At 40.5% G+C, this 144,179-nt stretch overlaps 4 protein-coding genes across 9 annotated transcripts; 2 read left to right on the forward strand and 2 right to left on the reverse strand.

Annotated features, from left to right (window-relative positions):
- Window positions 1-18,956: 18,956 nt before the first annotated feature.
- LOC124138270 (protein TFG-like) lies at window positions 18,957-40,269 on the reverse strand. Of its 3 annotated transcripts, none has more exons than XM_046504828.2 (8): window positions 40,168-40,269; window positions 39,074-39,281; window positions 38,665-38,748; window positions 37,012-37,155; window positions 31,893-32,063; window positions 30,332-30,685; window positions 28,757-29,073; window positions 18,957-24,626 (listed from the first exon to the last, which is right to left on the reverse strand). In XM_046504828.2, exons 2-8 carry the CDS (start codon window positions 39,267-39,269, stop codon window positions 24,501-24,503), a joined length of 1,392 nt encoding a protein of 463 aa, XP_046360784.2. In that variant the 5' UTR covers window positions 39,270-39,281; window positions 40,168-40,269; the 3' UTR covers window positions 18,957-24,500. The 3 variants fall into 3 exon arrangements, with proteins under 3 accessions (XP_046360784.2, XP_048239521.1, XP_046360785.2); XM_048383564.1 differs by having other exon boundaries at window positions 37,033-37,155; window positions 40,179-40,255; XM_046504829.2 differs by having other exon boundaries at window positions 40,179-40,255.
- A 5,499-nt stretch (window positions 40,270-45,768) lies between these two features.
- LOC124138271 lies at window positions 45,769-53,834 on the reverse strand. The gene is made up of 5 exons (XM_046504831.2): window positions 53,505-53,834; window positions 52,487-53,061; window positions 49,924-50,293; window positions 48,288-48,781; window positions 45,769-47,995 (listed from the first exon to the last, which is right to left on the reverse strand). Exons 1-5 carry the CDS (start codon window positions 53,716-53,718, stop codon window positions 46,427-46,429), a joined length of 3,222 nt encoding a protein of 1,073 aa, XP_046360787.2. The 5' UTR covers window positions 53,719-53,834; the 3' UTR covers window positions 45,769-46,426.
- An 875-nt stretch (window positions 53,835-54,709) lies between these two features.
- LOC124138301 (RING finger protein 17-like) lies at window positions 54,710-117,521 on the forward strand. 2 transcript variants are annotated; one of them, XM_048383598.1, is made up of 42 exons: window positions 54,710-54,871; window positions 58,396-58,514; window positions 59,176-59,279; window positions 60,861-60,931; window positions 61,772-61,890; window positions 64,938-65,002; window positions 68,457-68,601; window positions 69,521-69,601; window positions 70,675-70,775; window positions 72,174-72,240; window positions 73,942-73,990; window positions 74,369-74,501; window positions 77,451-77,522; window positions 78,477-78,622; window positions 79,501-79,590; window positions 80,974-81,135; window positions 82,550-82,715; window positions 83,243-83,327; window positions 84,094-84,165; window positions 84,824-84,977; window positions 85,438-85,553; window positions 86,020-86,119; window positions 86,657-86,832; window positions 92,499-92,561; window positions 93,050-93,107; window positions 94,432-94,549; window positions 95,213-95,291; window positions 97,887-98,254; window positions 98,491-98,641; window positions 99,759-99,974; window positions 101,581-101,729; window positions 102,416-102,603; window positions 103,396-103,559; window positions 105,360-105,482; window positions 106,570-106,656; window positions 107,242-107,394; window positions 108,481-108,567; window positions 109,133-109,295; window positions 110,017-110,152; window positions 111,805-111,970; window positions 112,860-112,999; window positions 113,660-117,521. In XM_048383598.1, exons 1-42 carry the CDS (start codon window positions 54,814-54,816, stop codon window positions 113,763-113,765), a joined length of 5,166 nt encoding a protein of 1,721 aa, XP_048239555.1. In that variant the 5' UTR covers window positions 54,710-54,813; the 3' UTR covers window positions 113,766-117,521. The 2 variants fall into 2 exon arrangements, with proteins under 2 accessions (XP_048239555.1, XP_048239556.1); XM_048383599.1 differs by having other exon boundaries at window positions 61,772-61,860.
- An 11,830-nt stretch (window positions 117,522-129,351) lies between these two features.
- Window positions 129,352-137,683, forward strand: LOC124138272. Of its 3 annotated transcripts, none has more exons than XM_046504833.2 (8): window positions 129,352-129,487; window positions 132,557-132,912; window positions 133,294-133,452; window positions 133,708-133,929; window positions 134,134-134,415; window positions 134,647-135,342; window positions 135,496-135,702; window positions 135,921-137,682. In XM_046504833.2, exons 2-8 carry the CDS (start codon window positions 132,612-132,614, stop codon window positions 136,103-136,105), a joined length of 2,052 nt encoding a protein of 683 aa, XP_046360789.2. In that variant the 5' UTR covers window positions 129,352-129,487; window positions 132,557-132,611; the 3' UTR covers window positions 136,106-137,682. The 3 variants fall into 3 exon arrangements, with proteins under 3 accessions (XP_046360789.2, XP_046360790.2, XP_046360788.2); XM_046504834.2 differs by having other exon boundaries at window positions 129,357-129,492; window positions 135,921-137,683; XM_046504832.2 differs by lacking the exon at window positions 129,352-129,487 and adding an exon at window positions 130,009-130,057 and having other exon boundaries at window positions 135,921-137,683.
- The last annotated feature ends 6,496 nt before the right edge of the window (window positions 137,684-144,179 follow it).

The following is a 144,179-nucleotide window of genomic DNA, read 5'->3' on the forward strand; positions in this document are numbered from 1 at the left end:
ATTCCACTGATAGCAAGACCACCCTGCTTCCTTATTGTATTGAATGCAATGCTAAAATGCGATATTAAAATACCTCTGAAAATAAAAACTTGTAAAAATCCCAATTTTAAACAAATTAAAAAATATTCCGAATTGGTCTGCTAAAGGTATTTAGTTTGAAATCCTAGCTGAATCTGTTAAGGCTTTACCAGTTGAAGTGCTATTTAGCTCAGGAATATGATAAAATGAAATTGAACCGGTTATCAAGGCATGTATATAACATAGAATACAGAATATCAAAATAAATAACAACATGCAATAAATACATATGACTAATTACTCACTGGAAGAAGACAACAATAAATGTAACATTTGTTTTAAGTTTTGAATAATTATTTGTATTTAGAGATGTTCTTGGTCAATCAAATGAGACCTAGTGTCAGATGCTTGTATGAGATCAAGCAGATCTATATGATATAAGTGAATTCTTATGAAATTATGTTTTGAAAATGGAAATAATTAAGCATTTTGTTTTGTAATGCTGTTAAAAGTTTGGACCATGTCAATATTGTTTTCAGAATAAAGCCAGAAAATATAATTACAAAATATAAATTGAACACAATGTTAAAAAAAAACATGAAAGAAAGTAAAGTTATTTTATCTTTCTTTTCTTATTTCAATTGATAAAATATGCTGACCATCACAATTCCATTATTCATTTATCGAGAAGGAATAATTGCAGAGAATATATCAATATTTCACCCTCCACCGTTCCGGGAATGGGAATCATTGTAAACCAAGACCAATTTATTCCCTGACTTTAACAATTCCACCTTAAATGTTTGCCATGTGTGATACACATATATACAATATGACCCCTTGTAACATCATTTTGTTTGAATTTGATCAAAACCTCAACTTACAGAGGTTTTAATTTAAAGAATTACAAGTAACACCACATACCCTGACAAAGTTTTGTTTTATTTAGCATCGTGCCTCTTGACATTTTGATAAAGTAACTATGTGAACCAAGAAATCAAATTGGTCTTGGCTAGTCAATAAATCCTGAAAGTTAATTTTGATATATGATGAGTTTGGTGCGATAGAAATTGACAATAACCTGGAAGTCTGTGACAAGTGAAATTTTCAAACGACAAGTGGCTTCATGTTAATTTCTAGTGCAGCGTCATTATGTAATGTGAATACATGTAGTAACATAAATCATTTCTCCATATTGCAAATTCATGATAAACTGCCTGTTCATCATTTACCAATCAGAACAAAAGCATATATATTCTTTTGTCTAATCAAAATCTGCCATTTAAAAAGTAGTAGAAATATGTGTCAACGGGGAACAAATATCAGATGGACACAAACACAAATTGCACCTGAGGATGAGTTGAACAGTAACTCATCTTCCTCCGTGGCCAGGATAAAATAAGAATAAAATGCTGCTGCTGCTGCTAACATATAATCATATAATTTAACTGTCACATCAACAATCTGGATTTTAATAAATGCATACAAAGTATTTTTACTGTAATATGAATATGGCACATTTTTAAAAACTGTTTTTTAGGATTGTTGATTTTTAACAAGTGTTTGAAAAGAATACTGAAAATAGACACCTTTAATTGGCTATGAAAACAAGTGCTTTCTCTAGTAACCGTAACAACACTGACAAAAATAACTAGAACACCTGTGACACCGACAGTCACCTGGCTACATAGCGGTATTCAACATTGCATCAACATGGAACAACCTACATCAAGTGACACTTAAAATAAGCTCGATTCTGGCATATCTTTTTTCAAATAATCTTCCATAATCGAAAAGACGAAAGTCTCATTTGATAAAAGCACCAATATCCAAAGCTTACAATTACATCTCTGCATGTTCACATTACATTTCAAAAATTGCATCCAATGAATAAAATGGGGCTATTCTATGACCACTGTCGGAATATACTGATGGATGTAGGAACAGAAGAATGTTGTTTGTAGGAATTTGGAAGAGCTGCACAGAAAACCAGAATTTTCATTCAGCTATGTAGTGAAGACATCAGCAACCTAACATTTCACTCTGTGACTTAATTTCTTGAAGGATGCTGTTTCACTGAACAGAGTAGTAAATAATAACCTTCAGTATTGTAGGATGGATGGATGACCAGGTTCTGCATCTGGACTCCAGGTAGTTTATAGGGCTTCAGTCCTCCCTACAGTGAGACCCGTGAAGATCCGGAGAAGAATAGGTCTTCAGCAACCCAATGCTTGCTGTAAAAGGCGACTATGATGGTCGAAAAAGGCGACTAACGGGATCTGGTGGTCAGGCTCGCTGACTTGGTTGATACATGTCATCGATTCCAATTCAGGGATCGATGCTCATGATATCAATCACTGGATTGTCTGGTCCAGACTCGATTATTTACAGACCGCCGTCATATAGCTGGAATATTGCTGAGTGCAGCGTTAAACAACAAACCAACCAACCAACCCTACAGTGAAACGTGTTATATGATGTGGTGACTTTGTTCGAAATATGGGTACCCAGTAGGAGTATCTCGGGTACTCGGGTGGGTCCTGAGTAGGACCCGGGTACCCACAGTACTACCCGGACCCGTGGTTAGTCACGTGATATACTATTTAATGAAAAAACCTCACTATAGCTCAGCGGTTACACTACAAGTCGCTAATGTTCGCATTTCTTTCGAACGATGAACACATTCCTTTTGACTTGTATATGTTTGAGAAAAGATAAAGCTTCAGTCAACTTCAGTGTAAGCATGATCGATCGATTGATAAATAGTTTTTGCCAGGGCTGCGGTTAAACAATTCCCAATCACATGTTTTGTTCCCATTCTTGAGACCAACAGTGGGTACCCGGGTAGGGTCGGGTAATAGTGGGTCAGGTACCCGGGTAGTAAATCTAGACTCGTCCCAGCCCTGGTACCCCGTGACTGTTAATGTTCAAACGCCTCATAATGCAGTTAATGTTATTATCTGTTCCCTTATTTTATTCCATCAGTATATTTCAGGTCAATGGCTGCATCAAAATCAATAAGAAAATCATAAAAAATGCTCTGATTCAAAAGGCTACTCATAACCATATCAGTTATAGATCTCTTCAGCTAAAAAAGTCATTTGTTTCCGACATTCTTCCAGATTTTCAAGCATAAAATTTCACATAGTCTGCAAAAGAAAGTAACTCTAAACACAAACATCAATGACATTTTCAAGACACTGGAATACGACCAACCACATTAAGATCTCACTTATTCTAATTTCAAAGAAGAAACAAAAGACTTTCTTTGCCAGTCACTGAATCCAAGTGTAGCTATATGATACACATTAGAAAAAAATGATAATAATGACAATGATATTAAATAAACATAGATCTTAAAAACTGAAGGTTGCATCTCCTTCAGGTGCTCTTTGAATGGTTCCTAAATACCACTCCGAAGCAAGACATTCTGTGCTATGTACCATCTGAATCTAAGACACTTTACACATAAACAGGATATATAAATCAATTGTCAACACTATAGATACTAATTCTTTGGTTATGTAGATTTTAGAGTGAGTGAGTGAGTTGGGGTAAACACCACTTTTAACAGTATTACAGTTATATCACGGCGTGTCAGCTTAATGTGGGAGGAAAGCCTGAAGTGATGCAGGTCTCAGACGTTTACCACTTCGGTGAAACCCACGAGCACGGGTATGGTGCTGACAAACCTAGAAACATAATCGGGGCAAACCAGGATTTGAACCCACAATCGTAGGTTTCTGGCGTGTCCATGGGACGCAACTCTGCACAGCGAATCGCGGCGCCTCCGACGACTGAGCCACCCATGCCCCTTGTAGATTTTGGAAGAGATTACGAAAAGGGGAACAAGTGACAATAACATTCTGACAATTAATTGTTTTACAAACATATTTTTAACAGTATTTCATGTTTTAGACTTATCCCCATGTGTCAATTTCTGGTGGCAACAAAGTTAATCTTATCTCAGTCAAGAAACCAAAGGATTGAACCAACTATCAGCAGATCCTTGAAGCTAAGGGAGGGAACTCTTGGAAGCTTGTTAGCATAATTGAGTTACAGGTATATATCACCTTCACCCCACCCTCTTAAAAAATTACTAAAATTTGTGGCGACCATCACCAGCTGCTTGTACAGTATTTGTCTATTCCCAAAAGTAAACCTGTCAAAGTAGTTTGTTATCATGAAATAACACCAAAGTTATCATGGTAATCAGCACTTAAATGTTAAACTGAGTGAGTGAGTTGGGTTTAACGCCGCTTTTAACAATATTACAGTTATATCGCGGCGTGTCAACTTAATGTGGGAGGAAAGCCTGAAGTGATGCAGGTCACAGACGTTTACCACTTCGGTGAAACCCACGAGCATGGGTATGGTGCTGACAAACTTAGAAACATAATCGGGGTGAACCGGGATTCGAACCCACAATCATAGGTTTCTGGCGTGCCCAAGGGATGCAACTCTGCACAGCGAATCTCAGGGCCTTAGACGACTGGGCCACCTGTGCTCCCAAATTTTAAACTGTCCATATTTTATGTGACCATATTTCCTTCTCTTGCACAAAGTGATGTCTTGGTTACAAATGCAAGACGACCTGTGTGTTATGGGTACTAAACGATATGGGCAAAGATAAAAATCATGTGATTAATTCACATTAAAAAATTAACATAACCCATATTTGGTCCTCAAATTGACCTCAACCATTAAAATCCGATGAACATGTTTCTTTCTAAGTAAGGACTGTCTAACTTGGGAAATGTGAGGGCAAGGAAACGTTTCAAAAGTTGGTTATTAAATCAGCTGTTGTCATGACCTTCCTATCACACTTATCATTCTGAATGCAGTCCGTCTGCCTTGTTGCCAACGGAAACATGTAATAAAAGAAGAACCCAACATTCATTTACCAAGATAACATTTGACATGCTGAATCCATGGGAAAGTTCTCTGGATTAACATTCAATAAATATGGAAAGTAGAACTTTCACCGGCTGCAACCAATTGTGAAAATGTCAAACTTAACCATCTCTAAATTCATCAACAATGATTAACTTTTAAGTGATGTCAAATATAGTTCCATTCCGGTACACATTTTTTTTTTATACAAGTGATGATCAGATGTAACAAAGGGTTATGCCTCCATATTATAATAATTATAATTATTATAAGCCATAACTTTAATTTACCATGTTCATGATATTCAGTGATTCATGAATAAAATAATATCAACTGTTTTAGTATGAACAACAACTGAGTTTGTCTGAATTTCTAAATGTTTGGACTCAAATTTGAAATATCATTGTTGTCAGGAATCACTGAAACATACAACACAGGGATACAGTGGAAGAAAACTGTTGATGATGAGGCAGGCATTTCAGATGAATAAAAAACTTGCAGTGACTAGACACTGACTTCACAATTCATAACTACAGACAGATGATAGAATCATTGTTTCTAAGAATGCTAAGATAAGAAAAGGGTATGACTAAAAAAGGGTATGATCAAATATTTTTGACATCCCCCAAATTGTGCTTTTGTCCCCTGGGAGATTTGAAGCTATTGGACCCTTTGTATTAATTTGTAACATGCACAAACTTAAATTTAAATTTCCCAATGAAACAAAATCAACCAAGAAAAAACAGTAAGACAAAGTTCAGTTTCAAATGATTCAAAATATATTCAACAACATGATGTCCACGCGGAACAGCAGTTGGACAAGGCCATATTAACCAATGGAAGAATCTGCAGGACACTATCAGAGAATCAAATATCTGTTTCTATTCATCATGTTCAAGCCAGTGCTTGAGACATATGATCTCATTCAGGTATATTATCTCCCCTTATCTTGGCTAATCATGCTGAACACCATTAACCTGCGTTTAACACCTGACAACATCGACAACATCTGAAAATAAACATGGGAGAATGGGACCTATGTTGAAATCTAAAACATACAAAAATACAGCGATCAGAGCTAAAATATACAAAAATACAGCGATCAGAGCTAAAACATACAAAAATACAGCGGTCAGAGACTTGATAGTCGTTAATGGGGTTGGGTTTGTTTCATTGTCAGCACTCGCAGGTTCTATATACAATGGAATTTTGTTCCTCAATGTTACCATGGTAACCTGAGCACTCCATGGGGTGAGATTTCTGGAGTAACAAGATCCAGATTAGCAAGGTTACACTGTCTTAGAAATCACAAACAGGATACTCTTGGAGCGATCTTAGCGATACGACTGTCGTAAGTCTATGTTAAAGTATGGGAGTTACGATCATCTCAGCGCTAAGATCACTTTGATGAACGTGATCCAGAACTCTAAAGGAAAAACACCAACAAGCAGAACACCATAGAAGAACATTTCAGGAGATACACCCTGAAGCAGAACGCTAAGGGGGACACACCCTAAAAACACCTAATAGGAGGCAAATTCCAAAAACAGCACATTCATCGGAGAATGTCCAAAGTAGAACACTTCATGAGACGCATCCCTACTGGAACACTTTTGGAGACACATCCCTTACAGAACACTGTAGGAGACACATCCCTTACATAACACTGTAGGAGACACATACCTTACAGAACACTGTAGGAGACACATACCTTACAGAACAGTTATTGGGACATATCTACTTCAGAACCCTAAATGAGACACATCTGCTACGAAACTCTGTAGGAGACACATCCCTTAAAGAACCCTTAACGAGATACATATCCTACAGAACACTGTAGGAGACACATCTCTTACAAAACCCTTAATGAGACACATCTCCCACAGAACACTTTAGGAGACACATTTCCTTCAGAACACTTTAGGAGACCCATCTCCCACAGAACATTTTAGGAGACACATCTCCTTCAGAACACTTTAGGAGACACATCTCCCACAGAACACTTTAGGAGACACATCTCCCACAGAACACTTTAGGAGACACATCTCCTTTAGAACACTTTAGGAGACACATCTTCCACAGAACACTTAAGGAGACATCCCCAACAGAACACGTTAGGGGACACATCTAATACAGGTTTTTAAGAAAGCTTATTGTATAATGGATGATCCTGGTGCTTCTTCTAGTCAATATGGCATTCATCGAGGGCAGTAGCAAGTCTCACAATCTGTCAAGCTAGGGCATATCCATGTCATGCCATGTTTGATATTTTCTTCTCTGTATATCTTGAAGTGCATCTCCTGCATATGATCATAGATTAAAAAAACTCATGCATTTATTTTCATAAAACTGATTGTTCACTGCATTTTTAGGTCACAAGTTTGTTGTTCTGTCTAACATCAGCTGTTCGGAAGTGCCAGCTCCGTGGACTGAAATCAGCATCCATTATTACAAACGACTGCTATCGGAATAATGATGAAGAACAAAAGGATGCCGATTAGCACGCTGGCGTAAACGAACATGATCGCTCGCTTAATGTCTTTCTGGGCCATTCCGAGAAGTCCCTTTGACTGATGCATCCGTGCACGCTGCGCATATCGAACTGCCAGGAACCCGGTGATGATGCACAACACACAACTGACGACGGATGCAATAAGCACCTGCTTGAAGCTCTGCCAGGGACGAGGAAGCAAGTCTGATGACGCGACTCGGCGGAGGTTGGGGTCTGACTCTGTGGTGTCCTTGTAAGGGTTTTCCAGATTGTCCTGGAAGATTGGCTCGGTTGTGTACGAAGACATGCCATTTCTGTCAGTGTTGCGGCCATGTTGGATGAGAGAGACGGACACGTGGTCACTGTCTGTTGGATCGTGATGGTTGTTTGTGTCGTGGTTTGCATCCGAATCAAAACCATCCTTGTGGAGAGGTTGTCGCTCGTGGTTGTTTGCGTCATCCCTTCGAGACATCTTGAATTCTTGTTGGACTGATGTACTGCAATCTGAAACAAAAAGAGAGATTTAAAAAAAGAACATTTATTGTTCCCAGAGTCTTGAGGAATACAGTATTCCATCAAAAACATACTTTGGATTGCATGACACAATACACTCTTTAAAACTGTAAAGGTTTGGAAACAAACATTGTCCCTTTTCTAAACTAAAAAGGTTGCAATACACAATCAGACTCAAACATAGCATGTATCAACAGAGAGCTAAGAATCAAATGCTGAGAATAAAAGTGACCATTTTTCGTTAAAGTTATTTTTGTCATCCTTTTTTATTGCAATGAATTTCTTGATTAGATATGTTTTTAAGTAGTTTTAAAAGTATATCTATTTTTGGTCTGATTCCTTTGATTTCACACACATGAATAAAGAGATCATGTAGAAGAGCATTGGTACTAGAATGTTTTAACTACTATTTGATAACGAACAGTTCTGTAGAATAAGTGAATGTTAAACTTGATCACCCTTTTGTTAAGGATAGATAGGGTTCAATTTAGCTATACATAACAAAAACGTTAGAAAATGGCACTTATCTCATAGTCCTTACCAAATTGCCCAATAGTTAACATATCATAAGGACAAGTAGAATTTTGCCATTAAGGGTCTGCTATATCAATATGTTATCATTATAAGGACTAGAGGACCAAAACAGTGGTTTCTATCGCTGAAGATAATTGCACAAGTGCAAACCATTATTGAAAAATGCAACTAGTATTTATGTCTACATGTACGAAGAGCATGTAAAACATTCAAATTTGTGTTGGACTAACTCTCCTATGGACCAATCAAGATTTCACCTCTCGTATCACTTGCATTTGCTTCAAACAAAATGGCGGCGCCCAGTCAAGAGGATCTGATTGATAATCAAGATCTATATATTGTGATAAAACGGGTTTTACATCGTGAAAATGCATCAAATCATGTGAGCACCTAGATTAAAACATGAAAAGATTTGGAAAATATCTGTTGACATCGAGTTGGTGATGCCCATGCTGTGCAAATCCTGCAATCAACTGAAATCTGCACGGCAGTTTACAAACCAGATTTTGATTTCGGTGCGCGATTTTGATTCGACTATGCATAGACTCATTAGTCAAGCCAAAATGTAACTCCATAATACCAGCCTAGTTCGGCAAGGGTGGAAACTGGACTTTTATAGTCAGTTAACTCTCTTGCCTTGGGAAGATGTGTAATAAACGTTCAACTAAACATGCTAAATATCATGTGCGTGTTACGACCAACTGGGCCCTTTAAATTAAAAGATGTATTTTGTCTCTGGCATCCATGTCTATATTAAAAACATACAATTTTGTTCCTACAGAAAAGCTCCTCTTCAATAAACATTCAAAATAACACAATTTTAATACCAGATACATGTGGTTTCTGTCAATGATACATGTTTGTGATGTGAAAAAAATGTTTTCATAATTATTTCAAAGTTATCTATGTGTCTCTTAAATGATAAAGTCATGTATCATTAAAAAGAAATGTTTAACATTAATCACTGCTTGTAGGCATGGTAGGAGAAACGATTACAATATTGACTATGAGAGTTTGGGTGGTATTCTGGACTGATGATGGATAATAGGAGTCAGCTTGATATTAAAATGATAAAACATGATAAAATGTTTTTTTAATTGCATACTCCTATAAAATGCATCCATTTTATTAACAGCTGAATTATGTAATTAACAAAATTCAAGTTGTACAGTCCCTGGTACAACTGCGAGTATAATGGTTTATTATTGGGAGTTATCATTATGTTTAAACTAAAACTGATGGTCTTAGGTATAAAGGGACCACTTCCACCATTACGCATGTGAGCTTTGTTTGAGCAATGTTATACTTTTTTCGATTTAGCAAGGTTATACTTTTTGCTAAAAACAAGATATATGCAGATGAGCACACAATAACTTCCTCATGTTTTATGGTAAAAAGAAAAGACACAATAATGTCAGCACACGTTTTCTCACTTAAACAGATTTCTCAAATTCTAATCATACCATTCTTTGACAAGGCACTACACCTTCAGTGTTGAAGCTATTTAGTCCCTTTTTTTATTTTGGAGGGATGACATTGTAGATTATGAATCCACTCTGAACTCAATACTGACAATGTGGTCCCTTTACCGGTAGCCTTCCCCATTTCCATATTTTCATGTGATCGTGTAATGTAAGTCAAATGATATCTCAGCATTTGTCACTACGATTATTAGGCATGGACCTGATGTTTAATGTCAAAATATATGCAAGAGAAATCTTTGTCATAGCTTGTAACCTAGCAAGATATGTCCATACTTTAAGCATAGGTTGCGATGTGCAGGCCCTAACAGCTCTCAGTTTAATCTGCTGGATTTCAGACACTGCTAATAAGCATTGTCTAGTCATAGCTTAAGGCAATGGGAACCATGCCAATTTACTCTTATGAGAGGGGTACACAAAGTATGTGATCTAGACTACCGGTTGTCAGACTTCTTTTTTTGTGGAAGCCTTAGTGGTTGAGAGGGAAAGGTCGCTGACTTTGTGTGCTGGCAATTTGGTGCCTAACCCCGAGAATGTGGGTTCGAATCCCAAATGGGACTCTACCCAAAAGAGTACTAACTAGAATTTGTACATGCCTAAAAAAAGAGGGGTTATAGCTAAAACGGCACCTCAGCAAAACGTCACCTGGCGAAAACGGCACTGATTGGCGAAAACGTCACCTCGCCTCAGGCGAAAACGGCTACTAATGCCTGGCGAAAACGGCACCTTATGTTTTTTTAACCTTGATAAAATAAATGATATAAAACTAACATGGTCGCTTGCAAACACCAATAATTGTGAAATGTTACAACTAGTTTACATTAGAATTTAGCCTCTACTCCAACTATTTTCCAACTTAGCCAATACGCAACTCAACTTATTGTGAAAACATAACATGCCTTGAAGTAAAATAATGAAATTAAACTCACATCGCCTCTTACAAACACTAATAATAGTGAAATGTTTAAACAAGTGACGTTTTGCTGAGGTGCCGTTTTAGCCTGCACCCAAAAAAGAGTGATCCTAAATAGAACATGTTACATAAAATATTGTACACTACTACAGAATACAAACACAAACAAAAGTCTTTGTAATAATAGGTTAGATTATTTGAAGATTTGCTCAACATGTCCAAAAACAATGTATGCAATCTTTACTAGAATCAATTGATGTTTCAGTTTATGACATACACATATACATGACATGCAATAAATTTGAATTCAGAAAAAGTATTTCGAAAAAGGAGATTTTGTCCATTGCCATGATCATGCTATCTATATTGTATAGAGGAAAAGAGGAATATTGTAACAGTTGACAACAGTATTTCCAAACCACCAGTACAAGCATTTTTCTTGTTTGTTTTCAGTTGTGTGATTAACTGCACTTTACCAGGTGAACTTTTTCAGATAACAGACCCGAAGGATCAAAGAGGAGCGTTGGATCAGTGAAGTGAGCAGCACTGCCTGCAGCTGGACCCAATTAGCGCTATAAGCTGCCATAATTTGCTATATGTTGTCATCATAAAGACAAGTGGGCCAAAATTTGCTTGTTCTTCCACTGAATACCTTCAAGCTAAACCTTACAGCACTCTGACAATTGTGTTCCATGTTTAATACAGATATATCATATATATAGCGGTATGTAAGTGCTTTTGATTTACCATACCACAGTCGGATATAAATTAAATTTAGGCCGAGCGGTGATCAAGAACATGGAACGCTGAAGAAAAGCACAACGGCGCATAACTCTACAAATATGTTATGATTGTGACAAAAAACGCTTTATTCATATCATATGTACATGTAGGGATCGATAACTTATTGTTGTCATAATGCATACCGTGCGATCCGGCGATCAATAATTGGAATGAATCACTAGATCACGAAATCGGATGAAGCCAGTTTTGACGCAGTTGATTTGAAAAGCTTTTTCTCATCATCAATTTAGTTAACAAATGTACATGAACAACTTGCGAAATGCAGTTACTACAAAGCGATAGAGTCATAAATACCTTATGGAAAACTGAAATCTTCCAGTCGCTGTTTAGTTGACCAGCATTTGGAGAAATTCTTTTGTAAACATGGGCTGGGAGTTGTTTCTTGGTTAAATCCGGAACCGGAAATAGCCAATGTAATATAACCTTCACCTTTCCAATGACCTTCCGGGGTTATGTTATTGCCGCGGGGTGATGTCAAACGTCACAAATGCATATATTATATCCGTAGATTTCATCATTCGGAAATATTACAAGTGTTTAGTTGACATGTGTAATGTGTCGTATATATTCATGACGCGAAATAGGAGAAACCAATGGACTTGAACGTTCATTTGTAGACTAGACTTGCAAGTCTGGGGTGTGTTTAGAGAGTAAATGGGGTCAGGAAAAAAATTGACAAACCGAAAGAGTGGGGTGGCCATAATGTATCAAACCTGTAATAAATTAGCACTCCCGAAGGGACGGATAATTTTATATTCCGGACGATGAAAACTGAGGAGGTTTTGTCCTATACTCATATACTGGATCACGTGTACTGTTATTTTACATATTTATAGACTATTTATATACTACTTATACATTATAGTGTCATACCAGGTCATACACAGAGATATACAGAAATATTCTTTAAATAAACCATTCCAAATATCACTGTCTTTTAAAATTATTGAATTAAAAAAAAACAAGACTTATACAGTTTCAGGGATATTTGTCGGCAAAAGGAATGGAACACGCAGTGAGATGTTTGTGAGATGACCGGCTATCCCATTGAAGGTATAATCGCATACCCGTGAAGATCCGGGGTAGAATAGTTCAGCAGCCCATGCTTTCCGTAAAAGGCGACTATGCTTGTCGTAAGAGGCGACTAACGGGTTCGGGTGGTCAGGCTCGCTTACTAGGTTAATGTATGTGTCCCAAATGCGTGGATCGATGCTCATGATGTCAATCACTGGATTGTCAGGTCCAGACAAGCTTATTTTCAGACCGCCGTCATATTGCTGGAATATTGCCGAGTGCGGCGTTAAACAAACACCAATTCCGAGCCTCATCAAGTGACGTTGATGACGTCACCACTTTGTATATAAACGGATTTCTCCGAGATATCCTTCCCGAGTAAGTGAATTTTGTTGAACGCCTATCAGCAATATTCCAACTATATTATGTCGGCCTGGAAATAAACAAGCTCGGACAATCAAACCGGTGATTGATAGAATGAACGATTCGTGTCACAGAGCCTGAAAGCCGGATCCTCCTCAGCGGCAGACCTCCAGATACCTTTTTGAGCAATTGAGGGTTTCTATTTTAATTGTGTTATTACATTTTTCATAGGGTAACCAATATTTTTTCACTCATCTGTTCATCACTCTATTGGGTTTTCCCCAAAATTAGTGAATATTTTAAAATTTAAAAAAATGAAATAATGTTTTTGATGTATATAACTGTTTTAAATATATAGGCATGACTCGGAAAGTAAATTAGCTTCTTAATTTTGTTTCGGAAATTAGCTCCTTTGTACGCATGCTGAAAAAGCTTCATTGGGTATCTACGCGTGCTGTTTGTAAACATTTGAGTTTTTCATCTAATAAATGCGTTTCTGTACTCAAGTTAATTGAAAGTCATTGAGTTTTCAATATTTTTGGGAGGTATTTTACACACTTACGCTGCTTATCTGTAGCTCTGTAGTGGGCTCTTACGACAAGATTGCGAATGTACACAATACACGGAAGTGTTGCATTTAATACAGTTGATTTACGATACATTAAATCTGTCATTGACTATAATGTCATGTTATAATATCATACCCATAGCCTATGAACAATCTATTTCTTAATTATAATTATACGCATCTCGAACGCACCATACGATTCACTTCCAGCTTCCAACAACAAAAAACAAAAGTGTGTTACAGCCACATTTTCAGCATTAGCATTAGTGAGTGAGTATGGTTTTACGCCGCTTTTAGCAATATTCCAGCAATATCACGGCGGGGGACACCAGAAATGAGCTTTACTCATTGTACCCATGTGGGGAATCGAACCCGGGTCTTCAGCGTGACGAGCGAACGCTTTAAACATCAAAATGTTTGGAATTCGTTATCATAATAATACAGATGGAAATGTTTTTCAGTCACTTTGTAAAATAACTGAATATTTAGGCGTTTAATAAATTTGCAAATGTTACACATTTTGACAGTAAAAAGATATACACACTATAAAAAAAAGCAATGCTCAGGTGAAATGTTTACTTTGTGTTGCAAGTCAAAATAGTGTAAACGAGAATCGCAAAATTACCAAGCAAGTGACATATCAAAACTTCGTCATCATTACCGATGCTACCCACAAAGATACCTACATTTCCTTATTATCTCGAAAACTGTAATTCATTTTGTTGATCAATGTGACCATACGCCCTTATTACTACCCATACAAGTGACTAATGCGCTTACGAATGACGCAGCAGAGGTCGCGAACTAGTCTAGATTTCTGCTCTTCATCCGGGTACTCACTGGGAAAAAAACAATAACAAAGGCAACAACCAGTCCCGGGGAATTGCTTTAGATCAGTGCCCCTTTAACAACTAGGCTACCCAACCGAGCCCTGGGCATTAAATATTGAATATGTACTGTATTCGACATAGGATGTAATTTTTATGGTTTAAATGTCCATGAGACAAACGCGGGGAGAAGGAGTTCCGCACCACAACGCGATCTCTGTCCCCAATCAGCTTATGCGACTCACCCTGAATGGCGATATGCACAACAAGCCTCGTTTTCGATCCAAGTTGGAGAATGTGAAAACATTAAATGGGTTCCATTTTGAAATCACGAGGAAGGATTCACGCGCTGCAATTTCTGCTTCGTGTATGACAATAATCTAGTTCAAACAATATCCTTTTTCACATCTCACAGACGCAATGTCTATTTGAAAACATCAGAGGTAGATTGGAAAAACAAATTTGTATGTAGCCAGCAGTGCTTGCTCCTTTTAAAAGTTACTGGCCCTTCTCCAAACTGGCCGACAATTAAATGGTGGAGGCCGCGAAGTGGCTGAACCTGAGGTCGCGTAGCCACCTAGCAGCGCTCCTCCCCCCTAGAACGTTTTCCCTTCCCATGAGATTAATCTTGGCTTCCATTTGCCTCAGTTCATGGCAATTTATGGGCAAATAAAGAAGTTTTACACAATATCACAAAATGGCGGCCGGTTGTCATTCTACCGAGATGATCCAATTAAAACATGAAACATACATGGGGTAGGGGTGCAATTTTGACTTTTAACTGTCCCTGTTAACAACCCTTTGTAATTTTAACTGGCCACAGGCCACCGGGCCAGCAGTTAAATCGATCCCTGAGACATCTCTCGTTGTCCAGACTTGTGAAATTATCTTCAGCCATAGTTTGCTTTTCTCTCTATTCCTCGCATGGGAGAGAGAAGATAGAAATAACATTGTGGTATTTGGTTTCTTTTATTAAATATCACACTACAAAGAAAAAGAAGTAAATATTTGCAAATATTACCTCGTTTTTCATTATACTAATAAATGTAGGAGTGTCTTAGGCCTATAATACTGATGTTTGGTGTGATTTGTACGTTTCAGGAAAAAAAACAGGTAACAAACGACAGTTAAGATAATTTGGAACCTTGATAAACAGTAATTCGGAACGAAGAAAATGATCTACTTAGCTTTGATAGGATCCCTTTCTTCGAAATGTGATATGCAACAATCATTGAAGATATTCACATCACGGACGTCAAAAAGCAAGAAATATTTTCATCATGACGAAAGTCTTCGATGTGAGTTTGAAGTCCATGTGATATTGTTTATATACAAACCCTCGTGACTATATCTATTTATAGAATGCCTATGTGACGTAGTAACTATTTTTAACAAGGTACGATTTCACGGAGTGACGAAATCATGGCTTGCGTTCAACAGGGAAAGATGGTGAGGTGAAATTGGGTTTTACGTCGCGTCCAAGATTATTGCACTTATATAGCGACGTGCATGCACGTGTATGTGTGTGTGTGGCTGCTTGTACTAGTCCGGACTGATGCCGATTTATAGTGCTAGCTCACTGAGATACCATGCCGCAGTTTAACATGAATACCCCACTCAGACACAGTATACTGACTCCGAGCCGACCAGTCCTTGTTTTAGCCCCTTAATGTCGAGCGCCAGACAGGGTAACAACAAGTACCATCTTTTAACGTCTTTTGGTATGACGCGGCCGGGGATCGAACCCCGGACCTTCCGCTCTCCGGGCGGACGCTCTACCACAAGACCACGGAGGCGGCCCAACAGGGAAAGAACTATATATTCTACGAGAAACGATCACTATAAACGAACACTATGTTTCATGTCGCTTCTTTCCTTCATGGCTAAATCTGCTTATTGCGTCATATGTAAAAATATATTCTTATGTGAAACACGCTGAGATCAATACTTGCCATCTGCGCAAAACGAGTGAGCGAGAATGTCGTTTTATGCGACGGCTATGCATATTCCAGATATATATCACGGCGCCATGTAAATAATCTCGTCTGGACCAAGCAAGCGAGTGGTTGATATCACGAGCAACAGTCCAGGCCGACGGAGAATCAGCCAAAAATACATTGATGGAAAACTGCATTCTCAGTCGAGTCGTGTTTTATCCTATGCCGCCATATATATACCCATAAGATACTATCATGTAAGGGAGTGTAACTTTATTTTCGCGCGCGCGGGCGTGCGGGGTTTTTTTTTAAAAAAGAAAGAAAAAAAGTATTCAAGCCCCTGTTATGCTGATTTTGTACACGTCATTATTTTGTGGGGAAATTTCTTTATTGCAGACAGGCGCCCAAACAATACAGTTCGTTAAAAACATATTTGAACACCTTTATCGTCAACGTTGTTGTCTTTGTCCTTTGAATTTATTATTAAAATGAAATCTTTGGGTACAGAGATGAGTTGGTTTCTTGTTTAACAGGTGTAGACTTATAGCCTGTCTACTGAGGTACATGTAAAATAGGGTAGTAAGTTTTGTTTGTTTTTAATATTAATGTTGTTGTAAATATGTGTTTGTTTTGTTGCTACATTCAGCTTTATGGCTGTATAAATAATCAAACCTGGACATGACAATCAAGTGATCGATATTGTGAGCAACGATCCTTCCCGTCAGGGTAAACAATGACACACAATCAACCAAATCACGGAGCCTGCAGACCATCCAATCCACCCCTGAGTGCCGCCTTCAACAACAAACAAAGCATCTTCCCGAGGCAAGGGAGTTAGCTGACTTAAGACTCAGTCAACTCCCTTGCCTCAGAACGATGCCGATCTACCTGTCGTCAAGTTCGCATACACCTGGCTGTTCACTAACAAACCCTTCAGGTGTGAGTTTGGTTTAATGGCCTGTGAGGACGGCGGGGTAGCCTAGTGGTTAAAGGCCTGGATTCGATTCCCCACATATGTACAATGTGTGAAGCTCTCCAGGTAGATGCTCTATCCACTAGACCACAGAGGCGGTGTAGTCTAGATGATCCGCTCTCCAGGTAGATGCTCTATCCACTGGACCACAGTGGCGGTGTAAACTAGATGGTCCGCTCTCCAGGGAGATGCTCCATCCACTGGACCAAAGAGGCGGTGTAAACTAGATGGTCCGCTCTATCCACTAGGCCACAGAGGCGGTGTAAACTAGATGGTCCGCTCTATCTTCTAGGCCACAGAGGCGGTGTAAACTAGATGGTCCGCTCTATCCACTAGGCCATAGAGGCGGTGTAAACCAGATGGTCCGCTCTATCTTCTAGGCCACAGAGGCGGTGTAAACTAGATGGTCCGCTCTATCCACTAGGCCACAGAGTCGGTGTAAACTAGATGGTCCGCTCTATCCACTAGGCCACAGAGGCGGTGTAAACTAGATGGTCAGCTCTATCCACTAGGCCACAGAGGCGGTGTAAACTAAAGGATATATTACATATGTCAGTATATCAGTTCCGGTGCATTTCCCATAATCTCCGCAAAGAATAATTGCCCGTACTGTAATGCCTTCGTTTTTACTGTTCGTTGTTGGACCAATCGTTAGCTGTGACTTTTGGACAATGGCATACCACCAGTACATTTTTACGATACGACATAAATGACACATTATAGGTAGGAGTGTTACGATATATCGAATTATCGAAATTGTTTGCCCTATGACAGTACTATATCGATAGGATTTTACAAATGCCAATACTATCGTCGACAGAATGCATAACAAACGATAGTATGCATAACAATAGACCCGTGAAGATCCGGGTTGAAATAGGTCTTCAGCAACCCATGCTTGCCGTAAAAGTTGACTATATGCTTGTCGTAAGGGGCGACTAACGGGATCGGGTGGTCAGGCTCGATGACTTGGTTGATGTATGTGATCGTATTCGATTTGCATGGATTGATGCCAGTGATGTCAATCACTGGATTGTCAGGTCCAGACTCGATTATTTACAGCCCGCCATATCGCTGGAATATTGCTGAGCACGGCGTTAAACAACAAACAAAGCATAACAATCGATAGTTTCAATAATTGCAATTACAGTAAACTACGGTTATAACGAACACGCTTATAACGATCTGACGGATATAACGAACTCACTTTTTAGTCCCGACTATTTGCTGTAGTTATGCTGTATATATGCTTATAACGAATTACAGTTATAACGAACTAAAATTAGTAGTCCCTTTGAGTTCGTTTTAACCGTAGTTTACTGTAGTTAAAATAATACCTATTGTATGCGAATTAAAAACTTATCTATGGGGTTCGTTAGCAAGGATTACGACAGCATCAGACTTGAGTTACTTCCCCTTGGTTTAAATAGGCACTAGGGAGGAAAACGTCCGTCTTTGACATTATCAGCAATACTATCATAATTATCACGGATTAAGTACTATGGCAATACTATTACAATTGTTGACAACTATCGCAATACTATTGCAAAACAATCACAATAGTGAAAATATCCGCAATAGTCACCCTTAATTACTGGGGAATAACTAAGAAACACAAACAACTGTGTATACATAAAATGTTTATTTATGATTCCCAGCATGGCAAGCTGTTGAATACCTTGTGTTTTCATAATCAACATAATCCCATCAGCATGCATTCACAGACTGCTGAAACCAAATGTACACATCTCAACCTGATCAATCACAGCATTAATTCCATGGAGACAGTACAGATAACAAAAAGGGCTGACAAACACTAATGAAAAATATTCCAATTATTTCACAGACCCCAGACTGGGTGTGGTGCCAGATCACAATGGGGGCGTAGATCGGAACGTTGGGCTGAGGGATGACATTCACAACAAATATCGGTAGCTGCACATTAACGTTCTGGCGCACCTGTGCCCCGCTTTGAAAAGTCAAGCTATGGTTATCAGATGTGTTTAAAAAAAAGCATAAAAATGAGTTCATTCTTTTCATCACTTGCATTTTTCATACTGATAACACCACCAACAGTAAACTGTCAAATATGCTGAAATGTTTCTTAATATTGGAACATGACAAAGCTTTGACTTCAGCTAATTCTTTCGGTGGAGGTTGATGAAAAGGGAAGTACCAGCTTGGCAAAAACTCCTCTTGGGGTCATTCTTACTTATAGTAAGATTTTCTTTTCTAGTTTGAAAAATCCAAGTGGTTTGCTCATTTGGCTGAACATTCATAATTATATGAATATAATTTTCATACCTGTTTTTATATTTAATGCCGGCATTAAATTAATGCAGTTTTTTTAAATTAAGGTCTGAAGAGTTTGGTCAGGGCCTGCAGCTTCCAATACATGTGGGTCCTCACTGCAGCCAGACGATGTTTTTATCTCAAACACTGGTTCTGTGTAGGTTCTCAGTAGCTGTGTCATGAGTGAGTGGGTGAGTATGGTTTTACGCTGCTTTTAGCCATATTCCAGCAATATCAAGGCGGGGACACCAGAAATGGGCTTCACACATTGTACCCATGTCGGGAATCGAACCTGGGTCTTCGGCCTGACAAGCGAACGCTTTAACCACTAGGCTACCCGACCCCCCTGCTGTGTCAAGGTTATCTCTCACAGACTTCCATTTGACCAAATGTTGTAACACCAACACATACTTGGCCGTGTCCATAGGAGCAGCTCATTAGTATTTTGGCCATCTTTTCTCACTGTACATAATGAAAGGACTTCATGACCAACTCTGAATGTAAGGTACATGTAGCTTTGGGAATCAAGACATATTTATGCAAAACAAAGATGGAAGGTACTGTGTTCTTATTACTTTATACATCATAACTTATACATACAACAGACATACTGAATGTACAGGTCATCTATATACAATACAAGATGGCTGACATGAAACTGATCTTGATTAACAATGCAATGACATTACATACACAGTATACAAGTGGTTTGAATAATATTATAATAACTCTGAAAGTAAGGATAAGCTATATGAATGAACAACTACCTTATTAGTATTAGGAGCGATGTTTTGGTGTAGATAAATTGGTTGTCAAGATAATGCCAATACAAACTGAAAATGACTACCGTATAGTATATCGCTGTCTATGGCACTTTATTTTACGGGCAGCTATCTGAGGTTGCACCTTGTCAACAAAATTGCAGCATGATCTGGAGCTATTCATGCGACAAGTCAAAGGAAAAAAATCACAGAACATATTTTATTGGTGTAGATAAATTGGTTGTCAAGATAATGCGAATACAAACTGAAATGACTACCGTATATCGCTGTCTATGCCACTTTATTTTATGGGCAGCTATCTGAGGTTGCATCTTGTCAACAAAATTGCAGCATGATCTGAAGTTATTCATGCAGCATGTCAAAGAATAAAATCACAGAACATATTTTACGTTAGCGAAACGTTTTCAACCCTGTATGATATGCTGAGTGGAGTAGAGAGGGATATATATTAGTACTGAAGGTTCTACAATGAGGGTTAGGTTTGGTGCATCATAGACAGCAATATACAGTAACACCAAGAGAAAACAAGACCTCAGACTAATTACAGTTCCTATATCTAAGCCCACCTCCATACCTATTCTAAAACTCTTACAATACTTTGGCAGAAGTAAAAAAAACCATATCTCTTCAAGCTGGGCATAACACCACTGTGAACAGTAATTCTGCTCCAGTTTCATGATGTCATAGCTTCTATTGGACAAAAGTCCAAGTGTTACAGATCTTAGAGGCTTATCCCATTGACAAACCATACAAATACGGACATGGTACAGACCAAGGCTTTAGGGCAGGGACGAGTCCAAATTTATAACCCGGGTACCCGAGCCCATATTACCCGACCCTTCCCGGTACGTGCTGTAGGTCTCAAGAGATGGGAACAAAATGTCTGATTGGGAATTGTTTTACTGCAGCCCTGGCAAAAACTATTTAGATACATGTATGAAATTATCAGATCATGTGTACACTGACGTTGATTGAAGCGTTGTCATTAAACAATATATCACGTGACTAACCATGGGTCTGGGTAGTACTGTGGGTACCCGGGTCCTACTCAGGACCCACCCGACTTGAGTACCGGAGTTACCTGCTCTAGCCCTACAAGGCTTATAATCAATATATACTTTCAAATGTACACAATGGTATAAAAACAACCTAAATGGATTACTACAAAACAAAAGCCAGATTTGCCCTAATGTCATGAAAAGTAAATTGCTATGGTAAGTTGGGAGTTCCATGTGATCTAGCAGTCCTATAACATGTAATCCTACCCTGTAATCTGATTCCATTACATCAATCTTACATATCAGATCTGAAAAATATCACATTACCAACCACAATCTCCACATTGCTATGCACAGTAGAAGTCTGGGCACCGACAGCCATGTCAGTACCAGAAGGCTTGTACACAGCTTTGAGAAGTATGTTGTTTTGCTACTGGTTTACCGGTCATCATAAACATAAATCTCATAATTCAGATTATTACAGTGTAAGGACCACCAGAAAACAATATGACCCTTTTCCTGGGCAATATGGGTCCCCTGGCCCTGTATATCATCAGTTTCATATTCATAGGCCATGTGTCAATGATCAACATCAATTTGATGTTCTGATCATAACCGTTCTTGCAAGTTGATGTTTGACTTAGAAAATTTCAAATTGTTACTCACACTGAACATAGAAATTGCAAGTATGTTTAAAAACTATCTAAATATTTATTGTGTTATAGATGCTGAGATTACACAGGAGTTCATTTGTGCCCTAGAGCAGCAAACAGCTCCTGACACAGCCATCTGTTGGAGGAAGTATTGTGTTCATGACATATCCAATTTACCTCTCCAAACACAGCCCCAGGTATTGACACTGGACAGGCATGTCACTACAGAACAGATGCTGTGTGTGGCAACTGATCCCCTTGGCTACACAATCAGCTGAGTCATCTCAGTCACAGAACGAGCTGACATCACAATAAATATCCTGATCGTAAAATTTTTAAGTCATACACTCATAATTTTGTTTTTTTCATTTGTATTGACTGGATTGAAGTAATGGACACAAAACAAACAATATCAATGAAGACTGCAAGTTTCTTTCAAGTCTAGTAACTAGATTTAATAAGATTCAGCTTACAGGAATAATGGTGATTGGGTTTGTTGTTTAACGCTGCACTCAGCAATATTCCAGCATTATGATGGCGGTCTGAAAATAATCAAGTCTGGACCAGACAATCCAGTGATTGAGATCATGAGCATTGATCTGTGAAACTGAGATACAAGGTACAGAGTCTGACAGCCATTTAGTCACCTCTTTAGACCAGCATGTTCTTTGGGAACCTATGACAACTAAAAGTAATGCTACAAAAAATGTCATACATCCTAACCAGATGCAGGGCGGTCAGGTAGCCTAGTGGTTACAGCGTTGGCTCATCACCTCAAAGACCCAGGTTCGATTCCCGACATGGGTACAATCAGTGAAGCCCCTTTCTAGTGTACCCTGCCATGATATTGGTGGAATATTGCTGAAAGCGGTGTAAAACCATACTCACTCACTCACTCACTAACCAACCAGATGCCTGGATAAACATGATGAAGGAACATAGTGAATAAAGCCCATGAAGCATGCTTGAGAAACTGATAACTGTATATAGACACTGACATACATCATGAAGAAGAGGATGAAGTGGGTTGCTCTTCAGGCTGATGGAGAAGGTGAGACTGAAGCAACATCTTGCTGGACAAGCTATAGAGGCTGAGTACATCAGTAACTAGCAGTACACAGGGCAGGGCAGGGACATTTGATTTGACAGAAGGTGGGAGGAAGGAGATGGAGGCATCTGAACTCACATCATGGTTTGACAATGCCCTTGGTCTCATGAGGCATACTACTCCACATTTGAAAGGGATATTTTTTTTATCTTTCCACAACACACAAAACTGATTCTCACAATATGTCAAGTGCATATATAAATAGAATGACATATCTGATGATCCCTATCAAAAGTTGAGTACTATATATGGTTTACACGACAGGATGAAATATCTCATGCGTAGACTCTACTCTATTCTGTAAAGCACTGTGACATGTGAGTTTGATAACAGCTTTGGGAGAGAAGATTACTTCATCCAAGTCTTGGATCTGTCGCTGTCTGAAGGTCTCCCTGATATCTGACATAGTTACAACAATGATACATTATTACTTCAAAAACCTAACAGATACTCCGGCTTGATAGACAAACTTAAATTTGGTCAGGAATACTTAGGGTTATCCCTTTGACAGCTACAACCATGGTTGTCAAGGTTATTGCATGAGGTCGATGAGTCTTCGCTACACGACCTGTAGCCACTTCACTCTTGTGATGCCTCTAGCTCAGTGTCAGGATGAATGTGGTCTTTATATCTTAATATTTTTTAAATAACTTTATTCATAAGAAATGACATTAGTTTGCTTTGTTAGATCTCCTACAAATTGCTCTTTTTCTGATTTGTTTTTAAATGCAATAACCTGTTTGTAAGAAATTAGTACTTTTGAAATCCATTCACTACTCAATAAGAATGTCCTCCCTTAAACAGACTAGACTGGTAACGTTTATTAATAAGTTGTAATTTTCTTGTCAGAGATACAGATGGACAATCTCTTTCAAAATATCTCACTTCACTTTGACAAATGACTGTAAGTTGATTCTGGCTTACTCAAGTTTCATCACCATTAAGGACATGAAAAATCTATGAAACAATTGTGAAACCATCAACAATTATTTCTCGTCTTCAAAATATTCATAAATTCAAACAATAGCAGAAAACACTCAACCACAGAAAGAATTTAACTTCACCCTACAGCCAGTGATGTGAAGGAGTGATCGTCAGCATCATGTCTCATTCAACAGTCACATACTTGCACATGCCCAGGGCATTCCGACCCAATTCAAAACTGATGTCAGTTATTCTCAAAATTAGCCCTAATTTGACCAACATCTTAACTAGTCACGTAATAAAATACAACATTATTGACACAGAAATTCAACTTGTTATCATGTACGCCATCAGAATGCAAGTCCAGTCTGTTTTTGATAAAATATAAATAAGACTTTGTAGCAGGTGTCCGTTTCACTGGTAGCCCTGGGGGTAGCCTCCCTGGGGGCGGGGGTAGCCTGATGCATAGCCTCCTCTGTAAGGGTTGGCACCCCCTGCGGGGCCGGGTCCAGAGGCTGGGGCGTTGAACTGCTGAGGGTGCTGTAGAGAGAAAGTACAGTGTTAGGAAGAGCAGGAAACATCAGATGGAGGCTCTTGAGAACATCTCTGTAGAATTATCATACTGATACCATGGTTCTTACCTAACAATGAAATAAAACAGGTATTATAGAGGTGTACTAAAATGTAAGTTGACTAGTCCGAGACGAGTGATCTGTTCAGAAAGGAACTTCATTATGAAATACTTGCTTCTATCATTGGTGAAACTACACTGAAAATTAAGAGAATTTTAACAAAATAACAATTTGACAAAAAAGGAAATTTTGCATAAAGATTCGTATTTAGTGTTCTATAAAACCATAAAAAATGATGAAAATTGTATTTTACTGAAGAAATTTAATCTCTACAACCTTAAACCCCAAAGTCTGATATCAATATTCAAAGGGATTTTAGTGCTATAAACTCTGGTGTCTGAACTTGGGACCATTGTAGTACTATATGTGTTATGGAATGGGGCTCTGGTGTAGTGAGCCTAGAAAGATAGTGTTTACACAAGGAGGTGAGGTGAGGTGAGATTAGGTTTAACGTCGCATCCAAGAATATTGCACTTATATATATATAGCGACGTGCATGCATGAGTGTGTGTGTGTGTGGCTGCTTGTACTAGTAAGGACTGATGCAGATTTATAGTGCTAGCCCACTGAGATACCATGCCGCGGTTTCAACATGAATATCCCACTCAGACACAGTATACTGACTCCGAGCCGACCAGTTCTTGTTTAAGCCCCTTAATGCCAAGCTCCAGACAGGGTAACAACAAGTACCATCTTTTAATGTCTTTTGGTATGACGAGGCCGGGGATTGAACCCTGGATCTTCCAGTGACCTGTATATAATCAAATCTGGACCAGACAATCCAGTGATTGAGATCACGAGCATCGATCCAAACATACAATCAACTAAGTCACCAAGCCTGACCACCCGGTCCATCTAGTCGCCTTGATTCAACTGTTGTGTTGAACTTTGATGTTGTCGAACCATTGGTTATCTCGAAGTAAAAACTTGGACCCTGCATATTCCTTTTCATTCATCATTTTTCAGTTGTCTCGAACCTCGGATAACTCAAATCATTTACGTAGGTCCCTTCAACTTCGACACAATGGTGCTTGTCTGTTTTTGAATCCAGGACCACCAAAAGAATAACATTCCTAAAATGTCTCATACTAGATAACAAACTAGTGAAAAAAAAAAAATCAAGCTAAAAATTCAGGCAATGACTTCAGGAATTGGGAGGCAGAGCACCTGCCAGGGATCAGAACATCACCATGCAAGTCTCTGCAGGATATCGTTTTGTTTGTTTGTTTGTTTGTTTGTTGTTTGATGCTGCACTCAGCAATATTCAAGCTATATGACGTCAATCTGTAAGTAATCAACTCTGGACCAGACGATCCAGTGATTGACAACCTGAGCATTGATCCACGCAATTGGGATCGATGACATGCATCAACCAAGTCAGCGAGTCCGACAACCAGATCCCGTTAGTCACCTCTTACGACAAGCATAGTCGCCTTTTACAGCATGGTTTGCTGAAGACCTATTCTACCCTGGATCTTCACGGGCCTGGAGGATATCTAGGGAATCCAGAATTTTGAGCCTCACATTTGTGGAAAGTTACATGATACACTTGCATTACAATTGTGTGAGAAATACTTATTTGTTAAACAGGATTTTGTAAATTAATACTGTTGAGTTTTGTTTAAATAGTTTGATGCACACACATGTAATGATTCTAACGACAAGTTCAGCCATTGATCTGTTTGTATTATCAAAGTAAAATCAACTGCTGAAGCTGACATTGTCCACATGACATCAACAATGATAGGCTGTCTTCAACCTCTGTTGTTTAATCACAACTTTTAATAATAGGACTACACAGTATTACCGGTATACCGCAATGCGTGATACATATTGCAATATTGATCTGTGTTTTGTTTTTTTTGGTAAAAACTATGTAACAAGTTTCGTTATTATTTGTATCGTTTAACCTAAAATGTTCAAAGAAATTTATTCACAAATAATGTTTCCCTTCGCAATTGATTGACAAAAGGGCAAAAATGCAAGTTTTGTCTCTCTCTCACATTGTTATCTCCCTTGTATACAAGACAACAAAATGGCGGCAACTGACCATGCTGTGTCACATTTACTTTCAAATGTAGAAAATAGGACCTGCATGTACACTCAGTGCATGTACAATCACTGTCAAACACTTCAGCTCCTAATTTATCCCAATACATATGGCAATATATTGCAATACCATTTTTTAATCGCAGGCCTAGGTGGTTTGTATTCCCTGCAGTGTTATATTGTACGATAAACAACAAAAACAACAAGTCGTTTATTTCTTATATGAAATATCTATCATACAGCCTCTTTAAAGAGTTGGTAAAAAGTACGCGCTTTAAAAATATTTTCTTATATTTAAATAATGATGACTCTCTGAATAGACATCCATTTTATGAACATGGGGGTTAAGTTGGGTATTTCCCGCATATTCTCACAAATTTCATGTCAATCATCTGTACCTTTTTTCCTAATACCAATTATCATATCTCTCTCACTTTTGGAAGCGATCGTTCGGCCATTGCGTTTATCTACGTTGCCCAGCTACATCTATGGGGAACAACTCACAAGACACTTCCCACTCCAAATAACGTCCAATTTATGACGCAATCTCATTAAAATCAGATCTTAGTTCTCGCTATCGCTAAACAAAGATCTGAGGACATCCCATTACGGGTCACGTCAGAACGGCCTTTCAACCAACCAATCAGAGCGTCGCTTACCAGATCATGAAAATGACAGTCGGAATGTGTTTTCTAATCCTGCAACCACGAAATATTTAACACGGGGTATTCCGAATGACAGTTACGGGTTTTATAATTATATCCATACACTCTAGGCCATCTATAAGTCATTCCAGAATGTTCTTCTTATCAGTTTTAAATTTTTTAATCGAGAACACGTCAAAAATGTTTCGAAGCGAGGTTGCCAGTTTGAAACTAGTGTCCTAAAGCTCGAGAAAGCTGCCTTCTGATTGGCTAATGTCGATTTCTTGTCAGTCATTTCATTGGACGGCCAAAATTCGCGAAAGGTCGTTCTGACGTGACCCGTAATGGGATGTCCTCAGATCTTTGTTTAGCGGTAGCGAAAACTAAGATCTGATGATTTACGACGTCATCAAGTTGCGAGAGCAATAAACCACGCTTTGTTCTTCATTGTTCTTTACGATTTATCGCAAAGCTATCTAATATAAATCATTATTACACACATGCTCTATAGCCGTTGTGGTAGCCTAAATGTTCCTGACTACAGCTTACAGTAACATTCAATCTCTGACATGCTTCATATGGTTTATCATCACATTGCTTATATTAAACCATATGGATAATACAAGTCTTATTGTCATGCAACCAACTCAAATAATATATATTGGCCAAATCATCCCTATTTTATCACCTGTCAAAGAAGGCAATGGAGAAAGATATATGTTATAGTAGCATCATCATATAGGTAGAGAAAGGACAAGACCCAAACACCTTGAGCAAAATCATTCCAAGATATACCCGAAAACATTCACCATGAAATAAAAGGCATCAGCTGAGACTAGATTTACCTTATTTCACCACTCAGATCCAAACAAGTGAAACTGTGATTAAAAGTCAAAATTTGATTCAGTATTTAGCCTATTCAATAGTCTCAGAAGAATATTACCTTGAACAAAAAAGACCTACCGTAATGGATTTATGTCATCAAGTCTTATCTAAAAATGATAACTGCCCCCTTTCCACAAGCAAGCACCAGCGAAACAAACAATTTGAGAAAATCATTTGAGGACCCATACACCCACACCACAAAGGGACAAACCGATCACAAGGAGATAATTTTGAATAAATGTGAAACTTTCAGTTTTGGTCTGATTACAGAAATACCAAAAACAGTATATATGTTTTTGAAGTTTTTACCTGCAATCTGACATGACTAAAAATCTCTGAATTCTTAAACAGAAGTTAAGCAAGTGAATAACCCAAATAACATCTCTGCCATCCATAAAAAGCTACACAACAAGATGGTCCCGAATTACTGAAAAAGCAGTTAGAAGATTTGTGAACTGACCTGTCCTGGTTGGTAGCCTTGCTGTTGCTGTCCATACATTTGCTGTTGTCCTGGCTGTGGCTGTTGTCCTGATAAGCCATAGGGTGCAGACTGAGGGGCGCCATAGCCTGGTTGTCCGGGCTGGGGTTGTCCCGGCTGGGGTTGTCCAGGCTGGGGTTGTCCGGGCTGGGGCTGTCCGGGATGAGGCTGGGCTTGACTAGCCTGGGGTTGACCTGGCTGGGGTTGACCTGGCTGGGGTTGGCTTGGTTGGGGTTGGCCTGGTTGGGGTTGGGGTTGATTATAACCTTGCTGTCCTTGTTGGTACTGAGCATACCCAGCTGAAAAATCAGATTATCATGATGAATTTTTTTAACATTTTGGCTTCAGCCAAAGTTCTTTTGAACAAATATAAATCTTTCAAAATAATTCAAACTATCAAGAGTCAAGTCTGTGTGTAAGTTAACTGTGTTAAAAAACAAAACATGGATATGGCACTCTTGCAGTCAAAAAGCCAAAGCAATGTCTAGAAATTTCTAAAACAAAAACAATATTATTATGTCTTTGAAAGAATAATGCTCAAAGCTTTTCCCTTAGTGTGACAGTAGCGAGTGAATGCATGTTGTTTTGTGGATTTTGGGCCCAGAAATTCAAATTGGTACGAGGTCGAAATTTAATAAAAAATAAAATTCAATTTCAAATACATTTTTTTAATTGCTCAAAATATTAAGTTGGAAGAAAAAAAGTGGGGGCCCGAGGAACAGCTTCATCATCATCATTTGTTCTGTTTTGAAGTTTTTAAGATAAATTACCAGCAGGTTTTATTATAGGATTTTAAATAATTCATATATATTAATAATGACTGTAAATGAGTTCTTTTTAAGATTTTACTTATTGTTTTCTGGTCAGTGGAATATCAGAACGCTTTTCATTCTTTCAAAAAATGAAAAATCCGGAATATTTTGGAGTTGACAGATAAGTGAACCAAGTTTCAAAAATATTCTGGCTAAGGTACTGCAAATGGTGGTCAGCTTGTGACAGGACACTTTACTTGAATGTACAGAAACTAAGAAACTGTATATCAACATGACAGTCTTTGACAAACAAATTTGAGCCAACAAGTTGGAAATTGTCTCTTGGTATCATTTTCACAAGTGTTTGGTTTTAAGATATGGCCTTTTCAAACCGATGCGTGCCCCTGCAGCATCCATCTTGTTCGGTGTATGGACCATATAACAACACAAATGTTCCTCACTCCAGCAATACTGAAAGAGTGAGTGAGTGAGTAGGGTTTAACGCCGCTTTTAACATTATTCCAGTTATATATCATGGCGTGTCAGCTAAATGTGGGAGGAAAGACCAGAGTGATGCAGGTCTAAGACATTTAACACTTCGGTGAAACCCACGAGCACGGGTATGGTGCTGACAAACCTAGAAACATAATTGGGGCGAACTGGGATTCGAACCCACAATCATAGGTTTCTGGCGTGCCCAAGGGACGCAACTCTGCACAGCGAATCGCTGCGCCTTAGACGACTGGGCCACCCGTGCCCCCAAATACTGAAAGAAACTGTTGGTCATGTCAGACCTCCACAGTACCTGGTCCTGGTTGTTGGTGTCCGGACTGTTGGTGTCCGGGCTGTTGGTATCCGGGCTGTTGTGTCTGTGGCTGCTGTTGACCCTGGGTCTGACCAGGGAATGTTCCCGGTTGTCCTGTAAACTGGGCTCCGGCCTGTGGCTGCTGGGAAGTAGGGGGTTGCTGGTACCCGGGCTGACCTGGGAATGCCTGCTGAGGGGGCTGTTGTGGAAAAGACTGGGGTGATGGTGTTGGTTGCTGCTGTGGGGTGCTGGGCTGTTGTGTTGGAGTTCCTTGCTGTTGGCGTTTGTATTGGTTACTAGCTGATGATCCTACACTGGAAATACTGTCAGGTGTACCGGGACGATCATTTGTTGCTGAAAAACAGAAACAATTACATGCCTTTTTCAGGTGTGCTCTAGTCCAAGGGGCTTATTTGCTCACTGATTTCAGTGCACGAGTGAACTCGGCCTAACGCTGCTTTCAACAGTTATTTGACAACAGGTGAATACAGGTATTGCAAAAGCAGAAGCGGCCCCTTCATCACCAATCTCATTAAAATCAGATCTTAGTTCTCGCTGCCGCTAAACAAAGACCTGAGGACATCCCATTACGGGTCACGTCAGACCGACCTTTGACCTTTACTGACAAGAAGTCGACATTAGCCAATCAGAAGGCAGCTTTCTCGTGCTTTACGGCACTAATTTCAAATTGGCGACTACACTTTGAAACATAATTTGACAAATTCTCGCTTAAAAATTTGAAACCTGAACAAAAGAACGTTCTAGAATGGCTAATATATGGTCTTGATTGTATAGATTCAGTCGTTAAGCCCGTAACTATCGTTCGGAATACCCCATTATAACGTTTTCGAGGCTGCATGATTAGAAATCACATTCCGACTGTCACTTTCATGATCTGGTAAGCGACGCTCTGATTGGTCGGATGAAAGGTCGTTTTGACGTGACCCCTAATGGGATGTCCTCAGATCTTTGTTTAGCTGTTGTGAGAACTAAGATCTGATTTTAATGAGATTGCTTCATCACCATTTCCTCACAAATTCAAATCCAACATACCACCATGTACATCCACTCTAAAAACATTACTTGAAGACCTTTACCTCAATCAATTCAACTTCTTTAGGTCCATATTTTAGAATGCACAAATAAAAGTGTAACAGTAACTGTTTGTTTGTTTGTTGTTTAACGTCGCACTCCAGCTATTCCAGCTATATGACGGCGGTTTGTAAATAATCGAGTCTGGACCACACAATCCAGTGATTGACATCACAAGCATCAATCCATGCAATTGGAATACGATGACATGCATCAATCAAGTCAGCAACCTGATTACCTGATCCTGTTAGTCGCCTCTTATGACAGGCATGGCTCGCTGAAGACCTATTCTAACCTGGATATTCAAGAGTGTAACAGTAACTGGCAATGAATCGTACAACCACAAATATCTCAAGATGACCTTGAACTTTGAAGGTTCAGGGAAGAAATCATAAAGTTCATGGCAATCAGAAATGAAAATTGTTTGGTAGACTGGACAAGAAAAGTCTGACAAAATAATCCAACTTACAATCACTTGTGATGCCAAACGATGACATGACTTTGTTCTGTGTGCTCTCTTCTACTGACCTCTGCGATGAAAGGGGGTCGAACTCCTTGCTGCTGGCTACCTGGGCTGGCCGCTGGAACCCTCCACCCCCAGGGGTTCCTTTCTTGGAGGGACTTGGCCCTAAACCAGATCCTTTAGGGAGAGAACAATGTCAAGCTGCTTACAATGCTTCCTCTATTGCCTCCTCCATCATCACGTGCATCATGTCTCCACTCTATGGTGACATACATTGGACCCATTCGCTACCATTGCTTTACTTTGGGCACACATGGCACAATGTTAAATATATATAGAATACGAAACAAGCTCCCGCGTAATACCAATTTTATGAAACAAGTGAATAGTTCTGCTATCTGACTCGCTTTCGCTCGTCAAGATACCTGAACTATTCACTCGTTTCATGAACTTGGTATCAGACGGGAGCTTGTTTAGTATTTTATTTATTACTTGCCATTTATAACGTTATTTAGAATTTAACTGTCGTGTGTGAATAGGCAGACACCTACACGATCCACGGCATAATCCAATTGAGTTGAAACAGAATAATACTTCAAACACGTCAAAAGTTGACATGTATTAACTTATTACCATACAACAGCCCACCTTCAGAATCCAGGTGCCCATTCCACAAAGTTATCATTAGCACTAAGATTATCGTCACTCACATACTTTAACATAGACTTACAGCTGTCCTTGTGCTACGGTGCGATCACCTTGTGGAACGGGGCCCTGCACCACAAAGTTTACAATCACATGACAATACCCTATGACGTAATTTGTGGAATTTTGTTGCAAGATCCACCAGCGAAACAATGCCATGTGACATCAGCTTAGCAACAGGGTTAATGAAGTCATGGAGCATGCATAAGCTCCTTTCAGTGATCTATCATCTCCACATGCAATGTCTTTGAATAAGCCAAGGGATGTTGAGAGCTTTCAATATTTCTTCATGAAACGTGTTCCGGCAGTTCACGAGCATGCGCTTTGGCATTACACAATGCATGTTTATTAAACGGGTGATCTCTTCACGGGCAAGTAATAAAGATATCTAATCAAATTACTCTCAGAGCAAATGAAATTTGCTTTAAGTCAGAGACTGGATTGATAGAGGTTGTCATGACACTTCCGAAACAAGGGTTGGTTTGGTTGGTTTGTTGTTTAACGCCGCACTCAGCAATATTCCAGCTATATGACGGCAGTCTGTAAATAATCGAGTCTGGACCAGACAATCCAGTGATCAATATCATGAGCATCGATCCACGCAATTGGGATCGATGACATGCATCAACCAAGTCAGCGATCCTGACCACCCGATCCCATTAGTCGCCTTTTACGACAAGCATAGTCGCCTTTTAAAGCATGCATGGGTTGCTGAAGACCTATTCTACCCCGGAATCTTCACAGGTACCGAAACAAGGGTATTTGGGCGAATTGATCCAAGGTATTCCTCTTCTTCATTTCCCAAGGCAAGAGTGTCCACTAGCCTGTACCAAAGCCAAGTGAAAACACTACTTGGTGGACTCACTTGCCTCGAGAAAATGAAGATGTCATCTTTTTAGAATGGTGAAACAATACAACAGATAATCAAGGATGCTCACAATGTAATTCTCCAACTTCAAATATAACTCTTCACACTGCAGGTTTCTTCAATGTTGATTATCACAATCCCTATCCATAGGTGTAAGTCAATTTATTAGTTGATCTATCAGGATTTTACATCAGAAAACACCGGGATGCCTTCAGTGTGGTTCAGGGTGCCGTTGTACAAAGCGATCTTAGCACTAAGATCGTAACTCCTATACCATAACATAGACTTACGACAGTCGTAGCGCTAAGGATGTTTTGTACAATGGCACCCAGAACTTTAGATCAATTATCACTAACAACATTATTATTACAATCAATTTTTTCACTTAAACGGTTGAAATGCTCACATTTGCAAAACAATCTTTATAAAAAGGCAACTTAAAATGATTAGTGTCATTCGTGTAAAAAACAAAAACCACTGCACAACTTTCATGCAAGGATACTGGAATAACATTAGTACCAACATGAACAACCCCATGCTTGTGACACATGATTCTTACATCATTCCCACATCCACAACAGCAATTGATGTGCCTCAGTTTCACCTTTCAAAATTCATTATTTAAAGTGTTTAATTGTGGATTTGTTTACACACCGCATCACTTTCTAACATACTGCTGCAGAAGAAGTAGAAATACAAGGATACTTTAAATATTTGTTTGATGTTTTTCTGCCAAGTTTGTGAAAAAACCCATCAAACCAGGTTGAATATTAGAAGGAAAGTAACCAGTGTCTGAAACAGTTTTTACTCCAACCAAGCCATGTGGGCTGGTAACTTATAAATGTAAGGCCAAACCACAGGCCCCTGAAGCAGGATATTACTGAAACACCAGACCCATATAAATTTAAGGGTCGGGTGTTTCAGTAATATCACTATCCTACTTCAGGGGCCTGTGGGCCAAACATTAAGAAAGCTTGGTTTAAGAATCTGCAAAATGTTGAAATGTGAAAAAATATAAAAACTTCAAATAGACAGTCAGACAGGTATGTTAGGTCAGGGAACAGGAGCTATTTCAGACACTGGCAGTAACCATTGATTTGCCACACACAAAAGTGATTTTTCTTACATTTCATTTTTTCTTTAAAAACCCTTTAAAAACACTTCTATTTTGACATATGGGTTGGGAAGATAAAATATAAAAACCAATCAATAAAAGAGAAAGGCCTATAATCAGAATACTGGTTTTAATTTTGAGACCTGATGTTTGAATTTTCCATAGGCATGTACATACGGTGGAGCTATTGGAGGAACAGCATTCTTGTGAACCCAAATCTAGACAGGATACAACATGCAACATACAGCTATAGCATTTGATTATTGTTTACAGGTTTTCTCTGACATTATACAGTGATGCCATTGTTACAAGTGCTGGTGTATTTACACATGCTCAGTCAAACATCAAACGAGCACCTGTTACTGGTGCCCATCCAAGTCAAGATAATATGACGCTTGCTATGTACAGCAGACAGTGTTACAGGTTCCTCTGACCTGGGTAGATCTACACGCTGATATCATGCATCATATCTATAAGTGTATGAACAGGGACGTATCTGGGATGTTAAAACTAAGAAATATTGGGTGAAAAACATTATTTTGGCAAAATTTGAATTTTTTTAAAGTCCTTATTTTCTTAACTTCAGCGGCATTGTATCGGTTCATTTAATGCAGTAATGTAAAACTAAATAACAGCTTCCTAACTTGATTGGTCCTCTTATGAGTGTTATACAAGCTAAAACATCCTTAATTCCACTCCTGTGTTCATATTTTCATAGAAATTGATGATTGTAATCATCTGTGAAAATACACAACTCTCTGATACAATATATCAAAATAAATGTAGCACACACATAAATTAAATGTAGATTGTAGTGTTAAAATATGAACTACTTTCAGCAAAACTTTCTGGAACAAAAGAATCTTACAAGACCTAGGCTTCAGACTTGTGGCTAAAGTAGCAGCATGAGCAATGTCTAGACATGCCGTAGACTGATAGACCGTATCACTACCCTCCTTCGTGAAATATTTACACGTAGTCCATGTTATGTCTATATGAAGCAATCCTGGAAATGATGTCTCAGACAGGTACACTAGTGAGTCTGATGACATACAGCATCATCCGGCTCATTGCTGACAGTTGCCATCTGGTGTGACACTGCATGGTACAAGCCAGTGTGGAGTCATAGGAGTGACCGCACGCTGGTGTCCGAAATAACTGCCGGCCACCTGCCTGTGGCTGGCAACTTTTCTGTTGGGCTTTCTGAAGTTTCCTCCACCTGGCCACTTGTCTGGCGGAAAGTCTTAACACTACTTACATATTCAGTTTTATTGTAACTTCTCGTAGATTTTCAAGTAAATTGTTTATATAATTTCAACAGATTTTACAATATTCATAATGTCTGAATGTGGGCAGGTAACCTTGAAGATGGGCAGGCAACACTTATGGGTCTCCTGCCCGACTGGCTTGTTGGGATTTAAATTTATTTCAAACACTGCAGAACTGTGCCCTTGGATGACAAAAAATGCACAAAACAATAGTCAGATAAAAAGTGACCTTTTATTTTTGATTATTATTTGATTAATGATCAAGCAGCCATCAAAAACAATCCACAAATGGATTTCTATGAATGACTTTCCTAGCCGATAATCAGAAGTAATTGTGAAGTTCGAATAGCTAAGTCGCAATTCAAACTGTAAGTTTGTGAGCCATGAAGTCAGGAAGTGACTATGATGTCATTCTTAAAATTGCAGAGAAAATCCTGGGTAAGTTTAGATAAAAAACAAATCCTATCTAAAAATGAATAACCCAGATATGATCATTGATAGTACAGATCTCCTTGAATGTTTGACTGAGCCTTGTTCACATCGTGTACAAAACACTGACAAAAGCATGCCACATGCTTAGTGAGTTGACAGTCACAGGGTATGTAGTATTAGAAGTAGCTCAAAACTGTAACCCTCTTCCATGTGTGAGAAGTGAATCAGCTGGGATTTATCCTGCAAATTTGACAATTGGCCAAATATCAACCTTTCCATACATTCAAATTGGGAAATGTTTGGGAACATTTGTTTAGAAATGTTAACTTAATGTAACCATGGTAAAATTTTGATTCTCCAGCTTAAATTAATGTCTGCTGAAGTAGTTGCAAACAAACATCCTTTTATTACATTTTAAAATGTGTGTAAAAAGACCAAAGTCTTTTGGGGATAGCAATACCGTCATTACTGGACATGGTGAAAATACACACAGATCCCTTGTGTCCAGAAAACTGAGAGACAGAAATCAAATTAATGCATCAAATATTTTTTATGAAAAAATAAATCTTGAATTTATATCCATCAAAAATCAGAAAAACAATACAAAACTGGAACACTAGCCAGTGTTTACTAAATGAAAACTGGGCACAAAAACACATCAATACCAAATGAGACAGAACCCAGATATGCACTATCAGTATTTGAGCCACTGGTTAGACAGGTGTTAGTGCTAGCTACCATCGAGTGTGTCACAGGTACTTGAAGGTGCAGGCGTAGGCTCCAGGCGGTCAAGGATTCGGTTCACTCGGTCACGAATCTGCTGCAGCTCTTTCCGTAAAAGTTTAACTTCATCTGTCTCCAGTGGCTTGGGCTGGCCATTAACTAGTGGACGAATAAAAAATGAAGGTTTTTTATTTCTGTTTCAGCTATTCTGTAGTAATACTTTGGCAACAAAATATAATAACTTCTCTATATGTTCGTGTGCTACATATTGAGTCAAGACTCTTGACAATTGAGCAAATGGATTAAAATATGCACAGTTCAGTAATTCCCTCAATCTCACTAAAATCAGATATTAGATCTTGCTACTGCAAAACAAAGATCTGAGGACATCCCATTACAGGTCATGTCAGAACGACCTTTCGCGACCTTTGACAGACCAATTAAACTACTAACAAGAAGTCGACATTAGCTTATCAGAAAGCAGCTTTCTCAAGCTATACAGCACTAGTTTCAAACTGGTGACTTCACTTTGAAAAAAAAATTTTTTGAAAAATTCTCGATTTAAAATTGAAATCTGAACAAAAGAATATTCTGAAATGTCTAACAGATGGTCGAGATTGTATGGCAGTACATCCCACGGGCAATGCAAAGTCTCTTCTGTTCAAATGTTTATCCCCTTGAAGTAAGAGATAGACGATGCTTTAGACGGATTCTATCTCGAAGCCTGTAACTGTTGTTCAGAATACCCCGTGTTAAATTTTGCAAGGTTGCATGATTAGAAAACCCATTCCGACTGTCACTTTCCTGGCCTGGTAAGTGACACTCTGATTGGTCAAATGAATTTATGTTCAGAAGTGACCTGGAACAGTGAGTGAGTGAGTATGGTTTTATGTCGCTTTTAGCAATATTCCAGCAATATCACGACGGGGGACACCAGAAATGGGCTTCACACATTGTACCCATGTCGGGAATCGAACCCGGATCTTCGGCGTGACGAGCGAACACTTTAACCCCTAGGCTCCCTGACCGCCCCTGACCTGGAACAGCATGTCCTCAGATCTTTGTTTAGCGGTAGCGAGAACTAAAATCTGATTTCAATAAGATTAGCGATTCCCTAAATTTCTAACCTAATATGCAGCAACATTCCACTGATGATATCACAAATGAGGTTACAATGTAACTACGTCATTACTTAAAGAATGTTGCGGCATCACTATGAATCACTTTTGCCGCTGCAATAAGCAGCTTATCTTAAAAGGGAATAAATTCACTTTTTGTTGAATATCTAATATCATATGTTTTGACATTTAGTCTATGATTCTGAGCTTCATCACGTAATCTTGGCGACAGAAATATGGTAACATTGTCAAAGGACTCTTGAGTTCGAGTTGCAAGGTGAACACAAAATCATACCCGCAGAATTCCTTAAGATTGTTTTATCCATTGTCAAGAAGTTAAGCCTTAATTAGAACCATGTGAGTGATAGAGCACAACTAATCTAGTTTCATCTAAACCACACTCAAACCATGTCAAACGGAAAGGAATTTCCATGTTTAAAGTAATATAGCATTGAAAAAGTCACACACTGCACAATATGTATCCCTATCACCAGACTACTTATCCTGCCAATGTGACTATGCAGAAAACAAACACTGAAATAGGACTTACCAAATAATGTAATTTTAAGTATTCGGCTACACTGAATGGCAAAGGAGAGGTCAGAACTGTCAAATATTGTTATCAAATCCCCATCTGAAAAAACAAAACAAACTTTTGTATCAAAACAAAATGAATGACCCTTATTCTGAACCATGTCATTTAGAAAGCATACAAAATTTCAAAACATTTGTGATTTTTAAAAGATTTACTCTGAAAAGCCAGCTTTTTATCACATGTTATCGTCTTCATCTTGATATACATCATACACCACTCAGTGGTTCAAGGCCAAACAGGAGCAGCTTTTGTCAACATCAGATTAAAATATTTGGTGGGACGACATAGTATTTAAGGGTGTCAGGATCCACCATTGATTGTGGTCAAACTGCAGTTCATCATCAAACCAACTTCATGTGTTTACCTTCGTCCTTATATTTAACAATGATGTCATCATTACTGTTGAATTTGCCGCGATAGACACGTTGCATCATGACCAGGAGTTCATCATATGTGATGTCCTCATTGTGAATGGGGATACGTCGAATGTCTTCACCAAGCTGAACTTTGATGATCAGCTTGCCACTGAGGTCTAGCTGTGGGTCCAGACTGTTCTGCATGTCCGCCTATATCTGCACATATACAATCATCAGGGATAACACAAATAATTATAAAATGCAAAGCTTTCCACCACAGTCATTAGCCACGTCATTCAACAGAAATGCATATTGACTCCAAGTCAAGGCTGATAATTTATGGTATTGACTTGAGTTATTAAAAATAGAATGGAATTATCTAGAAGTGCTAATCCCCAAAACTAAGCAATTCAGATGGGTAAGACTTCTGCCTGTATCCCCCTGACATTCCTGAAAAATATACATAATTAAAAGGACGGATCTGCAATGCATAAATATAACTTTGGAAGGGGGATACGGTCAGACGACTTTCCATCAGATGTCTCTGTTGAAAGATCCTAACGTAGTCTTAACAATATAGTTTCATATGTTGAATCTGCTTTTGTCCCCTTATTGTATAATAACAGTTTTATAAACCAATCATAGACTTTATATGAGATCAATACCATAATATTATAGACTTTATATGATGTCAATACTATACAATTATAGAATATGCATGATGTCAATACATGTTTTTTCATGGACCCGCAAAAAGGAATATCGGTATTGACTGATGATGACAAATGCGGTAGACAGTTTGTTTGGTTGAAATGTGATGAAATAAGATTACTAGGGCGTAATTTCCTGGTATAATATTAAGGCATACACAATAAAACTTGAAAAACGTAAACACATAATATTTATCACCTAATTCTCCTAAGTTTGTAATGAAGAATGAGTTTAGTTTAGCTCAGCAGCCGGAAATCGACGCCGACGCCGGCTACCAGTGTACGAATCGCATCACTGTAAGTGCGTTTTAGCTCTAGAGCAAACTGTGGCTTCATAAAACTACTATTTTTCAACAGGTAAACAATCGCTATATTAAAAAAACAACTCAAACCTTATACTGACTTTGACAACAAGTCACGAGAAAATTGAGTCAGTTCTGTTTGTCTCGATGTGGCAGACCACTTATGACACTGCAAAGACACTTGCAACAATAACAAATTTTCATCGAGAATTACCTCCCCTTGTTGAAACAGATTTCACGGACGATTTTAATAATTTAGGAGACGGGCCGTCACTCGCCCACGGGATACGTACAACTGCAGAAATGGGCAAAACCTTTACAAATCATTGTGAAGGTTATTAGATGTGTCCACATGAAAGAGAACTGAATGTGCCCGTTTAAAAAATTGCATGTTCGGGACTAAAAACAACAATAAAAGTACTGGAAATGTTGAATGTGCAACAATGGATCATTCTAAAAAAATTCAGGAAGCGCTATTCTAATATTTGAACACTAGCAAGCCGTTGAACCAAATTATTTTTTTAGAAGTTGTAGATACAAACAGTACACACAAATGGGGAAAAGTTCAACTTGGTTAACCCACTGGCTGATAGCAAGGAGTCTATGTAAGACTTCTCTTGAAATCGGCCTCTTTCATTCATTTTAGCCACACTTATGTACTTGATCACACCCAAAGTCACTGGACGTGTAAGAAAGAAAGAGAAAAGCTAATTGTGATATATTTACACGCTACTGTTTCAGTTTTTTTCAGCGAATCTCTCTAAAATTTGACATTTCAAGAGGGCCAATCCTGGGCCACAGTGTCACCACACGTCCTTTAAACGTTGGGACGTTGCCATAGTGAGTGAGTGAGTATGGTTTTACGCCGCTTTTAGCAATATTCCAGCAATATCACGGAAATGGGCTTCACACATTGTAACCATGTCGGGAATCGAACCCGGGTCTTCGGCGTGACGAGCGAACGCTTTAACCACTAGGCTACCAGACCGCCCCTCGGGGACGTTGCCTATCTAAAAACTGTCAGAATGTGAAAGGAGTTATAAATTCAGTTCAAACAGACAATGCTGAGAAATTTTTGTCTACAGAAAAAATGAAATTTTCAAATGAAACTTGGTTGGGTTTGGAAGAATAGACATTTTTCTGAACCTAAATCCCAATCTATTGATCGTTCATATAATTACATAATTTTACAGTTTAATTTTGCTTACTCTTCCCAATAATTATCATTCTAAACTACCGGGCAAAAAAAAGTATCCACTTGAAAAATGGATTTGACCCCCAAAATACAAACTGTATCAAAAGGCCAGAGCCTCTAGAAAGGTCGCCATGGAAGACTTTCTGAAAATCATGACCATATGTTCAGCGAATAGAGTACTTTGTAATCACATTCTTTATTCATCGTAATATTGTATAGTTAATTTTAAGACGGACATGCCTCACAGCTGTTTAAAATAAAAGGGGCCACGGGTGGACACAGACGTTTAAGTCGCTGCAGAGATCTATGATCTAGCCACCTGTGGTCATTGGTTCTAATCCAGGTTCTCCCCGATTATGTTTCTAGGTTTGTCAGCACCATACCCGTGCTCGTGTGTTTCACCAAATATTAAACTTCGGGTTTTTCTCCCACATTATACTGACATGCCGTAATATAACTGGAATACTGTTAAAATCGGCGTTAAACTCACTCACTCAGTCTATCGGTGAACCCTACATTCTTCCAGGATTGTTTTAAACACATTAAAATTCCAATTTTTCCCCCACAATGTTGTGTGTCCTTACCACACATACTGGGAAAATGTGTTCATTCCCCAAGTAGCAGACTACAGGTGTAAACCAGTTTGAAAAGGGAGAGACCAAAAAATCAGGTGTGACTTTCTTGTGACCGAAATTCGTATTAAAACGGCACCAAACTATCCTGTTCTGCTTGGATAAATGGTTCGTTGGGTACAGTTTGTAGAAAAACCGAACAAAGTCGTATTCATTATTCAAGAAATAGACGGCGAGTGGGATTTGTTTATTGAACAATAAAACACTGCAGGGAGAATAAACCATGAGGGGCGCTGCCCAGAGTGGTTTATTCTCCCTGTGGTGTTTTATTCTACGACAAACAACGAGTCGTATATTTCGCATTTGAGATATCAACATTATGTACAGTCTCTTTGAGGTTTATGATGAAATGTACATGCTTTATATAAAAAATATATTCACCCGTATTTTAATAATGATGGATCCCTCAATGGAATCCGACCTCGGCAATGTCGGACAAGTCCATTTTATGCACAGGTAGGTATTACCCGCATATTCTCACAATCCTCACGTCTATTACCTGTACCTTTTCTCTCAATGACAAGTGTCATATCTCTCACGCTTTTGGATGCGATCGTTCGGCCATCGCGTTATCTGCGTTGCCCAGCTACATCTACGGGGAACAACACAATATACATGCACTCCCCTCTAAAAAATAACGACGTCCAATATACGACGTCATTAAGTTGCGAGCGCATGTTCGAATATCCAGAAATGACGTCATGATAGAACAATGTTTTATCGTGAAATAAACAACACTTTGTTCTCCATTGCTCTTTGCGATTTATCGCGTAGCTATCTTACATTTCATAAAAATAATTTTAAATTATCAATCGAACCTTTGCGTTTCATTGTGTACATGCGAAGTAGCCTGCTTATGTTACAACTGCTGTAAGTCTCTGTGTGGCTGATACATAGAGAATCTCACCCGAGTGTCTTTTGATATCAAATATATGAACACGAGTTGATAAAAGTGGAAAAAATCCGAGGCTTGCCGAGGATTTTTGCCACTTTTATCAACGAGTGTTGATACATTTGATATCAAAAGACACGAGGGTGAGATTTTATTTATCATCCAACATCATTCTTCCAACTTTTTCAATTTGTAGTAATTAGCAGTGTTTTCAGTGTAAAAAGTACTGCTAACAGCTACAGTAGCAGAGCCATTAGTGATGTCATTTGATTGTGACGTCATGTAACCGGTGACGTCACAATGGTCTGCAAAGCATTGTGATGTAATTTCATTGCAGCGATATCTACAGTGTAGATATCGCTTGATCTAATCCAAGCGATATCTCCTGTGGGAGCCAGTTTTGGATGATAAAGCGTTTTTCAGAGTTAAAATGAAAACAACACTAGTATTCATATACAAATACGTATATAAGAAAAGGAACAATGAAATAGACCTCATTCATTTCAATAACAAATCTCGATCAATTCTTATATGACAGCTTATTCAGGTGTTTGTCATTAAAACAACAGAGAAACACTAACTGATTGGGATATGTGATTTTCCATTAACGACCATTGAAAGCTCTCAGCATCTCTTGGTTTATTCAACGACATTGCGTTTGGAGATGATAGATCACAGAGAGGAGCTTATGCACACTCAATGACCCCAGCAACCTTGTTGCTAGGCTGACGTCACATGGCATTGTTTCGCCGATGGATCTTGCAACAAAGTTCCACAAATTACGTGTTTGAAGTATTATTCTGTTAAACTCAATCGGACTACGTTGTGAATCGTGTAGGTGTCTGCCTATTCATACACGACAGCGGAATTCTAAAAAAAGTCAGAAATGGCAAGTAATAAATAAAATACTAAACGAACTCCAGTGTAGTACCAATTTTATGAAACTCCTGAATAGTTCTGGTATCTGACTCGCTTTCGCTCGTTAAATACCAGAACTATTCATAAAATTGGTATTCCACGGGAGCTCGTTTGGTATTCTATATTTATTACCTACGAGGGCAAACATATTGGGGTTCATAAAAATCATATGTGCCCTCGGGTCAACAGCGTATTGCTCCCATCATCCGGACGGCATTGTTGACGTCATTCGAATCTTATTGTGCTGGTGAGGTCGGAATGACGTCACACTAGAAACGACTTCATAGCTGAAGAGTGTTGACGTCATTCGACAAATCGTACTTCCGCTGCTGTTGCGACCTGCTATCCCTACAGTTAAACACTAAAATTCGTTTCTATATGTAGACATCTTCTTCGGAAATAAATAGATAGAGCTTATCACGCGAGTGTGTTTGGGGATGGTAAATATCCTGTTTTAGGAATAAACATTGTATTTAGCGAGCCTTGGCGATATTTACCATCCACAGACACACAAGCGTGCTAACCTCTTTATCATATAATATCATTCTTCAATTCTGTGCTGGAAAATCTCTTTCCATCTCTCACAAACATTACCCTAAACATTGCAATTTCCATGGAATGTTGCGCATTAATATATATTACGTCAGAGGGTAAGTGATGTGTCAATTGGACAGTGACAGTAGCCAATATAGTTCCAACAGAAACCTTTTTCTTATACAGTGGCGTAACAACATATATGCAAAACAATTGCCTACACAAATTGCTTTTACTTGCCTTTCTAGGCATCCGTCGGTCTGTTCGATACAGTAACTGCCCTTCATCAAAGGGAAGCTACTCGCGATCTAACCCTAGTCTATGAAACGTCACGGCCACAGGGTCAGACGTTGTTGACAGTCGGCCTGTCCTGTCATAATGTTACGAAATTCACTCAGATGTACAAACAACGACAAAACGAAACAAGTTAACAATTCGAACATATTTCGGCCAAATCCAACTGTTTTAATTTGTGGAAAACTTTCCAAGCCGCAGAGGTCTACAAGAACAGATATGTAAAGTGATCCCGCTTGGCTAGTGCCCTCGCTAAATTGTTTCGCAAATTCTATCTCCAAAGTTGCCCAAACTTGTAAAATGCCTTAGCTACGTCGCAGTTAGACACTGATTTTCAGTACATTAGACTATTCTTTTCATAGTAATAGCAATTATCCCTGTAGGTTCTCCACATACCCGATGGTTAATTCTGACTCGATCGCCGAATGACAAGGCCTACGCCATGTTTGTTTATAAACAGTGAAAGAAGTCCCTACTTGACCTTTGATATTTGCATATCTATCCGCATATAACCGCAACGGATATCGTATTTATCCGTTAGCTTCACCCTGCCGAGAAACCCACACATTATATGATAAAACATTATATTCGTGTTCATGTCCTACTATATTTACGGCACTCGTCCAGTTTCCACCCTTGCCGAACTAGGCTGGTATTATGGAGTTATATTTTGGTTGGACTAACGAGTCTATGCATAGTCCAATCAAAATAGCGCACCGAAATAGAAATCCGGTTCGTCAACTGTCGTGCAGATTTCGGTCGATTGCAGGATTTGCAAAGCATGTGCACCGCCATCTCGTTGTCAGCAGATATTTTCCAAATCTTTTCATGTTTTTAATCAAGGTGCTCGCGTGATTTAATGCATTTCGCGATGTAAGACACGTTTTATCACAATATATATCTTGATTATCGATCAGATCGTCCTGACCGGGCGCCACCATTTTGTGTGAAGCAAACGCAAGTGATACGAGAGGTGGAATCCCATTGGTCCATAGGCGAGGCTTAGACGGGACATAACTGGTAATAGCCACTGGGGGCGCTACGATCGAGCCCAGTAATTCCAGCCCAGTTCGGCAAGGATGAAAACTGGACTTTATAGTCAGTGAACTCTCTTGGCTCGGGAAGATGGTGTACACGCGAAGTAGCCTGCTTATGTTATAGCTGCTACAAGTCTCCGTGTGGCTCATACAGCGTTTTTCAGAGTTGAAATAAAAACAACACTAGTATTCATACAAAGACGTTTATAAGAAAAGGAACAATGAAACAGACCTCATTCATTTCAATAACAAATCTTAACCAATACTGATATGACAGCTTATACAGGACTTTGTCATTAAAACAACAGTGCCACACTTACTGATGGGGATATATGATATTCATAATTGTATAACTGTAAATGTGTGAGTTTGGGATAACCCCATTTTGATCAATATTTAAGTTATTTTATAACGTTTCAGCATGATGTGAGATGAAACCCACGAGAAGGGATATGGTGCTGAAACACCGAAACATTATCAACATTATTCAGAAACATTATCAGAGCGTATGTGGGATGCGAACCCAGGATCATAGGTTTCTTGCACGCCAAAGGGACGCAACTCTGCACACTGCATTGCGACGCATTAGACACTGTAATTAAGCCCTCCAATTATCAGGCTTTGTCTTTTTCCACACAATAGTGGTTTGGAAATCCGCCTTAAGTTGACATTGTGCTAATTATGCAGGTACAGATTCCTATGCATTTATATTTATCTGGTGTAGTTAGACAGGCAGACAGTGAGTTTCACCATTGCCATAATGTTGGTCAGTCTTGTACGTTGAATACCCTAGATCGCCTCCTTTGAAGAAGGGATACATCTACTGTCGGACCACTTTCCTTGTCACTTATGTCATTGGACCAATTCCATCACGTGGTGATACATCAATATCAAACATAACGTCATCAGGGGAGATACTTACAACACCGCCATCAATTGCCGTCGTCTCAACAGGGGAAGTTAAAAGGTCAAGGTCAAACATGATATCGTCAGTGTTTGAAGGCTCTTGAACGATTGCTTTTGCCACCTGCTGGTCGAACGACTGGATGTTCAGGTCAAGGTCCGTGTTATGTAGACTGCCTGGCTGATCCAACCCGTTAGACTGGGAACTGTACACTTGTAAGTCACCTTTCTTTGCCGACCCGCAAGATGATCTGCTGATAGAAGGTGGCGGCGGCAGAGTAGGGATGACCTCGCTTTTATCAGTATTTGACAGTGTGACAGCGTCAATGGTGAAGCGTCCACTATGAATAGTCCCAGGCCTGGCTGACGCTGCATCCAGCGTGTCACCTGACTGTGACGTATGGAATTCCTCCAATCTTGATGCACAGGGTGAGGATCTATGATACTCGTCCATTTTGAAAATACCGTCAACAACCTGTTGTTTGCCAACAGACGAAGAGATAGCGTTGTCCCTTTGGGAGAGTCGCGACGTAGCCATAGGCCCACCTGCTGGAACAAAGGGGTCCATTGCGAATATACACCCACCTTCAGTGTTGACTATCTTGTTCGGGCTGTGTTCTAGTATGGGGGGACAGGCCAATACACCCCTCGATTCAAGTACTTGTGATAGTGATGGCGGCGGCGGTGGAATCCGGGGTATTTCTTTGGGCGGGGTTCCATACGGGCTCAGAGGATCCATGGAAAACACCTCCAGATCCTCGGTCGGAACAGCAGATGTACTGGGGATATCCACAGGACTTGTTCCTTGTCGTAAGCCTTCATAATGATTTGTGGTGTTGGTTGAGGATCCCTGGGCCGATGTTGTGGATAGTTGCTGGTGAGGGGAGACAACGCATGATGGACTTCTCTCCTCGACGTCCGTCTCACACGTCTGTGTCCCTTCTGATCGAATGGAGTGCGCCCCTTTGTTACTACCTGCATACTGATTGCTCCCTTTAGAGGACGATGCAACGGACGATCTTCCACCTTGATCCTGATGTTCCCCCGAAATACTCTGCACCCAGCTGCTTGTTGATGGTGGGCCTCCCTCCTCACTTGGTCTAGAGGGACTTCTCAACGTATCCCTCAATCTTTCAAGCTGTTCCACCACAAACTCTTCCAAAAGCGGTGTTGTGGGTTGATTTCCACTCGTCATGGAACCCCTACTGCTTTCAGACATAGTGTTAGAGGCATTTTGAAGTTGTTGCAGGTTCTCCAAAGCTACAATAGCTTGGTAGAGAACACTTGCAGTTGGATTAAATGGATTAATGGATACGCCAGAATCGGCTCCAGATCTTCTTGAGTAAGCAGGTGATGGCCTTTGACTGTCCACTGAGATGAGATCGGCTTGAACTCCAATGTCACCATAACGCTTCCCTCCTTTGTCACACTTGCCCTTAGACTTGTCCTTCGTCCTTCTGGTGGATGGAGAGCTTGAAGATATGTTGATGACATCGCTCTTTCGGAAGCTTCCCTGCACAAGAATGAAATAATCTCCGATCTTTAAAACTGCCGCATTTGAAACGATCTTGTCAGATCAATGTCACAATTCTAAAACAAATGATATTTTATGTCAACAGGAACGTGAAAATGTGGTAAAATATATTTAATTAACATTCACTCATATTTTACGACAAAAGTCTTGTACAGGTATGCAAATTACTTAGGAACAACAACACGAATTTATGAACCGTTTAATAATTTAATATAATGGTGACATTTAAGTGCCATGCTTTACGTTATTGTAATTATGAGAAGAAACCTACCTTTGCTGTTGAGTTATTGGGAGAGCGCCTGATGGTTGACTGCGAAGGAATTTCTCGACATTGAACATGACCTTTACGTCCACCTCCAAGCATCTTGGACAGCACTTGGTCACTTTTCTGAAGAGCCGAAAGGGCAAAGTCCACCTCCCTCAGAGCCCGCCTACCTCCTGGTGATTTAGGCACCACTGTCACCTGGTTGATGTCACTGAAGGACAAAGCATCAATGTCGGTAAGGGACACGGGGTTCCCTAGAGCAGGAGGACTGTCTTCAGGGTCAAATACCGAGCCCTCCTTGGACAGGGTGATGAAGTCTACTATGGATTCCTCGTCTTGATCTTGAACTTGAGCCATGCTGATCACCTTGATGATGTTGGATGACTGGGATGTTCGCTGTGCCCAGGGGATGAGGAACAGGATCAGGGCTCCGGCCAGAACTGGGATGCCAGCAACGTGGAATGCAACGTTGTAGCTGCCGAGCGCATCGTACATGAATCCTGTCAGGATGAACATATGATAGATAGTATTAAAGGTAATCGATGGTGAGAATATATTGCTGTGAATCCTGTCAGGATAGACATGTTATGGATATTAATAAAGGTAATCAATGGTGAGAATATTTTGCCTTGAATCCTGTCAAGATGAACATGTGATGGAGAGTATAAAAGACAACCAGTGGTGAGGATATATTGCTGTGAATCCTGTCAGGATGAAAATGTGATGGGGAGTAGTAAAGACAACCTATAGTGAGGGTATATTGCTGAGACTCCTGTTAGGATGAACATATGATGGAGAGAAGCAAATGTAATCAGTGGTGTGGATATGTATTGCAGTGCAACATAGAACTGTTTAGTTATGAATAATTGTTTAATATTACCCATTTTCCGACATTTGCGTGTGTGTATTTTGACTATTCTCACGACTGAATGGTCAGATGACACGATATGACGTCACACTGCTTCATGGTCATGGAAATAGTACTCTCTCAGGTCATACGCAGTATGAAGTTGGGTATAACGCCACTTTAACAGTGTATGGCGTGAAAGCTTGATGTCGGAGGAATCCTCAAATGATAAATGTTTTGGACGATAACCGCTTTGGTGAACCCCAAGAGCATGGGCATGGTGGTGACAAACCAAGGGTCATCATCTGGGCGAATCTTGGATTCGAACTCACGATCATCGGATCAATTTTCACATAGATGTATTCACAACTACTATTTTCTAAAAGTCCACAAATATCATTGAGTATAACTGGTATAGGTCGAACCTCACCTTGCTGCAGGCGTGTAAATGTGCATGGTTGAACGATTTTGAGTGAGTCACCGATAAGGTTCATACCTTCGAGTGAGTAAGCTGGGTTTAACGTCGCTTTGTACAGTATTTCAGTTATATCACGGCGTGTCAGCTTAAAGTGGGAGGAAATCCCGAAGTGCAGGTCCGTTTACCACTTCGTTGAAACACACGAGCACGGCAGTGGTGCTGACAAACCTAGGAACATAATTGGGCCGAACCAACAACCATAGGTTGCTTGGCGTGCCCAAGGGACGCAACTCTGCACAGCGAATTGTGACGCCTGATAATGAGAGAAGGGAAAGGACATTGGGAGATATGTAATAATCGCAAGAAAAACACGCTACCTGCAACTGGTGGTCCCAGTGTGAATGTAATGGAAGACGCCCCAACCAGAAAGCCCCACGCTAAAACTGCTTTGTCAGAGCCCACCAGTGAACACGTCAACAGCGGCAGAAGAACGACGTAGCAGCCGTCCACGAGGCCAATAACGATCACGTAGGCTGCCAGGCCTCCAAACGACGTGATCATCGGCAGCAACATCGTCCCGGCTCCAGTGATCACCATAGAAAGCTGATGCATGTGCACGCGGTCAAGGAAGCCATACTGGACGATCTTGCCGAATAGAATCCTGCCTGTCGCCGTGACTGCTCCCAAGATCATGACCAGCATAGAACCCTGTTCCTGTGAGATACCGTTGTCTGCTGCGTAGGCTACCTGCAAAGATTAGCGTTGTCACACCGTTTCTTGTTATAGCTTGAAAGACGTATACAGTGGTAGAAACTAACAGTTTTAGTCCACTCGTCCTTATATTGATAGCATATAGCAAAAACCTTAAAAAGGGCAAATTTCTTCCTCGTCCTTATGATACCATAACTGCAGAGCTCAAGATAAAAGATCTGCGTAAAATACGCATCAGAAATGCAGAAATACGCAGTAATATCAAATCCAAGCGTATCAATACGCAACGAACATTACAGATACGCTACAAAAATAAAACTTGTACGTATCATCAAAATATTGTGAAGTAACATTGCGTATTCAATTAGCAAATCAGCAACTTTTTTTGAAATTATAAACGGGCAATCCGTAAACCTTGCCAAACTCCACGATGACAGGTACATCATGATCATTTGCCATCACACTTTTTTGTGGAAGTATCGTGGTATCGTCCTATAAAGCTCTCGAACCCACACGACACCAGTTTGCAGGGACTAGATGAATAGTGTTTTTAAATATTTAACTTAAATACCCACATGTGTAAAAACTAGTGGGTAACAGATATTTGAATACCCAAATAGAATTACTGATACCCAATGATTTTAAAATGCATGGGTAAAATACCCACAACACAAAAAGCTTATCTGGAGCTCTGTTAACTATTGGGCAGTTTGGCAAGGACTATATTACAATTTCTAAAGCTGCGTATACACTGGTGTTACTGGGTAAGGGGAAATGGGCATTAACGTCTCTTTCAAGATTATTGCACATATATATAGAGCATGGATGCATGTGTGTGTGTAGCTGCTTGTACTAGCACGGACCCCTGCTGAATTATAGTGCTAGCCCATTAAAATACCATGCTGCAGTTTAACGTGAATACCCCGCTCGGACACAGTACACTGACTCCGAGCCGACGAGTCCTTGTTTTAGCCCATTAATACCCATATTTTAGCGTCTTTTTATATGACGCGGCCGGGGATCGAACTCAGGACCTTCCGGGCGGACTCTCTACCACTAGACCACGGAGGCGGTCTATAATGGTAAAAAAATCCAGATAGTGCTAGCCCACGCAGGCACAGTATACTGACTTCCAACAGATCAGCTCTTGTGTTAACCCCTCAATGCCAAACGTCAGGTATGGTAACAACAAGTACCATCTTTAAACGTCTTTTGGTATGACGCGGCCGGGGATGTTTCTCCGCGCAGACTCTGCATCCACTAGAGGAGGCAGTCTAGTGTGACAAAATTGGCATTGATATTAGCGGATCTATGACAAGGGCGTCTAATCAAAACCTGATCGGGGTGTAATATTGTGTTCTAATAGTTGAATGGGGACTAGTCGGATAATAAACATCCCAAAAGCAAATTTGATCCATGTCCCCCAAATAACATTACTGTGTCTGTTAGTTCAAATTCTATAATATATACCAATTGAGCAGTTAATGATAACCCTTACAACACAGACAATGTTTTGAAACATATTCATGTTATATCACGGCGTCAACTTGCCATGGGAGGAAAGCCCGAAGTAATACAAGTCACTGACGTTTACCACTTTGGTGAAACCTACGAGCACGGGTAAGCTATTGACAACCATAGCAACTTAATCTGGGCGAACCGGGATTCGAACCCATGATCATAGGTTTAATTGGACTAATCATAGTCATAGGACTAATTGCGGTGTCTTAGGACCATCCAGACCACGGACTGGACCATCCGTGCCCGACAACGTCTAAGTGTTGCATGATGATATAAATCACAATGTCTAGACCTAGGCAGACCTAGGCAGACCATGGGCACAAGACCATTGAGCATAGTATGCAGCTATTTGTAGAGACATATCGAAGAACCATACAATATGCTTTACGTCCTATATATTTAAGTCTGAAAACTTGCCTCACTAACCAAAATTGTGTGTTTGTTTAACGCCACACTTAGCAATATTCCAGCTATATGAAGGCGGTCTGTAAATAATCGAGTCTGGACCAGACAGTCCAGTGATTGACATCATGAGCATCGATCCACGCACATTGGTATCGATGTCATACATCAACCAAGTCAGCAAGCCTGACCACCCGATCCCGTTAGTCGCCTCTTACGACAACCACAATTGAAATAAAATAGGTTATATCATTAAGTGATGATTATCAACCGTGGATCACCTAAGCCTGTCCCACAAATACTCACAAGATGGACGTAAGGTATGTAGTACCCGAACATGACACAGGTGACGGCAGCCGTCCACACAACGAACACCCTGTTCTTCCACAGGTTCAGTTCCTCCATCAGCCTCCTCAAAGGGGACCCCCGGATCTTCTGGATCGGCGTCTTCTTTGTCCCATTAATCGGCCGGATGAGGGTGTTGCAGAGAACTGTCAAGGTACACGTTCCCGCGAAGAACCTAAAGGTGTTCCTCCATCCGATCGACCTGATCAGTGCCTGGGCAAGAGGAGCTGTGACAAGTGTTCCTATCGAGCTCCCGGCTGTCATGATACCGACAGAGATGCTGGCATATTTGTCAAAGTATTCTTGTCCGATCGTCATGGTAGGAGTGATTGACATCCCGGCGCCGACGCCGAAGAGGGCGGAGAAAGAGATGAAGAGGACGGAGAAGGAGGTGACGAAGGAGGAAGAGAGGACAGCGATGGCGCATAGCGTTCCCCCGGCCATCATCACTGGTCTTCGGCCGAATTTCTCGACCATCATGCTGACGAAAGGTCCCACCGCCATGGACAGTCCATAGGCCACAGATCCCACCCATGCTGCAGAGAATTAGAAATTAGATTCAGAGACATTCATGTCTGTTATCGGTCCCTCCCTTTGAAAACTACTTTTGGTATCAATATAAGAATGGTAAGCCCATACGCAGCTGTAACAGCCCTGTCATAATGCAAATATAATAATTTACCGCCGCAATCAGCAGTATTCCAGCTATATTCAAGCAGTCTATAAATAGTGGAATCTGGACCAGACATCCCAGTGATTGACATCATGAGCAAGGGATGCTGAAGACCCCGAACATCTCTTCTAACCCGGATCTTCATGGGTTAAATAGATTTCATTATATAAAGTGTCGTGTACTCCTACATGAAGTCATCATGAACACATATTCAAAGACTCCATAATAGTCCGCAACAACCACATCAACTACACCTGTCATTTGACTAGAAGATTTTTGTATAAACTAGCTCACGCTAATGCAAACCTGCAGATGCTTTTGATGTCTTGAAATCTTCAATAAACTCCACAAAGAAAACCCCAAATGCGTGCAGTATACCCAAAATGAGAACTTGAGTGATCCAAGAACACACGCAGACAATCCATGCCCATTTACTGTCTTTAGGAAACCGCAGATCACTTCTTGCATTTGAAAACGTTATTTTATCTTCTGGATTTGGTATCAAAGCTCGTTCAGCCATCCTTTGGGCTTTTAGCCTGTTGGCTAAATAAATGCTTTGCCGAGATCCTAACAATATTTATGTGGAATTTCATCCATGTTGTGAACTAACAACCGTGTGTGGCGCGTTGTCATGGAGTATGCCCAATGACGTAATCGTGTATCGTATTACGTTATCATGCTATGACGTCATAATTATTGCCGCATTCATTTCTTGCATGTGCTTCCATTCATTGACACCCGATCCCATGTTTTCTTGTTCTTGTGTGAGGAGGGATGAAAGGAGTCTTCTCATCAGGTCTTATGCTTGTTTTATACTGCTAGCCCATTCCAGTTTAACATGGATACCTTACTCAAACAGATTACCGCATGACTTAAAACGGTGGGGTGGGTGTGGTGCATCAAGCAAAATACAAGTTTCTCAGGTACATTTATCCCCAAGTAGTCCTGCACCATGACCGTGGAATATATTTATTTTATGAAAAAACATAATCTAGAAATGCATACAAAAGCAAGTCTAGCCAGCTCAAGCTAGCTCTATTCCCCAAATCTGAAATCAGCATAGGAATTTTTTTTTTTTTTAGAGTCAAGAAGGATCTTGTGTAATATAAGATTTCAGAGACTAAATGTTAGTCTAATCCCAAAGGTGAGGAGGGAGATACGATTCTTTCATTATTTCCGTTGAAAACAAAAAGGGATGAGGGAGGAATATATTTTGTTTTATTTACTCCCCACCCGCAAAACAATAACATAAATACAATAACTAAAAAAGGATGGTGTGGGTACATGCCCATCATGCATCAAAGCAATGGTTCCCCAATGTTTTTGTTTTTTTTACCCAGAAAGCGATAGGTTTCCCAGAAAGAAAAATTCATTAATTACAGTTTACAATGAATTAGATTGTAATTTGTAACCGTCTCTTAAGCCAACGAAGAACTGAAGAATATTTGTGATTGGCGCTGATTCCTTTTTAACCAATGAGCGATCAAGTTGACATCAGGTGACTTACACCATTCACCCACATGTGAACGAAAGCCGCAGTGGTTAGAGAAAATGCGGAAACAGTTATCCAGAAAACGTGAATCTTTTCATTAGTTGGTTGACGTATTGAGAAAAAATGCAGAAGGGAGCATCTTGTCCGAGGTGCCAACACACGTTTGCAGTTAAATTTCGAGGTGTGCATTCACAAATTCAGTTCTGTGCTGTCGGCTGCCGTGCCAGCCATTTGCAAACGATGACGCTCGTCTCTTGATAATAAACAAACACTTTGACACACATTTTGGAAGCAAATCAAGCAGTGTCATTTGGAAAATATGAATGTCCGGGTTACTTTAGCACAAACTATACAATGTTTTGGCAATAAATGAGGTATGTTATGGACTAAAAGTTGGTGCACAGCTAATGACTTTCGATTCTCAGGCAGGCGTCTCCTGTTTTCGTGCAATCATTTCCCTTTGGTCGGATATGTCACAAACATTTAGAATAGATGAATATTTTCTGATTATTATAATTTTTGAATGATGGTTTAATTGGTTTGTGAATTAAACTCTTTAATGTAATTAACACTTGAACAATCATGGTTAATAAATTTATACATTTCTATATAGAGATCTATAGGTGTTTGACGTAAGTAGGCCTAAACCCATGTGATTATCGTTATGGTATGGGTTTTCGGACGCTTAAGAAACATTTGTAATTCTCTCATTAATCACAAAAAAAACTGTAAAACATCTCACTCACTTATCAAAGACAACTTTATCTTAAAAACAGGTCATCATCTGAGTATTTACAATGTCTGTGTGACGCCACACCCCTTGTTATAACGCCAGTGATCGCGATGACCATGGCCGTCAGAAAATGTATAATATCTGAAAACAAATGATCCATCAATACTTGAGTATTTTTCGATACTCAGAGCAGTGAGTGCAGTACCCGGACACCCACCAAACATTTATTTATAGCTCTTTTGGTAAACTGCTAATACCACAGAAAAAACAGGCAAGGATAATACTCTTTCCGCATAGGCCATTTTAAAATTCATCTGCTAGAGGTAACTGTCTAAACAAAACGCCTTATGTCGTCTTACATTATCGCTAAGCAATGTTGTGTCTCGTTTTAAGCTAGTGTATTCCACCCGACTCGCTTTAAACAAACTTTGGTGTAACAGCATTCCACAAAAGACAATGACTTGAAAATCAATCTATGATACCATGATGACAAAAAGTGGTAAGGGAGTACTTGGGCATTATTTTATCATCTCTACATTTCATCATATAAGATTTTTTATTGTACTTAGCAATATTAATATTTATATAACTTAAAGCATGTTTTATAAAATAAGATGGTAATGAAATCTTTATTTGCATATACACTGAAAGGCAAAAGAAAAGTCATGAGGATGTATCATATAAAATCTTTATTTTCAAATGCCTATATATGTAAGTAAAGACATCGGAGAAAGTCAGTGTTTGGAAATTAACAGTCTGGGGAATGTTTTTGCGAATCGTGAATTAGGCATGAGGCACCAGAAGACATCACAGCTGGGGGGTTCAAAATCAGTACCTGGTGTGGCCACCACGGGCGTTGACTACAGCCACACATCTGTACATGGAGTGGACTAGCCTTTTGATGAAGGCCATTGGGATATGGGCCCATATCCTCAGGAACGCTACACACAGTTCTGCTGCAGTTGTCGGCCTTGGGCGTACGTCGTTGAGTCGGCTTTGGATCTCATCCCACAAGTGTTCAATGGGATTCAAATCCGGACTGAGGGCAGGCCAAGGCATGATTTGGATGTTGTGCTGCTGGAGGAAGTCCCTGGTGACTCTGGCAGTGTGGAGACAGGTGTTGTCTTTCTGAAAGGTGTGGTTTTGATGACGGGCAAAAAAAGGCACGATATGGGGTCTGAGGACTTGGTCAATGTAGCGGAGAGCTGTGATGCCATTACCCCTGCTCTGGACCAATATTCTGAAAGACCACAGATCCCACTCTCTGATTCAGTCCGATTCCACCCCAAACCATGATGCTTGGGCCGCCCCACGGGTCTCATTTCATTACACAAGCATCAGCATAACGTTTGCCCCTCCTTCGCCAGACCCTGACTCTGCCATCCACCGTTGAAACACAGTAGCGACTTTCATCAGTGAAGATGATTCTTCTCCATTGCTGTTGACGCCAATTTTGATGCTGCCTGGCCCATTGCAGTCGGGCCTGTCGGTGACGATCTCTCAGGATGGGTACATGAGCAGGACGGTGGCACAAGATGTTGTTGGCAGTTAGGCGACGTCGGACCGTACGATCACTGATGGCACGCTGGTGGTTGCCAATGGTTTGCCGAGCTGTTTCAGTGGCCATTCGGAATTGGTTCTGCAGATGTTGGCGTATCATGAACCGATCTTGTCTGGGAGTAGTGACTCTAGGACGACCACTATGTGGTCGGTCGTCGGTGTTGGTGGTGTTGTGGCGATGTTGCAAACGATATATCGTTCTGACCTTGACATTGAATGAATTTGCAACGACTTGTGCACTTTGGCCTGCTTGCAGTCTTCCGATCGCTTGTTGTCTCTCATTTCCTGATAATCTTGGCATGGCTGATGAATCGAAATAACGAAAACCAGCTTAACAATGTTAACAGTTTTGGGTGTCTTTTATACCCATACCATCCACGATATGCACGTGCATTGTGTTTTTGACAAGACTTTTCCGCAACTGAGTCCCATTGCTCTTTTGTAGGCTACTTTTGGGCAAAGCACTCCATTTTAAACTCAATTGTTAAATGGACTTTAAGGCAACAAAAAGATGCAGTAGAACGTTAAATGAGTTTATTGACCACAGAACATGAAACTGCCAGTGTCTGTTACGTTTTATCAGTATTTTCAGAAGTAACGTTTCTTTTGCCTTTCAGTTTATATCATAACAAACAATTCTGTTTAAGATGTCTACATTCAACCTATTCATATAATATGTAGATACTCTCCTGGGGATGTAGTGAATATGTACACATCAAATTTTTCCTAAATTTTTGCATCAGTTTCCAAATATACAGTTACTTTTTTACTCAAGCATTATTGACATAATATATGCAAAAGATTGGTGAAAAGCTCAAGGAACACCCAGATGAAATTTACAATAGAGTAGATATTCATAATCATTGAATAATCTCCCAATTTTTGACAAAATAATGGCTTTTCGCAAACACCTGGTGTCATCACTTATTTTCAGTGATCCATTAGCATGATTAGTATAATTGTCACCACTATTTTGCATTTTATGTCCCATGGAATCTGGGAGTGCGTGAGTATGGTTTTACGCCACTTTTAGCAATATTCCAGCAATATCTTGGAGCGGGACACCAGAAATGGGCTTCACACATTGTTCCCATTTCGGGAATTGAACCCAGGTCTTCGGCGAGATGAGCGAACTCTTTAACCACTAGGCTACCCGACTGCCCCTCCCATGGAATCTGTTTCGCCAGATAATCAATCTGTTTCGCCAGATAATGAAACCTGAATATTCTGTGATTCTTGGGTATTGATGTTTTGAATTTGGCAGGATCATCATTACTACACAGCATGTCTCAGGAAGCAAATGCTTAGATTTCACTGAATATTAAAGTGGTGTTAATCCAACTCGCAAGGAATGCAGTCAGATGCTTGTTTTCAGTTAAGTTAATTTTTGACTATTTCTCTGATATTTTCAGATCATCGAGGTATTTCACGTCAGCCATTACTGCTGAAGTGTTCCCATACCTTTTGTGAGTCTTGCCTCTTGAAGTTGGCCCGTGAAGGCAAGAAGGGCATCACATGTCCAACATGCAAGGTGGGTTAACTTTTAATATGTTAAATGCAAGTTTCTTGACAGCTGTTTCCAGCTGTGATTAAAAACAATTGGTTCACAAATGAACCAATGGGTCTTTGGGTTACCTGAAATGCAAATATTTTGTGTTTTTCTTAACTATGTCAAACCTCAATCTCATTAAAATCAGATCTTAGTTCTTGCTCTCGCTATTGCTAAACATTACAGGTCGTGTCAGAACTACCTTTCATCTGACCAATCAAAGCGTCGCTTAGCAGATCATGAAAGTGAATGTGTTTTCTAATCATGCAACCTCGAAAACGTTAACATGGGGTATTCCGAACGACAGTTACGGCCTGTATGACTGATTCCGTCAAAATCAACGTCTATCTCTCACTTCCGTGGGATAAACATTTGAACGGAGGAGGCGTTGCGCAGAATATGGGCTTAGATTCCGCTTGGACCCTCAAAATACATAACCCAGGTAAATCAGTATTTGTATTTTAAAATACAGTATCCTTTATCAATGGTTCTTGACCACTGTGGACAGCTATATAAACTCAGTGTTTGTATTCAGTGGCAGATAAAGCACTGGGTTTGTAGACTAATACCATGGCTTATATACTGCAGTTTTAGGCATCATATTTGAGGTGTTGCTGCCATTTACCTGTATTTGTTGCTGTAGGATGTTACCGACCTACCCCAGGGGGAGACAGGTGTGCGACGCCTCCCCAGCCATTACTTCCTGTCCGGGTACCTCATCTGCAGCCAGAAGGCTCTGCTGGAACAGTGAGTACCACACACCGCATGAAGTATTCTGTCTCTAATTCCGTGAGGGCGGTCGGGTAGCCTAGTGGTTAAAGCGTTCGCTCGTCATGCCGAAGACCCGGGTTCGATTCCCGACATGGGTACAATGTGTGAAGCCCATTTCTGGTGTCCCCAACTGTGATATTGCTGGAATGTTGCTAAAAGCGACGTAAAACCATATTCACTCTCTCTCTCTAATTCCGTGAATAATGGAAATGATTAATAATAGTCAAATGTTCCTTAACAATCAGTACTGGCAATCATGTCCACTGTAAATCAACAGATCAATTCTCCTGTGCTATTACAGAGGTCTCAAACTATCAATAACTCATTTACCATGTTTACAACAATGGGTATCTTTGAGGCTATAAATCTGGCAGTTGCTAATACGGTATGGGACTTTACAAAATTTACCACTGCTGGTGCACCTGACTTCAGTATAAGTCACTCATGAAACTGGTTGAAATTTGGATATTTGGGTGTTGATTGTGTTTCGAAAACCAGCCTCGAAAATGAATTTGGACAGTTATGTCATTTATGGGATCTTTTGCTTCACACTTCATTGAATAATTGTTTCTTGTAACATCAAGATAATGGTTTTACGTTTAGAAAACGAAGATGGTTTTGAAAACAATTATAATATTAGTGCCAGTCACCCATCAGGACCCATCTTCCCGAGGCAAGAGAGTTAACTGGATTATAAAAGTCCAGTTTCCACCCTTGCCAAACTAGGCTCGTATTATGGAGTTACATTTTTGGCTGGACTAACGAGTTTATGCATAGTCCAATCCAAATCGCGCACCGAAATCAAAATCCGTTTCGTAAAGTGTCATGCAGATTTCGGTCGACTGCAGGATTTGCAAAGCATGTGCACCGCTAACTCGTTGTCAACAGATATTTTCTAAATCTTTTCATGTTTTTAATCAAGGTGCTCACGTGATTTGATGCACTTCGCGATGTAAGACTCGTTTTATCACAATATAGATCTTGATTATCCATCAGATCGTCTTGACTGGGCGCCACCATTTTGTTTGAAGCAAATGCATGTGATACGAGAGGTGGAATCTGATTGGTCAGTAGGAGAGGCATAGAAAGGACATGACTCGTAATAGCCACTGGTGGCGCTACGATCGAGCCCAGGAATTCCAGCCTAGTTTGGTTAACTCTCTTGCCTCAGGAAGATGATCAGGACCAACATAGTTTAAAAGCTATAAGCCCTGACTAAACTCTTCTGGCCCTCATTTAAAAAAACTGCTGCTAATTGTGGCAAATGAACACGTACCCTCTGGAATTACATCATAGTCTTGCCTCCCTACCCATTGCCCCAGAATGCGAGAGCATACTCTATGCCCATTTCTCTGCATACAAATTTGAAACTGCAGGCCAAACACAAGATCTGCCAACCCTAGGCCCATGGACAGGCGCTTATTTCAATTACAAAGTTTAATAACCGGGATATGCTGTCCTTTTCACTCAGTCATTGTGTACATGGTTAATGGTTACATGGTCTGTATTCTGTGTATCCCTCCTTAAGCTGGTAACTTGTCATTCCTCTTTGAACAGTGAGCTGAGCAGGATGGCTCCTGCTGGCATGGCATCTGTCAACAAAAAGGCAGCTGTGGCAGAGGCGACAGGTACATTAGACTGTTACTTTGTTGCTGATAACATGCTTCTATTTTGACTACTATTTTCTGTCATATAGTTGCCCTGGTTACAAACAGTTGGCTATCAATTGATAAAATAGCCACATTTTTATTTTTTAAAGAAATGGTAATACCAAGTATTGCATAATGTGAACTAATGGAGCATTTATGTTTGTTAAACAAAGTTATTCCACAGTTTTATTAGACAGGGTCCCATTCCACAATGTGATCTTAGCGCTGATTATAGTAAACCTATGTTATAGTATGGGAGTTAATGATTATCATAGCACTAAGATAGCTCTGTGGAACATGGCCCAGGGTCCATTGCAGAAAGTGATCTAAGCGCTGATTATAGTAAACCTATGTTATAGTGTGGGAGTTAATGATTATCATAGCACTAAGATAGCTCTGTGGAACATGGCCCAGGGTCCATTGCAGAAAGTGATCTAAGCGCTGATTATAGTAAACCTATGTTATAGTATGGGAGTTAATGATTATCATAGCACTAAGATCGCTTTGTGGAACATGGCCCAGGGTCCATTGCAGAAAGTGATCTAAGTGCTGATTATAGTAAACCTATGTTATAGTGTGGGAGTTAATGATTATCATAGCACTAAGATCGCTTTGTGGAATGTGGCCCAGGGTCCATTGCAGAAAGCAATCTTGGCGCTACGACTAGCGTCAACCTGGTTAAGTCTAGTGATTATGATCGCCTTAGCACTAAGCATGTTAGGAGAGCTAAATGCAGCGGGACCCAGGTCATTAAAATATTTTCTATTGATTCTGTAGTCGTGTGCTGTAATGAATGTGCTCATGATCTGTCTCTTGCAGGCCGTGTTTGCAGTGAGTGCAGGCTCAACAGGGCCACCTGTAAATGTGTGAAATGTGACTGTGTGATGTGTGGCCTCTGCTTTGACAAGGTACGGGGATGTGGCTCCCAGTGTAGACAGGTATAGCGTAGTGAAGGCTGACATACAGCCCCAGTTGTCGTGTTGACTCACTGGTAAGGTTACTCATACTCCATTGAAACTCTGTGTTACCTTTGTGTGTAACTATGATTCATTCAGCACTGTCTCACTGTCAGTTTGGTGGCTTCTAAGATAGTCCTGCACCATGACTGTGGAATATCTGCATTTTGTTTGATTAAAACGACAGAGATTATTAAGTATCCAGTCCAGTCATGAAATCATCATTGAAAGCAATTCAAACAATGTTTGGAAGATAGAAATATGCTGTTTGACCAAATGTTAGTCTGCTACTAAGAGTAAGGGGGTATGGTTTTACGCCGCTTTTAGCACTATTCCAGCAATATCACGGTGGGGGACACCAGAAATGGGCTTCACACATTGTACACATGTGGGGAATCGAACCCGGGTCTTCGGCGTGACGAGCAAAAGCTTTAACCACTCGGCTACCCGACCGCCCCCTGCTACTAATACAGGTGACCATGTTTGGTAGCTTGTCTCCTGAGAGTTTCTGGGGCTTCGGTCGTGCCCCACTCTCGAGCACACTGTCATAATGGACTGTTATTGTTGAGTGTGCCCTTACCATGTGAATGTATTCTCTGTGTGCCCCAGTGGTCAGGCTAGCTGACTTGGTTGATGCATGTCATTGAATCCCAATTGTGTGGATTGATGCTCATGATATCAATCACAGGTTTGTCTGCTCCAGACTTGATTATTTACAGACTGCCATCATACAGCTGGAATATTGCTAAGTGCGGCGTTAAACAACAAAAGACAAAAACAACCCATGGTTTGTTGTGAACACCAACTGATGAGGATTGGGTGATTATAGTGTGGCAGTTGGTTAATTGGGCATCATGCTAGGTTACTGTTAATTATTGTTCAAGCTGACACACCCACTGGTTTGTCTGACTCAGACTCAAATATTTCCAATCTAAGACATGATTGATATTTCTGACATAGTGTAGAACAACATCTTTCACTACTGTTGATTTACTTAACAACTGACTTCAATAATGTTTGCATTTATGGAGGTATGAATGTAAAAACCAGTGTGCATCCGCAAAAAGTTATTGAAGTCAATTAAATAAGTCAAATAAATAAATCAACAATAACAGCTTCACAGACTGCTTATTTAATCCTTCACACACACTCGCTGACTTGGTTGAAGCATGTCATCGATCCCAATTGCATGGATCGATGCTCATGATATCAATCACTGGACTGTCTGGTCCAGACTTGATTATTTACAGACAGCCGTCATATAGCTGGAATATTGCTGAGTGCGGCGTAAAACAACAACCCAACCAACCAACCAACCCACATTCACGCACAAAACTGTAGACAATACAAACCTGTGACATCATTCAGTCCAATAATGCAACACAAACTCTGCCATTCTCTTATCAGGCCAAGTACTCTGTTCGTGTGCATGGCATATTTGTTGGTTTTATTGAATTGCTCACATTGTATGTGTTTTAGTACAGATCAACATATAACATATCTACTAATGGTTTACCAGAACTGAACTTTCAGACCCTTTCTCAGTGAGACGTAGGCTGCTGTGAGTCATAGGTTACAGTATTATGTTCAGAGTGTTATGTTATCTCTTGTGATAAGCTTCATGTGCAGAAGGGTTTTTGCACAGATTAGTTTTATGGACAGTTCAGGAAGACTGCCATGGAATTGTTTTGCTGTTTTGCTAATTGTTGAACACTAATATTTCAGAAGTTTCGTTTAATGTCAGGCCTGTGAAAATCCGGGGTAGAATAGGTCTTCAGCAACCCGTGCTTGCCATAAAAGGTGATTATGCTTGTCGTAAGAGGCGACTAAGGGGATCGGGTGGTCGGGCTCGCTGACTTGGTTGATGCATGTCATCAAACCCAATAGCGTGGATCGATGCTCATGTTGTCAATCACTGGATTGTCTGGTCCAGACTCAAAAATTTTCAGACTGCCGTCATATAACTGGAATATTGCTGAGTGCGGCGTTAAGCAACAAACAAAACAACTGATATTTTGGTTTCGGGTGGTGCTGTGACATGATAATGCTGTGCTCATTTTAGTTGCCTAAAATGGTAGGGCCATTTGGACACATGAGCAGCCAAAACGTGACGTTATCTTAAAAAACTTAGGCTTATTTTCAAAAGGAAGATAGCAATACCAAGAAATCTTCTTCTTTTTTAACTAACTATCAGAGATGATGCTAGGCCCATAGTAACAGCAGAGCTGTCATCGGCTGCTCTTGTTCAAATCTCTGATCTTCAGAATCATGAATGGAAGTTTGTGATAAAGTTTATGCTTCATCGAATTGTCCCACAAGTTGTCAATTTCTCTAGTTCGATTGTACTGAAAAAGTGCTGTAAATCTCTTGTCACCACTGATAATTTGTTGTTGACTTGTCGTGATGGTGGGAGATTCACCTATGTTGCTTCAAGAACCAAACAAACTGCTTGAAGGTGTCTGCACAATGTGATGAATCTTGCATCTTAACATGATGTATGGCCACACTTCGCATTTCCGACATGGACACACTGCCATGTAGACCATGTTTATGTAATGTTACAAGTGTGTGTTTAGTTACAATATGAGATAAGTTTGTGTTTGAAACCGTGCATCCAACTGCTTCATGTCATTAACAATTCTTGTCATATTTGTTTGTTTGTTGTTTAACGTCACATTCAGCAATATTCCAGCTATATGCGGCGGTCTGTAAATAATCGAGTCTGGACGAGACAATCCACTGATTGACATCATGAGCAATGGGATACGATGACATGCATCAACCAAGTCAGCTAGCCTGACCACCCGATCCAGTTAGTCGCCTCCTACGACAAACGTAGTCGCCTTTTACGACAAGCATGGGTTGCTGAAGACCTATTCTACCCCTGATCTTCACGGGTCTCTTGTCATATTTGTAGAATGAACACTGTTTAAGTCTATGAAACATCTGATGTTTTAGGATGAAAAGTGTTGAGATGTATAAGCAATGTTTTGATGTAATCAATGTAAAGATTCACATTTGTCTTGTAGGTACACTCCTTGTCCAATACTCTGAAACAGCACCAGGCAGCACAAATCACCGATGAAGATGATTGGTATGATATTAATTTGGTATGCTTGGACAGAACATATAGCTAAGTAAGAAACACAGGTGTAGGTAACAATGGAAATGCCAAGATTATGAATATATATTCAAGAATGTTGTGCTACCCAGAAAAGATTGTATATGTGTTGCTTGCATGTTGTTTAAGAACATTTTCTTTTCTGTGTAATCTACTTGGATAGGCTATAGAGTGGAATATATTCCCTGTGTTGCCAGCCCCTTCAAGGACATGTCCCCTCTGTGTAAGCTACATGGCAAGCCTATAGAGTGGAATATAATCCCTATGTTGCCGGCCCCTTTGAGGACATGTCCCCTCTATGTAAGCTACATGGCAAGCCTATAGAGTGGAATATATTCCCTATGTTGCCAGCCCCTTTGAGGACATGTCCCCTCTGTGTAAGCTACATGGCAAGCCTATAGAGTGGAATATATTCCCTGTGTTGCCAGCCCCTTCGAGGACATGTTCCCTCTGTGTAAGCTACATGGCAAGCCTATAGAGTGGAATATATTCCCTATGTTGCCAGCCCCTTTGAGGACATGTCCCCTCTGTGTAAGCTACATGGCAAGCCTATAGAGTGGAATATATTCCCTGTGTTGCCAGCCCCTTCGAGGACATGTTCCCTCTGTGTAAGCTACATGGCAAGCCTATAGAGTGGAATATATTCCCTGTGTTGCCAGCCCCTTCGAGGACATGTTCCCTCTGTGTAAGCTACATGGCAAGCCTATAGAGTGGAATATATTCCCTGTGTTGCCAGCCCCTTCGAGGACATGTTCCCTCTGTGTAAGCTACATGGCAAGCCTATAGAGTGGAATATATTCCCTGTGTTGCCAGCCCCTTCGAGGACATGTTCCCTCTGTGTAAGCACATGGCAAGCCTATAGAGCGGAATATATTCCCTGTGTTGCCAGCCCCTTCGAGGACATGTTCCCTCTGTGTAAGCTACATGGCAAGCCTATAGAGTGGAATATATTCCCTGTGTTGCCAGCCCCTTCGAGGACATGTTCCCTCTGTGTAAGCACATGGCAAGCCTATAGAGTGGAATATATTCCCTACGTTACCAGCCTCTTCGAGGACATGTCCCCTCTGTGTAAGCTGCATGGCAAGCCTATAGAGTGGAATATATTACCTACATTACCAGCCTCTTCGAGGACATGTCCCCTCTGTGTAAGCTACATGGCAAGCCTATAGAGTGGAATATATTCCCTACGTTACCAGCCTCTTCGAGGACATGTCCCCTCTGTGTAAGCTACATGGCAAGCCTATAGAGTGGAATATATTCCCTACGTTACCAGCCTCTTCGAGGACATGTCCCCTCTGTGTAAGCTACATGGCAAGCATATAGAGTGGAATATATTCCCTACGTTACCAGCCTCTTCGAGGACATGTCCCCTCTGTGTTAGCTACATGGCTAGCCTATAGAGTGGAATATATTCCCTACATTACCAGCCTCTTCGAGGACATGTCCCCTCTGTGTAAGCTACATGGCAAGCCTATAGAGTGTAGTTTATTCCCTGTGTTGCCAGCCCCTTCGAGGACATGTCCCCTCTGTGTAAGCTACATGGCAAGCCTATAGAGTGTAGTTTATTCCCTTTGTTGCTAGCCCCTTCGAGGACATGTCCCCTCTGTGTAAGCTACATGGCAACCATATAGAGTGGAATATATTCCCTACGTTACCAGCCTCTTCGAGGACATGTCCCCTCTGTGTAAGCTACATGGCAAGCCTATAGAGTGTAGTTTATTCCCTTTGTTGCTAGCCCCTTCGAGGACATGTTCCCTCTGTGTAAGCTACATGGCAAGCCTATAGAGTGGAATATAATCCCTATGTTGCCGGCCCCTTTGAGGACATGTCCCCTCTATGTAAGCTACATGGCAAGCCTATAGAGTGGAATATATTCCCTATGTTGCCAGCCCCTTTGAGGACATGTCCCCTCTGTGTAAGCTACATGGCAAGCCTATAGAGTGGAATATATTCCCTGTGTTGCCAGCCCCTTCGAGGACATGTTCCCTCTGTGTAAGCTACATGGCAAGCCTATAGAGTGGAATATATTCCCTATGTTGCCAGCCCCTTTGAGGACATGTCCCCTCTGTGTAAGCTACATGGCAAGCCTATAGAGTGGAATATATTCCCTGTGTTGCCAGCCCCTTCGAGGACATGTTCCCTCTGTGTAAGCTACATGGCAAGCCTATAGAGTGGAATATATTCCCTGTGTTGCCAGCCCCTTCGAGGACATGTTCCCTCTGTGTAAGCTACATGGCAAGCCTATAGAGTGGAATATATTCCCTGTGTTGCCAGCCCCTTCGAGGACATGTTCCCTCTGTGTAAGCTACATGGCAAGCCTATAGAGTGGAATATATTCCCTGTGTTGTCAGCCCCTTCGAGGACATGTTCCCTCTGTGTAAGCACATGGCAAGCCTATAGAGCGGAATATATTCCCTGTGTTGCCAGCCCCTTCGAGGACATGTTCCCTCTGTGTAAGCTACATGGCAAGCCTATAGAGTGGAATATATTCCCTGTGTTGCCAGCCCCTTCGAGGACATGTTCCCTCTGTGTAAGCACATGGCAAGCCTATAGAGTGGAATATATTCCCTACGTTACCAGCCTCTTCGAGGACATGTCCCCTCTGTGTAAGCTGCATGGCAAGCCTATAGAGTGGAATATATTACCTACATTACCAGCCTCTTCGAGGACATGTCCCCTCTGTGTAAGCTACATGGCAAGCCTATAGAGTGGAATATATTCCCTACGTTACCAGCCTCTTCGAGGACATGTCCCCTCTGTGTAAGCTACATGGCAAGCCTATAGAGTGGAATATATTCCCTACGTTACCAGCCTCTTCGAGGACATGTCCCCTCTGTGTAAGCTACATGGCAAGCATATAGAGTGGAATATATTCCCTACGTTACCAGCCTCTTCGAGGACATGTCCCCTCTGTGTTAGCTACATGGCTAGCCTATAGAGTGGAATATATTCCCTACATTACCAGCCTCTTCGAGGACATGTCCCCTCTGTGTAAGCTACATGGCAAGCCTATAGAGTGTAGTTTATTCCCTGTGTTGCCAGCCCCTTCGAGGACATGTCCCCTCTGTGTAAGCTACATGGCAAGCCTATAGAGTGTAGTTTATTCCCTTTGTTGCTAGCCCCTTCGAGGACATGTCCCCTCTGTGTAAGCTACATGGCAACCATATAGAGTGGAATATATTCCCTACGTTACCAGCCTCTTCGAGGACATGTCCCCTCTGTGTAAGCTACATGGCAAGCCTATAGAGTGTAGTTTATTCCCTTTGTTGCTAGCCCCTTCGAGGACATGTCCCCTCTGTGTAAGCTATATGGCAAGCCTATAGAGTGTAGTTTATTCCCTGTGTTGCCAGCCCCTTCGAGGACATGTCCCCTCTATGTAAGCTACATTGCAAGCCTATAGAGTGTAGTTTATTCCCTGTGTTGCCAGCCCCTTCGAGGACATGTCCCCTCTATGTAAGCTACATGGCAAGCCTATAGAGTACTTCTGTGATGACGATGATACAGCCATATGTTCCCGGTGTGTGATCATGGGCGACCATAAGGAACACTCCATCACCTCTATGGAAGAGAAGGTGAGTGCTTATGTTTCACATGACTTGGTTAATGGGACAGAAATACATTGCATATATGTATGTATCACAAAGCTGGAAGCTTAAGGGGTTACTATGCCTGTGTCAGCTGTCAGTCACAGCAAGTTTGATCCAAGTCCCCTAAGCACCACTTTGTTCATGAGACCCGGGTTAGAATAGGTCTTCAGCAACCCATTCAAACCAGGCGACTTTGCTTGTCGTAAAAGGCGAATAAGGGGATCGGGTGGTCATGCTCGCTGACTTGGTTGACAATTCCAATTGTGTGGATCAATGCTCATGATATCAATCACTGGATTGTCTGGTCCAGACTCGATAATTTACAGACTGCCGTAGTATAGCTGGAATATTGCTGAGTGCGGCGTTAAACAACAAACAAACAAACAAACTTTGTTCATGAATCCAAAAGTTTATGATTACCCCAATCACACAGATATGTCCAATAGTGACCAGTGGTGACCATGTCTAAGATCCTGACAGGGGTTTACGGCTAGACAAATGTAAATATGTACCTGATAATGGAGTGGAGCCTTCTGGGGACCTGGCTTATAGTGGGCAGCCAGTACATAGCTGTGTGTCATATTAGGCGACTCCTGTGTATCAGGTGGTCAGACACGGTGGCTTTGTGTTTCTTTGTACCCTGACAACATGGGACATTGTTCACAGTATCAATCGCTAGTTTGGCTGGCCCAGACTTAGTTATTTGTAGACCCTCTTGATATGGCTGGAATATGGTTGACCTGACAAAGAATTGCAGTGAAATGCTTCAGTTATTAGTGTATCAGTGAACGAAATTATTGTAAGCCCACAATTCCTAGACTAGTATTTAGAAAGTACTTGCAACATTTCCTCAGTGCCCACCACATTCTCAGTGTACTGTTTAATACCTTGCTGTATGTTGCAGAATAAGGTGTTGCTAGGAGACATGGAGCCTGCCTTACAGTTTGCATCACAGGTTGTGAAGAAGCTGGTCAAGGCAGATAAGGTAGACTGGAAGTAGTTGATCTCAGTTACATTCTGTCTTCAGGGTGGGTGTCTTCTGGGTGGGTGTCCACATGGAGGGTGTCTTCAGGGTGTATTTCTAAGTTCTATCTTCAGAGCGGGTGTCTTCTGGGTGGGTGTCCTCATGGAGGATGTCTTCAGGGTGTATACTAAGTTCTATCTTCAGGGTGGGTGTCTTCAGGGACGGTGTCTTCAGGGTGTGTAACTTCAGGGTGTGTGCCAAGTTCTAGCTGAAGATTTGGGTGGGTGTCCTCATGGAGGGTGTCTTCAGGGTGTATGCTAAGTTCTATCTTCAGGGTGGGTGTCTTCAGGGTGTGTAACTTCAGGGTGTATGCTAAGTTCTATCTTCAGGGTGGGTGTCTTCAGGGTGTGTAACTTCAGGGTGTATGCCAAGTTCTATCTTCAGGGTGGGTGTCTTCAGGGTGTGTAACTTCAGGGTGTATGCTAAGTTCTATCTTCAGGGTGGGTGTCTTCAGGGTGTGTAACTTCAGGGTGTATGCTAAGTTCTATCTTCAGGGTGGGTGTCCTCACGGAGGGTGTGTAACTTCAGGGTGTATGCCAAGTTCTATATTCAGGGTGGGTGTCCTCACGGAGGGTGTCTTCAGGGTGTATGCTAAGTTCTATCCCCAGGGTGGGTGTCTTCAGGGAAGGTGTCTTCAGGGTGGGTGCCAAGTTCTAGCTGAAGATTTGGCATCTTCAGGGTAGGCGTCTTCAGGGTGTATGCCAATGTTAAATGTAATTTAAATGTTTCATAGACATTGTAGAATAAACATCACAATTGTCTTGTGAAAAATATTTTGAAATCAGTTTGAAAAAGTGTACTGAACAGATGGAATAGAAGCCCACGAAAAGTAGTAATACTCCTATAATTTTACTGGAGACAGAATAATGAGCAGTTAATTCATCGACTGTCTTCGTAGTGATATTATGCTTTTTATCTCTTTTCTATGTAAAATACATGGATATTTCACTGACTTCATCTTCAGAGAATTTAATATATGTTTAATTGTACCCAGGTTGTCCAGGTTTCACTGCATGTGTCAATCTGTTTTGCAGATATTGTCACAGTCTGTACCGTCGGTGAAGAGTGAAACGTCCAGAGTCATTGATTCCATCAGAGCACATTTTCAGTCTTTACATGCAGCATTACAAGTCAGGTATGTTGTGAGCAATCTGCTGGCTTTGTATCTTTCAGTGTTGCCTTGCACCCCTGTATTGTTATGGATACTTATGCAGGACAAGTCCCAATGACTGCATGGCAAGCGACACAAATCTGGATCTGCTAACAACATTGCATTCAGGCATTGTTTTACCCAGATGACTGTCACCTGTGACAAAGATAAAAGACTTCCTGGGCCCATTTGCACAAAGCTATCTTAAGTAAGGATAAGAATTTATGGATGAACAACTTCTTTATTACAATTAAGAGCAACCTTTTGGTGTAGGTTCTAACACCGTTATCAAGCAAGTGATTTAAAGAGTGTGGTTGGCAAGTATATATACAAGTAGGAGGCAATGTTTATACAGTTGAGTAGATATTGTTATACTGGAGTAGAGAAGCCTGTTATGTACACACAAGGGTAGTAATGACAATCATCGGTGAACTCAGTGACATAAACAAAGGATGAAGCCAGTAATATCAACAATGGGATTATGGCTGATTGGGGTCTTTGATGAGTTGATGGTACGCCAGGGGTATGGAATAGCCTTGGTCACGGTTGATTGACGGCTGGAGTCTTTTGATGTTGTTGGCTTCTTGTAGTTTCCTGATCTTGAAGTCTTTGAGGTTGGTGCCTATCAAAGAAGTTATTGTAAGCTTATTTTAAAGTATGAGAGTTAACGATAATCTTAGCACTAAGATTGTGTTGTGCAAGTTGGCCCAGGACATCTAAAATTTAGATAAATCTGGAATAATGTTTTGGCCAATCTTCCATTTGTATTTTGGTCACCCCCACCTCATATATGACAGATGCTGGACGTTCATGTATGAATAAATAAATAAATAATAATAAAATGAAATCAAGGCTCATTTTCATAACATATACTGCATGTTCTTGGGGATAGTGCACACTTTCTTCCATTAACAGTAACACAAACTGAAGACATTACCAGGAACACAGAACACTGGAAATACAATGTCTATGTCCTAGGATGCCCATTAATGGCAAAGTCTTGTTGACACATGACTGGCCTTGGACATTCAGGACATATAACTTACAGCTGTGACATATTCATATGATTGTTTCATTACCAGGGCTTAGACATTTATGGTCGACTGTAGAAACATGTCATCTGGAATATGACTTCTTTGAGTAGCAGTATAGAAGTTGGTTCAGTAACAGAGAACATATTTCAGATTCAGAGAACATATTTCAGTTAAAGAATAGATTAGTTACAGAATAGATTTCAGTTAGAGAAAATGTCCCAGTGAAGGTCTGGATTAGAATAGGTCTTCAGCAACCCATGCTTGCCGTAAAAGGTGCCTATGCTTGTCGTAAGAGGCATCTATGTGTGTTGCTCATAGGCAGTATTCCCCAGTTTCTGGTGTGTTGCAGGGAGGCTGAGCTGATAGAGGAGGTGTTCACGGTGTACCAGGATGGGGTAGCTCCTCTTGTACAAATGGTGAGTTACTGTCACCTCTGAATTGGAATTTTCAGCACTGCTGAACTTTCACCTTTCTGGTAATGTGGTATTGTATGGATTTATGTTTCTAGGTTTGTCAGCACCGTACCCATACTCTTTGGTTTCACCAAAGTGCTAAATGTCTGAGACCTGCATCACTTCAGGCTTTCCTCCCAGGTTAAGCTGACATGCCGTGATTTACCTGCCATAATGTTCAAAGTGGTTTTTAACCGTACTCATTCACTATTGTGCAAAGATTTCTTTGCAAAGTAATGTACAGAGGTATTTTCTATATATTATAGGATGTGTAACAGTATTTTCCTTTATACTTCAAGTTACCAGTTTTTTTTACCGATTTAGTAAACCTTAGACAATTTTAGATACTGTGAATTCCTTGGACCTGCATAATTTCTGCTAAAATAAATCAGATTACATTATAGCTGAGTATTTGTTGTCTTATCCTTACTAGAGCCTGGTGTGAGTATTTCGCACATGCATGCAAAATGGTGGGGGTATCCAAGCCTCTCCCGAAAGACAAACATCCGCAGTACTAGAGCTTTTTACTGTTCTCGAAGCAGGGCTGTATAAAACATCCACCAGTGCAACCCATTATTGAAAAATACAACCTGATATTTACACCTACATGCACCAAGTGCATGTCAATCTTTCAAAGTTATATCTAACCCTTACATGTCCACACAACATCGGTCTTTGAACACACCCAATACCGCTAGGCTTGTTAAACATGCCAAATCAATAACCCCATTTTTATGTGTAATTTATCTTGCTTTTTGGATCTTGACATCATCAATATGTGGCAACTTCAAGATTATGTGTGCATGTTTCAAATTAATTACCAATTTTGATACATTTATTGGTACAGGGTGCAACCTAGTTTTGTCTGGTGCAACTAGGTTTTCAAGTCAACATGCACCTGGTGCAACTTAAATCCATTTCCTTAAATCGAGCCCTGCTAAGTAATATTTGTTACTTTTCAAGTTGAAATATGTATTTATGTGTACCGAGACAGCATGTTTTTAAGTCCCTTGTTATTTTGCTCATAGGCTTAAAACAGAAAAATAAAACGCTTTTAGGCCCATAGGCTTAAGTTACCGGGGTAAATTGAAAAAGTGATTAATTTCCTTTGCCGGAAGTTCAACAGGTGTTGTACCATGCTTCTTTACAGCCAATTAGCACCAACATTGTACTTTAAGGGCTGTTAGGTGTCCACATTTACAAGGCAATTTAGACCCGTTACGTAACACTGGTTATATTCTGGATACATTTTAAACGCATGTGACAGACCCGGATAACTACGATATTGTTTGACAGCCGTCAATTAATGTTTGAAAATGTTTCTTGCTCATGCTCTTTTTTCAAGTTAAAAAAGAAAATCATGTCTTATGTTAAGGTAGTGCTATTTCATTCCATCTGTGAGTATTGTTTCGTTAAAGTTGTTCGTCATGATATGACTGAAATATTGCCGATGTGACATTAAATTTTAACTCGCTCGCTCATTAAACTTGGGATATTCGGATTATTCCTTCTTTCTATCATGTTTTTGTTCTTTTTCATTTATAATCCCTGGGCTTAAGTTTGGATAAAATATTACTCAATTTAAACTTGGCAAAGCATGTACTTAAGCCCAGGGCTTAAATCTGCAGTACTTTCATGATGCTTAACGTAGTGTCCATTTTCCAGAAAGCAGAGATGCTGAATGAAAAGAGAAAGCTTGATTTATCTATAAAAGGTACACTTAGTTTTCATTCAAAACTGATGTGACTGAGAAATGATTTTTGCAAATACTTTTCTTCATAGTGAACTAAAGATTCTTACATGATGAAAATGGTTCCCATGAAATACCATATATCATGTATTTTGTGTATAAACTGACCAAGATGATTCACCATTCGCAAAAAGAGTCATCTTAAATTTGTTTGACAATTACATACTGTTGGAAACTGACAAAATTGTTCACCCTGGCCACACAAATAATCCTGCTTGTCAAAAATATTCTTATGACATAGACAAATGTGAAGATATTAATAAATTATTAGCGCTTTTGAGCTTATTGATGTATACGTGTTATGTTCATGTTGGGATAATGTCTCCAGTTCATTTGTTGCAGCTGCCCAACGTATTATGAACAATAACAATGAAATGATCCTGAATGCCAAAGACATTTTAGACAGTTTGAATCGTGCCAAAGATTTGATGTGTGTTTTGTCAAGCTCTGATCCAGGGTCGGAATCGGGGATACGGTGAGTGCAAGTATATTGTGCCTTTTGCCAACATTAAGCTAGCTTACAATCAGGTAGTTATGACAGATATTATTACCGTATTTTCTTGAGTATAGTGCGCACTTTTTTTCGAAAAAACACAGCATTGTAGAAGGGGGTGCGCATTATACACGAATTATGAGTTTGGATGTTTTTTTCCCCCATGGAAAGACATTACCGTGAGCACAAAACACCGGGAATACCATGTCAACAAATCCATACTGAAGTACGCAAAATAATTATGTAATTACACTGTCTGGCTATAAAAAGTGTTCTTTGTATATCTGAACTTATGTTTGTTACTTATGTCATTGATTTTATTCAAAATTCCTTATAATATTGTTTTTATTAATTTCGGCGAAATCGTGTGTGAAGCGATTTTTTATCTCAAATTTCGAATTTGTACTGACGAAGTTTCTCAGCGCCCGTTCGTTTGCCGGACTTCGCTGAAAGGGTACGGTGTAAAAAATTTCTGCGCATAATATTCAAATTTCTTTTTTTCCAAAATATTGAACCCGCTAGAGGGGGGTGCGCATTATACATGGGTGCGCACTATACTCAAGAAAATACGGTAGTTGTAGCAGGATCACGAGGGGAACATGGGAGGCGAGTGGTATAAACCCTAACGAGGGACGCATAAAACCCCATGTACCCTGAGTGATCCTGCTACAACAAATTTATCTTACCGACATGTTTTAATATGACGTGAAATAATTCAAATAAATTCCAAATTGATAGAAAACATGGAAAAGAGCTGTTTGATTGAGCTGAGGTTTGCTTTCGCTATGTCACGTGACATCCATTGGCTTGGGAAAAAGCGGGGTATAAAGGATTTATTCTGTCTCTCAGAAATGCACATGCAGCCTGTAGTGCTTGTGGTGGTGTATAAAAGATTTATTCCCCCTCTGAGAAATTTATTACCCTCCAACGCGGGTTACACAGTGTTTTATCAAGATCATGTAGACCAATCAGATCTCATCATCCTGACATGGAGGTGTGATAATTATATTTAATACCTATGAGGGCAAACATATCGGGGTTTATAAAAATCATATGTACCCTGGGGTCATCATGTCATGAGACAACAGTGTATTGTTTCCGTCATGTGAGCGGTATTATTGATGTCATCGAATCTTATTGTGATGTGAGGTTGGAATGACGTCATACTAGAAATTAAGATTGTTGACTTCATTCGACAAATTGTGGTTCCTCTGTTGTTTGCGACTTGCTGTCAATATAGGTAAACCCTAAAATTCGTCTCTGTATGTTGACATCTTGGGTAATAAATGTAACATATTTGTGTTCATGTCGTACTATGTTTACGACAAAATTGTTGCCTAAATTCTGGTATTTAGATATTCATGTCGTAAACATAGTATGACATGAACACAAATATAATATCTCTCTCTATATATATACCCCAGTCCATTATCATGCTGATAATAGAGAAATTTACTTTAATGGCGTTGGTTCCATCAAACCATTTGAGGATTCGAATACAGTGATCGCTCGCTATTGCGCTCTTCGATAAAGCGCTACCTCAGTTACTACCCGCAGTAACACATGGCTCCCCAAATTTATGTACACTTTTATTACTGAGAGTTTTACACAGACATAATTGTATTGTTGTTCGTTGTTCATTTGCACATAACGCTTCTCATTGCATAATCAACCGTTTATCGCTGAATGGAGTTCTAATAATCTGTTTGAAAACATCCGCGGCAAGTCCCGGAAATACGATTGTTCAACTAGTTAATTTTTCACACTATACATCCTTTGATCTTAGAAGCGCATGCATGCAATAAAAGAGAACCACAAGCGAAGTTTATATTCTTAATTAGTGGGCAATCCAATTTAAGGCTAAACTGTCACACACATGTAGTTGCTGTCACAACACGGCGGTCATTCATTTCGTAATCGCGCTTTCGTAACATCGCCTGTTTTTTTTCCGTAGTTATAACAAGCGATTTCATTGGATTAAAATTTGTTTCTAATGACGCTTTCTTGCCCAAATCTGCTACAAGTTTCGTGATTGGTCAATTTTGAGCACGTGACCTCAGGCAGCCAATCAAATTATAGCTGTGATACCAAGCTCGTGTTTGATAAATTTCAGAAGTTAGCGAAAGATTTTTTGTTAAATCGTGTTATTCTGAACGATTTAAGCATGTACGTACAAATACTTTTGCGTACATTTGTGTGTGTGTCATTTGGAGCCCGCCATTGCTGCTTGCAGCTAAATTTAAACATTATTTTAATTTTTTTAATGATGTGATGAACATAACTTTCACATTTAAAAACAGTACGATTAGACCTTTGAAATTGTGTACGACATGTAGTCGCAAAGATGTTTTACACGCTGATTATTTCCTGATAAATGTAGGCTTCATCTATCACCACTGAGTCTCTGGGAACTCGTGTGATGGCAGTAAAAGCTTTTGGTTGACTGGTTGTGTTTTGTAATTTATATTGTATGTCTCCCTGCTTCAGCTAATATGTTTGGGACTACAGTTTTTCCACTGGGTCTACAGTTTTTCCTCTGGGCCTACAGTTTTTTAAATGGGACCCTTAAGACAATCAGTTTACTCTGCTAATTTTCAGTCAATGGCATCCCCAACGCTCTAGTTGTTGTAAGCGGAGACTAATTTGTATTGGATGGTCAGACGAGATGACTTGGTTAATTGTGTGTCTTCATCCCCAGATGGCATGGGTTGTCGTTCATAAACACTGTCAATCACTGGTTTATCTGGCCCAGCCTTTTATACACAGAATACCATGATATAGCTGGGATATGTCTGACTGGTGACAGACAACAAACAATGAAAATAAACAAAATGAACCTATGTGTGTATGGCCTGTTCTTTTGTCTGATGGTAGATGATGGTAGTATGGACATAGTTTAACGGTTATTGTTTTCTGTATGTTCTGTTCCAGGTTTGAAGGAGGAGACTCGCTGTTTAAATCCTTCAAGAACTATGGTTCTGTGAAAGGAGAAGTGCCTAAAAGGTCAACATGTGTTGAATGTATATATACCATAATTTCTTGTGTATAGTGGGCAATTCTTTTAGTATTGTGATTGAGCACAGCTTAGTTATTGTCACAGTACTAATGCTATTGTGAAAATGCCCCGATAGTTGCCTCGAATTATGAGATTATACTCCCACTGCATAATTTTATCGTTTTACTTAAATGGTTGATTAAAAGATTCGGCTCAGGCCAGTTTCAGTGTTGATGTCACTTTGACATTCCTTGTTAGACTGTTGAGAATCATTGAGGATGTGACCTGTGAAGATCCGGGTTAGAATAGGTCTTTAGCAGCCTATCCTTGCTGTAAAAGGCGCCTATGCTTGTCGTAAGAGGCGACTAATTGGATGGGATGGTCAGGCTCGCCAACTTTTTTGATGGATGTAGTCATATCCCAATTGTGTGGATCGATGCTCATAATGTCAATCACTGTATTGTCTGGTCCAGATGCGATTATTTACAGCCCGTCGTCATATAGCTGGAATATTGCGGAGTGCAGGGTTAAACAATAAACAAACAAGTAAACATTGAGGATGCTGGTGGCCCTGACAGTTCTCTATTGTGCCTCAATTCGCTGTGCAATTAATTCGGTAGCTCAAAATGTTACCTTATTAGGATATAAAGGTTGGATATTCACTGTGCAGTATGTTCCTTACCAATAGTTGGACCCGTGAAGATCCGGGGTACAATAGGTCTTCAGCAACCCATGCTTGTCGTAAAAAGCGACTATGCTTGTCGTAAAAGGCGACTAATGGGATTGGGTGGTCAGGCTCGCTGACTTGGTTGATGCATCCGCAGCAGGTCATCGATCCCAATTGCGTGGATTGATGCTCATGATGTCAATCACTGGATTGTCTGGTCCAACCTAACATAGATGTATTGTTAGGATTGTCTGGTCCAGCCTAACATAGATGTATTGTACCTTATTTATTTCAGAGTGATGTTCCATACTTTGAATGATGCCCCTGAGGAGGTGCTGAATGACGACACTGACACTGCAAGTGTCGTCTCCTGCAGCTCTCTGACATCCGGCACCGATGTCACTTCAGTAACTGATACAGGCGAGGATGTCATTATTGAAGGTAGACCTCAAGCTTGTCACATTCATTTGTCTTTTGGAAGTAAATAGAGGATGTTATATCAAAACTCAAATGTTATGTTCATTACACCAGTTCATCATGCAAGAAATGGGAAATAGATGTCATGAACTGGCTGGAAGGGTTTGGCAACTCAAAAATGTTACCATCTTATTAAAAGGCTACCAGTCCCTTACATAAAGATTTGCTTTGCAGAGTTGCTTCCCAAGCGTCCCAGCAACCTACGATTGTGGGATTATATTTCTAGGTTTGTCTGTGTCATACCGGTGCCACTGAGGTGGTGAAAGCCTAAGACCTGCATCACTTTGGGATCCCACATAGAATTGTTCAAAATGGCATTGAACATGTCAAACCCAACTCATTCTCTCACTGATGTAAAGTTACCAATGTACTGCTAGACTCGTGAAGATCCGGGGTACAAATAGGTCTTCAGCAACCCATGCTTGCCATAAAAGGCGACTCTGCTTGTCCTAAGATGCGACCAACGGGGTCAGGTGGTCAGGCTCGCTGACTTGTTTGATACATATCGTATCCCAATTGCATGGATTGCTGAATGCGGTGTTAAAAAACAGACAAAAAAGAAAAATCCAATGTTCTGCTTGAGAATACCCTTAGCCATCATGGTAAACTGTGTTCAGACATAAGGGGGGATCCTTGAGGTTTAATACTATGGTATTTGAATTTAGGGATTTCATCAATCTTAAATATTCAGCATTAGGTTGATGCCAAGGACCCCTTGACTTTCACTCTTAATTTCGGACACAAGTAAGACATGCAAAGATGTCAATCTGGCTGTGGACCTGCCTATCTGTTTTTATACATTATTTGAAGTTTACAGTCATCTTTACTTGTTCATATTTCAGATGAGCAAGACATCCTTGTAGAAGATGAAGATGGGAATAAGAAATCAACATACGTCCTTAAACCTGTGCCAGGTCGTGAGAAAATGACTGGTAGGGATGTATGGCTAACTGGGATTTGAATTTCCTTGTATTTTAGGGGCTGTAGCATGGTAATAATTGTCATGCCATCGTTAAAATAAGTTCCTTGTCCCCTGAAGGGCACACTTAGCAGTTTGATTTTTTTAACAGTAGTATCCAGTGACAATGTTTAATGTTTTAGGCCACAAATAAACATGACAAACAATTGGAAAATGAACATGTGAACACATGTAATGCAGAGTATGATTAGCAAAATGGATGTTGGTGTTCAGAAATGAAAAAAGGATAGGATCATTCTCAATGAAAAAGAAGGGTGAAAAGTTTCAAAATTACAACAGCTTATTGTCTAGCCTTGGTGAAACAACATTTATAGATCATTATTATTCTTCTGTTTGGCATACTTAAATTCCAAAGGGCACACCTAAACATATCCTGAAACACAGTGAAAACACATATTCAACTTGAACTTGAAATTGAATAGATGTGTTCTTGTGTATCTCCAAACACATAGAATGAGATTCAAACCCATATGACGACATTGTATGTTTGATAATCTCATGCCTAGATACCACAAAGAACTTAATTTGATTTTTGTGGCCATTTTTACCACATGCTTTTGAAAAATTGGAATATGCGTTCTCAAGGTGCGTCAGTAAATTTGTGAGTGGCCGGTGGCATACTTGAAGTAACAAGACCCACTTCTTTCCCTACTATAAGGTCTCAGATATTTGTATGGGATAGATATTTCAAATATCTTATATTGTCACAACTGTTAGAATGCTTGCTCTTTGATACAGAGTAATCACAGACCGCCTCCGTAGTCTAGAGGTAGAGCATCCGCCCGGAGAGTGGAAGGTCCGGGGTTCGATCCCCGGCCGCGTCATACCAAGAGACGTTAAAAGTAGTCAGTATACTGTGTCTGAGTGGGGTATTCGTGTCAAACTGCGGCATGGTATCTCAGTGAGCTAGCACTATAAATCGGCATCAGTCCGGACTAGTACAAGCAGGCACACAAACATACACACACGTACATGCACGTCGCTATATAAGTGCAATAATCTTGGACGCGACGTTAAACCCCATTTCACCTCACCTCACAGAGTATTCACGCTTTTCCCTTCTTTTTCCATGCGTTTTAACAACCTGTGAAGATCCAGGTTTAATTTGTCTTTAGCAACCCATTCTTGTCGTAAGAGTCTACTATCGAGATTGGGTGGTCAGCCTCGCTAACTTGGTTGATGCATGCCATCTCGTCCCAATTGCATAGATCAAAGCTCATGATGTCAATAATAGGATTTTCGGGTCCAGATGCGATTATTTACAGAGTGTGTGTTGAATAACATACAAATACACAAACATTTTAACAGTTCCATATTTCCCACTTTCCATTGTCAGGTCACTGTGAGAATGTGCTGGTAACTCATATCCGAAGCCCATGTCAGTTTTATGTTCAACGTTGTGCTCTCAATGCCAAACTGGTGAAGATGTCCAAAGCCCTTAAGACTTGGTGTAAAGGCCTGGCCACAGAGAAGGACATTCCCACTGATGTCAAGAAAGGTTGGTTTGGACAGTATGGTTGCCCAAGCGGGTAGTTAGATATTTGTAGGGTTGACTAGTTTGGTATCGATTGGGCCAAAAGAAAAGTAGCGAGTCCATGTATTCTTCAAGCCAATTTGAAATGCTCCTATCCTTTGTATAGGACTAAACTCGAATGAGTATATTTTCAGGCAAGTGTACATTGTGGATTATAGATAGAATGAGTGAGTGAGTGAGTGAGTATGGTTTGACGCCGCTTTTAGCAATATTCCAGCAATATTATGGCGGGGGACACCAGAAATGGGCTTCACACATTGTACCCATGTCGGGGATTGAACCCGGGTCTTCGGCGTGAAGAGCGAACACTTTAACCACTGGGCTATCCGACCGCCCCTTATAGATAAAGAGCGCCATGATATAAGTGGAATACTGTTTAAAATTGGGTTAATTTAACTCACTCCCTTACTCACTCCTGATGAGGATTGTGTGATTACACTGTGTGGCCTGGCGGAGAGTGAGTCACTATGCCCCTATGGTGTAGATCGTTGCTCATGCTCTCAACCACTGGGTGGTCTAGTCCAGACTTGATTATTGATAGACCACTGCATTATTGTGGACTGTGGTATAAGACGACTTACACTCATTCTAGTGATATTCCTGGAATATTGAAAATATTGCTGACTTTTTATTCAACTGTTGGTGTTTGTGTCAGTTTGAAGACATCATTGTTTTACCCTGTTGGGTTAATGAGTGAATGAAAGTGGTTTTACGCCGCTTTGAGCAATATTCCAGCACTATCACGGCGGGGGACACCAGAAATGGGCTTCACACATTGTACCCATGTTGGGAATCGTAACCCGGGTTTTCAGCGTGACCAGCGAACGGACCTGTGAAGATTCCGGGATAGAATAGGTCTTCAGCAAACCATGCTTGCAGTAAAAGGTGACTATGCTTGTCGTAAAAGGCGAATAACGGGATCGGGTGGTCAGGCTCGCTGACTTGGTTGATGCATGTCATCGATTCCAACTGCGTGGATTGATGTACATGATATCAATCACTGGAATTGTCTGGTCCAGACTCCAGAATTACAGACCGCCGTCATATAGCTGGAATATTGCTGAGTTCGGCGCTAAACAACAAAACAACAACAACAACAACAACAACCAGCAAACGCTTTTACCTCTAGGCTACCCAACCGCCCCTGTTGGGTTAGAATTGCATGCCAGCAACCTATGCTGGTAGTATGAGCTGACTTAGTGGATTGAGTGGTCAGACTCAGTGACTTGGTTGACTTTGTTCTCATCTAACCCCGACAGCATGGATCGTCGTTCAAAATACTGATCACTGGACTAGATGAGATTGTTTTTTGGTTGCAGTCATATACTGGAGTGTGGCTTTAACAACAAACAAACAAGACTTCAGTGTTGTTTTGTAGGTGACTTTGTACTGTGTCAGTACTCTGGGGACAAGCAGTGGTACCGTGCCCGTGTCCTGTCAGTCATGACAACCACCGAGACCAATCAGAAGAAGGTCGTCACCAAGAAACATGTGGAGGTCCTGTACTTTGACTTCGGCAACCATGAAGTGGTCACCATGGATAAGTATGTAGATATACTTATCGTGAAGATTTTACCTTGCTACCTTAGTTGGAATGGATTTTGAAGCTATTTCTTGAACTTTCAGTTTAATGTGTGTTACTCTTGTAAAAATATAACTTTGGTTTGTTTTAATAACATATACAAAAATATGCATATGCTATTACCTGTATATCAATAGGCTTTGGGTATTCCACTGTGGCTTTAATCGTTGTAAATTTCTCAAGCAGTTCAACTACGGCATAGTATCTCAGCACTATGAAACTGGCCTTAGTCCGGACTAGTATCGACATCCACTCACACATGTACAGTTCTCTATATGATAATAATCTTGAACACAATGTTAAACCCCATTTCACACCCCCTGTTGTATGATGAAATTCAAGGTTCTGTGTTGGTCTCTGTGATATCTCTCACCAAATAATCTAAAAGTGCTGTCAAGCAGGTTGTAAGGTGGCACACTGTGTTGAACTGATGTTTTCATTGAAGTGAAAGAAGACAATCACCAACATGGAGAATCTCTTTACTTTCAGATTAAAGAATATGGAAGCTAGGTTTATGAAGCACCCTGAATTCCTCATGGAATGTGCTCTGCATGATATTGAACCTGCAGAAAAGGTACTGTGCAACTCTGTTCTGTTGACGCGTCTGTTGTGTGCACGCTTGTTTAGCTGGTGTTTTGTGAAGAATAAACCGTGCTGGCTGAGATTGCAGTTAATGCGATACCCTTCTGCCATTTGGGAAGGGTATATGCTTCCCTACACTGTACTTGTGGCTGGTTAATAATCACATTACATGTTTGTCTTGTACATGAATGAATAATCTTATTATAGAAGTTGTCACCATTTAAAGTCCTGTCAAGTTCATTGATATTTTGACATAGTGGTATGTTAGGATACCATTTTTTATTATCCTGTGTATCATTCCTCCATTCCATTCCACGATGTTCTTTCATGATTGTAACGAGCAGCGATATCACCAGTACAAGATCTCATCCTAGTCTACAACTATCACAAGAAAGTTCATTGACCAAAATAATTGAATAAACAGCCTTGTCCTGTCATATGGAATCGGATTATCTGAGCATTACTGTTTTCAATTTATTGTGACCATGAAGATCTGGGTCTTCAGGAACCCATCCTTGTTGTAAGAAGGGACTAAAGCTGGTTGGTCAGTCTTATTGACTAGGATGATGCATGTCATTGTATCCCAGTTGTGTAGGTTGATGCTCATGATGTCAATCACTGGATTGTATTGTCCACACTCTATTATATACAGATGGTGTCATAAAGCTGGAATATTGCTGGGTTCCGTGTTAATCATCAATTTATTGTGTGTCTTGAAGATATGAGGAAAGGGAGATAACTGTTTCCTGTTTTGCCAGGATGGTGTGTGGAGCCTGGAATCAGCCAGTACAATGCAGACGATGATCGCCAATAAGCCTATGTTGATGAATGTGAGTAGCTCATTATGTGCACTGTCCTTGTCAGCGGTAGAAAATTACCCTTGCCTGCCGCATGAGTCAAGCATGCTATCATAACCAATAGTACACAAGAGTCACTCATTCAGGACCTGTGAAGTGCTGGGGTAGAATAGGCCTTCAGCAACCCATGCTTGCCATACCAGGCGACTGTGCTTGTCGGAAGAGGCGACTAACGGGATCGGGCGGTCAGGCTCCGTGGATTGATGCTCATGTCAATCACTGGATTGTCTGGTCCAGACTCAATTGTTTACAGACCGCCGTCATATAGCTGGAATATTGCGGCGTAAAACAACAAACCAACACTCATTCGGTTCTTTCTTGATCAGTTATAGTTGCCATTACAAACATATTTAAAGTGTTACAATTTTGATAACATAGAAGTGTCGCATTGTAATGTCAGTGCCTTATATTGCCGTGAGATCCAGGTTAATTGACCTTTGCTTAAAGTAAGGGAGGCCTCTTTTTTTTCAAGGTATTAGGCAAATCAATAAGTATGTAAACCAGAAGCTCTGTGTTAATCACCTTTTGTAGTTCCCATGTATACCATGGTATATGCAGTCTCTGTTAATGTTGGCATGGTGTGGTAACATGCTTATTGACTGTTGACGTTGGCCTTCTATCTGGGAGTCAGGTGATCCGTGAGGTGGGCAACGTGCTGCAAGTAGACCTCCACAAACCGTCTATAGATAACATCCTAGATGACAGACCCATCTCCCTCCGAGACAGCTTGGTCTTTCTCGAACTGGCCAGATTTGTCACATCATCAGAAAGAATTTCAAAATCAGGTACAATATGTTAACAGTGAAACCATCAGTATCATGCACTGGTAATTGTATAGCCATGCCAGGTTAAAGAGATTGGAATTTATATCAAAGGAAATGTATTTTGACCTTGTATTGTATCATAATATCTTTTTAGTATCACTGTGCATTGGTGAATCTTATCAGCCTTCGGTAGTTGAAAAACATACCATACCCTCTTCCTATCCCAATGTTTGGATGTCCCAGTCATCTGGGGTACTGCTCATCTTGGCTGTGTTGTCTTATGGACAAAAATCTATGATTGTGAGTTGGAATGCCAGATTCACACTGATTGTTTAAAGGTCTGTCAGCACAATACATGCTTGTGGGTCAAAGAGACTTGCATCAATTTGGGCTTTCCTCACACATTAAAAGAAACTCACATTAAAAGAAACTCACATTAAAGTGTCTGTTTCAAACCAGCTGACTTTGAATGTTCGCACAGGGTCCACAACTGTGCGTGGAAGAGACTTCATGAAGCCTGAACCTCGACAACGAGGGGAAACATTTGAAGCTCTGGTGACGTACTCGGGGGTTCCGTCTAGCTTCTGTGTGCAGCCAGTAAGTCACCTTAACACTTTAGCTCGTACAGACACGTCTTGTGACAAATGTCTGAGGAATATGTTCCTTATGGAAGCATGCCCCATGCTCATATAAATGTCTCGACTAATGTGAATGTAAGTGTTTCCGATGTGTTACCAGGCTGATGCTGTGTCCTTGTTTCTTCTTGGCATGGATTGTTGCTGAAGCTGTACACCACTGGCTAGGCTGGCCCAGTCTGTCGGCTACTAGCAACCATGATATACTAGTATACCACTTAAAAGTTAAAGAACGCCTGATTCTTCATATTACTATAGTTAACCTGTGCCGTCATGAATAGGTCCCTACAAAGAGAATTTGTTCCTGATGTAATGAATAACACTCACAACAAATAGACACAGAAACTGATGTGACTTAGTAAATAAAACTTTTTGATTGATGGTTTTTGTAGATTTAGAAAGAAATTCAATGTGAACCTGTGTTGCAGATTGGTGACGAGGCAGAGTACCTGTCTGCCTTGATGAATGAGATGGCGACCACATATTCGGATGGAACAGACCTCTACACAGTGTTTTGTCCTCAAGTTGGTTCGTGATTAATCTGTGTTCTCTCCATGTTGTTAGCAGCAGTTGTTACTTGGTTGAAGATTGTTGTCGTTGAACACTGGACCACACAATTCCCTAGTGTTGTAGGGCTGAAAGTTTAGCCTTTTTTTTAAGTGTTGGAACGTTATGCCGAAAACCTAAGTTTGATTCCCCACATGGGTATGATGTGTGAAGCTGATCCATTTCTTGTTAACCCCAATCACTCACCTAGTGCTGCTTGTCTATGTTGATAAGGTCAGATACTTGTCTTCAACAACCCATGTTTGTAGCGAGAGGTGACTAACAGGATTGGGTGGTCAGGATCGCTGACTTGGTTGATGCATGTCATCTTATCCCAATTGTGTAGTTTGATGCTCATGATGTCAATCACTAGATTGTCTAGTCCAGACTCATATTGTCCTGACTGCTGTCATATTGGAATATTGCTGAGTGTGGCGTTTGTGTTAATGCAGATTACTGTGTTGATGTCACGTGCATGTCGTACATGGGTAGTCAACTACACAAAGGCCTATTTTTCAGACATGATCTGTGTGGTGCAGAGCATGACGGACCAGTTGTGGTACCGGGCGCGTGTGATAGACTTGCCAGGAGGAAAACAGGTGGATGTGCAATATGTGGATTTTGGCAATATCGAGTGTGTGCCGTATCAGAGAATCAAGAAAATCCTGGATGGACACCTGAAGTTACCTCCCTTGGTTGGTACTCCTTCAAATAAGACTTTGAAACATTTCTGTGACATTTTCACATGATTCAAGTTTTTGTGTTGAAATGATGTTGCATGATGTTGATAGTTTCAGAGATGATGTACCGATGGCTTGAGAGGATGAATGATGTACCGATGGCTTGAGAGGATGCATGATTTACAGGTGGCTTGAGAGGATGCATGATGTGGATTGAGAGGATGCATGATGTACTGATGGCTTGAGAGGATGCATAATCTACCGATGGCTTGAGTGGATGCAAGATATACCGATGGCTTGAGAGGATGCAGGATATACCGATGGCTTGAGAGGATGCAAGATATAGCGATGGCTTGAGAGGATGCAAGATATACCGATGGCTTGAGAGGATGCAGGATATACCGATGGCTTGAGAGGATGCAGGATATACCGATGGCTTGAGAGGATGCAAGATATAGCGATGGCTTGAGAGGATGCAGGATATACCGATGGCTTGAGAGGATGCAAGATATAGCGATGGCTTGAGAGGATGCAAGATATACCGATGGCTTGAGAGGATGCAGGATATACCGATGGCTTGAGAGGATGCATGCCGACCGATGGCTTGAGAGGATGCAGGATGTACAGGTGGCTTGAGAGGATGCATGATGTACCGATGGCTTGAGAGGATGCATGATGTACAGGTGGCTTGAGAGGATGCATGATGTACAGGTGGCTTGAGAGGATGCATGATGTACTGATGGCTTGAGAGGATGCATGATGTACTGATGGCTTGAGAGGATGCATGATGTACTGATGGCTTGAGAGGATGCATGATGTACCGATGGCTTGAGAGGATGCATGATGTACTGATGGCTTGAGAGGATGCATGATGTATTGATGGCTTGAGAGGATACATGATTTACAGGTGGCTTGAGAGGATGCATGATGTACCGATGGCTTGAGAGAATGCAAGATATACCTATGGCTTGAGAGGATGCAAGATATACCGATGGCTTGAGAGGATGCATGATGTACCAATGGCTTGAGAGGATGCATGATGTGCGGATGGCTTGAGAGGATGCAAGATATACCGATGGCTTGAGAGGATGCAAGATATACCGATGGCTTGAGAGGATGCATGCCGACCGATGGCTTGAGAGGATGCATGATGTACTGATGGCTTGAGAGGATGCATGATGTACTGATGGCTTGAGAGGATGCATGATGTACAGGTGGCTTGAGAGGATGCAAGATATACCGATGGCTTGAGAGGATGCAAGATATACCGATGGCTTGAGAGGATGCATGCCGACCGATGGCTTGAGAGGATGCATGATGTACAGGTGGCTGGAGAGGATGCATGATGTGCGGATGGCTTGAGAGGATGCATGATGTACAGGTGGCTTGAGAGGATGCATGATTTACAGGTGGCTTGAGAGGATGCATGATGTACTGATGGCTTGAGAGGATGCATGATGTACTGATGGCTTGAGAGGATGCATGATGTGCGGATGGCTTGAGAGGATGCATGATGTACAGGTGGCTTGAGAGGATGCATGATTTACAGGTGGCTTGAGAGGATGCATGATGTACTGATGGCTTGAGAGGATGCATGATGTACTGATGGCTTGAGAGGATGCATGATGTGCGGATGGCTTGAGAGGATGCATGATGTACTGATGGCTTGAGAGGATGCATGATGTATTGATGGCTTGAGAGGATACATGATGTACAGGTGGCTTGAGAGGATGCATGATGTGCGGATGGCTTGAGAGGATGCATGATCTACTGATGGCTTGAGAGGATGCATGATGTACTGATGGCTTGAGAGGATACATGATGTACAGGTGGCTTGAGAGGATGCATGATGTACTGATGGCTTGAGAGGATGCATGATGTACTGATGGCTTGAGAGGATGCATGATGTACTGATGGCTTGAGAGGATACATGATGTACAGGTGGCTTGAGAGGATGCATGATGTGCGGATGGCTTGAGAGGATGCATGATGTACTGATGGCTTGAGAGGATGCATGATGTACTGATGGCTTGAGAGGATGCATGATGTACTGGTGGCTTGAGAGGATGCATGATGTACTGATGGCTTGAGAGGATGCATGATGTGCGGATGGCTTGAGAGGATGCATGATGTACAGGTGGCTGGAGAGGATGCATGATGTACCGATGTCTTGAGAGGATGCATGATGTACAGGTGGCTTGAGAGGATGCATGATGTACAGGTGGCTTGAGAGGATGCATGATGTACAGGTGGCTTGAGAGGATGCATGATGTACTGATGGCTTGAGAGGATGCATGATGTACAGGTGGCTTGAGAGGATGCATGATGTACAGGTGGCTGGAGAGGATGCATGATGTACTGATGGCTTGAGAGGATGCATGATGTACTGATGGCTTGAGAGGATGCATGATGTACAGGTGGCTTGAGAGGATGCATGATGTACAGGTGGCTGGAGAGGATGCATGATGTACTGATGGCTTGAGAGGATGCATGATGTACTGATGGCTTGAGAGGATGCATGATGTGCGGATGGCTTGAGAGGATGAATGATGTACAGGTGGCTTGAGAGGATGCATGATGTACTGATGGCTTGAGAGGATGCATGATGTACCGATGTCTTGAGAGGATGCATGATGTACAGGTGGCTTGAGAGGATGCATGATGTACTGGTGGCTTGAGAGGATGCATGATGTACTGATGGCTTGAGAGGATACATGATGTACAGGTGGCTTGAGAGGATGCATGATGTACTGGTGGCTTGAGAGGATGCATGATGTACTGGTGGCTTGAGAGGATGCATGATGTACTGATGGCTTGAGAGGATGCATGATGTATTGATGGCTTGAGAGGATACATGATGTACAGGTGGCTTGAGAGGATGCATGATGTGCGGATGGCTTGAGAGGATGCATGATGTACTGATGGCTTGAGAGGATGCATGATGTACTGATGGCTTGAGAGGATACATGATGTACAGGTGGCTTGAGAGGATGCATGATGTACTGATGGCTTGAGAGGATGCATGATGTACTGATGGCTTGAGAGGATGCATGATGTACTGATGGCTTGAGAGGATACATGATGTACAGGTGGCTTGAGAGGATGCATGATGTGCGGATGGCTTGAGAGGATGCATGATGTACTGATGGCTTGAGAGGATGCATGATGTACTGATGGCTTGAGAGGATGCATGATGTACTGGTGGCTTGAGAGGATGCATGATGTACTGATGGCTTGAGAGGATGCATGATGTGCGGATGGCTTGAGAGGATGCATGATGTACAGGTGGCTGGAGAGGATGCATGATGTACTGATGGCTTGAGAGGATGCATGATGTACAGGTGGCTTGAGAGGATGCATGATGTACAGGTGGCTGGAGAGGATGCATGATGTACTGATGGCTTGAGAGGATGCATGATGTACTGATGGCTTGAGAGGATGCATGATGTACAGGTGGCTTGAGAGGATGCATGATGTACAGGTGGCTGGAGAGGATGCATGATGTACTGATGGCTTGAGAGGATGCATGATGTACTGATGGCTTGAGAGGATGCATGATGTGCGGATGGCTTGAGAGGATGAATGATGTACAGGTGGCTTGAGAGGATGCATGATGTACTGATGGCTTGAGAGGATGCATGATGTACCGATGTCTTGAGAGGATGCATGATGTACAGGTGGCTTGAGAGGATGCATGATGTACTGGTGGCTTGAGAGGATGCATGATGTACTGATGGCTTGAGAGGATACATGATGTACAGGTGGCTTGAGAGGATGCATGATGTACTGGTGGCTTGAGAGGATGCATGATGTACTGGTGGCTTGAGAGGATGCATGATGTACTGATGGCTTGAGAGGATGCATGATGTACTGATGGCTTGAGAGGATGCATGATGTACAGGTGGCTTGAGAGGATGCATGATGTACAGGTGGCTGGAGAGGATGCATGATGTACTGATGGCTTGAGAGGATGCATGATGTACTGATGGCTTGAGAGGATGCATGATGTGCGGATGGCTTGAGAGGATGAATGATGTACAGGTGGCTTGAGAGGATGCATGATGTACTGATGGCTTGAGAGGATGCATGATGTACCGATGTCTTGAGAGGATGCATGATGTACAGGTGGCTTGAGAGGATGCATGATGTACTGGTGGCTTGAGAGGATGCATGATGTACTGATGGCTTGAGAGGATACATGATGTACAGGTGGCTTGAGAGGATGCATGATGTACTGGTGGCTTGAGAGGATGCATGATGTACTGGTGGCTTGAGAGGATGCATGATGTACTGATGGCTTGAGAGGATGCATGATGTATTGATGGCTTGAGAGGATACATGATGTACAGGTGGCTTGAGAGGATGCATGATGTGCGGATGGCTTGAGAGGATGCATGATGTACTGATGGCTTGAGAGGATGCATGATGTACTGATGGCTTGAGAGGATACATGATGTACAGGTGGCTTGAGAGGATGCATGATGTACTGATGGCTTGAGAGGATGCATGATGTACTGATGGCTTGAGAGGATGCATGATGTACTGATGGCTTGAGAGGATACATGATGTACAGGTGGCTTGAGAGGATGCATGATGTGCGGATGGCTTGAGAGGATGCATGATGTACTGATGGCTTGAGAGGATGCATGATGTACTGATGGCTTGAGAGGATGCATGATGTACTGGTGGCTTGAGAGGATGCATGATGTACTGATGGCTTGAGAGGATGCATGATGTGCGGATGGCTTGAGAGGATGCATGATGTACAGGTGGCTGGAGAGGATGCATGATGTACTGATGGCTTGAGAGGATGCATGATGTACAGGTGGCTTGAGAGGATGCATGATGTACAGGTGGCTGGAGAGGATGCATGATGTACTGATGGCTTGAGAGGATGCATGATGTACTGATGGCTTGAGAGGATGCATGATGTACAGGTGGCTTGAGAGGATGCATGATGTACAGGTGGCTGGAGAGGATGCATGATGTACTGATGGCTTGAGAGGATGCATGATGTACTGATGGCTTGAGAGGATGCATGATGTGCGGATGGCTTGAGAGGATGAATGATGTACAGGTGGCTTGAGAGGATGCATGATGTACTGATGGCTTGAGAGGATGCATGATGTACCGATGTCTTGAGAGGATGCATGATGTACAGGTGGCTTGAGAGGATGCATGATGTACTGGTGGCTTGAGAGGATGCATGATGTACTGATGGCTTGAGAGGATACATGATGTACAGGTGGCTTGAGAGGATGCATGATGTACTGGTGGCTTGAGAGGATGCATGATGTACTGGTGGCTTGAGAGGATGCATGATGTACTGATGGCTTGAGAGGATGCATGATGTACTGATGGCTTGAGAGGATGCATGATGTACTGATGGCTTGAGAGGATGCATGATGTACCGATGGCTTGAGAGAATGCAAGATATACCTATGGCTTGAGAGGATGCATGATGTACAGGTGGCTTGAGAGGATGCATGATGTACAGGTGGCTTGAGAGGATGCATGATGTACTGATGGCTTGAGAGGATGCATGATGTGCGGATGGCTGGAGAGGATGCATGATGTACAGGTGGCTTGAGAGGATGCATGATGTACTGATGGCTTGAGAGGATGCATGTTATTGGAGCATGTTGAGTGTAGCTGACTAACAGTGATGTACCTTGTTTCAGGCAGTTCAGTGTGAGCTGAGTGATGTGGAGCCTGCAGATCCAGATGGCAGCTGGGTGGCGGATGTAAGTTGTCATCCCACCAAGTGTCTCAGTTGGTAGAACCGCAGACACTGGCTTGATTGATATTATGATGATTAGTTTCTATGTTAGCCGAGGTAACCTCAGGTGTTAATTATTTGTTTACAAATAGTGTCTTAAAATGATTTGTTTTTTATTTTAGTTATTCATTTAAGAATTGACTTTCATTTTGTGTGAGTTCATTTGAGTATGAACCTTTCCATAGAGTGAGGGCCAAACTGTATGAATGTCAGACCCATTCAGTACAAGAGCTTCGCTTTGTGCCTGATTATAATTACATGACATTCATAAATGATCGTTCAATTCAATTACATACATGAGAGAGAAATTCTGTACCAAGTTGAGAGACATTGAGATGTCCAAAATGTAGGGTCCAGGTTATTTATCCTAACAGAATGGAGACCTGAATACACGTAAAGTCTTGGTAGTTTCTCGTAAACAGCAGGCCAGTATTTCTGGGGTGTCTGTTTCAGGGCCTGGAGTGGTGGACAGACCTCACAACGTTCCAGTCTTTCCAGGTGAAGATACTGGGTAAGATGCATTCTTCTTATTAGCTCTGATGCTTGATACTTTGAAAGCCTTTTAATCATGACACCTGAGGTCCAGGCTATTCGTTGGAGTTGACGTTTCTTCAGTGTTGAAAATTGAATATAGACATTGTTTGGGTGAAAATCTAAATTAACTTGGCATCTGTTTATATACTAGTCAAATAAAGATAAGCTGATGTATCAATGAGTGTGGTACGTGAACACTGATGTATCATTGAGTGTGATACGTGAACACTGATGTATCATTGAGTGTGATACGTGAACACTGATGTATCATTGAGTGATATGTGAACACTGGTGTATCAGTGAGTGTGATACGTGAACACTGATGTATCATTGAGTGATATGTGAACACTGGTGTATCAATGAGTGTGATACGTGAACACTGATGTATCATTGAGTGTGATACGTGAACACTGATGTATCATTGAGTGTGATACGTGAACACTGATGTATCATTGAGTGATATGTGAACACTGGTGTATCAGTGAGTGTGATACGTGAACACTGATGTATCATTGAGTGATATGTGAACACTGATGTATCAATGAGTGTGATACGTGAACACTGATGTATCATTGAGTGTGATACGTGAACACTGGTGTATCGTTGAGTGTGAAACGTGAACACTGATGTATCATTGAGTGTGATCAGTGAACACTGATGTATCATTGAGTGTGATATGTGAACACTGATGTATCATTGAGTGTGATACGTGAACACTGGTGTATCATTGAGTGTGATACGTGAACACTGATGTATCATTGAGTGTGATCAGTGAACACTGATGTATCATTGAGTGATATGTGAACACTGATGTATCATTGAGTGTGATACGTGAACACTGATGTATCATTGAGTGATATGTGAACACTGATGTATCATTGAGTGTGATATGTAAACACTGGTGTATCATTGAGTGTGATACGTGAACACTGATGTATCATCGAGTGTGATACGTGAACACTGATGTATCATTGAGTGTGATACGTGAACACTGATGTATCATTGAGTGATATGTGAACACTGATGTATCATTGAGTGTGATATGTGAACACTGATGTATCATTGAGTGTGATACGTGAACACTGATGTATCATTGAGTGTGATACGTGAAAACTGATGTATCATTGAGTGAGATATGTGAACACTGGTGTATCAGTGAGTGATACGTGAACACTGATGTATCATTGAGTGTGATACGTGAACACTGGTGTATCATTGAGTGTGATACGTGAAGACTGATGTATCAGTGAGTGAGATATGTGAACACTGGTGTATCATTGATTGTTATTTGTTATATGTAGAGGTGCAAGTGGATGCTGTGGAGGTGGTCCTGTACCGTATCCTTGATGACAGCCCTGACAACCTCAGTGTCAACTACCAGCTGGTTGCTAATGGATATGCCAAGAGCACTGGAGTAGGGTAGGCCATTTTGATAAGCTCGAGGAGGACACATCAGGAATGCCCCTGTGAAGATCCGGATTAGAATTGTTCAAATTGCTTGGTGAAAACTTTAAGAGGCGACTAACAGTATTTGATGGTCAGACTCACTGACTTGATCGTTGAATGTCATCGTATCCTAATTGATTAGATTGAATCTTATGGTGTCAATCACTGAATTGTCTGGTCCAGACTTTATTGTTTACAGACGGACGTCAAATAGCTGGGTTATTGCTGATTGCGGCATTAAGCAAACAAAACTTGGATCAGGAATGATCTCCCGTCAGCTAACAAGCTTTAGGCCAAATGTCTCTCGTTATCCAGACAACACTTTTGCAATCTGTAGACCAAGGCTCCAAAAGTTACTGTTTTGCTTTGATTTAAAATAAACTTCAAATGGAAATGACATTTTTCCCCTCATAGACGTTTTAGACCAAAGAAAATGTATCAACAGTTTTATGTCATGGACTGACAACAGTGTGTGTTTTGTTTTGGTGTACGTGTTGCATCCAGTGCTTACAGATGTTGTTTAATCTAGGGAGACCATTTCTGCCTTAGACACTTAAAGTTAAAGTTAACTAGAAAAATCACAGACACTTGATGTGGCACTTGAGCAATATTGACTTCCATTTTCTGTCTATTCAGATCAACAGTTTTGGGACCATCAAAGAACCCTGCTGCAGAGGCCCCTAAAAAGATCTTCACCTACAGAGCTTCTAGACAGGTGATACAGTGCTTGACATGGACTAGAATTTGTCAGAGATCCAAAGGACCAGCACCCAAAAGAATATATTGGTTCTGTTGGATCTCTACTAGACACAATGGTGCTTAGAGTTTTAGAGTCAGGTTCTCTCACTTGGTTGATGCATGTCATTGTATCCCAATTGCATAGATTGATGCTCATGATGTCAATCATTCAGTTGTCTGGTCAAGGCGATTATTTACATTTTGCAGGAATTTGCAAAATGCGGTATTAAACAACAACAACAAATTGAGTCATAAACTAATGATGGTTTGGCAGCAGTCAATCAAAACACAGTCTGTTTCACTGTATTTCCTTTTCATACTTCATGTCTTCGTTATGTAAATGTGGATTATTTTATACAAATACATGACTTGATACATTACTGTGCAGTGATACAAAGTATTGAGATGTACTGATAATCTGTATCCAATGGAAAACCTTTGGAAAGACAGGTGTTCAGTTCCTTATGTTGTGATTTCAATGAGTGAGTGAGTGAGTTTGGTTTTACGCCGCTTTTAGCATAAATCCAGCAATATCCTGGTGGGGAACACCAGAAATGGACTTCACACATTGTACCCATGTCGGGAATCGAACCCGGGTAACGAGCGAACGCTGTAACCACTAGGCCACCCGACCGCCCCTGTGATTTCAATGACCACAGAGTATGGATCGTCCTGAATGGAGTCCTGTCTATGAGTACTCTTGGTTGAGTTAATGCATGCTGGTATCCCAGTACCTCCCATGGAGCAGTCAGGGGAGTGAGGCCAGTAGATAGATGCAGGCACCAGTCTGTTAGTCAGGGGAGTGAGGCCAGAGATAGATGCAGGCACCAGTCTGTTAGTCAGGGGAGTGAGGCCAGAGATAGATGCAGGCACCAGTCTGTTAGTCAGGGGAGTGAGGCCAGAGATAGATGCAGGCACCAGTCTGTTAGTCAGGGGAGTGAGGCCAGAGATAGATGCAGGCACCAGTCTGTTAGTCAGGGGAGTGAGGCCAGAGATAGATGCAGGCACCAGTCTGTTGGTCAGGGGAGTGAGGCCAGAGATAGATGCAGGCACCAGTCTGTTAGTCAGGTAGTGAGGCCAGAGATAGATGCAGGCACCAGTCTGTTAGTCAGGGGAGTGAGGCCAGAGATAGATGCAGGCACCAGTCTGTTAGTCAGCTAGTGAAAATCTACAGGGACTAATTTGTTTATCTCAATGTTAGTTATTTCTCATAAACCACTTGGCTGGATTGAGCTGCGAACTAGTTGGATATGACCAATGGTGACTAGCCCTGAAAGTTCTCATCCCAGAGATAGTCTATGTGACTACTGGATAAGAATAACACCTGGATCAAGATAAACATTCAGCTGTAAACTGACCGAATTTTTACTTATCCTGCATTACTCCTTAATGCATTCACTGCTTACCTTACACCAAGAAGAAGACAGCGCAACGGCAATGGGGGAAGATATAAAGATGGCTGCTGGCTTGTTGCTTGCCCTGTTACGGGACAGAGGGGTGAGTAAATAGCCACAGGGCCGATGAAATGCCAAATGGGAGAACCGCCCACTGGTAGTGAATCCGCTGAACTGGAACCTGAGGAACCTGCGGTCGGAGGGATGGATAGGTATACGCAGGTTGGCATCCTGCAGGTCGAGACTGATCAAGGAATTGATCGCCTTATCAGTCTCAATGTGGTGAGGCAGAAGTAAGGTGGACGCTTGAGGTAACATTCATTGAACACAGAGAGATTGTGAATCCTTCTCATCTTGTCTGAGTCCTTCTTGGGTACCAGGAAGATGTGAGAATAGAAGCCCGATTTTAACGCTGGAGTGCATACAATCTCTACAGCCTCTTTACCAACAGTGTGTCTGTTGGATTTTAATAGCAGATGTTGCTTCCTTGGATATTACCAAGTGAGCTGTGGTCAACGGTTGAAGTTCCTCTACTTCTAGATGATAACTGTGACGTAGTACGTTGAGAACGTAATCATCCTTGAGGATGCTTCAGTTCTGCCAGTCTCCTGCCTACAGGGGTGTCGACCATTGGGACGGCTGGGGGCAGGAGTTCCCAGTCGTGACTGTCTGACACTTCATTGTTTAACCCTCTTTACACCTCCCCTGGCTGGGTATTTACCACGACAGGACTGATAAGAAACTTGAGGTTTTGCTCTGCCATGCCCTTTCCCACAAAAGGAATCCTGGTCTTGGCCTTCCTTGAGAGGCGCGTGACTAGGCTTATAATTGCGTGACTTGCCGACAGTGATGTGGAGAAGGTGACTTGTCATCAAGGTCACATAACAGGGCGATGGTCCTTATAAAAGTAGGATTTGGAATCCTCAACATCTTTATTTCTTCACCCAAGACCGTCGCTGTTGTGTTGTCTTCTTGTTGTCACAAGTTAGCAGTGAATGCATTAAGAAGTAATGCAGGATAAGTATACAAATGTAAAAAATATTTAGTTTGTGCTAAATTTATGTGTGGATCATTGTTCACACATTCAACTAAGGGATTGACCACAAGTGATATCAGTTTGTATGCAACCAAGATACAGTTGTAATAATGCATCTACTCATCCCTCTGTCCCGTAACAGGACAAGCAACAAGCCAGCAGTGACATCGCTGCCTCCTACATGACGACCTCTCCTGTGAAGGGGGACTTCCAGTGGGGCAATCCTCCTAGCAGGTCCTACACCCCAGGAACAACAACGCCTGTTACATCCAAACCAACCACCCCAGCCATCACACCCACAAAGACCCCGCCCCCACAGAACACAAATCGGAACAACATGAATGTCAATGCAGCTGCTGCACAAGCACAAGCAGCTGCCACCGCAGTGGCAGCCACACAGAAGCAGGGGGAGGCGGAGTCTCATGCAGTCAATATCAAGGTTAACATCAGTGCCTATGAATCTCCAGCTAACTTCCACATACAGCTTGAAGAAACTCGGGAGCGGGAAGGGTGAGTCTGTCAGTGATCCGACAAGACAAAGGTGTAGGTGTCATCTGGAGAGTTAGACAGAGATAGGCTTGGACTTTCCAACTGACCTTGTTCTGTTATGCTGAATGTTGATAACTATGACTAATTTCAGAAAGTCCCCAGACAGTAAAGCGGTGAAAATTTGCTTGCTTCTGTGTTAAACAACATTGCCTCTACATGTTTCTGATAAAACTGACCACACTGTCGTTCCACTCCAGAATAATGAGGCTGCTTCAAAGACAGTTTCAGACTTCAGAGCCAGCACACCGGATATGGAAGGTGAACGACTTCTGTGCAGCGAGATACAGCAAGGACAACCTGTGGTACAGGGCCAAGGTGTGCCAGATGCTTGACACGGACGAGATAAAGGTACTTGCTCTCCTGTTTCTACCCATTCTGGGAGACCGCCTCCATGGTCTGGTGGTAGAGCATCTGCCTGGAGAGCGGAAGGTCCAGTGTTTCTACCCATTCTGGGAGACCACCTCCATGGTCTGGTGGTAGAGCGTCTGCCTGGAGAGCGGAAGGTCCAGTGTTTCTACCCATTCTGGGAGACCGCCTCCATGGTCTGGTGGTAGAGCGTCTGTCTGGAGATCGGAAGGTCCAGTGTTTCTACCCATTCTGGGAGATCACTTCCGTGGTCTAGTGGTAGAGTGTCTGCCTGGAGATCGGAAGGTCCAGTGTCCGATCCCCGGCTGCGCCGTACCAAAAAACGTTAAAAGATGGTACCTGTCTGGCACTCGGCATTAAGGGGCTAAACAAGAACTGGTTGGCTCGGAGTCAGTATACTGTGTCTGAGTTGGGTATTCGTGTTAAACTGTGACATGGTATCTCAGTGAGCTAGCACTATAAACAGGCATCAGTCTGGACTAGTACAAGCAGCTACACACACAAACACACGTGCATGCACATCGCTGTATAAGTGCAATGATGGTGGTTAGAATAGGTTCCCGACTATATGGATCAGGTGGTCAGGCTCGGTGACTAGATTAATTGCATATCATTGTATCTCAACAATGTGAATCAGTACTCATAATATCAATCAGTGGATGGTCCTGTCTTGATTCTTTTATTTAACAACAACATCTCCCCCTTTGTTTATCTCCTTGTAAGGCATCATGACAGGCTGAAAATGATAAGAAATTGCCATTAATGAAGATTTGGTGACAGTGGATAAAGTACATATTAAATAGTTTTGAGTGCAAGATAAAACTTAGAAAAATTAGAGAACAAATGGTTGTCATGACAAGTATGAATACATCCCAATTAACAGAAGTTGCTAATATTTTGGATAATCTGTTTTCATTGTACTGATTGAAATTCATCTGTAAATCCATTCAGTTTGGAGGGGAACTTATTCAAATAAGTCATTAGAAAGGGGTAAATTATCAGAAAAGGTTGAGAATAAGGGCTGTTGATTTAGCGAGTTCATTGTTGAAAGCTCGAAATTTCAATGTTTATTTTATGAAATCGTGTTCTGCTTCCTCAGGTGTACTTGGTGGACTTTGGGTTGGTGGATACGCTGACCAGTGCTGATCTACGGGTGTTGGACGTTAAGATGAGGGCCCCGAACTGTTGTGCTATACAGTGCCACCTGGCGGACATAGTGTCTGCCGGGTGTGCCGACCCGCTACAGTGGTCAGCAACTGCCTGCGAGTTCATGGCCGAGATGGTGAAGAACAAAACTCTCTATATCAAGAAAGAGGTGAGTGTGAAGGCACATTCAGGACATGTAGCTCTTAGACCAAGTATCTCATTGATGTTTCAAGTGTTGTCAGAATGTTTGCAATATGCTGTGCAGATTATGTAGGAATGCTGCCCATGTTATAAAGGAATGCTGTGCAGGCTATGTAGGAATGCTGTGCAGGTTATGTGGGAATGCTATGCAGGTTATGTAGGAATGCTGTGCAGGTTATGTGGGAATGCTTTGCAGGTTATGTAGGAATGCTGTGCAGGTTATGTAGGAATGCTATGCAGGTTATGTAGGAATACTGTGCAGGTTATGTGGGAATGCTGTGCAGATTATGTAGGAATGCTGTGCAGGTTATGTGGGAATGCTGTGCAGGTTATGAAGGAATTCTGTGCAGGTTATGTAGGAATGCTGTGCAGGTTATGTAGGAATGCTGTCCAGGTTATGTAGGAATGCTGTGCAGGTTATGTGGGGATGCTGTCCAGGTTATGTAGGAATGCTGTCCAGGTTATGTAGGAATGCTGTGCAGGTTATAAAGGAATGCTGTGCAGGCTATGTAGGAATGCTGTGCAGGTTATGTAGGAATGCTGTCTGGGTTATGTAGGAATGCTATGCAGGTTATGTAGGAATACTGTGCAGGTTATGTGGGAATGCTGTGCAGGTTATGTAGGAATGCTGTGCAGGTTATGTGGGAATGCTGTGCAGGTTATGAAGGAATTCTGTGCAGGTTATGTAGGAATGCTGTGCAGGTTATGTAGGAATGCTGTCCAGGTTATGTAGGAATGCTGTGCAGGTTATGTGGGGATGCTGTGCAGGTTATGTAGGAATGCTGTGCAGGTTATGTAGGAATGCTGTGCAGGTTATGTGGGAATGCTGTGCAGGTTATGAAGGAATACTGTGCAGGTTATGTAGGAATGCTGTGCAGGTTATGTAGGAATACTGTGCAGGTTTTGTAGGAATGCTGTGCAGGTTATGTAGGAATGCTGTCCAGGTTATGTAGGAATGCTGTGCAGGTTATGTGGGAATGCTGTGCAGGTTATGAAGGAATGCTGTGCAGGTTATGAAGGAATGCTGTGCAGGTTATGTAGGAATGCTGTGCAGGTTATGTAGGAATACTGTGCAGGTTTTGTAGGAATGCTGTGCAGGTTATGTATGAATGCTGTGCAGGTTTTGTGGGAATGCTGTGCGGGTTATGTGGGAATGCTGTACAAGTTTTGTGGGAATGCTGTCTGGGTTATGTAGGAATGCTGTGCAGGTTATGTAGGAATGTTGTCCAGGTTTTGTAGGAATGCTGCCTTGGTTATGTAGGAATACTGTCCATACATAATAAGGCCTGAATTTCTACTTTCCCTGATGGATGCTTTTAACAATAAACAATGGGACATTAGGGGGACAGTACATATTTCTATCCCACTGTTGTCAGAGTTTTATTGGAATTTTGTCAGGGTTTTATTGGATTGTTATCAGGCTTATTTAGGCATGTTCATTGACTGTAGTTATACATTATATTGGAGGTGTGGGGAAAGCGTTGGCTTGCCACATGAAGACCAAAGTCTAAACGCAATGTACATCACTCATCACAAACTAGCTCCCTCCCAAGTTTTGATGTATATGATTACAGGGTGACATGGAGAATGAAAGACGGAGTCTGCCCATCGACCTGCTGGTAGAGGAGATTGTGGCGGAGACAGCCCTGGAGCCTTGTAGAACCAGCGTGAACAGCCTCATCAAGTCCATGAAGGAGAAGGGGCTGGCCATCCCATGCAGAAGGTCAGCCTTCATTTACTCTTAGGCGGCACAGGTGGCCCAGTCGTCTAAGGCGCTCCGATTCGCTGTGCAGAGTTGCGTCACTTGGGCACGCCAGAAACCTATGATTGTTCGAATGCTGGTTCGCCCTGAATATATTTCAAGGTTTGTCAGCACCACACCCAGTGCTCGTGGGTTTCACCGAAGTGGTAAACATGTGAGACCTGCATCACTTCAGGCTTTCCTCCCTCATTAAGCTGACACGCCGTGATATAACTGGAGTTCTGTTAAAAGCGGCATTAAACCCAACTCACTCATTCTTCATGCTGTTAGTGTTGTGAAAATAACAGTACAAAAATTTTTGTGTGTTTTTTTTATCTCATTACTTACTATTACCAAAAAAATGTGGCTCTGGTAAGAAATAAATATAATGAAACATTAAGAAACATTTTTGTGTATTGTTTTCTGGATAGTTGTCATTTGGATGAAGTAAAGACTAATTGAAATAAACGAACAATGTTTGTATTGTTATAAGTAAAAGTATTAGCTCCTTTCACACCCGTACCTACTTTAAAATCTTTGACAGGAATAAAAAAAGAGGCATTTTTATTTGATTCCCTTTTTGTTATAAAATTTGAGTTGGCAGATCCATTACCCATGTGACTGAAAACAGTACACCCTACACTGTATTGACTCTCCTGAATTTCCAGGAAGAAGCAAGAGTCTGGGGATAGTTTGACCTCCAGTGAAGCCTCGGAGGTGAAGGCTGATGAACCGTACGTGGAATGCGAGGTGCTCCATTACTCCCGCCACCCTGTCCCCGAGACGTCCCATCTCACTGTGATACCCACCTACGTGGACTTTAATGGGATCATGTACTGCCAGTGCCTTGACGATGGTAACCATACTTTACACGATCACCTGTCCTCCTTGGCACTTGACTTTGTTTTAAGCTGAACATGTTAACCACCAGTTTGATTCATATTGTCGCCTGTCATCATTTGTCTGTCTGTCCCTCCATCATACTGTTGATGTTTCATCTCGGTCAAGTCGAGCATTTTTATAATATGGTTACAATTTTGTACCATGCTTGAGTGAATTGAATGATGGGTCCCTGGAGATACTCTTTACTTTAATCATACTTAGAATTTATCTCATTTGAACGTATACTACTTGAAATTGCCCCGTGAAGATCCGGGTAAGAATAGGTCTTCAGCAACCCATGCTTGCCGTAAAAGGTGACTATGTTTGTCGTAAGAGGCGACTTGCTGGATCGGGTTGCTAGGCTCGCTGACTTGATTGATGCATGTCATCGTAATCCCAATCGATGCTCATGATGTCAATCACTAGATTGTCTGGTCCAGACTTGATTATTTACAGACCGCCGTCATATAGCTTGAATATTGCTGAGTCCTGCGTTAAACAACAAACAAACAAAATGTTGAAATTAGATCTAGATCACATGTAAAACATGTGTCCCCTGAGGTGATATCACCCGTCTAAGGCGGATTTATCTCCACCTACTCAGAGACTGGTATTTGGCCCCAAGTCTGTTGCAATTTTCAGTACAAATTTGCAGATGGAAATTAAAAAATTCCTGTTTTATGTAAACATAGTCATATGTTTGAAATCTTTTTCTGTTTTACAAATGTTTTACCGTATCATAAATTATGGTATTTTTCAACCACAGAAACAGATTTGATGACCATGACAGATGACATTCAGACCATGTACGTGGAATCGAGTCCCCAGCGAGTGCGCTGGCAGATAGGCCAGGCTTGTGTCTCCTACTTCAAGACAGATGACCTTTGGTTCAGGGCCAGGGTTGTCGAGCTCAATGACGATAAAATCAACGTAGGTTGGCTTGATTTTGGAAATATTTAGTAACTTACAGGCATGTTCTGTCTTGAATGTTTGTTGTATCAGATACAAATCAATATGTTGCCAGTTCAGTGGAGGCAGATCACATCAGGCTTTTTTACATTCTGCAGTGCCCGAGTTACAGTTAAATGTCACAACTATTTACCGTATATCGCTGTGTATAAGGCGAGTTTTTCGTACCTAAAATGGGGGGGCTAAGAAGGGGGGTCGTCTTATACACGGAGTCAAAGATCTCACATTTTTTTCCAATGGCGATGTCAACCGGCGTCCGATAGCCAGCCCAGCATTTGACAATAAAACTTCGCATTTCGTCCTAAATAACTGTTCCAATAACTATTTCCATACATAAACATGATTTGTATCTCTTTTCCTTGAATAAAGTTTAATAATTTCTGCAAATAAAGTTGAAATGACCCTTGCCTCGATGCAGATTGTCAAACCACCTGACACGGTAAAACAATCAACATCCGTGAGCAGAGAGCCGGAAGTACCGGTAAGCATTTGCATATTGCACATGTGACCTAACATGTGATAACCGGTGAAGCTGAAATCAATTCCCGCTGTTTTTACAGTTGTATTAACAAGTGTTGGAGACGGTGTGTACAAGTGATTGTGGAATATACACGCTGAATGTGAAGCAAACATAAGCCTAGTTAGTTACAACATAGTTAATTGGCGATTAAATTACTCACCATTGTCTCTTATATGTTATTACTTCATAAATGAATTTTATTTTACGGGCACCAATTTGGTGTCGTACCGTGTAAACACGAAATGGCGACGTGTGCTGGAGTTACACACGCGACCTATCATTGTAGAAAAAAAACAACGCAAGATAAACAATTGCATATATAAGGTTTGTGTGCGCACTTGTGATGTGTGCGAAATACGCATCAGTCGGAAAGCGCATGTTAAATCTCCAAAGTAACTAACTAACTAACTAACTAACTTGTGATGTCCGTGTGCGAAATACGCTACAGTTGGAAAGCGCACGTTAAATCTTCTATATCAGTCAGACTTGTGATGTGTTTCATTCCCGGTCGCCTTATACACGGAGTATAGGATTTTGGGTTGATTTTTAAGGCGTGTACAGGGGGGTCGTCTTATACGTGGGGTCGCCTTATACACAGCGATATACGGTATGCATAATTCAAAGAACACAAGGACTCTTTAGCTCAGAATAAATGTATGACTTTCATTTGTGCCTTATAAAAAATATTACTACTGATACAGATTTATTTTTTGTCTAGACTGGCATAATATGTTATGGCAGACACTAGTTAGTCTTATTTTGTACATGTGGATCATCTGTCCATGTACCATTTTACATTTTACAAGAAATCCAGTATAACACAAAATGAGAGGGTATGCTTTTATATGTCATTGGAAGAGATAGTGGGGTAGCCATATTGTTGAAGCTTTGGCCCATTTTGCTGAAATGTCTTTGATTGGGTTCCCTGTATTCAAATACTTTTTATCCCCTTGATGTGATATGGTCAGTGTATAGCTAAACGTGGTGTAAAAAACAACTAGCTCATTGGAAGGAATTGGTTTAATCCCGTGCCCCATAAGCCAAAATAATTCAGCCTTGTCACCCATCTGAAAAGATTCTGCATTTGAACAATTCTACTTGGGGGGTTACTTGGCAAAGGAGGTTTTAATGATTATATACTGACAACAGTCACAATTTGTATTCTGTCAACAGTGTACGAGATGGTTGATCTTCATGAAGTAAATCCGTAAGTTCTGAAATTAGACCCTCTTTGGTTTCAGGTGCAATATTGTGACTATGGTAATTCTGAACTGCAGTCCGTGGATCTGGTCCGCCTTCCGGAGGCGAGGTTTGTGGAGAAGCCCCAGCTGTGTCTGGAGTGTGTCCTGCATGGCGTCATCCCTGTAAGTCGTTCAACACTAAAACAACAATCTCATCAATATCAGATCTTTCAGGACAGGACAAGTGTATGTCCTATTTTAGACCTTGAGGCCCACTGTACAATTTGGTGGATTTCAACATTTTCATGTTAAAGAGCACCATGTAAACACTAAACACAGTAATACATGGTATCTATGCAGCATGTCTTGACTTAACATCTTATATAAAAAAAGCTAAATTTACACAATATATTTTTGTTTTGTGTACACATCAATTCCACATACCGTATTCAACGTAATAAGCGCCCAGGGCGCTCTCAAAATTAGAAATAGGGGGCTCTTATTAGAATATTATTTTGGTGAAAAAAACACGGAGTTGAGAGATGGTTTATGCTGACAGCCTGAAATGTTTATGTATTAATTGCCCATAATTAAGGGTGCATATAACACACGAGTGCGGATTATTCGCGAAAAAATAAGTCTTGTGTACATTGATCAATCGGAAGGGGTGCCAATTGGGATTGTTCACTAGCCAATATATTAGCAAATATCGCTGTGGGCGATTATTAGAGCAGGGCGCTTATACGGTATTTCCTGCTGTTTGGAAAGTTGTAATAATACATGGGAACACACATTTCTGTACAAGGTCATGCCAGGTGAACTTTCTTATTAACCTTTCAGCCATTCAGTGTTGAGGTTACTAAATTCTTTCAGCAATGATTCGGATGGAATTTGTATTTTAGGCTATCAACTCAATAGTAATAATATGTGGATAGCCTCAGTAATTATCACTTCTGATGTAACATCTCATGCATTTTGTCATGTTTTCAAAGTATCAATTGAACAGCACAGTTTAGCAATGTTTGAGTGTAAATGACGACAATGATCTTAGCTGCTTGGTCTGGATCAATATAGTAAATTTTAATTGTAGCTTGCGATAATCTTAGCCTTCAATCACAGCTGGCGAATTCCCAGAACTTGCATTGGGATTACCCAACGTTCCATTGTTGTGAAAGTGGTCTGTCTTTGGTGTGTAAGTTGCCCATTTATCCACCAGAAACTTTAGTTATAATACTTTGAACATGTAACTGTAGAGTCCTGTCTGTTCCAGGTGAGTGAGGATGGAACGTGGCCTATGACTGTGCTGGACTACATCCACAGCATGATTGTCAACCATCAGTGCCAGATTGAGATCATGGTAAGCTTTGAAGGAGACCTTCAAGGTTTCTTTGATCTGTTGGGTAGCTGATTGCTGATTGGCCAGCAGAGTGTATGTCTGTGACCATGAAGTGCAGGATTTCCAATTTTAATTCCCTCATCGATATGAAGAGATGCCAACCTTTATTATTCTGAAGGAATCAGTACAATATTTTGATCCAAGTTCTGACGAAATAATATGAAGTAAGATATCTTTAGAATGTTGTTAAAAAAACTGCCAGCAATTTACATTAAATAATGACCTTGTTAAAGGCATTACTAATTACTAATTAAATAGAAATAGTAATCACTTTTCTAAGCTCGTAATGGGAGGGCATCAGTTTCAGAAAACACTGACTGGCAGTGGTTTATTTCCATTTGTTTGTAAAAATACATTTGTAACCTTGCAGTTACCATGTTTAGAGGTATCAAATCAAGGATTCACACCTTATATCCTGATCTGGTCTATAGATTTTATTCAGTGTACATATATGCTGAAATAGCTAAATGAACGTATGGTGTGGATGGAAATGTGTCTTCAGTAACAAAGCTGTGTTCTGAGTAGGCAAACATGGTGATGTTGCAGAAGGCGGAGGAAGGCAGCTCCGTGGAGGTACGACTCAAGTTGCCAGATGGGTCTGACCTCGGCAAGACACTCATACAGATCGGGGCAGCTACACCGCCTGATGATCTTGCAAGAGAGTATGAAACAAGTCGCAAAATATCCGATGTTATTCAGGTGAGATATCAGAATTATTTTGCTTTGATGAGCTGCTGTTTCAGCCGTGTGCTTATAACATCTACTTGTCATGCCCAGTGAAAAGATGTATAGGGCTTGTGAATGGTTCGTCTCGGTGAAACTTGCATCACCCAGACAGAACTTTCTTCGATTTCCATAATGTATGATACGTTTGAAATATACTAAGTAGAAGTATTTAAAATAATGTTTATTTCTAGATGTTATGATAAATAGGTCCAATGTTGAAATTTAGAGGTATGTGTTTGTGGAAAAACCTATTGGATAATTGGAATGAGATTGATTATCAAATTATTTATTATTCCGCCCCAACAAAGTGGGGCAGGGGATATTGGAACGGAGTTTGTCCGACTGTCCTTGCTTCCATCTGCCCTTCCTTCCATCTGTCCTTCCTTCCTTCCATCTGTTCGTCCACTTCTCAATTGGGACAAATTTTCTCAAAAACTATTCAAGTTAGAGGAATTAAATTTTGCACACTGATGTTGCTGGTCACGACCTCAAATGAGTTCGAAAATTGGTGTTTCACATTCATAATTTACAGACTTGTGGCCCTTGCCCCATGCTTTTCAACTTAGTGCATACTGAGTGAAATGGGGACAAGTTTTTTCAGCATCTACTGAAGCTACAAGAATGAAAGTTTGCATGCTTATTTAAGAGATACTTGTCAAGACTGAGTTCGAAAATTGGTCCGTCAATTCATTGTTTACTGAGTTACGGCCTTCAATCCATGTTGTGATGACAAGTTTTCAGAGAAAATGCATTAATTTCACATTTATTCTTTTTTTTCTGCGAACATAAAGCGGCCCAAGTGCCTATTTCTTCTTTAAGTCTTAATGGGGCTCTTTTTTATAGTTTTTGTTCACTACTATATGAGCAAACACACTTCTAATGTGCCTCATGGCGGGGGATAGTGATAAAGCTGTTTTCTTGTTATTTCATGTAATTGAAAATAGGATATTTCATAAAATGGATATGAATACTTGTCGAATTTTGCATTTTGCTTTAGTCTGGAGATAAGTATGATTGTGTAAATTGTGATTGACGCCCTGTTTTTTTTCAATAAAACAGAAGCGCTACCCATATAAACAGCCTTGCCTGGCACCAGTTGGAGAATACTTCCCTGTCGTTGTCACCCACATGGAACTGCCTAATATTGTAAGTAGAGCATTTTGTCTGTATTGTGTCGCCACTAAGTACTCATCTGTTTCATATTGTACAGCTTCTAAACAATGTGACCTAGTTACTACATTCCATTGTCGGGTCAGAGATGGTTTTTTACATTTGATTGTCACAGAAAGACTGACAACTTGTCCAGGAGATGGTCTTGGTTGGGTTACTTGTCAGTTTGGTCTTTGGTTGATTGCTTGTCACAGTGTTTGTTTGTTGTTGTACAGTGCCATACTCAGAAAAGTGACCGCTGTCTGTAAACTATCAAGTCTGCACCAGACTGGTGATTTGTATCGTGCAATATCCCATGCTGTTGAGGTACGATGATGTGCAATTGACCAAGTCACCAAGCCCTGACAACTCATCCATCTTTTTGTCCCTGACAACCTGCATAGGTTGCTCGGGAAGACTTTTGAGTTAGTCAGAGAAGGTACATGGTTTCTGCTTTTGTCTGAGAGTTGGTCTGAGTAAATGTTCTTGAGTGTAGTGCACACTTTTTTCCCCCAAAAACACAGCTGTTGATATTCCCTGAAGATTCTGGGTGTTGCTTCAGGTGTGGTTCCAGCATGTTGCCCAGGAACCCCGTGATATAGATGACGAGGTGGTGAAGCGAGTAGAACAGGTGAACAGTGACCTGGCAGCACTCCTCAAGATGTCCCCCGAGCTGGCACAAGCAGAAACCATGGGGAAGTCGTTCATCAAAGTCCCAGCACCAGGTAAGTTGAATGTTGGACAGTTCCAGGCCCAGGTAAGTTGTATATCAGCTAGTTCCAGCACCATGTAAGTTGTATGTTGGCCAGTTCCAGCACCAGGTATGTTGTTTGTCAGTTGTTTGTCAGCCAGTCCCAGCACCAGCCAAGTTGTATGTCGGCCAGTTCCAGTACTAGGTAAGTTGTATGTTGGACAGTTCCAGTCCCAGGTAAGTTGTTTATCGGCTAGTTCCAGTACCAGGTAAATTGTCGGGCAATCAATGATTACTGACATATAGATGTGAGCGAGTGATTAAAATAACTGTATAATGGTTTGAGTAAGTTGAATATGTGCTTGCAGTGCTTAGACATCTAAGGATTAGTTCTGGGGATTTGTTAGACATGTGTTTTCCCAAATGGAAGTGAAGTCATTGAACCGGACGTGATATCATGGCAGTGCATATGGCCTAAGGTTCCTTATTGTTTTGTCTTGAGGCCAGATGCTGGTATGAGGTTGTGGTAGGCATGTATTTCACCGAACCAAAGGTCATGGTGTCCTGCTGGAAATGCGTAGAGGTGTGGAATATTTCTAGAAATTGTAGTGATGGAGCTGCATCTGTTTTTCAAGTGCTTCAAAACGTTTTAGCTTCTATCCATTTTAGCTGTAGTTTTGTGTTCTCCATTCCCACTGACAGCAAGCAATGAATCTCACCCACTGTATGTCTGTATGCTTGTTCTATTCCGTCAGGTCAGATGTGCAGCGCCCAGTTCAGCTATGATGGCTGCTGGTACCGGGGCCTGGTGATCGACAGGGATGAGGACACACAGCTAGCGCTTGTTGTGTTTGTAGATTATGGGAATGTGGAGTACGTCCACCTGGACAGGTTTGTGTTTGGTAGTGTTCTCATGTATTTGTTGATGTGTCTGTTCAATGCTTAATGTGAGGTTTTGTGAGTGGTATCGAAGTCATGAAAAAAGAACAAGTATGTGTGTATTCACGAAATATAATACATGATGGTGAGGACCCCCGACTATTATTTTCACAGCTACACACTTTTGAGGTCTTACATGACAGAACAGGCAGATGTATATGCAGTTAAGGCTTTGCATGATGACACTGGAATAGTTCATGTTCAAAGTGTTTTTTTTATTATCCACGGTGGTTTTCTGAATCATATCAAAGCAGTTTGACAGATAGTCTTCAGGTGATGTCACAGTTAGCTTATACTCCCACTTGGCACAAAGGACATCGAGTGAGTTGGCTTGTACTTGACTTAAAACTTTTTGTATGAATTTACAATTGTTAAATAACAGCATAACTAAGAATATTTGATGATATGGGCTGAAATTGTCAGTGTGTCCGTTCTCCGGTTTATACCGGATATTGACCGGTAAAATATGACCAGGGCCGGTAAATTTGAGTTATTACAGTCCCTGTGTCTGGTCAGATGTAACAAATGTTATATTTGGGATTACACTTCTCTTTCTAAAGTATAGATTCTAGTACTGTTTTGGGTTGTCCCATCCATGATACGAACCCACACTCTCAGAGAGTTAACATTTGTTACATTTGACCACTTTCGAAAAGCCAGGTGTATTCATAGCTTTGGGCTATGGGAGCTGTGCAAATTTACACTTGTCAGAGAGTTGTCTGACTCATTTTTTTGGGAAGCCTTGGTGTCTGAGTGGGTTAGGTAACTGACTTTGTGTGCTGGCAAGAAGGTGCCTCAATCTTGAGTGTGTGGGTTAGAATCCCAGATGGGACTCAAGCCCCATAAATATTAGGATCTTGTGCTTTACAAAGTATGTGTGAAGATCCGGGTTAGAATAGGTCTTCACCAACCCACGCTTGCCATTAAAGGCGATTGTGCTTGTAAGAGGAGACTAACGGGATCGGGTGGTGATTCTTGACTTAGTTGATGCATGTCATCGTATCTCAATTAAGTGGATAGCTGCTCATGATATCTATCACTTGATTGTCTGGTCCAGACTTGATTATTTACAAACCAACATCATATAACTGGACTATTGCTGAGTGTGGCGTTGAACAAAAAAACCCAAACAAACCCAAACAAACAAACAAACATGTGTTTTTAAACTTATTTTGAGTGATGTTGACACGAGGATGTGTTTATGAAAGATTTATATAAAACTATTTTATATCTAACAAATGTTATGCTTAGGATTACACTCTCTTCATAAAGTTTGTTTCATCTACTTATAGTCAGGTATTTATATTAAATTTGCAACAGCTAACATCGGGGCAAATGACTTACCTCCTTGGAGTAAGACTGCTGAATCGATAGAGCTGAACTTTTTGTTGCAATTAATACTTCTTTAGCCAGGACCGGTACTTTTGTTTGCACCCGGCCCACATGACCGGTAGATAAACACTGATTGTTCATGGGCAATAATGCACAGCTAGAACAATAGAGTGATGTCACAAAAATAATTTAAGATCTTGGAAGGTGAGAGACACCTAGTGTCTGGTTTATGGAAAGAAATGTTGAGTGAAGTTGCTTGTTGTCTGTTGTAGGTTGCGGGTCCTGACAGCATCAGCTCGGGGTCTGGCAGGGCAGGGTGTGAGGAGCTATCTCCACGGGCTGCAACCTGTCGGCGGGCCGAGGCAGATCTGGTGTAAGAACAGCATGGTTTTAAACCTGCAGCTGATCGGAAACCAACCGCTTGTGGCCTGTATAAAGGTGGGTGTGTCAGATAAACAGCTTGTCGCCTATATAAAGGTGGGTGTGTCAGATGAACAGCTTGTAGTCTGTATAAAGGTGGGTGTGTCAAATAAACAGCTTGTTGCCTGTATAAAGGTGGGTTTGTCAAATAAACAGCGTGTTGCCTGTATAAAGGTGGGTGTGTCAGAAGAACAGCTTGTAGCCTGTAGCATGTATAAAGGTTGGTGTGTCAGATGAACAGTTTGTCGCCTGTATAAAGGTGGGTGTGTCAAATAAACAGCTTGTCGCCTATATAAAGGTTGGTGTGTCAGATAAACAGCTTGTAGTCTGTATAAAGGTTGGTGTGTCAGATGAACAGCTTGCAGCCTGTAGCCTGTATAAAGGTGGTTGTGTGTCAGATAAACAGCTCGTAGTCTGTATAAAGGTGGGTGTGTCAGATAAACAGATTGTAGCCTTATAAAGGTGGTTGTGTGTCAGATAAACAGCTCGTAGTCTGTATAAAGGTTGGTGTGTCAGATGAACAGCTTGTCGTCTGTATAAAGGTGGGTGTGTCAAATAAACAGCTTGTCGCCTATATAAAGGTTGGTGTGTCAGATAAACAGCTTGTAGTCTGTATAAAGGTTGGTGTGTCAGATGAACAGCTTGTAGCCTGTAGTCTGTATAAAGGTGGTTGTGTCAGATAAACAGCTCGTAGTCTGTATAAAGGTGGGTGTGTCAGATAAACAGATTGTAGCCTTATAAAGGTGGTTGTGTGGGAGATAAACAGGTTTTCTGTCACTTTGTGTTTGTTCTTTACCTCAACAAACATAGAACTGTTTGTGATGAAAACCAATGGCAACCCCCAACCTTGACTATAGATGTTCTTTACTTCATCAAACATATAGTCCAACATGTTTTCATCTGCCAGGCCTTGGAGCCACTAAGTGTGGAACTGTACAAGAAAAGCTGTGATGACTTCGATACAGAACATCTGGAGTTAGCCTACCAGCAACTCATAGAGTCTGGCCTTGCTCAGATTGACCCAAGTCTTGCTGAGGAATCGGAGCTGTAAGTAGAAGAATGTCTTGTATCTGTTGATTGTATGATGGTGTTTTCCTATTTGATTCCAACTAGTATTAGGTACTATTCAAGTCATCAGCTTACAAGTACAGCCTGTTCAGTGAGATATGAAACTTGTCCCTTCTCTTTGTACAGTTCTGTGTGATTGTCCTGTTGTAATTAGATGTAGATGTATCTCAAAGGATGATACTATTAATTCATACTGTGATACACCACCATATTAATACATAACAATGTACAATATGCTATATACTATTTTGATAAATTTTGATACAGATATGCTTTTTATGAACAGTAACTGATTAGCATTTATTTGTTGATTTTTCAGTATGATTGTGTTGAAACATCAGAACAAGATAAGAAAAACAATTTTCTGCATCTTCACATTGTCCAAGGGGTGTGTGGTAGCCTTGTGGTTAAAGCGTTCTCTTATCACCCTGAAGAACTGGGTTCGATTCCCCACATAGGTACAATGTGTAAAGCCCATTTCTGGTGATCTCCGCCTTGATATTGCAGGAATATTGCTGAGAGTGGCATAAAACCATACTCACTCACTCACTGTGAATTGAGTATTGCAATACGTATCATATCGTGAGATAGTTGTATCATGACATCCCTAGTTAACACAAACAGGATCACTTGTTGCAGGTTTGACTTGGCTGTGACTGCAAGCTTGAAGGAAGCAGAAATAGGGGCAGATGTTATAATAGAGGAAGACACAGAGCTGAAGGAGGATGAACGGGTCACGGAGTAGTACAACGTGGATGTTCCTGGGAGCTTACACTAGGAAGAGAGGGGACACAGTCCAGGAGTATCTGTATGTTCAGCATCTGTGTGGGTTGGATGTGTTAGCAGTGTTAATGAATGGAAACTGCCCTGGTCACAAGTCATTGTGTCTCGGTGTAGGTTATGACCATCTTCACAACTGTTGACTGGATGAGAAACCAAGGCATGGGTTGTCAAGACAACTTACAGAACTAAATTGTATTCTTTCTGGAATTTGATTTCTCAAGGCTATTATTATTTCATACATGTCATTTATGAACATATAATTTGTCAAGCCATGTTTTAATAATAGCTTTTGGAAGCTACCCTCCAGTGAAGGATAATGATTTCTTGACAGAGTTCAAGAAGTACGAAGTGCAATGCCAATCCTTACAACTATCTGACAAAATGGAGGGAAGAGATGCACTGCATAGGGAAGTAAATTTCATGGGCAGTGGGGGCGGTCGGGTAGCCTAGTGGTTAAAGCGTTCGCTCGTCACGCCGAAGACCCGGGTTCCAACCCCGACATGGGTACAATGTGTGAAGCCCATTTATGGTGTCCCCCGCCGTGATATTGCTGGAATATTGCTAAAAGCGGCGTAAAACCAAACTCACTCACTCAACTCATGGGCAGTGATTGGATGAAGATATGAAACAAGAAATTAAGATACATGTGAAACTGAGGACATGTGAAATGAAGATACTTGTGAAACTGTTAAACATGTAAAATTAAGGTACTTGAACTGAAATACATGTGAAATTGGGTAGTTCTGAAACTTAAAAACATGTCAAATAAAGGACTTTGTGAAACTGAGAAACGTGGAATTGAGATAGATTTGAATCTGAGAGTGATGGGAAATTAATTGGAGCATGTATGAGGAATGTGTGGTTTCATGTGAAATGTTTAAATTCTGTGAACCGGGAAAGTTTTGCGAGCACAAATGTACTGTGAAAACTGCAAGTGACACACACTTGCAATAGTTTCATGATGCTAAAAACGTACCAGTAAGGGTGCTTATTTCGTTTATTCACTTCCACACATTGTCAAACTAACCAGAACATGATTCAACAAATAACCCCTTACATCCAGTTTCCTTTTATACCCATTGTCACTCAATGTCAATGGTCTAATCAGGAAAATTCACTAACCTGCCACACCTTGTAAATTTCATTACATGATACCGAGTAGTCAATCATTCATTTCCTCAATCATGCCAGCCTTTGATATAAAGAGTAGTGTTTGATAAACACGCTACTTCCTTGTCAACTACAACACATTCATCTGTAGTGAACAAAAGGCCACTGACTGACACAGAGTTACCTTCTCATCATGCCGCTTCCTACTCATAAACAAAATACACAGGAGCAAAAGCAACTTTTATCTTTGGTAATCTCATCGACATGGTGTAGCAACATTTTACACACAGTAAAGGCTATTGTTACCCACGCTCAATAAATTAATGATGCAAAACTGTCCAGGTTCACAGTATGCAGAATAAGCAACAGGTTTTGTTGAAACATTGATATACTGTGAGTTACTAGGGTAGGACTCATTCATACGTTATTCTCATTGTTACAGTTGTATTGTTACATTCCTTGCACTGAGTTGAATGTATATAGCTGGTGTAGTTAAGTAAAACTGTTTTTTCATGATGTGGCCAAATTAATGATTTAATTTAGTTTGGATTGTAACAGGTATGTAAGGAGAAAAAGTGTATGTATATCAGTTTTGTGTATGATAGATGAGTGGTGGTGTGTTGATCTAAGAGGGTGAATGTGGATCACTTTTAGAGAAGTGCCCGACTTCAGCCCTCATGAATCTCAAAACAACATAAATACATTTTCATCTTTTATAAATGTTGGTACCCAGCTGAGTATCTACATTGTTGGTGATAATTGTTTATTTTGTTACTAAAAGAGTACCATAACGTTTACATTTGTAACCACATTTAACACTGATGTTTGAAGGCCTGACTTAGAGCTACAACGACTTCACATGCATTGTTACAAAAGGAGAATATAAGGCTATATTTTGTTGATTTATTTTCCATAATGAAAGGTTTGGGTTTTGTTAAGTGGAAAAACACATTCAGATGTTTTTGAACTCAGTGGAACCAACAAACGTTTGACACTTATGATGTTTGAGACAACGAGTGTAGAGTTGGCCTACTTTGCATGAACAAGGGGAAATGTTGTCAGCATCCCAAGAATAATGAGCAACCTTTTCATTTCTGACAAATATGATTTTGTCAACATTTACTCCGAGCATGTATAGACTACATTTTACAATGTTCAATGTTGACTTGTCGAGGTTATAAGTTGTTTCCTTGAATCAAAAGTAAAATTGAGACGACCAAGGCAAAATATGTTTGATTAGGAAATAAAATCAGTCCACTGATTCAATCAAGACGGCAATGAATGTTATTAATCAGAAAGTTAGACTCAAGGATTCACTGTTCTTTTTTAACATTTAACAGATATAAATGTCATAATGAAGAAATTCTCACTTTAGTCTTTTCATGTCAAATACATCAACACAAGATGATAAAAGTTTCAGAGTCTGAGGAGTGTTGATATATTTGGTATCAAAAGACATGAGGGTAAGATTCTATGTATCATCCAAAATCATTCTACCATTTTTTTCAGTTTGCTATCAGTAATAATCAGCATCTTGAGTTTAAAAAGTAGTTAACAACTTTCAGTGTCAGAGATTTGTGATGTCATTTCATTGTGATGTCACAATGGTGTGCAACCCATTGGGATGCAATTTCATTGTCGCATGATCTCACCCAAGTGATATCTCCTGTGTTTTGGATGATTAATGTGCTGCTTAACCTTTGGAAGGGATACTGAAAATATTTCTTACTATTAGTTTATGTTACTTGTTACTTGTGGATTTATCATGCAATAATAGAAATATCCCTATCAAATGTTGAGTGTGGGTAGAATTTTGACTTTTAACTATTGGTCACATGTCTGAATTTGCTTTACTCCGAGATTTAGCTGTCAGTTCTGTAATTGACATTGATTGAAGCAAACATAAATAATATATAAATCACTCACTTATTCCAAACTCCTGCAAGACATGTTTTACTTACTTTTGTTAATTTGATGCATGTAATCAGGAACAAGAAATGTTCAAGACTGTCAAATGGAAATTCTAATCCTGTTAGGTTAGCATTTCTAGTGTCCCCTGCCGTGATTGTGCTAAAAGCTGTGTAACACCATACTCACTCACTTACTGTTAGATTAGATTCAATGCCAGCCTCTTGCTTCTTGATCATATTATATTCTTTTCATTTTGTTTCAGTTATTTTGATTTGTGTTGCTCCATCTGTTCTTTCTGAAATTGTTTTTGTGCTTTTTGCACCAAAAGAAATGTTTTATATCGACTGTAAGACCATTTTCACTATAGTTGGAAATGAGATTATCCTATTTTTGTCACAAGGTTTTGAATTTCATACTTTTTGAAGAATGTTTCATCATGTTCATGTTGACTAGTCAGTGTATTATGAGGTGGTCTTATTTCTTGATTGGTTATTATTGCATCTTGTTCACTCACAATACTGCTATATGAAGATGTTTGTTATGTGTCATGATAACCTAACTGTACAGCTTTTGATTTTGAAGGAAACCATATTTGAATATTTCACTTCATTACAATGGTAAATGTGTTTATTTATGTTTCTACTGAAGATATTGTTTTGTACAGAATCGACAATTAAAATTTGTTTTTTATTTGTAACATGACTATTCAATTCTATCATGTCCAGTGGTGATTCCAGATTATAGTTGTGTTCACATACCAGATGATGTGGATCATTGCTCATAATATCAATCACGGAATTGTCTTGTCTAGGTTCGATTATTTACAAGCCACTGTCATAATGCATGATGAAAATCAGTTCTGTCATCAGAGAAGCTTCCAGTTCCACCTATCTGTTCAATTACTTTCAGGGAAGTGGCCAACAGTTCATTATGCTTGGATTAGTTAGAATAAGACATGGACAGACTGAGAGATTGTACATATGAGATTAGAGAACAGACATCATAATGACATTTACATTATTCGTGTCTTTCCAAAATGTGTAATTTCTGTTACTGGTGGGTGTAAAGATGACTTCTTTTAAATAGAGTTTGAAAGTTGTCAGGTTGCATGACCAGGTCTGGCAGCAATATAAGTTTCAGAGCCAGAAAATCGCCTGGTACATACAATCTATTTATATCTGAGAAACTGTTGTGTGCAAGTATGTGTAGAGTAGATATATGCTCCTAAACCCCGCATAGGTGATACTCTTATTACATATCTGAAGACATCAGCACATAAACACATGAAGCAGGAACTTAATTTCATTGCTGGAATCATCTTGGGCATCAAACTGCCATGTAACAGTACATACTAGTAACCCCACGCTGTGTGCGTGAGTAACTGAGTACAACGGAATGATATTGACCTATCTGAAGCGGGGTATTCGCATTGGGCCGTAAACGATATTTATGTGGCCCAGACTACTATCTCCAGTCTATGCTCTTGGTATGGGTACCATTTCCAACAGTGTAGCACGTCACATGACCGAACCCAGGCCGACCCCCACCCCCGTGTTACAACGACTGTACAGGACTACCACATGCGGCTATGTCATTTACGGCAAAGGTCAATAGCGGCAGCATTTCCAAGATAGCGAGATGCGTCAGACCAGACGGAGTCTTCGTCTCCACCTGTCAAATGTGGTGTATTGACAAAAGAACACCAGCTACGATGACAGTGGTGTCTTTGACTCAAGCACGTAGTGTATAGCACAACCAGGAATTCACAAACAAGTCAAGATTTATGCATCGCCGAGTTGATGGAAAAGATAGGATGTGCGGATGTCCCTACGAACGTTCGCAACCAACTGAATAGGGTGTTGGCAGAGTAATGCTATGGGCGAACATCACCCACACTGGTAGAACAAACGTCGAAGTAAGAGCAAGGCAGATCAAATGCTATTGTGTTTAAACCACACAGCTGCACCCTTTCCCCATTATGAATCTTGCTAACGTCATCTCTCAGCACGACGGTTGGTCCTCTCGTCGGAATAGATCTTGAACAAATGCTGTTTCTTCTTAAACATTTGAAGGGGCAAATGGACAAAACCTGTCAATCACTGAATTCTCTGGTCCAGACTCGATTATTTACAGATCGATGTCATATAGGTCTGATATTGCTGAGTGCGACGCTAAACAACAAACAAACAACATACATGCAGTGATTCTACTCGTCCATCAGTATATCATGGACTACCATCATATATTAGAAAGGCACAAATGAAGAATGAAATAAAAATATTAAGCATCGTATAAATGAACTAAATTTGTCAATATGACACTAAAAATACCCGTCACACTATATTTTTGGTGTCTAGCCGGGAGAGCCACATTTCAGAAATGGCTATTGCCGGTAGAGCCACATTTTCAGCTGAGTGCATTTCACCTATTCTAGCGGGTAATTACTTAATCCGATTACCGATACCTTTATATGAGTGTCCCACATTTAAATTATTAAGCGTGGTGTTCTTTAGAGATACCTTTAAATGAGCGTCCCACATTTAAATTATTAAGCGTGGTGTTCTTTAGAGATACCTTAAATGAGTGTCCCACATTAGTTGGACTTTGAACGTGCAGCTCACAATGCCGTGACTGATGTATTTCCTGGGACATTAGTTAGAGGGTGTTTCTTTCACTTCACCCAATGTTATTCAAGCTTCTTCTTATGCAATTTAAACTATAATGTAATTCAGAGACATTACGCATGCCTGCACACTTAGAATGTTATTCAAGCTTCCTGTTATGCAATTTAAACTATAATGTAATTCAGAGACATAACGCATGCCTGCACACTTTGACGAAAACAACTGCACATACACAGCCCGGATGTGATGCAGTGAGGCTGCAACGTTCCCACAACTACTTGTGTGCAACGACTTCGGTATGTGCTACCCCCCAGAGATAACATTAACATACACACTTAAACTCACGATAAACTCATAGACACCAACAGGCATTTATCATGAAACATACAACTGCGCAGTTGGTGATCAAGAAACGTAAACGATACCCAAAATTGTTTAAGCTGAAAACGCCCAGCCGACAGGTAGCCAACAAAGTAACGATTTAAGCTTATTTTCTCAGAAAAAACACCTGTTTGTGCCAAACAGGACTGATTTACATTGTTAGGTAACGTATATACATACCAGGCTTTGAGCCGAGAGCTGCCCCAAGCTGGGCCATGTTGCCGGGTCCCACAGATGCTCTATGCTCAGGTGGTTGGTTGGTTTGTTGTTTAACGCCGCACTCAGCAATATTCCGGTCGGTAAATAATCGAATCTGGACCAGACAATCCAGGGATTAATATCATGAGCATCGATCCACGCCATTAGGATCGATGACATGCATCAACTAAGTCAGCGAGCCTGACCACCTGATCCCGTTAGTCGCCTCTTACGACAAGCATAGTCGCCTTTTTCGGCAAGCATCGGTTGCTGAAGACCATTTCTACCCCGGATCTTCAGATGTGACATGTCTGGGACTTAGCTACTTACCGGGCCAGTCCAATGTCCGTATACCTTCTCGTCTGAGATAATCGATGGCGACCTTGGCACGATATGGTCTGGCATTGTCATCTTGCAGTTCAACATATCTGCCGATTTTTCAAACGAATGGAACGACCGGACGTTTCGTCAACACATCGCTGGACTGTCAAATGTCTATTCACAATAACCAAATCACTTCGCCTGTCATGTGTGATACCGCCCCACACCATAACTCAACCACCCTCAAACTGGTCAAGTTAAAGAATTGTGCCCTGGCATAACGCTCGCCACTTCGACGCCAACAACGTGCTCTGTCATCTGTGAATGTATGTAAACATGTTGTAACGTCATGGGCGCACATCCCGTCCCTGGTGTTGCCAAGCCCACCCCACCCCCAATCTTTGCCGCCTATGGTAAGCTGTTTGGGTCAAATCCTTCAAAGGACGCCTTGCATTCAGGCTGGTTGCATAAATCCGTTTTTTAACGATAGCTGTTGAAATTCGTCTTCCTTGTATTGTTTCTGTTATATTATACTCTATTGCACACAGCATCAGATGTGAATCTATTGCGCAGTGCAATTTGTGCAATCAGACGATCTTGTCAGTGTGTCGTTTTTTAGGCCTGTTCATTTAGGCATTGCCTTGGAGGCATTTCAGCGTGTGCTTAGCTCAAGGCAGGCAAACAAATAACCTTCTTGTGGATACCCGCCCACGTAGGAGTATACGGTAATGAAAACGCCGATAAAGCAGCTAAACTATCCCTCAAAATCCCAGAAATAAGCTTAAAATTACCCATCTCAAAATCAGAAATTAAAAGTGTAAACAAGCAAAAAATCACACAAAAATGGCATAACCTATATCTAAACTCAAATAGCCAAATCAAAAAAGTGCTCAGCAAACCACTTACCAAACCAAAAATTCTCCATCCATAAAAAAATCGAATTTAAATTCATTATGATATTCATATGCTATTCATATTCATCAATGTAAAGTTTTGATGAATATGTTATCCTTGTTGAATAGAAAATGAGAAAACAAGACTTCTTTTGTTATATACGGTAACCTGTTAGAATCACAAAGCATGTTTTGACAGCATAGCCGCGAGAGCCACATTATACAATCACGCAACCATAACCATTGCCGCGAGAGCTACATCAATTTGGGCTATCTATTTTCGAAATGTGGCTTTGCCGGCCTGTAACCATATTTTTTCTCTAAATGTGCACAACATTCTCACTTATCTAACCAAAAACATTTTTGTCATGCAATAACTTATACTACATTTAGAAAGAAAATTCGTCGGTGGGGGATCCAGAGGGTTACATGGGGTTAACCCCCCAACCCCCATCCTTTTGAAATCTACAACCATTAAAACTTCGCTCCCCACAGAGGGTAAAAACGGTTCGTTTAAAAAAAGACTTTATCCACCCTCAGATCCACCCTCAGATTATTAATAATCAGTAAAAACAAACAAATATGCATTAAAACAGACACACGAATACTTTTTTCAGGTTACATTTAGTTAATCCCGAGGCAAATACATGTACGCGGTATTTTGTTTATTTTTCATGACTGTCATCTTCATTTATATGATCTGTCCTGTTTTCGTATAAAAAGGAGTATATATAAAGTACGTGGTGGGGAGTATTGGCCTGTTTTATGTTGGACCGCCCACGTGGTCTTGTGGTAGAGCGTCCGCCCGGAGAGCGGAAGGTCCGGGGTTCGATCCTTGGCCGCGTCATACCAAAAGACGTTAAAAGATGGTACGATAGATGTTGTTACCCTGTCTGGCGCTCGGCATTCAGAGGCTGGTCGGCTCGGAGTCAGTATACTGTGTCTGAGTGGGGTATTCATGTTACGGCATGGTATTTCAGTGAGCTAGCACTATAAATCGGCATAACTCCGGACTATGTAAGTGCAATACTCTTGGACGCGACGTTAAACCCAATTTCACTTCACCTCACCTGTTTTATGTTCCTTTTTTAAAATGAGGGACCCAATTAATTCCATGGCTCACAGACATTGTGCATACTGAAGAATCAACTCAAGGTTACTGAAGACGTTCAAAAAATGAAGCTGCCAACCCCCTTTTGGTTCGCGGGATTCAGGGGTCTATAAAGAGGGTATTCGGTACTCAGCAGTCGGACACACAAATACAACTTATAAATAATTAATAGTGTTTTCTTTACATATTTACTTTTTTCGATATTTTTTCGGTACTTTTTACTTGAAATCGCACCTTTTTCTCAGTGCTTTTGATACTTGTCTTGAGTAGTATTCGGGTTTCAGGGGTGAGCAAATTACACAGTGAAAATGAAGATGGTATACAGGATTCAGTGGAGGAAGGGGGTTGGCTCCTTACAAATGTAGAAACGTTCATCCAACATGTTTTTTGAATAAAATAAGAGAGGTCTCTCATGCAGAATCAGACAAGGCTTTCAAGTACGCAAGACTATGAACTGAATATGTAAATTTATGTACTCCACAATTGTGCCATATATATTGTCTTAGCATGTAATTTGATCAATTTGCATGATCGTTCGTTTAGTTTGTGTGGATCTCTCTCATAGACAGATGCCTCAAAATGCAAGAAACACAAAACGGCATGTCCAGTCGGTTTTCCATTTTCCTCCTCGCTGACATCCCTGTATCCAAACTTTCCTCCTTGCAAAATCTGCCTTTTCGCCTTGAAATTTCAAGAAATGACACTTGATGCATTTGTTTGATTAACAAATACCCTCCCACGCAACACAATACCCCATTTCGCGTCTTTCCGGGAATAACGGAAAATCAGTTCATTGTCATTAAATGCACGGTAAACAAAACAAAATGGCGGAGATCTTCACTTTGACGTCACAGCTACTCCTCGGCCTCCAGCTGGAGATTTTAATCGGCACACGCGCTGGTTGTGGGGCCAGGGTAGATCTAGCTGTTTGTTGCTTTTTAGATGATAATGAAATCACATAAGATTTTTTTTTGGCGTAAATATGTACTTTGTATGACTATTTGTTTTAAAACGTTTTTCTTCTATAGATCTCCTTCATGTTCCACGTTTTGCGATATTATATATTGCGACCTGTATATGACCATGGTCTTTCAAAATGGATTCCCTAGCAGTGTAAACATTTCCTCATAAACCACTTGACCACTGAACCTGAAACTTCAATATTTGTTCTAACAAATGAGGGGCGGTCGGGTAGCCTAGTGGTTAAAGCGTTCGCTCGTCACGCAGAAGACCCGGGTTCGATTCCCGACATGGGTACAATGTGTGAAGCCCATTTCTGGTGTCCCCCGCCGTGATATTGCTTGAATATTGCTAAAAGCGGCGTAAAACCATACTCACTCACTCACTCACTCTAACAAATGATGACATCACTGACGGCATGTTTTGTTACGTTTATTGGGGGCACGGGTGGCCCAGTCGTCTAAGGCGCCGCGATTCGCTGTGCAGAGTTGCGTCCCCTAGACACGCCAGAAACCTATGATTGTGGGTTCGAATCCCGATTCACCCCGATTATGTTTCTAGGTTTGTCAGCACCATATCCGTGCTTGTGGGTTTCACCGAAGTGGTAAACGTCCAAGACCTGCATCACTTCGGGCTTTCCTCCCACATTAAGCTGACACACTGTGATATAACTGGAATACTGTTAAAAGCGGCGTGAAACCCAACTCACTCACCCACTGTTACGTTTATTATGACCATTATAATACAGGTGAGCTACAGTAGCTCGTTCCGATCATGTTCCTTTTTTCCTGACACGGGAAATGCGTCGTTGTACTGAGAATAGTTTGACGTCAGCAAAACATTGATCTGTACTATGGACGGTATACGCTCGTGAAACTGTCACGTGATAACGGAGTATGGATTACACTCACAAAGGCGTTTCTAATATTAGAGCTACGTTTTGAAAGAACTCTAGCCTCGGATACAAACAAATGTCACGGTGACCTGTTTTAAAAAAAATTCTAAACACACATAGTGATTGATTGCGTGGTCATACATTCTATACTGATGCATTGTATGCACACATTTTTTATCAGATAGTTTGCCCATGCGAGGATTCAAACAGAATGGTGCCACTGTGGTAGCAATATTTTTTTTAAATCGAATTTTATGGTTATTTCAATTATTTTCGGAATTTCGGAATTTCGAGCTCTTTCGCGTTACTTCGCACTATTTCTTTCGTATAACGCATCTAGTGCAGATTTGGATTTCCTACTTCTTAGTTCACGTTTCAATGTGGTTTTCCAAATAGTTTTGATTCATTTATTCCTACAATGGACTCTCCCATGAGCAAATATTTTCCGTGATTAGGGAAAGGGTTTTATCGCTTTTATTAAATTACATATAAATTGACAATGCAAGAGAATAATCAGCCTAGATTTTATGCCGAAAAAGACTAAGAAATCCTTTTCTCAGAAAACCCAATGAAAAACTAGAAACTTCTTTAAACTGTTTTCTGGACGGTTGGTTTGTATCGGCGCATGCTACTGGTGGAACAAGACGTGTTTACCGTTTTGGCGAACACCTGGACCTACTTGCACAAAGCGATCTTAGCGCTAAGACTATCGTAAGCCTATGTTAAAGAATGGGAGTTACGATTATCTTAGCGCTAAGATCGCTTTGTGCAAGTGGGCCCTGGTGACAATACTGATTTTCAACGATCATATAACTTTCACCTTAATTTGCCCTTTACGCCCAATGGATAATTCAGAAGGATAATTCAGACTGGGTATTCTCTGGCCTTGACGTTTTGTATTTCCTTAAACAAGTCGATGTTTCTGGTCCCCGAGTTTCATCTCATGCTCAGTAGCATTTATCAGTCATGCTGAGACGTCTTCAAAGGAAATGTTTGGGCCGAAACATTACAACTGCTCCCACCCCCATCGGACGTATTTCTCATAAGTTTTGACTTAACTTATAAATATAGCTTTCCATATCCAACAGAAATCTCTGCATAAAGCAGGTAGCACGTATTTTATGTTAATTTGATAGAGTGTGATAGGTAAACTTTATCCTTGAAACTGTCCATTTGAAAGAAAGTTTTCACTGCCTCACCTTTTTCTTCTCTTGAAGGGGAAGAGTGTTGTGTGTGTAGCGTTATTGCATGTAACTCCGGTCAATAAATCGTACTCAAACGAACCCTATTCTTAGTGTCAACGTAACACAACAGTGTGTAAATAGTTTCAGTGTCAATATATGTTTTTTTTTAATATCAGTGGCAATGCATAATTGAAGTGCTGGGAAGGGATATCAACAACTGTCGTGGCCGGATATGAACTGCAGTTTACGACTGTTTTTTCCTTTTATTACAACGCATAAACACATGAAACTACTGTTTGAATGAACTGCCTATGTAAATATGTATCTTGATCATCAGGCAATTTTTCTAGGGTTTTGAGTATGATATTTAATACACTTTCCCTAAACTAGGTCTAAATGTACTACATAAAGTATATGTAGTCTAGGTATTTTCTCTGGCGTAATATTGGCAAGCCGTAGACAGATTGTGGGTATTCAGATACGTATTTGAGTTTGAGACATGATTTCTTTGTCTTTCATTTTATTATTGTCTCTGTAGTACAGTTCGTATCACTGTCGGATATAGAATACTTGCGTAATGAATTGTTCAATGTAAATAGCCAAGTCGTGTCAATCCCTCTGTGTACAGATACTGCGTAAACGACCCGGAAAGTCCAAGCAATAGTTATTTCACCACTCTGTTAATAGATTCCCCTGCTTCTTTGCGTCATGTGATATGACTCAGTCCTTGCGACAAGCTTGCGAATGTAATTCCTTTAAATACCCCACCTCTATTACACTATTCCTGTGTAATTTTGGAGGATTCGGGTGGACTCGTCACCCTCATAGCTGAGGGCCGGCCAAACAGGCCTTGGTTTCCCAGACTGTTTCCCCTCTTCATGGCAGCACGACTCCAGCTCCCACTACGTCTCGAACTCCTCCGTCACCCACGATCGGACGTATCCCACAAAAGTCCCCAAAGTCTTCACCTCCAAGCCTGGAAACTTTCAGTTTCTCCAAGGCTGCCTCCGATTCCGTGGCACGGTCTTGGGGACCTACATCTTCCTACTTCTATGACACCCGATGACACACCTTGGCGAAGCTGAAGGGTTTTGGAGTACAGGGAAGTAACTATTCCCGTAGAGCATACTTCCTGCTACATCTACGCAGGGAGAAGAATTTCAGATTGAGGGCTATCAATCAGGCTCAGCATCGGTCCTCCAGCTTGATGGGCTCTTCATCGGCACCCATCCAGTTCTAAATCGACGTATGAAGTCATTCAACTGGAAGATGTCAAAGTACCCCGCACTTTCCCGAAGTGGAATTTGTCTGGCGTTCTGTCTCCTCTTATGGAAGCACCACATGAGCCTATGCACACGGCAACTCTTTTGCAAGTCTATAAGAAACTGCCTTTTGGCTTTAATGGCAACAGCGGGTCGAGTGTCGGAGCCCATGTCACCTCACTCACCCGATTGCAGTATAATCACAGCATACTCTCCTACAGTTCTCTAAACAGGACCATGGCGAGAGGCCCGTCAGGTCATAGGCAATACTTCATCTCCGCTACAGGCGGAAGTGAGGATTCTCCGGACAGACCTTTGTGCCCAGTGCGAGCACTAAAGAGTCATCTCGTAGAGTTTGTTTGTTTGTTGTTTAACGCCGCACTCGGCAATATTCCCGCTATATGACGGAGGTCTGTAAATAATCGAGTCTGGACCAGACAATTCACTGATTGACAACATGAGCATCGATCCACGCAATTGGGATACGATGACATGTATCAACCAAGTCAGCGAGTCTGACCACTCGATCCCGTTATTTGCCTCTTACGACAAGCATAGTCGCCATTTACGGCAAGCATGGTTTTCCTGAAGACCTATTCTACCTCTGATCTTCACGGGTTCATCTCGTGGAGACGCAAGACCGTAGACACGCAAGGCCATCGTCGCCACACAAAACGTCCGTTCATATCCTGCAAGCCCTCTGTAGACTTGCAAGAATTTAAAGATGATAATTACTTTATAGATGTTACTGACACTCTTGTCCAATTTCCTACAAATCTGTTTAATGTTATTATTATCGTCAGGGCCGTTGCCAGATACATGGCTAACGGGGATTGTAAACCCAGTCTATAAAGCCAAGGGCAGTCTCCTAGATCCTAATTCATGCAGGCTAATAACTGTATAGAGTTGCTTTGGAAAACTTTTCACCCGAATACTAAATAAGAGACTAATTAAACATGTTGATGAAAATAACATTTTATATCCTGCGCAAGCAAGCTTCAGAAAAGGGTTTTAACCTTAATTGTGATGTTTGGGAAAAGAGTGGGTGAGTTAAAATTTTAAGTCACATCGGCAATATTTCAGCCATACAGTGACTATTGGGAAAAGAAACTGATTCTAGACACTGAAGACATAACAGATTTCATCAGGGAATAGGTTGAACTCGATATAGTTTGCAGACGGAGAACATATGATTAAGACAATCAGAAATGCAGAGAAGGGGAGCTCCCAAAATCCCCCGATATAATCTTGTTTAAAATGGATCTCGGCTTTCACGTATCGAGACTTCTTGGTTATTCTCTTATTATGACGTTTAATATTGTTAGTTAACGATCATGTAGAGTATCACTTCGGTCCGACGTAATGTTTCGGTAATTAAACATACACCACTGCACTATAAAATCCATGAAGAAGTTATGAAATATAGAGGAGGATAGTCCTTAGCCTTCGCATACAGTCATTCATGTCTCCCACTAAGATAATATCCACTTTTTGTGGTAACTGATTGCTTTTATCAGAGACACATACCTGTTCATGTTACCATTTTCTGCGTTGGTCTTTGTGTAGCTGGAATCTACCCTCCCCAAAAGGGAAGGCGCTCCCACATAGGTATTTGATGCATATCTACCCATAGATGGGACACGACAGCTTTCGCACGACAACCTCCATGTCACACACAATACTCCGGATCTTCGTAATAAGGAGAAAAAAAATCTTTTAGAATCTATGGTTACCCCATCAATGTACCGCCTCCGTGGTCTAGCTTATAGAGCGTCAGCCCGGATAGAGTTGGTTGGTTGATTGGTTGGTTGGTTTGTTGTTTAACGCCGCACTCAGCAATTTTCCAGCAATATGACAGCGGTCTGTAAATAATCGAGTCTGAACCAAACAATCCAGTGATTAATATCATGAGCATCGATCCACGCAATTGGGATCGATGACATGCGTCAACCAAGTCAGCGAGCCTGACCACCCGATCCCGTTAGTCGCCTTTTACGACAAGCAAAGTCACCTTTTACGGCAAGCATGGGTTGCTGAAGACCTATTCTACCCCGGAATCTTCACGGGTCCCCGGATAGAGAAGGTCGATGGTTCGATACCCGGCACGTCATGCAAAAAGACGTTAAAAGATGGAACTTATTGTTACCCTGCCTGACACTCGGCATAAAGGGATACCGCAATGCCTGGCTGGCTCGGAGTCAGTATACTGGGGGAATCCATGTTAAACTGCTCACCTCAACTCACATCCGGGTTTATTCACGAAACACAAGCTTAATATGGAGGTTTTGATATAATGTCATTGTCCTGATTAGCGGATTATTTCTGTGGAATAATGACTTGTATGTATATTCGTATAATAAAAACGTAATTCCAATACAATCCTCCAGAGTAACATACCATTGGTATACAAGTATACGCTCTTAACAGTTATCGCAGAGTTTTCCGGATTAATAAGGTCCAAACTAACGGGACTGATCTACACTGGCCGGTATTGCCACGTCAGTGTGTATTGATGTTTCGAGAATACACTGACACAACTTCACAGTATATATCCTGTGCTACTCATGCCACCGTCACTCGATACTGACTAACAATAAGCTCATACGGGTAGGGAAATCGATAGCTTCACGCAACAAACACACAACTCTACACACTAACATTCCCATACCAGGTAACGACTGAAAGGGCTTCTCGGAAATAATGTGACGTCACTGTCACCTGCACTTTGTTCACTCATCATGGCGCGCTGAGCCGCCCCTTTGCCCTTCTCCTACACTATAACTTCCTCTTCTTCTTACTTTAGGCAAAATATATGGACTTAAATTCTTTCACAGGTAAGGTGCGTCGCTTTTATATATTGTTCCTGATTTTACACTTAACCAAAATCATACTATTCAAACTTTAGTCACAATTTGTCATTTGTCATATGTGTAACTGTGAATGCATTCAAAGACGTCAGCCATTATCTTAGGGTTTTCTTGGAACACCTGGTAACAATGTGACATATTAAATCATTGACACTAAAAAATCCCAGGAGAAATATTTGTTGCAGTTAAAATGGGAATTTATGCAGGTTCCAAGTGCCTAGGTTATGCTTAGGTTATAGATTGAGTAGGGTCATCATGACCGAAGTGAGGAGAAATATTTCAAACCTCAACAGATCAACAAGGAGGATATTTTATCCCTTTTAGTCATAGCTGCTAATACATAATTTAGATTAAGAAGAAAATATTATTTGTATAATTCCTAAATGATACATAAATGTGAAAATAGGAATGTTGCTTCTGCGCATGTGTATCGTCAAGGACTATTTTAGGATGTTGTTCGATAAACGGAGCACGAAACAACGATTGTCATTGAGCAATAAACATGGCGGCATGGTGAAGCATGTGAATGAAAACATGGTTTGATTATTTCTATATTTTCTCTATCACTGCTGTCTTGTTTGATTATACAAATCTGTTTTTAATGTTTTATTCAGTACGTTCTTTCATTTTATCCCCAAAAGTATCATCTATAAGCATATAGTGTGGTTGGTATATCTTAAAAGAACACATGGCTAAGACACGTTTTTCCATATATTATACTTGTGAATTTGGTACAACTACTGTAAACTACGGTTATAAATCATTCTTGTGTACATTGATCAATCGGAAGGGGTGCTAATTGGTATTGTTCACTAGACAATATATTAGCAAATATCGCCGTGGGCGCTTCTTAGAGCAGGGGGCCTTTTACGTCGAATACGGTATTTTAGGTTAAAACCATACTCCATTTTTTAATAGCTTAGTGTTACAATTATACAATGTGAACATACACTAATTACACAACAACTGCTTTTAAATTACTGGTTTTGTTGTCTCTATATTGTTGTCTAAATGTATTTATATTTTAACTATATATACTTATGTATTATCTCACTGTTCTTTGAAACATTATATTTACTAAACGGATAACATATACATATTTTGTGGTATATTATTTTACATTACATTTTCTTTTAGTAATTATGAACTGTTTAGTCATTTAGTATTCTGAACATGTTACAATTCCAATCAGCAAATGGACACATATTATGTATATGATTACAAGCCTTGGAAACTACATATATGTACATATATGTTGGTGATGTTATTCTGTATGCGAATTAATATTCAGAACAGGTCGACTGAGAAAAGTCTTTTTTAATCAAGGACCTGCGGCAACTTTAAAGGAGATAGAAGGATAAACGTCTAGATAAACATGGCCTCGTTGATGGAGTCAGTAGTTTGTAGGGTAATGCCCACAAAATACTTCTCGTTACGAAACCCCTAGAAACATTGTTATCCATAAAAAATGTTTTTCAAACCTTTTATGTTAGAAATGTGGAGGACATTTCGAAATTTGACGTACATGTCAGATGCACATGTGGTTTTGGTAATTGTTTTGTCGCATTTATTCGAACTTCTTATTGTTAATCTAGACTGTCAATCTAATACCTGTGAAGTCTATAGCAGTATATACAACTATGTCTCAAGGCTTTTGCGATCAGTGTATGCCCGGGACTTGGTTAATATGTTAGACCATTTACTTTTTTACATCCGATGCCAATGATTAACTTTACGAGCACATCACATTGGAAGACAATAGTAGCATTGAAATCGGCCGGAGACATACACTTGTACTTGTTCCGACATAGAGTGTTATATTCGTTTTAAAGGTATAACGATTTTGCATTTCAGACAAAAATAGTATTTTATCAGGAACTACTTACCAAGCTTTCATTCACCTAACAATTTGCAAATAACACTTAAGAAGTAAGCCAGAACATAACAATGAGAATCCCATCATATGTTAAAGAGTACTCGGACATTTGTAGAAATTATAATGTACATCTATGAAATATTAAAGTATAAGAGTTATTAAATTTGTTAAATGTAAAATACTTTTGTGCAACTATACTATACTTCAGCATCTAATAAATTACTACTGTGATTACGGTATACGCACTTCTGTGTTTTTCTTGTAATTTGAGAGTCCCGGTATAGCAATATCCCGTGTTTACTGTAGCGTGACCAGTCTTACTGTAGCTTCACGAAAGCGAAGAGATTTTAGAGTTGATTATGGCTAGGTTTCGCTCTTCCGGCCCAGAACCTGGAGTATATACTCTGCCAGGAGAGCGGAAGGTGGGTGTTTCGGTACCATAGTGGCTTCGTGCTAAATGCACATGAAGATCGTACTTGTTGCGCTCGGCATTAAGGTGATAACACAAGGACTGGTCGTCTCGGAGAATAATGTATCATTCGCATACACGTAAACGCACGGTCGCTATACATGTGTAATGATCGTGAAAGCGACGTTAAGCCACGATTCACATATTTTCACCATCACATCGTATAGATTTAACTTAATGAAGTCTGAAACAGTCACAAATGATTGTTTTTCTATGGTCACGGTTATGAAATAACACCCATATCTAGGTTGGGCAAGAGGAATAGCTCAAAAGACCGTGTAAATAGTTGTGCTAAAATATGTTTGGTAGACTGATTTTGAAAATAATATTGATGTAATGATAACATGCTTTTTAATTCCATAATGTATACTTGTTGCTGTACAGATGATTGAGTGAGTGAGTATGGTTTTACGCAATATCACGGCGGAGGACACCAGAAATTGGCTTTACGCATTGTACCCATGTCGGGAATCGAACCCGGGTCTTTGGCGTGACGAGCGAACGTTTTAACCACTAGGCTTCCCGACCGCCCCCGTACAGATGAAACAATGCCGATGCTCACACACTGAGTTATAATAGTTCCTCATAAGCCGCCATATAGCTATTAATTTCATCATTGTTTAATGCAAACATGTTTGATTGTATCATCAGAGTCCTGTTGCATATGGTTATAATATTTTTAACATTTCAGTTCCACTACATCTACCCTTCCTCTGTGGAAGCGAACAACACATTTCGTTAGAAACATGAGCCACGAGGAGCATCGCCTACAAACAATACAGCTTATCATGGGTACGTTAGAAGCAAGTGTCGAATGTGATCAGCTTGTCAACAAACTTGCTGACACCAAGATCATATCTACTTCTGACGTTACTAGGATCACTGACACAGAGGAGAAAGACAGGATAAAAACTATTTTTGAAGTTCTAATGGGAAAGGGCAAAGAAGACCTACACCCCCTAGCTCTGAAAATATTGGAATCACAAACAAGTCCAAGCCAGCAAAACACCAGAAACACAGAACAAGCCATAGAGAGAGTGGTCCAGGGTAAGTTACAGAAGTATAATGTCAAGTATAATTTTATTCAAGCGTATTTAGGCAGGAACAAGGTAAAGGGTATTTATTTATCCTTCAGCATTGTATACATTTGCAAAACATGTGGCGTCTCTGGTTGTTTGTTTGTTTGTTTGTTGTTTAACGCCGCATTCGGCAATAATCTAGCTATATGCCGGCGGTCTGTAAATAATCGAGTCTGGACCAGACAATCCATTGATTGACATCATGAGCATCGATCCTTGCAATCGTCTCGAATAATTTATTCCTAAAGATAATAAATATGGATATACTTACATATTTGCCGTGGAATCAACTATTTCAAAACTCCTACAAAGTGCACAATAACATTTCAAATATACAATTTGGATACAGGTACCGACACATCAACAGTAGCTGCACGGTCTTTCAATGGGAGGAGAATACTCAAGTACAGTGATTTGTCCAATGATTGGGAGTTGAAGAACTTTTTGGTTGACCTCTCAGAGGAAATTGGCGAGAAGGAAATGGAGGCTATGAAGTACATCATGCGTGGCAAGTTGGTGATTAGAGTGCCATTAGACAGCTTCATTGGTTTTAATGACTACTTCCAAGGTAGCAGGATTGTTAATGTCTTTGGCATACGCTTACCATCTCATTTACTTGATAAGAAATAGACCAAACAAGAAAAAGAAAACAACAACAACAAAACGAAAACAAAACAACTACGCACGAGTGGATATTTCACACCCTGTTGGTAGCACTCTGGAAATGATTGTATTTCATTTATTATCTTTCTTACTATTCCAGGCGAAAATGGCTTTGGTGACGCTGTGCTGGAAAAACTGACATCCCCATTGAAGTTCTTTGAAAAAATGACCCAATCTAGACTAATCGATGCATATAATCTACATTTCCTGCAAGCCTTGCTATGGCGCATCAAAAGACGTGACCTCAACGAAAAGATTCGTCAGTTTTGTCTGGAGAGTGACAAGAAGCCAATCAATTTTTTTCTCCCAGCCGAGCATCCAGGTAACATGGCCATTATTTGGTAGAGTTTATCTATTAAGGTTTCAAATTCGCTTCAAATGTTTGCCTTTTTATGAACAAAAATCTCCATGAAAATACCTAGAACGAGTTATTGAGACAATACGTAACGATCAATGCCTTTTACAGCTGTAGGATAATTGTACTTCATATAAACAGAACTGTCTGTACTCTGTCACTTTAATTTAGAAAACGGATACAAGTATGTCAAGTTCCATGTAGAGGGCGACATAGATAAACTCACACACGCAGACAAAGAACACCTGAGAGCTGACGTAGCACGAATTCTGTGCGTACCAATCACCTACGTCTTCATCAGGGGTCTTGAACCAGCGAAAAGTCTCCTGTTTACGTTCATGGTCCCCGAGGAAGATGTCAGCAGCTTCATTCACATCTATCACTCACAGGAGGCCTCATTCGTCCACCTGTCTATCCACGTACAGATTAATGAGACGGAATTATCCCTATCTGGTATGATGAAGTATCTGAGATTGTTGAACTGTTTAAAGTATATCATTAATCCATAAATACAGATTCAGAGAATGTAATGCTTATTTGCATGGAGCTTGGAAAACGGAAAATATGAATGTAAAAAATACATGTTCTGTATGTGTCGTTGGATGCTTTTGTTTTTTACTGTTATTATGATTCTATGTCGCACATCGATAAAATATGACACTTGTCTTCATGCACTCTTTACAGAAATTGCACTAACAACGGAACAGGAAGAGAAACCCATGTATGGTCAGTTGAAGCATCTCTTGGAGCAAAAACAGAGTCTTAAAACACAGCTTGCAGACAGAGATGAGCAGCTGTTGGACCTTCAGGATGAACTTGATAGAAGGGAAGGAGACTCAACCGTCGACCAGGTTCTACATGATGATGGAGCGTTAAACGCACAACAACTTCATCAACAGTATGAACTGTTCAAGGACATGTTTTACAGAATAATGGATGTGATGAAGACAATGAAGCCAAGGGAAAACGTGACTGACAGCAATGGCAAGATTGGGTCGTTGAAACTGTCCAGTGCATCAGCTCTGTATAGAAGACTTCTCTCGCAAGCTAGACAACGTTGTGAAACTTTGGATATAGATTTGTTAAACAAACTGTTGGATGCAAAGACTACACTTGAAGCAACATTACACGAGGAGAGACTCAGAAAAATGCAGGAAGTTATTGTGATGCTCTCAGAACATGTGGAAGAACAGGCAGAAATGATTGCAAATTTGCAGGCATCCAGTAACATAGCCGGAGCATCGTCAACCTTCCTGCATGACATCTTGGCAATTCAGGAACAAGCAAGAAACCACGCCACCAAACAACACCAGGATGAGACACCCAAACTAGAATTCAATGGTATAATAGGAATGAAAGTGGTCAAATTGATATATCAAGGTAAGCTGATAATTTCTCTGAAAATGAAACACAAACGTGTAATCTAAATATTTTGTAACCTAATACCGAATGATGCGGTTTGAATAACTATCTAAAACAAACTAATTTGAAAACCTTTATGCAAAAGTGCTACTTTTTTCTTTTTACTCGTAGCTCCACATCAGATTGGGATTCATCCTGAACTGCAATCGATTCTGACGTCACTGACCAAAGAACTCACAAACAAGGAAAGAAATAAACTGAAGAAGTTCCTTTGTTTTTCTGAAGCTGAAACGGAACAGCTGAAACAATCTCCAGACATGCTTCTTGAGCTTGCATTTTTGAGGGAACTTCGCAAGGGAAGACAAGAAGGTCCAATGGGTATGATCAATGTTTTTTAATGTATTGGGACACCTCGCGAATATTACATAGTTTTGTAATGCCATAAGTGATTAATCTTATGTCATATAAGTGCGTATTGTTTTAACTATATGTGATGCTTCGTATGATAGAAGAGGTCGAACGTTTTGAAAATGTAATTTACATATGTAAGTGCAACAGATTGAAAGGAAACCTTACGAATGCTTACCGTCTTTCAGAGATTGTTGGGGACATTTTGGCGAAGATAAGAAAAAGAACTTTGGTCCAGCAGTACTTGTACCCTGAACAGCAACCCAAACTGACTAAGAGGCCATCGTCGGAGAAAAGGGGTGGGCCAGGAAGATCAAGTCGATCAGATACACCTCAAAGAAAGCGAAAGGAAAGTGGAGGATTTAATGCATGATCAAGAGGAGGTGACATATGTCCATAGTCTGGACGCTGATAAAGAAGTGAGAACAAAAGTCTTGATCTCAAGATGATTCCATATTCTGCCTTAACAATGCAAGTGCTTTAAAAGAAGAAATATATTCGTGCAGTTCCTGTGTGCAGTTCATGGCCTAAGACTACAAAGCAGAGACCTATCAGATAACTAACGATGACACATTACAATGTAGTTATTTGGCATTTGTTGTTACTTTTATCCTTTTATACACATGTCAGAGTAACGTTTCCAATTAATCTTCAGTCAGGACGTTATTTCTTGTCTGTTGAAAAGATAATATGTATCGAATCACCGACGTTATTGTTCGGCCACACACATTGTCATGGAGAACATTTTGTTATTGGGTTTGTTTGAAACCCGAGATTGAACTTAATGCTGCTTTCAGCTCAAAAGGTAGAAAAACCTTTAACTGACAACTATATTTAAACCACAGAACCACAGTGCTTACTTTGTCTGATCCCTATGCTTTTGCATTGGTGTCATTATTTACAACATGTAAGTAAACGCAAACCTCTGTACCTTTCATAGCTAATCGGGTTTAAGGAGTAGGAGGAATATTACAACACTGTAACCCACTCATTTGTTCATATGTTCTCAAAACAAAGAACAACTGAAGTCTAAATAACGCTAATGTATTCGCAAATCAGTTTCATTCATAAGCTTGTAGCACTTGTATGTTAACTTATGGTCCAAAAGTATGACCTCATTTTCTAAAACCGCTATATCCGCTTTTGACTGGGCTGACCTCGTAATTGACACGTAGAATTTACCTTCAGCCTCAATCATCACTCATTACACCGAGAAATTGTAACACAATGACACTTTTTTCCTTGAAATTGCAAGACATTTACATTGCAGACATTAATTAGAAGTGTAAGTGTGCGGCACTATTAGGAGTCCTGATAAGAAAGAGCGCAGAAGAATGGCGCGAAGATGATGATAATACTTAGTAGGATATTCCTTACAAAACTAAGTCCAAAGTTCATTCTGCTATATATTGACATTAATATGTGTTTGTTGTTGGTGTTGTTATAATATTTGTTATTAAACTATTGTCTGAATACGTGTATCCCCAAATAGCGTCTGATAGTAGCGTTGCCCCAAAATGACAGGACTCCTTTCGAATATAACGTGTGTCATTAATTATTTCTGATGATGATTGCGTGAGTTAATGCGATCTATTTTATTAGCTGTTTTTATAATTAAGACCTTTAAGTTTTATACAGATGTTACCATTTATGGTCATCTCTGAACCGCTTTAGCTATACCAAGTTAATGCATACTCCGTTTGTAACAAACTATGTATGGGACTAATACAATGCCTGTGTGTATGGTCACCAGATAATCATTTGGTAAAAGGTTACTCTCTGCAGAAAGTTTGGTATGGGAAAATATTGTATCAACTTCAGACCCCGTTTTGAACACATTTTCAAATGCAGCATGATACAGAGAAAGAGAAACACTTACACGGACAGAAAACTACGTTTATAACGAACACGCTTATAACGAACTGACGGACATAACGAACTGTTTTGGGGTCCTGTCCATTTGCTGTTTATATGCATATAACGAACTACGGTTATAACGAATTAAATCAGTGGTTCCTTAGAGTTCGTTATAACAGTAGTTTACTGTATGTGCACATTTCGAAATGTTACAGACCCCAGTATATTTTACTGACCAGTCTGTTTTGGGGTTACACCTCTTTGACATCATGTGATGTCCACAACAATATAAGTTGTAGCAGGATCACGAGGAGTATTTGGGGTTTTTTGCGTTCCGCGTTAGGTCTATTACCACGAGCCTGGGCCCGAGTGGTCCTGCTACAACGAATTTATCTTACCGACATGTTTTGATATGACATTGTAAAATATTTGAAACAAATTCAAAATTGATAGAAAACAGCTATTGAGCTGAGGTTAGCTTGCACTATGTCATGTGACATCCACTGACTCGGAAAAAGCGTGCGGCTTTTTCTTTGAAGCGGGGTGTAAGGGATTTATTCTGTCTCCCAGAAATCCACGTGCTGCCTGACTTGCTCGTGGCGGGGTATAAGAGATTTATTTCCCCGCTGAGAAATTTATTCCACTCAAAGGATACTTTATGAAGATCACGAGGACCATCAAGATCTCATTATTCTGATATGCAGATATGCTAAAAGATTTTACTATTTCTTAATTCCTTCTCTGTGAGGCTCAGAATCGAACTTAACAATCGTACGTTAATGCCCTCTTACGTTAATCCCGAACTCTTTGTTTCTTTACCTTTATTCTTCTGTTTTGTTGTTTTCAGTTTTTTATGATCAGAAATGTTCATATATACATATCGTTTTGATGTGTCCAATAAGTATGATACACCTTCTGTAAAACAGAGTGACATGTATATAGAGAAGCCGAACTCTATACAGTGTTTTGAAGTTGTATCATAGGGTACTTTTTACCTGATTCCCCGGTAGATGCGGGATGAAAGTGTTTAAACATGTATGTGTATTGTGTTTGGCTTTAGCCAAGATGGCGGACGTTTCCGAGCAAAAAACGTACATAACGAACAACGTATATAACGAACTGATTTCTCTGGTCCCTTGTAGTTCGTTATATCCATGTTTTTACTGTACTTCATTACCTTTATTCTTATATTGTGTCGTTTTAAATTTTTATAAGGAAATATGTTGAAATATTATGCATATGGTTTAGATGTGTCCAATTAGTATGATACACCTTCTGTAATACAGAGTGACAAGTATATAGAGAAGCCGAACTCTATATTTCATTACATTTTTTTATATTGTGTCGTTTTAAATTTTTATAAGGAAATATGTTCAAATATTATGCATATGGTTTAGAAGTGTCCAATGAGTATGATACACCTTCTGTAATACAGAGTGACAAGTATATAGAGAAGTCGAACTCTATATTTCATTACCTTTTTTCTTATATTGGGTCGTTTTAAATTTTTATAAGGAAATATGTTGAAATATTATGCATATAGTTTAGATGTGTCCAATAAGTATGATACACCTTCTGTAATACAGAGTGACAAGTATATAGAGAAGTCGAACTCTATATTTCATTACCTTTTTTCTTATATTGGGTCGTTTTAAATTTTTATAAGGAAATATGTTGAATATTATGCATATAGTTTAGATGTGTCCAATAAGTATGATACACCTTCTGTAATACAGAGTGACAAGTATATAGAGAAGCCAAACTCTATATTTCAGTACCTTTTTTCTTATATTGGGTCGTTTTAATTTTTTATAAGGAAATATGTTGAAATATTATACATATAGTTTAGATGTGTCCAATAAGTATGATACACCTTCTGTAATACAGAGTGACAAGTATATAGAGAAGTCGAACTCTATATTTCATTACCTTTTTTCTTATATTGGGTCTTTTTAAATTTTTATAAGGAAATATGTTGAAATATTATGCATATAGTTTAGATGTGTCCAATAAGTATGATACACCTTCTGTAATACAGAGTGACAAGTATATAGAGAAGTCGAACTCTATATTTCATTACCTTTTTTCTTATATTGGGTCGTTTTAAATTTTTATAAGGAAATATGTTGAAATATTATGCATATAGTTTAGATGTGTCCAATAAGTATGATACACCTTCTCTAATACAGAGTGACAAGTATATAGATAAGCCAAGCTCTATATTTCATTACCTTTTTTCTTATATTGGGTCGTTTTAAATTTTTATTGAGGAAATATGTTCAAATATTATACATATAGTTTAGATGTGTCCAATAAGTATGATACACCTTCTGTAATACAGAGTGACAAGTATATAGAGAAGCCGAACTCTATACTTCATTACCCTTTATTCTTATATTGGGTCGTTTTAAATTTTTATAAGGAGAAATGTTCAAATATTATGCATATGGTTTTGATTTTTCCCATGTGTAATAATGTATGAGAAAAACTGCCGGACAAAAGAAAAAATACACTCGAAAATTTGGATTTGACCCAAAATTTACAAGAAATTATTCAAATGTTACAAGGCTTAAAACAGTCGCCGAAACACTGCAACCCTGGTGTCCAACAAAACCCCTATGATACCAGTATGAAATATGCCATTGGAAAACTAATTTTTGCTTCTTTCAATTTTAGCCACCATCAAACACGGGTGTATACTTTGTTTTGCCCTACAGTTTACCCCCTGTAGTAAAGTGACATGAATAATCATATTACATTAATGCCGAACTTTTTATTTCATTACATTTTATTCTTATCTTTTGTCGTTTCAAATTTTACAAAGAAGAATGTTCAATAGTATGCATACGGTGTAGATGCTTCCTTCAATGGGTAGTGACATACATATGGATAAGTGATATATATACCGCAAGGTTAACATCTCGTGTTATGTGCCTAGCTGAATAAGCCATTTAGACCCGAGTGTGGTGAAGTATGGAAGCTCGGATCTAACCATCACTTAGAGGTCATCTCGGTATATTAGGTGAATGAGACAGCAGCACCCGAGTGCAATGCAGTATGGATACAACGCTCAGATCTTTTCAATATGATCAACTCGAATACCTTGCTATTATTGTTACATGGTTCACCTCATTCCAGCTAGTTTGGGAAGAAATCCCTATTAGAAATGCCTATTACATATTCCACTGGTTGCAGTTGTGACCTTTGCTTGACATCTGATTGTACACTTAATTCCTTTCACCCTTACAAAAATCTTTACTCAAAATACTTCGTCATGTTGTACGAACTATATATTTCCGAGTTAGCATAACGTTAACGGAATAAACCGAGTTCACCCGAATGGTGTTACAGGGTCAGCAGATTTAGCCAAGGTGACCATGGACTGAGGAAATTCATTGAAGGGAAACAACTATCATTTCAAGTCAATTTACGTAAATTGATGGATGCGCTCGTAAATTGAAAGGTGGGTCGCCGTTATCGCGTGCTTCAGACTGATTCCCGAGTTTGTTTTGGGGCGGATTTATGTAACCCAATATTTTAAAATTTGAATTTGAATAACGTGCACAGGAAAAACTAAACGCTGGTATATATTGAAGCTCTAGGTAAAGGACCCGGTTACAATATCCTGGGGTTTGATGTTTATGAATGTTTATCTTCACAGGGCTTTCTACACCCATTTTACCAATGCGGTGATAACCTTTAATGAACATCTTTTTCTTTCTTATATGATCCAGGAACTGTTCACTTTTATGAGAATTAAAGTATGAGCTCACATTTAATGGAATATGTTGTCATTTGTATGTACACACACTGATAGCAACAATGACCTAACCTAGCAATATGTGGAGACAAAGTGTGGAGACAAGTGTGGAAATCAAAGTGTGGATGCAAAGGGTGAAGACAAAAGTGTGGAGACAAAGTGTGAGGACAAAGTGTGGAGACAAAGCGTGAGGACAAAGTGTGGAGACAAAGTGTGGATGCAAAGTGCGGATGCAAAGTGTGCAGACAAAATGTTGGTGCAAAATGTGAAGACAAAGCATGAAGACAAAGTGTGGATGCAAAGTGTGAAGACAAAGTGTGGATGCAAAGTGTTGGTGCAAAGTGTGAAGACAAAGTATAAAGACAAAGTGTGGATACAAAGTGTGCAGACAAAGTGTTGGTGCAAAGTGTGAAGACAAAGTATGAAGACAAAGTGTGGATGCAAAGTGTGCAGACAAAGCATGAAGACAAAGTGTGGATGCAAAGTGTGAAGACAAAGTGTGGATGCAAAGTGTTGGTGCAAAGTGTGAAGACAAAGTATAAAGACAAAGTGTGGATGCAAAGTGTGCAGACAAAGTGTTGGTGCAAAGTGTGAAGACAAAGTATGAAGACAAAGTGTGGATGCAAAGTGTGCAGACAAAGTGTGAAGACAAAGTGTGGATGCAAAGTGTTGGTGCAAAGTGTGAAGACAAAGTATTAAGACAAAGTGTGGATGCAAAGTGTGCAGACAAAGTGTTGGTGCAAAGTGTGAAGACAAAGTGTGAAGATCAAATGTGGATGCAAAGTGTTGGTGCAAAGTGTGCAGACAAAGCGTGAAGACAAAGTGTGCAGACAAAGTGTGAGGACAAAGTGTGAAGACAAAGTATGAAGACAAAGTGTGGATGCAAAGTGTGAAGATCAAAGTGTGCAGACAAAGTGTTGGTGCAAAGTGTGAAGACAAAGTATGAAGACAAAGAGTGGATGCGAAGTGTACAGACAAAGTGTGGATGCAAAGTGTGAGGACAAAGTGTGCAGACAAAGTGTGGATGCAAAGTGTGCAGACAAAGTGTGAAGACAAAGTGTTGGTGCAAAGTGTGAAGACAAAGAGTGGATGCAAAGTGTACAGACAAAGTGGAGACAAAGTGTGAGGACAAAGTGTGAAGACAAAGTGTGGATGCAAAGTGTGCAGACAAAGTGTGAAGACAAAGTGTGCAGACAAAGTGTGAAGACAAAGTGTGCTGACAAAGTGTGGAGACAAAGTGTGCTGACAAAGTGTGGAGACAAAGTGTGCAGACAAAGTGTCGGTGCAATGTGTGAAGACAAAGTGTGAGGACAAAATGTGGAGAAAAAGTGTGAATGCAATGTGTGAAGACAAAGTGTGGATGCAGAGTGTGGAGACAAAGTGTGGAGACAGAGTGGATGCAAAGAGTGGAGACAAAGTATGGAGACAAAGTGTGGATGCAAAGTGTTATGACAAAGTATTGGTGCAAAGTGTGAAGACAAAGTATGAAGACAAAATGTGAATGCAAAAAGTGGAGACAAAGTATAAAGACAAAGTGTGGAAACACCTGCGGAACCCGTTGGTCACGTTATTTTGATCACATTCGACTTTGTTAGTGCCATCGACCCAAGCTGAAGTCGAGTACCGCTTGTGTTATCTCTCTCGTAAATCATTTGAGCATTCGTCACCACTCGCCCCTTTCCGTAACCTGCAAGAAGAACACGAGTTGGTCACGAATGTCATTTGAGTCGTGCTGAGCGGATAGTCCCAACGTAAGGGAGACAACTCCACTCAACATTTTTGACACTTTTTCAAGTCGCCCCTAACATCTACTACAAGAGACAGACTTGGGGAACAGAGTTTATTTCAGTTTCCCGACCCATACACCTGTCTTATCGCAACTGGTAGGAATATCTATATACAGGATGGTACGTTTTCATAGCTACATGTATAGGAACATTGCATATCTATGATGGTATTGAATAATACATAACATTTTACATAAATGGATAATTTCTTAACACGAGAATGTTACAGAGGTTTTGCACAATACACCATCTTCACAAAACATACCCCTTATAAAAGTATCAACTTCCCAGGGATGGCTGAAAAATGTTCTGAGCCAAACTATGATAGACTGTATTGGTGTAGTTGGGTGCTGATGATTTCTCATTACAATCCCTTCTGAGGTGCACGCACTTCTGCTAACGATACTGGAGTGCCTGAATCTCATTGGTGTAGAAGGTTTCACTCTTGGTGGTGAAGAAAGTTCATTATTTGCATACTGTGTGCCAGGCACTTCTTTATTCCAGTTTGGGATGATGTAGAAATCTGATGATGCCAGATCTGGTACATATACAGGATGTTCAATGAGTTCATAGCCACAATCATGCATTGCAGTCATGTGCACGGGGGCATTGTCCTGGTGTAACAACACATCTTTAGCCCGTTGTACACGACGATTAGTCTTCATATTCTCACGCAATTGCTGAAGCAGATAGGCATAATATTGGTCATTAATGGTCTGACCCCTCGGAAAGTAATCCACCGGTAGGATGTCTTTAGATTCCCAGAAAACCGTAGCCATCACCTTGCCAGCTAATGGAACCGACTTTGCTTTCTTCTTCGGAGAAGACGTTAGATATGTCCACTGCCTTGATTGCTGTTAGATGCCTCAGCAAAGATTTCTGCAAAGACCTGTGGAAGTTTTTTCGAAATTTGACCGATTAGTGACAAAAATGTGTTTCACTGTAACTCCCTACTTTGACTTGTTCATTATTTCCCGTGTTTATTTCAGATGAGCATTTGCCATGCCTTTGCATGAGTTTGTGACAGGATACGCTCACCTTTT

Source organism: Haliotis rufescens, unplaced genomic scaffold, assembly GCF_023055435.1.
Source record: "Haliotis rufescens isolate VD_foot unplaced genomic scaffold, xgHalRufe1.0.p SCAF_5, whole genome shotgun sequence".
Classification (NCBI taxonomy): domain Eukaryota; kingdom Metazoa; phylum Mollusca; class Gastropoda; order Lepetellida; family Haliotidae; genus Haliotis; species Haliotis rufescens.

Bases quoted from the DNA above. Each gene is read 5' to 3' on its own strand.
- LOC124138270 (XM_046504828.2), bottom strand. From the start codon at position 39,269: ATGCAGAACAGTCTGGACCCACAGCTAGACCTCAGTGGCAAGCTGATC. The intron at 30,686-31,892 runs GTAAGTTGGATT...TCTGTTTTTCAG, and splicing joins GTTTGGCATCACAAGTGATT to CAACAAATGATCGTCCCGGT. The intron at 24,627-28,756 runs GTCAGTTCACAA...TTCTCTCTACAG, and splicing joins AAGGCTACCAACCAGGACAG to CACCCTCAGCAGTTCAACGC.
- LOC124138271 (XM_046504831.2), bottom strand. From the start codon at position 53,718: ATGGCTGAACGAGCTTTGATACCAAATCCAGAAGATAAAATAACGTTT. The intron at 53,062-53,504 runs GTTTGCATTAGC...AATTCTCTGCAG, and splicing joins GACATCAAAAGCATCTGCAG to CATGGGTGGGATCTGTGGCC. The intron at 50,294-52,486 runs GTGAGTATTTGT...TAATCTTTGCAG, and splicing joins ACATACCTTACGTCCATCTT to GTAGCCTACGCAGCAGACAA.
- LOC124138301 (XM_048383598.1), top strand. From the start codon at position 54,814: ATGCAGAAGGGAGCATCTTGTCCGAGGTGCCAACACACGTTTGCAGTT. The intron at 83,328-84,093 runs GTACTGTGCAAC...CTGTTTTGCCAG, and splicing joins ATATTGAACCTGCAGAAAAG to GATGGTGTGTGGAGCCTGGA. The intron at 111,971-112,859 runs GTGGGTGTGTCA...TTCATCTGCCAG, and splicing joins CGCTTGTGGCCTGTATAAAG to GCCTTGGAGCCACTAAGTGT.
- LOC124138272 (XM_046504832.2), top strand. The intron at 132,913-133,293 runs GTAAGTTACAGA...ATTTGGATACAG, and splicing joins CATAGAGAGAGTGGTCCAGG to GTACCGACACATCAACAGTA. The intron at 133,930-134,133 runs GTAACATGGCCA...ACTTTAATTTAG, and splicing joins TCTCCCAGCCGAGCATCCAG to AAAACGGATACAAGTATGTC.